The sequence below is a fragment of the Echiichthys vipera genome, assembly GCF_963691815.1.
Source record: "Echiichthys vipera genome assembly, chromosome: 9".
Classification (NCBI taxonomy): domain Eukaryota; kingdom Metazoa; phylum Chordata; class Actinopteri; order Perciformes; family Trachinidae; genus Echiichthys; species Echiichthys vipera.
In genome coordinates this window covers 8422732-8565843 of record NC_139834.1, presented here as the reverse complement: position 1 = coordinate 8565843, position 143112 = coordinate 8422732, and the positions used below count along the sequence as shown (strand labels likewise).

At 38.6% G+C, this 143112-nt stretch overlaps 12 protein-coding genes across 15 annotated transcripts in view; 7 read left to right on the top strand and 5 right to left on the bottom strand.

Annotated features, from left to right (window-relative positions):
- The window catches only part of ocstamp (osteoclast stimulatory transmembrane protein), a gene marked incomplete at both ends in the record, with an annotated part of 4021 nt that extends 2817 nt beyond the window's left edge, over positions 1-1204 (top strand). Inside the window, one exon of the mRNA XM_083920480.1 lies at positions 851-1204. Coding sequence (XP_083776606.1) covers positions 851-1204 — 354 coding nt within the window. The remainder of the gene's footprint in view (positions 1-850) is intronic.
- Positions 1205-6797: 5593 nt separating this feature from the next.
- On the top strand, positions 6798-9933 carry LOC310951992 (thyrotropin-releasing hormone receptor-like; the record flags this gene model as incomplete). The annotated part of the gene is made up of 2 exons (XM_083920479.1): positions 6798-7574; positions 9538-9933. The coding sequence occupies 2 exons, from the start codon at positions 6798-6800 to the stop codon at positions 9931-9933; spliced, it is 1173 nt and encodes a 390-aa protein (XP_083776605.1).
- Positions 9934-26134: 16201 nt separating this feature from the next.
- On the top strand, positions 26135-32305 carry LOC310952366 (transmembrane protein 198-like). The gene is made up of 4 exons (XM_083920961.1): positions 26135-26329; positions 29486-30061; positions 30193-30314; positions 31978-32305. The coding sequence occupies exons 1-4, from the start codon at positions 26176-26178 to the stop codon at positions 32125-32127; spliced, it is 1002 nt and encodes a 333-aa protein (XP_083777087.1). The 5' UTR covers positions 26135-26175; the 3' UTR covers positions 32128-32305.
- Positions 32306-35724: 3419 nt separating this feature from the next.
- Positions 35725-40530, bottom strand: LOC310951627 (matrix metalloproteinase-19-like). The gene is made up of 9 exons (XM_083919948.1): positions 40358-40530; positions 38532-38620; positions 38323-38453; positions 38007-38219; positions 37259-37504; positions 37078-37176; positions 36792-36956; positions 36567-36694; positions 35725-36480 (listed from the first exon to the last, which is right to left on the bottom strand). The coding sequence occupies exons 1-9, from the start codon at positions 40466-40468 to the stop codon at positions 36241-36243; spliced, it is 1422 nt and encodes a 473-aa protein (XP_083776074.1). The 5' UTR covers positions 40469-40530; the 3' UTR covers positions 35725-36240.
- A 2020-nt stretch (positions 40531-42550) lies between these two features.
- pym1 (PYM homolog 1, exon junction complex associated factor) lies at positions 42551-45535 on the bottom strand. Its single transcript, XM_083919609.1, has 3 exons — positions 45294-45535; positions 43675-43768; positions 42551-43488 (listed from the first exon to the last, which is right to left on the bottom strand). The coding sequence occupies exons 1-3, from the start codon at positions 45373-45375 to the stop codon at positions 43002-43004; spliced, it is 663 nt and encodes a 220-aa protein (XP_083775735.1). The 5' UTR covers positions 45376-45535; the 3' UTR covers positions 42551-43001.
- Positions 45536-49096: 3561 nt separating this feature from the next.
- On the top strand, positions 49097-71378 carry spats2 (spermatogenesis associated serine rich 2). The gene is made up of 13 exons (XM_083920193.1): positions 49097-49200; positions 52369-52666; positions 53508-53587; positions 54921-55029; positions 55736-55785; positions 56062-56284; positions 57743-57922; positions 58074-58209; positions 62880-62938; positions 66249-66358; positions 66632-66734; positions 68021-68166; positions 68265-71378. Exons 2-13 carry the CDS (start codon positions 52642-52644, stop codon positions 68520-68522), a joined length of 1479 nt encoding a protein of 492 aa, XP_083776319.1. The 5' UTR covers positions 49097-49200; positions 52369-52641; the 3' UTR covers positions 68523-71378.
- Positions 71379-73735: 2357 nt separating this feature from the next.
- On the bottom strand, positions 73736-85510 carry pan2 (poly(A) specific ribonuclease subunit PAN2). Of its 3 annotated transcripts, none has more exons than XM_083920175.1 (26): positions 85456-85510; positions 84192-84497; positions 83901-84070; positions 83649-83769; positions 83438-83515; positions 83078-83348; positions 82488-82833; positions 81514-81610; positions 81197-81316; positions 80983-81102; positions 80745-80873; positions 79876-80075; positions 79624-79772; positions 79411-79517; positions 79215-79313; positions 79019-79110; positions 78703-78847; positions 78459-78596; positions 78289-78348; positions 78115-78205; positions 77874-78031; positions 76296-76439; positions 75622-75801; positions 75398-75491; positions 74146-74349; positions 73736-74019 (listed from the first exon to the last, which is right to left on the bottom strand). In XM_083920175.1, the coding sequence occupies exons 2-26, from the start codon at positions 84477-84479 to the stop codon at positions 73985-73987; spliced, it is 3636 nt and encodes a 1211-aa protein (XP_083776301.1). In that variant the 5' UTR covers positions 84480-84497; positions 85456-85510; the 3' UTR covers positions 73736-73984. The 3 variants fall into 3 exon arrangements, with proteins under 3 accessions (XP_083776301.1, XP_083776302.1, XP_083776303.1); XM_083920176.1 differs by having other exon boundaries at positions 73736-74022; positions 74158-74349; XM_083920177.1 differs by having other exon boundaries at positions 74158-74349.
- Positions 85511-96468: 10958 nt separating this feature from the next.
- Positions 96469-102913, top strand: ormdl2 (ORMDL sphingolipid biosynthesis regulator 2). Of its 2 annotated transcripts, none has more exons than XM_083919876.1 (4): positions 96469-96504; positions 99495-99668; positions 100425-100576; positions 102223-102913. In XM_083919876.1, the coding sequence occupies exons 2-4, from the start codon at positions 99495-99497 to the stop codon at positions 102356-102358; spliced, it is 462 nt and encodes a 153-aa protein (XP_083776002.1). In that variant the 5' UTR covers positions 96469-96504; the 3' UTR covers positions 102359-102913. The 2 variants fall into 2 exon arrangements, with proteins under 2 accessions (XP_083776002.1, XP_083776003.1); XM_083919877.1 differs by lacking the exon at positions 96469-96504 and adding an exon at positions 96523-96689.
- A 2733-nt stretch (positions 102914-105646) lies between these two features.
- nemp1 (nuclear envelope integral membrane protein 1) lies at positions 105647-112317 on the bottom strand (the record flags this gene model as incomplete). Its single annotated transcript, XM_083919548.1, has 9 exons — positions 105647-105984; positions 107821-107997; positions 108339-108564; positions 108994-109108; positions 109418-109511; positions 109596-109668; positions 109751-109967; positions 110240-110361; positions 112206-112317. The coding sequence occupies 9 exons, from the start codon at positions 112315-112317 to the stop codon at positions 105828-105830; spliced, it is 1293 nt and encodes a 430-aa protein (XP_083775674.1). The 3' UTR covers positions 105647-105827.
- Positions 112318-117817: 5500 nt separating this feature from the next.
- Positions 117818-129982, top strand: cd63 (CD63 molecule). The gene is made up of 8 exons (XM_083919646.1): positions 117818-117934; positions 119581-119666; positions 124332-124520; positions 124637-124711; positions 124805-124903; positions 125108-125251; positions 127372-127455; positions 128331-129982. Exons 2-8 carry the CDS (start codon positions 119601-119603, stop codon positions 128394-128396), a joined length of 723 nt encoding a protein of 240 aa, XP_083775772.1. The 5' UTR covers positions 117818-117934; positions 119581-119600; the 3' UTR covers positions 128397-129982.
- A 103-nt stretch (positions 129983-130085) lies between these two features.
- On the bottom strand, positions 130086-137198 carry letmd1 (LETM1 domain containing 1). The gene is made up of 9 exons (XM_083919645.1): positions 137066-137198; positions 136160-136314; positions 134850-134965; positions 133209-133291; positions 132817-133003; positions 132032-132133; positions 131744-131896; positions 131115-131211; positions 130086-130222 (listed from the first exon to the last, which is right to left on the bottom strand). The coding sequence occupies exons 1-9, from the start codon at positions 137179-137181 to the stop codon at positions 130146-130148; spliced, it is 1086 nt and encodes a 361-aa protein (XP_083775771.1). The 5' UTR covers positions 137182-137198; the 3' UTR covers positions 130086-130145.
- A 936-nt stretch (positions 137199-138134) lies between these two features.
- On the top strand, positions 138135-141650 carry gtsf1 (gametocyte specific factor 1; the record flags this gene model as incomplete). Its single annotated transcript, XM_083920478.1, has 7 exons — positions 138135-138193; positions 139948-140071; positions 140735-140841; positions 140949-141075; positions 141167-141250; positions 141421-141478; positions 141578-141650. The coding sequence occupies exons 2-7, from the start codon at positions 139987-139989 to the stop codon at positions 141648-141650; spliced, it is 534 nt and encodes a 177-aa protein (XP_083776604.1). The 5' UTR covers positions 138135-138193; positions 139948-139986.
- Positions 141651-143112: the final 1462 nt, after the last annotated feature.

The following is a 143112-nucleotide window of genomic DNA, read 5'->3' as shown; positions in this document are numbered from 1 at the left end:
GTTAAGTATTGACTTTGAATGGTTAAGGTTAAGTATTGACTTTGAATGGTTAGGGTTAAGTATTGACTTTGAATGGTTAGGGTTAAGTATTGACTTTGAATGGTTAAGGTTAAGTATTGACTTTGAATGGTTATGGTTAAGTATTGACTTTGAATGGTTAAGGTTAAGTATTGACTTTGAATGGTTAAGGTTAAGTATTGACTTTGAATGGTTATGGTTAAGTATTGACTTTGAATGGTTAGGGTTAAGTATTGACTTTGAATGGTTAAGGTTAAGTATTGACTTTGAATGGTTAGGGTTAAGTATTGACTTTGAATGGTTAAGGTTAAGTATTGACTTTGAATGGTTAAGGTTAAGTATTGACTTTGAATGGTTAGGGTTAAGTATTGACTTTGAATGGTTAAGGATAAGTATTGACTTTGAATGGTTAAGGTTAAGTATTGACTTTGAATGGTTAAGGTTAAGTATTGACTTTGAATGGTTATGGTTAAGTATTGACTTTGAATGGTTAAGGTTAAGTATTGACTTTGAATGGTTAAGGTTAAGTATTGACTTTGAATGGTTAGGGTTAAGTATTGACTTTGAATGGTTAAGGTTAAGTATTGACTTTGAATGGTTAAGGTTAAGTATTGACTTTGAATGGTTAGGGTTAAGTATTGACTTTGAATGGTTAAGGTTAAGTATTGACTTGAATGGTTAAGGTTAAGTATTGACCTTGAAAGGTTAAGTTTTTTTCCTTTTTTGCAAATAGGGTTACCATCTAGACATGAGCCCTTTATTGTACATACAGTATTTGCTTCCTTACTTTGATAATGTTCATGTATTTGCTCTTTTTTAAATCTCATGGTAGGTTCAGTGGTTCCCACCTGCCTTTTGTATCATCCCACAATCCTGTGTCACACGGGAGCTCACAAACTTCCACAGAGATTACAAGTGGACCTTCAACCCCGAGCCATCGCTCTGTGATGTGACAACTTCAGCTCCGAACCTGGGAGTCACACTCCTACTGGGATGTCTCTGGCTGATGAGCTACTCTCTGGTGTTTCTCGAGGTTTACGCTAGACGGCTACGCAGGAGAATCTCTGCATCCTTCTTCAGAGAGCAGGAGGAGAGAAGAATGGCTTACTTGATGAAAAAAGTACAAATAAAGCTGAGTAGAATGGAGCAAAAGCAGACTATTTATGTTGAGGTTGCAAAAGCATGAACATTTACTCTACAATGCAATGCATGTCTAATTGTTCTGATGTTTTTAACCATGCTAATAGCGGCCTCTTAGTCCAGCACTTTAGTCCAGACTGAGATATTCCAACCATTGTTTGATGGAGCGTGCTTACCTTTTTTGGAGACATGGTTTGGTCCAAAGAGGATTCAACGACTGACTTTAGTGATCCCCCGGCTTTTCCTCTAACGCCACGGTTTGGTTGATATTTTGGGTTTTTGATGAAATGTCTCGACAACTTTTGGGTGGATTGCCATGACATTTAGTACAGACGTTCATAGTGCCCAGATGATGACTACTCATGACTTTGGTGATACCCTGACTAGTCACGTGGTGCCACCAGCAGATCAAATTTTTCACTTGTCCAGTGAAATTTTCAATCTATTACAGAGATTTGTGGTTCCTACACACTGTATTTAATGTTTTTACTATACTTCATTACCGTTTTGGTAGCACATCACACAACTGTGAACTAAGTAATTTAATAATAATAAGTACCCAGTACTTAAAAACACTGACAATGTAAGTAATTTCATCTTATTTCTAAAACGACATTTGGATAATCAAGTAAATACTAAAATAATTACAGTATAAGTCATTTCTCATTTCTGCTAAAAGTCACAATTGTTACCCTCCTGTTCTGCTCTACTGTACCTATTTTTATATTTATATGTACTAATTCATATGACAATAATTTCCCAGACTGTAATATAAAGTGTTAACCAAATATTCATGTCCACCTAGGGATGAATTTTAATAACTTTGGTCATATCTCATCGTTTAATCTAGCACTATCATTTTAATCTATGCTCAGATATCTGCCAAAGTATTGATATTCCCATCAGTTGTATTTTGCGTTTAGTGCTAATCAGCATGCCAACACGGTATAGATGGTCATGTCGAGATTCTGTTAGCATGCAGACGTTACCATTTACCTCAACGCAAAGTTAAGCCTCACAGAGCTGCTGGCTGTGTTCTCTCAGTCTTCTGACCTACAGTACACTCACCGCTCCTCTGCTGTCTGTTCTTTCAAGACCCAAACTGAAGATAGAGCATCCTGTGTTACAACACCTTTTCCTGTACAGACTACTCAACAGCGTCTTCTTAGGCGCTAACACTCAAACCGATGTGGTTTTTATAGATGTACCACCACTTCTGCTAAATTTCCATCCACTTTGTTTGGTGCTTTTTTTGCCTGGAAACAGGGTTTTTTTCACACAAATGTCACAGAGCGCATGTTATACTGTACATGCTTCTGTACTGTGTGCACTGTTGTTTCTCCTCGTGTGTGGTTCTGTATTACCTGTGCTGTTTCTTGTTTTGTTTTTTTGTTTTTTTACCACTCAGCCCCACTAGATGCCACCATGGGGCTTTGGACAGATGAGGACAGAGAATAATACAGTCAGGAATGAACAGCAGTAGTTTGGATCTTATAACTTTTGGAATATTTTATTGGCCTAGATTACTTTAATAGATGAAATGAACCTGTTTTATGTGCACATTCGATAATTCACCAGCCTATTTTAATCAGTGCGCCCTTACAAAAAAAAAAAATCATTTCCTTTCCCTGAAAAAGTCCTTTGCATTTTATCAGCACGCTTCTGCTTAAAACTCCCATGAGCCTTCAGGAGTGTATTTTAAGACACCATCCCAGAATAATAATAGATAACTCTTTATCATCTATTTTTGATTCTGACTTTTTGTCCACTTCATGATTGTCTCAAAATTCAGCAGCCTGTATAAAGATGATAGACAGAGCTGATAAATTATTCATGTGTTTTCTGTGATTATGACTTGCTTATGCAGTATGTGTGCTGCACCTCGAGGCTTGTTATTGTTGTTGGAACTGCAGTAAACAAAAAGACTAATTATTGTTAAACTATAAACAAAATGTATCTTTTATTATCTAATATTTCAATTTTGTTTCTTTTGTTAGTAGCTTTAAAATTGGAAAAAAACTACCTTTTGTACACCATCTGACAGTTTCACACTGTACCAGTTTCATTGATGCTATGGGACGTTTACACTGAGTGAAATTAAAATATTCTAGATATCTCATTTTATATACAATATCCTAAAACTCAGCCTTGCATGTTTGGCATGTTTGGTACCTTTGGAAACTTTGGCATCTCATTGATAGACTCTCGTGTCTTTTTAAATCATAGAGCATGTGAAGGTGCTACACGATTATTGTGAAAGTATCAAAATTTTCAATCCACAGAGAAACTGTATCTTTAAATGAGCCATCAGGACTTCTGTGCGGTTGTGATGTCACAAATATAATATATATAGGTAGAAAGTGCAGCTACAGCGCCGTTATTCATTCTCTGGCTGCAATGTTGGTGCAGAGACACTGAGAGCGTACATGCAGAAGAGCAGGAAATGCAATCAGAGCAAACTGGGCCTTTGAGGGTGAATACAGTTATATTAGACAGACAGTATGAGGAAAATAATGTGCTTTTTTAACATTAAAGCATGTAAACATGTAATAGAAACCAGAAATACATGTATGAACCTGACAATGAGCATAGTATGCCTTTAAAGTGAATGTCTGCGAGAATGGTGGAAGTATAGGATGCACAGCATGAAGATGAGAACACTAATCATTTGTTCAGACACAGTATAGGATGGACATCTTAGCATGCAGCAGTTCAATCAAACAATTACCTGGAAGAAACCGCTCCGCAGGATTTAAAAAAAAAAAAAAATTTCATCTGTGAAGCTGTTATCTGTTCATTAGTTGAAGCCTGGTGGACTAAGCGCTCTGCAACCGAAGAACTATCTGAAATGATGAAAATGCAAGCATCTGTCATGCATTAGCATTCATACTAACAGTCCCGTCCACATAAAAAGGTTAAAAGCGCTTTCCAAGCTCAGAGTGGTTTGTTAGAATCTATTTTCAAAGCTTTGAGAAAGATTTTGTGCACGATCACTTTTGATGTTACTTTTCAGCTTTTCGAAGCAGGTTTTTCAACAGTATCAGCATCTACCACACAATCAGAGCACCAGGGGCTGTGAAAGCGTTCTCAAAAGTGTCTCGCAGGAATAGCAAGAACTTAGCTTTTACAACGTGTGTTCCTGTTTGTCCCTTAAGATACTACACTCCAGAATCCAAAGATGTCAATAAGCCTTTTTACAGAAGATGATATTTTAACTACATTTTTGCTAAAAATAAAAAGGTCTACTTCGTAATTAGTGCTATTTCTGTTAAATGGCAGATTAGTGCAGTGGATGATGTGTTGAATTACAGACTATCTCCTCTGTTCTTCCAATAATTACAGGGTTTTGAGAGCCATGGCCTCAGTGGTTGACATGAGCTTGAATGGGGAGGTGGGATTGATTTTTAAAGTTGGTGTCTGTGTTGCAGTGTGGATATAATGGTGCGTGAAAGAGAGGGGGGGGGGGGGGCACTGGGAAAATAGGGAGGGAGAGCGAGAGAGAGAGGGGGAGAGAGAGAGAGGGGGAGAGCGAGAGAGAGAGAGAGAGAGAGAGAGAGGGGGAGAGAGAGAGAGAGGGAGGGAGAGAGAGAGAGAGGAAGAGAGAGGGAGAGAGAGAGAGCAAAGAGAGAGAGAGGGGGAGAGACAGAGAGGAAGAGAGAGAGAGGGGGAGAGAGAGAGAGAGTGAGAGAGAGGGTGACATATGTGGATGAGAAAGGATAAGCATCCATTTGTGTTGGTTGGTTGACTGCACCTGAGCGCTGCGAGCTGCCTTTTGCAAATAATGGTAAGATGTCTATTTATTTTGTTCACTTAAACATATTTGTTACGTATTAATTTACCCTCCCACACTTTTATTTTCTAGATCAGATCAACTTTGAATGTTTTAGCTATTGATTTCTGATTTGTGGACATTTAAAGAGAGAGGGATGTGTATTTTTCTCTTTATGCTGTAAGGAGGATAGTCAGACATTCGTGGGGGGAGCAGGGGACAATCTTTTATTTATTTATTTCTTTAAAGGATCAAGTAGTTGCACATGATTGCTTTAGTGTGCACAATGGGTCATTAAGGCGCACTTTATCATTTGCAGAGGACAACAAGGGATGAACTTTTCCTTTCACAGTCATAAATATAGTGTTGACCTATATTAAGATTCAAATGTACCCTTTTATTTCGTATATCTTTATTCTACAAGCGCTGGAGCATTCATCATTTGGTTATGTTTGCCGTAATACTGGAAATTGCTGACTCCTGTTATTTCATCAGTATATTAAACCTGCAATAATTGTTTTTTTGCCACTTGGGGTCAGGGGAAACAAGTTGTGAACACTGACATATAAACTTTAGAGTTGATATGGTGAATTTGTAACAAATAGCTGCTTATTTACAGATCCAGCAGTCACAAAGCAACCTTATCATTAATCTAGAGTCGTGTTTCTGATCACCTGATGAATGTAAGTCAGATATTCATTCTTTTTTGGCTCTGTTTTTGGTCTCTACCAACCCCTAAAGGAAATATCTGAGATTTTAGCTGCTAAATGCTCCAGCATGTCTTACACTGGTCTCTATCTATGCTTAATTTAAAACAATGCTGTGCGAGCGGTGAGATTTAACCAAAACTGACAAAACAGAGTAGTCACATTGTATTTGTAATTTGATGTATTGTTATTATACAAAATGTGATTATATCTACTTAAAGGTTTATATTAGACTGCAGGGAGGGCAGTGTAGTTTTTGTTATTTTTCTCTAAATCAAGGGGAGAGTCTGGAGAAAATGTTAATAATGCCAGGGAGCGTTCATTTACAAAAACAGATACATGTCATTCTTTAAATGAATAAATTGACACCCTGATATTCCCTTGAGTTCAAAATAAATAGCTTAAAACAAATAAATAACTTTTTTTTTTTTTAAATGTATGTGCACTTACACGGTAAATATTATGAATGAAGTTAATGAATGATGCTGAAAAGATTTACTAATGGAAAAAAATATATATTTACAACTTTGCTACACTTCCTGACTTGCTTGTTCAAATAAAGAAAAATTACTCAAAATATACATTCATCATCAAATATGAAACGTCATTACACTCACAGTACTAGACTTGCTGTTATGGACATAATTCAACCTGTTTCTGTCTGTTTGGTTGGTTTATTGGAGGATCCAGGTAAATTGTCCATTATTGCAGTGACAGCATGTGAATGAAGTTATGCTTTTAATGTTTTTATGTAAAGCACTTTGAATTACCCTGTTGTTGAATGGTGCTGTACAAATAAACTTGCCTTGCCTTGCCTTAATCCTGAATCTTGTATCTGGAAAACAACCCATCAAAACAAAACATAAATTAGGGAGATAAATAAAAACATAAGTATCTATTCCTGCAAATGAACCCTCCCCTTCCCCTTCACAGCCCAATCACTTCCATACAGTCCATACTTACTTGATGATTGACCTATTTGATCATTTTATATACTTACATTCTTGCACTGTTTGGGAGTATCTTCATGGCTGAATGCACTTATTGTACATCAGCTAAATGAATGTAATGTAATGTAATATTGTTTCTTTCTATTTTGTTTTAGGATTCTTTTTTTGTGCCTCTGGAGATCAACTGAGTTGTGGCCGCAGGACTTGATCACAATGGAGAACAACGCGACGATCTTTCAGGATGCTAAATCTGTTTTAAATCTCACAGAAATACCTCTGAAGCCTCTTGAAGAGCAGGTCATCACAATATTTTTGACAATGCTCATTTGTGTAGTTGGGATTGCCGGGAACATCATGGTGGTGCTGGTCGTGCTGCGCACCAAACACATGGTGACCCCGACAAACTGTTACCTCGTCAGTTTGGCTGTCGCAGACCTCATCGTGCTCCTGGCTGCCGGGCTTCCTAATATCTCTGATGTTGTCGCCTTCTGGATATACGGATACACAGGTTGCTTGTGCATAACTTATCTTCAGTACCTGGGCATCAACGTGTCATCCTGCTCCATCACAGCCTTCACCATCGAACGATACATAGCTATATGTCACTCCATAAAAGCTCAATTTATATGCACCGTTTCCCGGGCGAAGAGGATCATAGCTGCAGTCTGGATCTTCACCTCACTTTACTGCATCATGTGGTTCTTCTTAGTGGACACGGATGAAACTGTCTACGCCAATGGAGTGGTCGTCACTTGTGGCTATCGTGTCTCCAGGAGCTTCTACATGCCGATCTATTTCCTGGACTTCACTTTGTTCTATGTCATCCCCCTCGTTGTGGCCACTGTGCTGTACGGGCTCATCGCCAGGATTTTGTTCATGAGCCCGTTGGCCTCGCATCTGAACGACAGAGAAGGGGGAGGGTCGGTTCACCAGGGTCACTCCAACAGCACTAAGAAGTCCAACAAGGGTGCCGTCTCTGCAAGGAAACAGGTACTGGAAAGTCTGACACAGTTAAGAGTAAAGAGGAGAAAAATCCAGACGAATCTGCCAAACTCATGTTTCATTTGTTCTGACAGTTTTTCTGGCCCTCTCCTATACAGACAGATTTCCAGCTGTGTGGACCAATCACAACCGTTTATCTCATGTGGGGCGGGTTTAAGAAAATGACTGACCCTTTGAAATCCGTCTGGTGATGCCAAGCTAAAGTAATCCCCTTTATGAGAAAATCTTTTGAATAATTTGTCATTAAATGTCTTTTTTAGCCGGATCTCTACGAAAAACAAGTCAGGACTTTCCTCATCTTTATTACTAAAATTTAATTTTTATAGGTTTGTACAGACGTTCATGGTTCTCAGAGGATAAATCCTACTGACTTTGGTGACACATATTTGAGTGAAATGTCTTGAAAAATATTGGATAAATTGCCATGAAATTGGGTACAGACATTCGTCATCTTCATTTTCATCTAGAATCATCATCATAATACTTTGGTTTATGACCAAACACCTGCAAAACTAATGACATGCTGATATATACTATATTAAATTTTCCGTTGAGGTCCATTCTCTCAACTTGATCCATTCGTACTCGCCTGTGGGAGTAGCCATCTTGTCAGACTTTGACTCTGATTTCCTTTTACCAAAAAAGGGCATGGATGTGACGTTGGGGGGAGGGAGATACGTCCATCTGGCTGACGTTTACCTCTGAGGAGAAGTGAGGGCCAGTGGCTAGCTGTCACTCAATAGGCCGCGCCCCTAATTATCCATGAACTTTAACCTCCAATAAAATAAAAACTAGCCAGGTACAAAAAAATTCAACCCCCTCAGTGTTGTCATGGAGATATGACCTGAACATACAGACTAGAATGTTTTTTTGTACGAGACTTTAAACAGGTTTAATGATGCTGTGAAAAAGGCCTGTTTAACATGGGGCTCAATGAGAAACTGCTCTATAATGAAACCTGCCCCTAGTGGACACTTGGAGAACTGCAATTTTTTGGCACTTCCGTTTTGGATCAACCAGGAAGTGGCTGTGGTGGGGGCTTGACTAACAGTTAAACTATGATGGTGGACATGGTAAACATTAAGCCCAGTTCAAACCAATATTTGCAACGAATGAATAAGGAGAGGGAGCGCCGTAATCCAGAACAAAGCAGTGAATAATTTTCGCCGTTTCATCACAACTAGAAATGCAGCTGTGGCGAGTATCCCGTTATCTCTTTCCTATATTTTAAAATGCTATAAATGATATCCAGCTATGAAACCTGAATGTTGCAAGTAGTTGCAAGTTTCAACTAGTCTAGTTGTGAATCTTTGGTCTGAACTGAACTTTATACCTCTGAAACAACAGCATGTCAAACAGCTTTGGAAAGAAAATTTCTAATGGCTGAATTTATGGGTCGTACGCAACAATGAACTAAAATAAAACATTTCCCAAACCAAAAATCCAACATTCACACACACTTCACTCTGTGATTGTCTGTCTGTGTGGTAATAAGAAATGGTTTGAACTTTATTATGCTCTCTTTTTTTCATTCTTTACGCAACTATTTCTTTCGATACAGATGTGGAGAAAAATGTACAACACACAAGTGTCTTCCATTAGAAACTCTAAGTGTGTGCCGTTTTCTCCATACTTAAACAATCATTGCGTCTAAGAAGGCCGCCTTTTCAGCCCACCCTTGATTGTGGTCGTCTGGAAAATATTGTTGCATGACCTGACTCTTTGCATAGTCACTGTTAGCATGTTAGCATTCTCAGTTTAGCATTTAGCACAGCTATCACAAGATGCAGCCTCACAGAGCCATTAGCATAGCAGGAGACTTGTTATCCCCTTCACAGCGTGCCTGTTAAGATAATTATAATTGTGCTCTTCCTCATTATTGCCACCTAATTACATGTCTCTTTTGCTTTTTTGTTTACTTGCCCCCCTGTCTCTTTCTCTGCATCAACAGATAACAAAGATGCTGGCTGTGGTGGTCGTCCTCTTTGCCTTGCTCTGGATGCCTTACCGAACACTGGTGGTGGTCAACTCGTTCATCGACCCGCCTTACCACAATACCTGGTTCCTGCTCTTCTGCCGTATGTGCATCTACACCAACAGTGCGATCAACCCCATCATTTACAACCTCATGTCTCAGAAGTTTCGCGTCGCATTCAAAAAGCTCTGCAAGTGCAGCCGCAGACACAAGGAGAAGGCGGCAGAATACAATGTGCCGATGTATTACAGCGTGATAAAAGATTCATCCCATGAGAGCAATGAGCTGGTCACAGAGCAGGAGACAGTGGGTCAAACCAACAAGAGGCTCAATGAAACCGATGATGACGCAAGCACTTTCAGCATGTCTTAATAAAGGCTTTGATGAGTTTGTTGGCTTCCTTAGGATTAGGGAATTATTTGTGAAAATCTTTAATTTCAAAGTTTAAGATTGCTGATATTTAGAAAAAAGTTGAGATGTGCAGATATTCTTCTTGTTTGCAGTGATACAGGTTGAATTTGTGGTGTAGTAGTTGTGTTACTTTTGTATCAGTATCTTTGTTGTAGGCTTGATCTGTGTGGATCTGCACCTTAAATAAGTGGTTCTTGAAATGTTTTTGGAAATATTGTACTCTCCATTGTAGTGGACATGAAAAAGAATGACCGGTGAAAGACGTTTTATGTGACATGTAAGATGCTGTGGGTGCATATTTTGAATTTTGTCAGTTACTATACTAGTTTAGACTAGTACAGGTACACGTTATGTGCAACACTGACCTACATATGTGCTTTCATGGTTACACTCATGCTGAAGTGTACTAAGATAGACCACTTTAAACACTTATCTATACATTTATCTAATTTCAACAAGACAAAATGAAGAGTACAGACAACAACAGAGAAAGAGAGAGAGTTGTAATTGTGCCGTTTCTGACTAAAGCCTTTAATGCATCACACACCTGCATCTACCAAACTATTTTGGTATTTATTTTAAAAAAGATTTGCTGAGCTTCCTGCCTGTCATCCGTCTGTTTCACTTGTGCTGCTCATGCTGCGTTAAAGTGCAACTGGCAGTCCGAAGTTTCGGGAACCTCCAACCTGGCAAAGTGCACTGGAAAGTGGAAAGTGGAACCTCATTCTAGTGAATTTGGGAGAATTCACTAGTAGGAGGTTCCACTTTGACCCTCATTCCAGTGCACTTTGCGCACATGTTGGAGGAGCGTCAGAAGTCAGGCAGGGGGAAGAGGCTGGGACTTTGGAGGGAATCACTGTGAGAAACGGTAAGAATTGCTTTAATTGGTGAACACCATTTAGGCGGAGCCAAAGAACGATATTTGTATGACTAAATACAAACAATATATACAAATAAACACAACTAAATAACTGATTACTTGATTTGCAAAACTAACGCATCAGGTTACTTGTTACGACAAATCTGAGTACTCTAACTTGTTACTTTGTTATGCATTACCCCTAACACTGCTTACCACTAACCCAAGAAAAAAAAACAATCCCTCAGCCTGAGATTATTTCTGACTGCAGAGTTTGTATCCTGACAAACTGGGAGGCAGGAGTGTGTTTTCAGGAGGCTCTGATAATAAATCACTTCCAATTCAAAAGATTGACCAAGTCAGGAAGTGTAAATAAAGTTTAAATAAATCTGACAGCAAGTGCATTATGGGAAAAATATTGTGACGTTAATTGTTACCAACGAGTTTGCTGTCTCCCTTGTCATATTGCTGTCGTTTCCATCATCCCTGCATGTCTAAGCATATCCATCTCCCCAGGCCCATGACGACCTGTTTATATACATAAATACATTTATATATTCTGTATACTGTATATATTGATCTTGTGTTTTCAACATATTGGTTTGTAGTTTCATGTGGATTAACAAATCCTTTTACAGCCCTAATAAATGTATGCATTCTCTTTATTCATGTGAGTTTTGAGTGTCAAATTAAAATAAATCCTAACTGTGTTCATCTGATATTTTCTTTAGAAAATGGAGAATTAATGTGGCTTTACATATTTGGAAGTGTATCTCTAACACATATTTGCATGCAGCATCAGTGCAGCCCTGAATAGAGGAGAACAGATGGAACATTTCAAGGACACACTTATAATTGTGTTTTGTTTTGATTTGCATTAACTAGCCTACAGTATTTCTTTGATTGAGCATATCACCTTTGTTTTTTGTTTTTTATGTTTTTCAGTTTCACTGTGCAGCTCTAAACTATATATATAAAAAAGCCTGCACCTTAGCATAAAAATAGCATAAATAACAATGATTTGCAAAACATATGTCACACAAAAAATGTGAAGCAGTTTTTGGAGCCAAATCCAACTTCACACCTGCAGAATGAGGTCACTGTCAATGTCAATCCTGTCAGTGTTTTGGAGCCCTGGTCACGCGGAGAATATTTGATAAAGAATTGCAGCCCTTCGGATACTGTGAAGGCTGTGTGGTATAGCTTTTATGATGAATGAGATGCCACAAAGAATCAGTGAAGGCAGAAATACATCAACAATACTTTCCAGCTCTCAGACGTGACAACATGAATCAATAATGCATTGCTTTATTGTGTTGTATGCTTCATCTGAAGGAGAGTTTATGCTTGCTGAGTATTATTCTTTAATGATGTTTATGTCAGTCCCACATTTTGTACAAAATTCAATGTATTTTCTCAACAACTTCAACACCTTCCTTTGTTTAGTGCGTCAAATTTGGTAGAAACTTACAGATGCTAAAGATGTCATTCAAATTGATGCCGGCCACTTTACGCTGAGATGCAACTCCTTTTAAAGCAACAACCTTGACAAATAGTGGCAGGTTGGCCCATTAAGTCGTGTTGTTTGACAGCATGCTCTACTTGGTAAACAGGGACTTGTCACATCTCAGATTTATTCAGTCAAATATCATCAAGGTGCCGTCTAACAGCAACAAGTCGTTCAGAGTGACAATCGAGGACTTTTCCATGGTTGTGTTCCCCAAATTTACAGTGAAGAGATTTGACATTACAAACACTATAGGATGCCATCTAATTTGTTTGCATAATTACCCAAATACAAATGATAACCTTGTTGTTAGTCCTCTCGTTTTCACTCATACCCACTTATGATGCACAAAACCTTTTACAACATTAATGACCTACAAATGTCACTAAAAAAACACAGGAACCTTTACAGTTGCAATTATTTCACACCGTGTTTATGTTAATGAAGTGTACTTCATTTGATATTTCCCTGTTAAAGAGGCTAAAAAAAGGGGAGACTGCTTTAATAAGCCACAAAATGGTGCACTTATTGACAGGAAGAGTTTGATGTTTAGGGAAATGTACATATTTTCTTACTTGCCATGAAGATTGATACGTCTCTCGTGTCTGTCTGTGAAATATGAAGCTACAGCTAGCAGCTGGTAAGCTTAGCTTAGCATAAAAACTTGAATCAGAGGAACGCTAACCTGACATCCAAAAGTAACAGTCTTCCAACAACACTGTTAAATTAATATACATTTAATAGCATGTCTTTGGGGTTTTTCAAGCCTTTATTCAGTAGGAGAGACAGGAAATGGGGTGAGAGAGAGGGGGGGAGACATGCAGCAAAGGGCCGCAGGTCAGAGTCGAACCCGGGGCCGCTGCCTCGAGGACCTTCAGCCTCTTTACATGGGGCGACTGCTATAACCACTGCACTATGTTTAGATCATTTATGAATACTTAGGGGTGTGGCCTCTTGAGTGACAGTTAGCCGTTGACCCGCACTTCTCCTCGGAGGTAAACGTCAGCCAGATGGACGTATCTTCCTCTCCCCAACGTCACATCAATGCCCTTTTTCGGTAAAAGGAAATGAGTCTGAGCCAAACTCCAACAAGATGGCGACACCCGTAGGAGAGTACAATTGGATCAAGTTGAGAGAACGGACCACATTCGAGAAGTTTTTTATACAGTCTATTATCACTGTCAGCCAGTTGTGATTCCGTCAAGAGCAGGTAAGACTTTTATGTATATTGCTGATTTTGAAGTATCTAGTCAGCTAGCTAACTCAAATCCAAGATATAGAAATATGTTGTTTTTAATTATGTCATTATATGTTGTCTTTTCATTAGCAACTACCTCTAAGTTGACAATAAAAGACGATAAGGCCTGTAAATCCTTACACTTTCATGCGTGGTTTCCACTATTTTCATATCTGACAATTCATACTGCGCAATATATTAACAGTTTTCAGAAGTGTCAGTATCAGTGTATTGACTGATTGATTCTGTGACTGCAGGGTGATGCATCACTGTTAATCTCATTTCACAAAACTACCTGGACCAGGTCATTGGAGACTGAAAGCCCGGTAAATACTCATGCTTTCCTGTTAACTCTTCTTCCATTCATGCAAGGCCTTACATGACCTTGGTCTAATTTCAAAATAAGTAAAGGCATAAAAACCATATTGAAAATATTTACCTTGCAGCCAAGCGTTGTGAGGACAGTCGGCAGCAAATGAGATGGAAGAGGTCACTGGAGCCACCTGAGGCTACTCTCTGATTAACCCTCCCATGCATGGTGTATATATTTCTACAATCCAATCTGTTACTCTTTGTAAGCATTTTTCAAAAGTGTCATTATCAGTGTATTGATTTTGTTAGTGCATGGTGATGCATCACTGGCCGTCTCATCTCGATCATCCCCATTTCCAGTGGCCTGAGGAATCACCAGAGAGTCTAACCACATCATTGGAGCGGCCCGAGGCTACAGGTAAAAGTAATATACAAATATACAATATTATTACTGCACTATAAGTTGAGAGTTGTATGTGTTTTGCTGACATATGTGAGGCATCTTTTGTCTCTTCCAAACTCACCATTAAGGCTTTAAGGTCCTTTGCTTCGCATTGGATATTTTCACAGGGTTTGTCCAGAGGGCCGAAATGTATTCTCATCAAAGGTTTAATATGATATCTTAGAAAAACTTGGCAAAAGAATCTGTATGATATCTTTAGAAAGTTGACATTTAAAGCTGTGCACTGGTGACTGGTTAAGTTTAGATACCAAAACGACTGAAAAAAATCAAACAGTTACCGTCCATCCTTATCAGTGATAAAAATGTTCCAACAGCTTTTTTTCTGTTGTGATATTTATGTTAGCGACATCTTCATATTTGACTGAAAAACTCCTATTTTCAAACACAATCTAAAAAAGAGAGATCATATAGATAACTGTTTGAGAAATTAACTTAATAATGCTGAACGTGTATCACAGATGAGTCTCGAACAGCAGCTACGCCACACAGAGCTTCATTTAAAAGATCATGAATAAATCATACGGCGAGTAACAGCTAGTATATTTTAATCCCATTCTGATAATAGAGAGCAAAAAGAGCCGTTCTTCTGTGAGAATGAATAATTAATTCAGTGCATCTGTCTCTTGTCTTCTTAGTACCATCACGAATAATCAAAGGGCAGCCGGAGTATTTTGAGTTCTTTCAGGGAGCTCATTACGCTGTGTGAAGAGACTGTTTATTAGTTCTTATTATTAAAAATCACATGTTTGAATGTATCTGTGGACACAAAGCAGGCAGGAGGTGTTTTGACCCCATTTAATCAGCACTGTAATGCAAACCAATACCATACCAACCACAACCCCTGAATTGGCCCCTTTCCTGCAGTACGGAGAAGGCGGCACAGTATTTTCCTCAATCTAACCATGTCATTTCTTTGCCTAAACCTAAGTAATGTTAATATTTTTTTGTTTGAATTCAAGTGTGATAAACCGTCCGTCCATTAGGGAGGAAAAAGGCCACAACTTTCTAGGGTCCAACAGGGCTCATGGAGGCGCAATGATAGCCGAACATATTCACCATTACTTTGTACTTATTTACCATTTTAACAATAAAATAAACTTTGTATTTATTGTTGCTCTAGAGTTGAGTTAGTTTTTGTCTTGTTTTTTGTAAGTAACTGCTGCATTAGCAACATTAAAAATGCAACAAAAAATGTGTTAATATTGGAGGGAAGTTTCTTGCTATGTCAGAACCTGCACATGTCCGTCCTCCACAGAGCTGGGTCTGTCTGACGTTCCTGTCTGTTATAGGGAAGGTTTTCGTTGCCACCGTACTCTACGGGGGAATTGTTGGGTCTGTGTAAATCATAGTCTGTAAAGTGTCCTGAGATAACTTATGTTAGGATTTGTCAAAATTGAATTGAATTGAATTGAAAATAAATCATGATGCCAGAAAATGATGTACCTCTGCTCATGAAGCCTCCGCCACTGAGTAAAGACTAGTTCTTGAGAAATATCTTTGAAATATCTGACGCACAATCATTATTATATTACAAAGATATGACTTTGGCTCTTCAGTTGAGAAATTATGAGTGTCCACACGTGATTTTAAAACAATGCAGAAGTGTAAAAGTACTCAGATCTTTAGTAAAAGTAATGAACAAATGACTGAATGAAAGATGAATTTATTTTCGTGTCTGGTCCTTTCAAAGTCCCATCCCTCATAGGATTATTCATACACGTTATTTTAAACAGAAAACAAAGAGAACATCTGACTCCCGGTCTTAAACTCCGGCAACAGACACAATAAATGCAATAAAAAATACATTGACATATAACCGTTAAACCAAAAAAAACAAGAACAACAGCAAACAAACAAAAAGAACAAAAACAAAATACAAACATGGTTTCATATTTGTGGCGTACATGAGTACAGATCTTCAAACCACATCCCCGAGACATCCCACACATCACACACACACACACACACACACACACACACACACACACACACACACACACACACACACACACACACACACACACACACACGTGTAATTAGTGTAAAAAGTGTCGATGCAATGCAACAACGCCTCCTTTTGGTGCAACTTGACCTGGCGGCTACTGTGTTTTTCAGTTTGTCTCCTTCAGTTTACATAAATGTTTTGAGAGGGAGAGCGTGCGTGCACATGTGTTAATTTGTGTAAAACACTTTTGGGCTACTTACGTTTTTTCTAGTAACTGAAACCGTGAAGCGTCAAAAAGTGTCGGTACATGTGTGAGAAATAGGAAAACTGGTTACACTGGTTTGGAAACATTAAGATTCAACGTATCTGTGGTCTGCAGAAATGTACAACGCCAACGCTTTTTTTTTCTGTCGACTGGGTTGAGTGTTACATAGTCACTGTGTCCATGTGAGTTTATTCACCAACAAGTGTTGGAATAGCCAATCCTCTCATTTATTACTGCATGCATTGATGGTCAGCATCATAAAACCCTCAGTGTGCTGTATTTATGAGTTATGAGCTAATGCTCTTCATGAAACAACCACACATCCAGGCTTTAATCCTGAAGGGAGTCTTCTCATCTCAATGCCACACACTCATGAAAGCATACACTGAAACAGTAAAGCCTTTTTGTATCCTGGTGTATTGAGTTCTCCCTGTTTATATAAAATCATTTAGAATCAGGAGGTCACTTTCGGAGGAGGTTAAGGAGCGGTTGCCATGAGACGGGCTGAGCTTTTATCCTCTGCTGTAGATTAAAGGGATGGAGGAGAAGGTGTGCTGCGGTATATGTGCGTGTACATCTATACAGGATTTGAATGAGTCTTTGTTCCCCAGAGGCATTTACAGTATATTTCAGCTCCTTCATGTCTGAGCGCTTCTCTTTGATTTGATGTATTTTGAACAAAAGCTTTTCTGAATAACCACATGAGTTTACGCGAATCATTGTGACATCATGTCACTGCTTGAATAATAGTTTGCCTGGAACATTAAACCTGCTTCTGTCTAAACGCCTTTCAAATGATAGATTTGGTATAATTCTCAACGGATTCACAACAGTTCAATATTGATGCTGCATAGTCTTCTTTATTCCACTCCTTCTTCTTCCTACCCACAATGCAACTGCAGGCAGTTCAGTTGGAGATTCAGGTGTTTTAAGGCTCACGCTGCGTTCCAGTTGAAGTCTAAAGTCCCAGAGTTCCTATTCTGAGATCTCTCAGCGCTCCGAGCTCATTATCCAACATGGCAGCAACAAGCGTCAACAGGAGTTAAAGCTGCAGGAATACACGGTTTATAAGCACTTCTGTCTTTCTCATTAAATAATCTTATGCACAGTGCATCCTCTATCTGTGGACATGTTGCTTCTGTGTTTGTTTGGGGTGCAACGGATCACAGGCAGAATCACAAAAAATACAGTCTGAAATGATTAATAGTAATAAGAGCTGATGGTACGATATCATCTGTGCATCAAAGAGTGGGGAAACGTTTTGTAGCAGACCAAAACCTGCAGAAAATACAGTCTGAAATCATTTGTACCCTCTATAACTTTTGCTGGGGAAAAATAAGCTTCTCTACATTTACCAACATTACTAGTTATGATCTGAAATATGTGCAAAATTAAACAGTTGATGATAACTTTTAACAGGTAAGAAGAAACTTCTCCATATTTACCAGCGTTACTAGTTATCGGTAGGCAGTAGTCATAATATACATTCACAGGGACATACATGCTCTAAATGTCCCCCCATGTGAGAAATACTGTATGTAAGTACATCACATTAAATCATTATCATGAACTTGTGTGTGTCAAAAACTGTACCATGCTCTGTTCATTAAAGGCAGGGCAGGCACAGGTTACAGTGAGAACAGGCCCCTTCTTGGAAACCATGACTGAATAAGCATTAGAGTTGGTAAGATGAAAATATATTGTCTAAATCTATATTTAGAAACGCAAATGTTTTGGGATTTGTTCTGGTTTCAATGTCCTGATCAGCAGTGGTCATTTAGAGCGATTAGTCGCACATATATAATTGACGGGGGATTCTAAATCTGAATGTGTCAGAAAAAAATCAGCAAGGAGACTGTCTGATCGGGCCGCCATGGGCAGGTAGCTAGGCAAATGTTTACATGTCACATGTTTGGGTGGGAGGTCATGTTCATCATGGACGAGTTTTTCTTGCAAAGTTTGCATGCCACCTTCTTGGGGTCATCCTTGTCCTATTCAAAGTGATCCCATATTTTACACGCCTTCCTGACCTGATTGGTTTTTAATAGTTAACTCCCGGCTTTAAAAACAAAAAAAAACACTAACAGTGATTGAGTGTCACGACTTCCTGTATTCAAATTAAAAGCCCTCCAGTCTTTTAGGTCAGCCGCCAGTCACATAGATTTTCACTTAATTTTGACATGACATGGCTGTTTTTTTCTTGGAACAATTGACTAATGATGTTTTGGTCAACCAGTGCTTGGTCGACTAATTGGGGGCCGCCCTGGTACATTTTGGGGTCTTTCATGTCACATTTTCATCATTATTATAATAACTGTATCATATTTGAATTACTCAAAAACAAACATATTTTCAGTTAAGTTAACCAAAAGCCGATTCCTGGTTGCTGTTTACTTTTAAAGTAAGTGTTCAGGCCTTCTTCCATGCGTCGTTTACATTGGCAGAGATGTTAAGCACCACAAGAGGGGCAGCTACATATGATGTCAGTGGAGGGGGTAAAAGTGGAGGCAGCGCTGGCGACGCGACGGTCTCTGAGGCCATTGAATACAAATTAGATATAGGAAACAATTATATATCTACGAAATACATCACTGTTCCACCATTTTTTAAACTTTGAGTTTTGTGTCTTTGAGTTCTTAAGTAAATATATTGGAGCACTTCTTCCACTGCTGCTCTGTCCATTAAATATAATCACATCTAAAGGCTTTTTAAAGATGTCAGAAGATTTGTATCCATTCATAAATGTGGATGTACAGCAGAGAGACGTGGGTCAATATAACATACGTGAATAGATGCTTCAGTGGCTGTGCAAAGCTTTCATCATGGCAAACATTTTGATATTGATTAGTGGTTTTCAGTGTACTTTTAACATCTCTCAGGCCTCACTGCATGTTTGGTTTTCAGTCAATATTATGGTCTGAGATGTAACATTAACAATTAAAGATTAAAATATATAGCGTGCAGAAAACCCAAACTGTGTGAGGTAAAAAATAAACCTGTTCAAGAACCTTATACTGTAGATTCAAAAAGGCTGATATGCACAGTGTTTCTACAAGTCTAATATAAATCTATAAATGTATGAGTAACCTATATGTTCCTGCTGGCTAATGTGAAGCAGAGGAATATGGAAGTGCTCCTTGAATAATCATTTATTCGACCAGTACTTTGATAATTGAGCAACAGTGTTCATGCATACGTCCTCTGTGTTAGTAGACTGACTCTCCATACCTCTGTGTAAAAGCTGTCACTATCTAAAATGTCTACTGGAAATATCACTAATTAAACATCTTTATTGTATTTTTTGCTGAATGCGAACATTTGGGAATGATTCGTGGTAGAAATGTATTCTAAGGAAACCTGACATTTAGAGTGCAGGATTAAGATCAGTACAATTTTTCCATTCTAAAACATTTTACTGTATTTCCCTTTTTTCAGGACATATACAAGCCTGGGGCAACAGCAATACTTCATACACATGATTGATCCATTCCATACAAATGTCAAAAGGGGGCCAAAGTAGGAAATGTTGCCTCTGGCCGTGCATTCTGGAAAACCTGGAAAACATTGGACTGATTGTCTGGAAAATCTTGTGTTTAATCTTGTGTTTAAATTATTTTAGCATTCTCCAATTTTCCTTTAGCTGAAAACGAACTTCTAGGCTATTTATCAGAACTAAATTACATGTCTTTAATAATTATTTTTGCATTATTATGATATAGGATCGGTGAATAGATACTGATTCTGCATTTTAGTCCGTATCAAAGGCATTTCCCAGACATGAACTGTAAAAGAAACAGTAAAACGACTGGCAGCAAAGCTTCCAGACAGATGCTGAGATAATAAGGTATTTAAACTATATGAAATTCAATTCAATTCAATTCAAAAAACTTTATTTGTCCCCGGGGGGCAATTCAGGGCACACAGAGCAGCAAATAACGACAGTAAATTACACTATGAATGCATTTATTAACAATAATAAAACAATAAAGTTTCCAGACCGATACCGTTGAATTACAGTAAATAACCGTATAAAATTACAGTATATTTATTGTTATTTAACTGATTTTGACTTTAAAATGTGCTCCGTTTTATTTTCCAATTTATTACATGTATTTCTGTTATACAGTTATTTACTGTAATTCCACACTATCCATCTGGAAATTTGCTGGAAGTCCTTTTCTAGTTTTTTTTTTTTTACAGATTTTCTTTTAGAGTGTAGCCTCTATTAAAACTGATACTACATTTTTAATTTTGTTTTAGTAAGGCAGTTGCAAGTTGCTTTTGTTGGCTCTTTTACTTAGCCTATTTCTTTCATTATTTTTTTTTAAGGAAAGAGACGGGAGACAGGGTAAGAGAGAAGATAACTGAGGTGAGAGTTGCCCGAACTCATCTGCTGCTAGATCATCACTAAAAATGTCCTGGAAAAGTCCTGGAAAATGTTGGCAGCTTTGTTAAAATGATGGCGTAGATATGAAGATGGTGGGTCTATTTGTTTTCTATAAGACGCTGCATGTGTGTTCTGACTGCATCTGCACTTTTAAGGAAATTTAAGGGTTAGACATTTGAATCGTCCAACTTAATTTATTCTCTCTGACCGGTGCAATAAAACCTCTCTTTAATGGCTCTTTGAGGCATTCAGGTGAAAAACACATTTCATGTACAGCTGTGATCAATACTTTCTGCTCTGCAATCAAAAATATCATAAAGAATCCCATGTTTCATGAATCGATCAACCATATGTTTTCATATTTCAGGCGGGGTCAATACAGAGTTGTAAATGCATGTTATATGTCCCTTTGTACTATAGTCTCACTCTCTCGATGTTGGTTTAGTTTGTTTCTATGGAGAAATGTGGCCAATAGATACAGAGACTCAATCAATACCGTTATTTGTCCCCAGTGGGGCGGTTGGTTTTGCAGCATTGGGATGCATACGTTTAGCACGCTTAAGATAACACACAGGACACATGCATACAAGACTAAATCTGCAAGACCAGTGCACACTTTTTTCCCTACAGTTTTTTGAATTGATGATGGCTCTACATGGAAAGTTTAGAGATCACCAAATGTCGTGTCAAACCATCCAACATTTGTCGAGACATTTTGCTCAAAATCGACCTCTTGGTGGAGCTCAAAGTCAGCAGGAGTCCTTGTCTGGGGATCATAATTATCTGTATAAAAATGATGGTTATCAATGTAATAGGTATTGAAATATTATTACAGACAAAAGTGGTGGACTGACTGACCACAGACCAACACTGCCATCCGTAGAGCCGTCAGTGTGTCTGAAAATAAATCAAATTACTCTTCCAACATTTCTCACAAAGTACGTTTGTCATATTGTGCCGGATCTCTCGACTTTTAAAAAGCCTGACTCTCCTTTGATCCACTGAAGCAGACAATAAAACAGAGGCATTTGACTGATGAAAGGACTAGGCTGGTGCTGTCTTTATTACACTGCTCACAAGAGGACGGTGATTCTTCCAGACAGCTCCATTTCACCGGCTCTGTCAACCTTATTGCAGCTCAGTGTCCCTGCAGTTATGACGATCTCTGCTGTCATTTTTAATCTGCTCCTTCCCCCCGCTGACATTTGCTGCTGCGTTTGTGCCGTTACTCAACCCCTGACTGGATGTGAGGTCTTTCATGCTCGGCTGAAAACACATGTACTGTCCGCTCGTAAGCTTCTGTGGGCTTAACCACTGTGGTGCCTATGAGGTTTAGCTCATCTACTTTAAATATAAATATACTGTATACTTCCAAGTGGTTAAATGAGACATCTGAAGAACGCTCCTCTTACAACAGAGACGTTTGATCCATAATCAATTTAATGCATCCTGGTCCAAAATAGTATGATCAAAGATACTGCCATTGAGATACTTATTTAAGAATCAGAATCAGGTTTAATGAAGGACGTGAAACACAGGATTTTGTCTTTGTGTTTGGTGCATAACAACAAACATAGTAGAGATATAAAAGACAAAAGCAAGCACTGCAAACAGACAAGAAGCATAAAAAAGACGACAAATATGCAAAAACATTTGTTTTAAAATTGTATTGATGGATTGTTTTGTGCAGAAATGTGCAAATGTTTACAATATCACGTCCGGAGACTATTAGTTTCACCTCTAACAGCTGCAACATTAAAGTGATGAACACATCAATGCATCATTAATTGTATTTCAGTGTTATAATTTAGATTATTCTGTTATGGACCATAATAAGTACTTTTACTTTTGGTACTTTACATCCGTGGTGGAACCAGATTGTTTTCCTTGGGGTGGCCAGTCTTGTAGATGTGCAGGCAATAACAGAGGAAAGATGCCATTTATTCATTTTTTTAAAATCCTATATATTTAGGAGCTTTCAGGACTTTTGTATGTGAATCTCTGCTGTTTGGAGTTTATTTTGTTCCCGCTTTTACTTTCATCGAACAGATTTTAGCAGCACTGTGTACAGACTCGTCGAAAGGAAGCTAATTGGACGATATCTGTGACCTTTTTCCAATTAAGATTTAAAAGCATTAATTATTCTTTAAAGGCGATATTTACACCATTGTTGAACCATTGAGAATAGGCCAAAATAACACATTTGTAATGAGAAAAACTGCCGGGGATTATCATAAAGTGGACATGTCTGTAAAGGGAGTCTTGGTTACCCATAAAACCCATTTCCTTGAGGTCAGAGGTCAAGGGACCTGTATATTTTAATATCGCCACTTTTGTTTAAGTAAAATATCTGATCACTTCTTCAGCCACTGGGTATCACAAAGTCTGCCTCAGTCCTGTTTATTGGGCCTCTCTGAGCCTCCCTTCAGCCTCACACACTTCCTCGGCTCCTTGCACTTACTCATCCGTCCACCAGATGTCCTCGGTCTCTCCCACCTGTCACAGTCACCTGACCTCCTCCTGCTCACTTGTTTCCACTTCCCCTCATCAGATCTGCAGTGCACTGACCTGTTTCCACTCATTTCCTGCCAGATGGCAATGTCGCTCTGTACCTTGCTTGAACCCAAACCCTGAAATCTGGAACCAGCAGTTGCCTGTAAGCTTATTCATCTTTAGGTCTTCAAATCACTGTTCAGACGGTCTGTGTGGATGTGTCTGACATGTGGTGACTAATGTTGATGCATTAGCTTTATTTTCGTGCTAACGTGCTCACAATGACATTATGTCGTGTGCTGTCATCCGTGGTGGAAAAAGTAAGTACCAATACCACGTGACAGCTTGATGTGTCCCTGCCTTTAAAATCAAGGAAGGCCTTGAAACCTCCACATAAAGCTTTGGCGACCCCTAGTGGGGGTCGGGCCCACCAGGTTGGAATCAGTGCATAAAACCACCAATGATGAACCTAGATCCCTAAAACCCTGAGACAGGGAAGAAAAGCTGGAGTTATTCTTCACAGAACATGCACATACATTTCTTAGTAAAGTCTGTTTTATGTTTAGGGTTTAAATGAGATTCTTTATGAAAGTCCCAGAAGAAAATACATTTTAGGGGTCAAAACAAGGTCCAGACAATTATAACCTCAAGTCAACTTTAACCTTAATTAAAAGTGCCACATGGAGTAAAATAAAGCTTTGAGGCTCCATTAGGATCACGGGCAGTGAGAGCTGGACTCTCAGCAGACTTGGACTTGGCAGCAGCCGTCTACTGTCACTGGGAGCAGATGGTCTCCCTCTCAGAGTCATGCGTCAGCTGTTCACATGAGCACAGGTCGGACGCTGAGTCTCACCCATAGCTCACAGGAAGAGGGGACAACACAACCACACACGCTCCTGACAGCTCGCTCCCTGTTGGGCTCACTGGGATTTGACAAACTACCACTGAAGAGACTTTTTGTGTCTGCTGAAGCTCCATTTACTCTGAAGATATGCTTCAAACCAGGTAGGCCACTGGAATATTATGTCTTCATTGCATGCTTTTATTTTGGAGATTAATCTGTTTTTATGACATGTTTTTTTTTTATATTCTTTGATCTTTTAGACTTATCTTATAGTGATTTATTGCAGAACAAATTACAGAAATAACATTTTTCATGAAGGGGAATTTCACAAATTTCAGACACATATGAAACCAATAACAACATAATTATCTCAGTAGCTTTCCCTCCTCCACTGAGCATTCAATAATCTTTATTTTGCCAGGAACCTGTTAGAAAGTGCAAGTGTTTTTGTGTTTCACGGGAGGACCCAGTTGAGATAACAGACGGGAGGATAACTCACCTGCTAAAGCTCCTCTAATTCCATCTGCTGACCGTTGGATCTGAGCAGCTGATAAGGTCCTTAGAGCGTTAAACTCTGCAGACAGACAGCACGAGAGGAGTGTGTAAACGTGATCCACACCTTTACACTGTGAGATCTTTAATCTCCTTCAGCTAAACAACCGATGATTTATTTTAGTGTTGCAAGTGATGCAAAGCTGTCAGCAGTGGTGGAACATTGTACATTTAATATTTGCACGTCACAGTTTTGAGATACGTGTATATGGCTACTTTAATCTATTATTTTACTACAACTGATCATTTTGGTCACTTTTGCAGATGCAAATCCAGAAAGTGAACTCACAAAACCTATTGCATTACCACAATACCCACTTTTTACACACCTGCAGTTATTTATTTATGCAATTTTTGTGTTTTAATGCCATTTTACTGACTTTAACACTTAAAATGGTGTTTTTTGTGTGTTTTAATGTTGTTTAGAAGAAAACTTTCTATCATTATTTGAGTGTTTTTTGAATGTTTAATCTATTAATAATACAAATTATAATCAAAAAATAAATTGAGATATTAAGGTAGGTTAAAATAAGCTATGACTTTATTGATTTACAGGGGGAATTCACAAGCTACACATCATTTGAAGTGTAAGAAGTCCTTAAAATGATCTTCACCAGCTGTAACATTTAAGTAATGTGTAACATAATAATCATATATCATATTGTGCTGAAAAGGACCATTCTGCATTAGGTACTTTAAGTAGATTTTGTATTTTTACTTAAATTTTAAATGCTAAACACTGTAGTATTCCGAGTAGATATGAGTTAATTAGAATATCGTGAATAATTGTGTTGTTGTTGAGCTGTTTGTTTTTGTTATATTGTGCCGTTAAGGGAGTATACCTGCCCACATGCTCAGAACAATAAACCTGTATGACGATGGCATCGAGCCACAAGGTCGTTTCCTCGTCTGTATCCTGTTCTTAAACAAAAGAAGCGGGAAATAGATGTTAAACTCAGAGGGGATCCCGTTTCCTCCTCTGCTTTCTGAACAGGAAACTGGTACATGGGGAAGAGCCGTATCCTCTTATACTGTGTATACACTGAAATAACAATTTGATTTGAATAGAAGTAATATTTTTGAAGGATTACTATGTTCATAAGACTTGATGATGATTTACTCAACCTGGCAGCCTGGAAAGTAAAAAACTGACTCTGTGGTGCCATGGAAGCTAAAAACTCTCCTATCTTTGCAGGTGCACAACAGGAAACAGTTAAGCACAAGTTCTTCGTTCAGGAGCTTCCTCTTTCCCTGAACGCCACATGCAGGATGCCCTGGTTTCCCCCCTTTAATGAACAAAGACCATCCGCACAGCAATAGAAGTCATAATCCTCCAAAGATGGCCGTCACTTCAGTCTTTGTAACTGAGGAGCCAGGCGTCGGCTTAGCTGAGGTGGACATATGTACGCTCGAGATTAACATCAAGTATGAAGTCATCCCATCTATCGTCTGCTCCGTTTGCCTTTCATTCGGCCTCATCTACATTTTTTTTGGTAAGAATTCATGTGCACAAGTTAAAGCAGTAAGGACACTTAAAGTTCAACATGTCTCCAAGGGCGCAGATATCCTTTTAATATGGGGGGGGGGGGCACATTAAGTTGGAGGTCTCGGGGTGAAATGAAGTGTCAAACACTTAATTTATGATGGAAATGTTTTTACTTATGGTAAGAAAACACAGGTGACAGTTTAATCTGGAAGTCCTCTTCAAACTGTCCTTTCAAATAAAGGCATGAAAAGGCCAAAAATATAATCTTTCTAAAAACAAAATCTAATAATGAGACTCGAAGCAACCTGTTTTATTATGACAACATCCTGAAAATCTCAGAGTATTATATTTTTTATAACAGTATTCCCAATACTCCATCATAGAAAAACATTTCAGACTTTTTTAGTTTTTATTCTCTCTCTAAGTTGCAGCTGTAGAGCAGCTTTTGTCATCAAAGCTAAGCCTCGTCACCTCTTCGTTCTGTTTTCTGGCAGGTTTAAACTGTTTTTCAAAAGTTCTTCAGCTCTTCAAAATAAAAGTCATCTTTTGCACATGCTCTAAATACTGAGGGGGGCGTGTCCACTGTGATCTGCACCCGTGCATGTCCCTGCTGTCACTGTATCTAAATGTTTCATTAGCTCACCTGTTGGCTTGAACCCACAGTGGCAGGTGTCTGAAAGCTGTCAGGGTTTTAGGGTGGATACGCACAAAGATGGAGGAGGCAGATGGGTACAGAAGTCCTCTGTCTGAATTTGAGACAGGCAGCGTTAATAAAGTGCCACCTGTTGCACTGTTGGACGTCTGGCTGGTTTCAGTGTCAAATCCAAAAGATTGTTAGGTTTGACAGCAATGGTGGGTTTTTATAAACCACTTCCAGGTCACAGCAATTTGTAGAGCTGTATGTTCACTCATTATATTGTGAGCAGGGTTGTGTAATAATCAGGATTACATAATCAGGATTACAATTTTTTTAAACTATAATCAGCCCATATTACATCTGAAAAAGGTGCAGTTATAGTTGTATTGTCAAGGATTGATGAATCACATTTTTGGTTATGTCAAAATTACACAACATAACTTTATAGCCTAAAAATGTAACAAAAACCTGCATTTACATTATTATTTAGTCGATTAGTTGAGTCCTAAATTTACTGAAATATGTAAATATAATAATTTCCTCTGGGGTTTAGAGGATATATATATAAAAAAGCCATATACAGTCATTTGAATTCAGTAACTGACAGAGATTTACCTTCCAAAACAGGAAATATGAGACAGAACATAACTTCATTTCTGTCTCTGTTTTCACTGAGAAAATATCTGGACATGAATCCAATAAACACCACGTGAGTGTGATTAGGAGAAGCTGTGTGTCCTATGGACCTGAAACGTGACATTGTGCAAACACACATGCTGCCAAAGTCTGTTCCCAGTAACTCTCACACTTTTAAGACTGTAAATAATTAATAACATGAAGGAAAACAGCTGTTTCAGTGATGCAGGCAAATACAGTACCATGAGAGTTGTTAGAGCTCTGAGAACTGAGTTATATTCCTCACATTAAAAATATGTTATTGACAGATGTTGGAGCTGGATGTGACTACTGGAACAAATTCACTTATAAAATGTATTTCAGTAATGTGTGACCCGTCGACATCAGCAGGGTCTTTCAGTGAGACTTCAGTTAAAAGCTCAAGTCGACAAACCAGGCAAAGAAGCTGTATGTTTGTGTCTTTACATGTAGACCTTTACACAAATGTAAAAGTGTCCGTCAGAATCTATGCAACAAGACAGGTTTTTTAATATCAAAACTAAAAGCAGGTTGTTCTTTTGCCCTTTTATCTTCTGATTAGAACATTTAAAGTGTTTTTAAATTGCTCAATGGCTTAATTTGCACTATTTTAGAGTTAAAATTAGCAAAACTCAAAATGCTTTCTGGCCTCAGACACTGGCGGTCCTAAAGGGGGAGCAGTGCCCTTGTAATATTAACTAGACTGTCTTCAGTAGCTGTAGTGGGCTCCGTTTTAAAGCTATAGTAAAGATATTCATGTCATATGAATCTAGACCAACAACTTAATACATCCATTGGTGCCACGCCGTGTTAGCTTGACATGCAGGGGGCTATATCAGTCTACAAAGTTGGTTGCATTTTGGCAAGGGGAAAAACTGGCATGACCATTTTCAAAGGGATCCCTTGACCTCTGACCTCAAGATATCTGAATGAAAATGGGTTGTATGGGTCCCCACGAGTCTCCTCTTTACAGACATGCAGGGTTTATGATAGTCAGGCCGTTTGGGGCAAAAATATGTGGTGTTCTCATGCAGTACAAATGTGTTATTTTCATATATTCTAAAATGGGGTATCTTAATATTTCTGCATATTGGGTTTCCTAAACAGTCTTGAATTGTATAAATTGGGTCTGACCCGAAAGCTGTGGATTCAATGAGCCCAACTGCATCCATGTGTGATGATCTTAGTCCTCATAGGAGCCATTTTGTTATAGTGAGATCATTTTTTAGAACGTAGTGTGCATGTATAAAATGAGCTGCTGTGACCTTGAGGATAATCACAGCTACAATCAAAGTTTACAACCACAAACAAGAGACTTGGAGCATTCAGAGGGTGGGTAGCTTTTTTTAGGTAGATGGGCGATGAAGGGGAAGTCAGTACTTAAAATAATCTAGAGTAAGGATGACCTTTGGAAACATTATTTCATCCAATAGATGTAGTCTAGAGCCTGAATGACATTAACAGAAGATAAAATGACGATTGATGTTGTTTAGTTGACCTTTATCAGTTTTAATTCAAGAAACCAAACTTTATATCTTATTGACTTATAAGATGAATAGAAATACAATAAGCTACAGTAATATTGCATTGCACTGTGGTCAGTAGGCTTTGTAATACATATCAAAACATGTGCTACGATAAAAGTTTCATAATTTTAGTGCTGAGAATATGATTGTGTTTTACACTTTGTATGTGAGGACAATATCTTCAACGCAAGAACTAACCATTCAGTTTGGCTCTTTGCGTTGAGAGTTACAGTCAAAGCAATCGTAAAATACTGTAATTCTTCTGTATTTGAATACATGGATGAGTAGATAGTACAGGACTTGTTTTAAACAATGAAGTCTAACCTTGTTTTATTCCACCCTTCAGGATACCGCTGTTTCAAGATGGTCATGTTCTTCTCTGGCTTCATGTTTGGCTCAGCAGCCGTTCTTCTTTTGTACCACAAGGAGCCCCTGTTGGACGCCAAGTTGGGTTCAGAGACAAAGGCGGGGATCGGCCTGGGCGTGGGTGTGCTCTGCGGGCTGATGACCATGCTGATGTCCACGATAGGACTCCTCCTCAGCGGCCTGCAGCTGGGGAGCTTGCTCTCCCTCGCCACCCTGGTGGTCATCGGACAGTTTCACAGCCTTACTCCAGCATGGGTGCCTCTCACTGTCGTACTGGCTGCCAGCATCGTCACCGCTCTCTTCACACTCCAGTGGCAGAAACTGTTCACCATCATCTACACATCTGTGTTTGGAGCCACCACTGTGATGCTCTGTGTGGATTACCTGGTGGGGACATTTGTGCTGCCAGATCAGGTGCAGGATATGTTTTGTAAAGGCGCCCCACGTACACTCTGCTGGTTTAACTGGGCGATCGCAGTAATATGGCCTCTTATGGGTCTGATAGGTGTGCTGGTACAATGGACCTTTACTGCCAAAGGAGTATCACACACAGAGGGTGAGTTTAATTCAATCTTACTGATGCATTCAAGGCTTTTTTTCATGTTAAATATGAACTCAAAACCTTCCTTCTGCATCGTTATATACTCATGATTTTCCTTTTATTCCCCCCCTTTGAATGCTTCCCAGTTGCACACAAAAAACAGAAGAAACATGCCAAGAAGCACAAATATAGAGAGTCGAGGAGACCACCACACCGTCGGCGCAGGCCTCCACCGCTGAAACGCTACGCAGGGGACGTCCTGGCGCCGGTCAGTGAATGAGATCAGCCGCTTCGAATGTTATTTGCTGAATTGAACGGGTTTTATCAGTTGTTACCATTCGCAACAGCGACGCATTGTATGGTATTGTTTCCACCTCGTGAGTCAGTGTGTGTGTGTCCTGGAGACACTGACGATGATGCATGAATGCAGAGGCTGTTTTCAGTATTTTGATGCCTGTCACTGCAATAGCATCACAACTGTGCAAGATTCAGTCACAAAACATTACAGGTTGAGATCAAGATGAGGGCAGAGTTCAAAGATGGGCGCCAGAAGTAGAGGGTAGTAAGTAGGAAAGGTGATCCCATTGCAAGATGGTTGCATCTCGACAATAGATCTGTGGCAGTAAGGCCCCTACTCTACCTCCTATTATACCTCAGTAGGCCGTTATAATCTACTGGTAATACAATGCCCATAACCTTAAACATCTCATAAGACAAACAAGACTTTGGGTTATTATCTAAAAAGGTCCCCGTTTTAGATGATGAGAGCAACTGCTGGACCATTATCAAAGTGTTTAGCAGTCGCATGGTTGTTGCAAAGTATGAGACTTTCACAATAGCAGTGTGATAAAAAAGTACTAGAGTGATAAGAAGTCCTGATGAATGCTTGATAAGTTGACTTTAATAAATAATTAAGTGTATTTTCAGTGTGTGGCGCTATGCGCACTATTGGTCAGTATAATCGTACTGGCAAGAAATAAAAACTACTTTCACCCCTGCTCACACTGTTAATGGCCCTATCCTGACCAGAACTGATTTGTCCACTTCAAAGTCGACTACAGACACCCACTGGGCTAAAATCAAATTACAACTTTACATTAATAAGCATTACAGGCTGCAAAACATGTCAGCCAGCTCGCATGGGTCAACACCATTGATATCTGCCCTCTTCTCTAAATTTCTCTGCTGGTTGTAAGTTTGACCCCGTGAGGACCCTTTTCTTTTGCCTTATTCTTCTCCATCTCTTCACAATTGTCTCGTCATATCTCAGTTTAAACGCAGTGATTCAGTCACTATGTGCTTCAAGTTGTGATTCAAAATACGCACTGTAGCACTCTCCAGTGCAGTGTTGCCCTGGCAACCAATAACGTGGGATTCCAACATGGCGGACGAGCTCAGACCCCACCCAAATTGTCACATGTCTACTCATTCTCAATGGGCAGTACCGGTAGTATTAGGGAATTCCTTACACCTAAGGATGAAGGTTGGGGTGATGGATGGGACTCACTAATGTTCTAAACTCACTAAAAAACATAAAAGTTACTTTAACCCACGATCCACCAACCGAACCTCGTAGATTCGTTGCCTAAACCTAACCAAGGAATGTTACTTTTGTTTGAATTCGCAACAGGACTCCCAAAGTGTTAAAAAGCCAGGGGTCCTGACCGAGCTAATGGGGGCTGTTTCTATATGTGAATAGATGACGATCCTTCTCACCCGTATCTATGAGGCTGATAACTACTGATAATGCCCATTCAACAGAGTATTCAGGTGCTGATTCAAAAAAATCGTTCAGCTTTCACACCTTCCAAGAGGCAAAGTCCGGCCCTGACAATCAATGTCTGATTGCATGAGAAAAAAGCCTCATAATGTAATATCCCAGTGGGCGGTCAGTGCGATAACAACGTGTCCCCCTCCTCTTTGCCTTTCAGAGTTATCTGCAGAGCCTTCAGGAGCTGCAGATGGGAACAGGCTCCTCCACCAGCAGCGTCAGCACCATCACACACACTCTAATTGACTTTGACTTTGAGACGGGCTCCATGGTGCCTCTGACTGCTGCCTCCCCTGTCTACACAGTCTGAGGAACACAGCATTAAAAATATCTGCAACCTGCACATATCTGAGGAACCCATTACCTTGTACTGATAATTGAACATCCCTTTGAAGGGTTCACTTCCATGGAAACAATTAAACCTTTTTGGCTTCAGGGGCCAATCTAATTTAACCAGCTTTGTCAGAAAATCCTCAACATGCACACGCTGTGGTTTGAGAAGCTCTGAGATCATCCCCTGAATGATGACAACACAACATACAGTCATCAGACCTGCGATCATCACTTCATCTGAACAGTTTATCTCATAGAGTTGTTTACTTTCCCGCATAATAATCTTTTATTCTCCACACTACACTTTACTATATGTACCATGTGTCTATATTAGATTTGGTTGTAATTCTTCTGAAGTTAAAATATTACAGTTATACCTCATTAATTAATTCCAACATATGCAATTCAATTAAGGATATACATCAGAAAAATGGGGATTGTTGGACAATAAATCAATAAAGCATTGATTTGACAGGAATGTGACAGCTTGATTGTGCTCTGTTTTGGAGTGTCATCTTATATCAATGTCCAATAAAGCTTTAGAGACCAAAACAGTTTATTTCTGCTGTAAAATTGCTCATTTTCACAGGGCGTTCTATGGGGATCGACTCACTTTTGGAGAATGAAGTGGCCATTTAAGGAACATGTTGGCTTCATTTTTCAGCCTCTGCGGTTACGCTTGTTCATACCAGACCAAGAACAGCTGCGGCACCAAAACCATTAAAGTGTAATTCCGCCGTAAAATCATCCCACGGTCTTCTTCGGCATGAATATACATCAAATAAGCCATCTAGACAGTTTTTTGTTGATCACCTACTAACAGAGAAATCCCGGCAAGTCGCTAGCAGCCAGACGTGGCTAACACCTAGTAGCTTGGGGCAGAGAGCTGAACTCATCAAAAACCACTAATACTGCTCAAAATAACACCAAACCTCTGCAGTAGCATGAGAAGAGTCCCTACACATAAACCAACTTCATAGTTAGCGAACCCAGAGTTTATTAAAAATGACAATGCTGTTTTACAATGCTACAAGCATTAGCAGCCGGCTCTGTTTATAGTAACAGGCAGCCCAAACAAGTCGATTACTGAATGCACTGGAGTTCAGTTCAGTACTTTCCTCCTTGAATCGACTTGAATCCATTTGTTTGGGCTGCCTGTCAATTTGGACGTAGTCGGCTGCTGAGGCTTTTTTTATAAACCCCGGGTTCGCTAACTACGTTGTAGTGCTATTTTGAGCAATATCAGATGTTTAAAAAGTCGTTTTCGATGGTTCAGCGCTCTGCCCCAAGCTACTCAGTGTCAGCCACGTCTAGCTGCTAGTGACTCGGGTGTCTCGATGGCTTATTTGATTTGTATTCATGCCAAAAAAGACTGTGGAATGCAAATACGCCGGAGTTACACTTTAAGTGTACTGAGAAGCTGATCAATGGGGAATTTTATTGTTTGTGAATTACTTTTTTAACTTTCTAAGAGAAAGGCCCTGAGGTTGTTCACAGGTGACACACATGTTTATTTTATTAGTTTATTTGAAAAGAACTATAAATGAACCAGAGTAAGCCCAAATAAATAATCTGGTTTAAAAAGACACCCTAAAACATCTCGTATACAATTCATATAGACATCATAATAACACACATCCACCAATAAGTATTCCCACAGTATAACACATGCCACAGGCCAAATAAGTGAGTGTAAAAAAAACACATGCAGGGAAAGGGCGGATAAAGACAGACAAGGTGTCAGCTGAGATGAAAACTAGTATCCAAATATTCACGTTTTGATTATGAATCCGACACATCAGTAGTAAAATCATGTAACAATTGTAGAATCTGCTCAAATGGTACCTTTGATAGTCTGACTGGTTATTCTCTGCATAAGCAATGTTGTTAAATATGTAAAATCCTGAAAGCAAGAGCGAGACTTAACATACGTTATCAAGTTTTCCCAGCTCAGGAGTTTGTTTATGATTTGACATCTTTTAAAAGCTTTACGAGTTAGTAGAGTTAGTTAGAGTTAGTAGCTGTTTCACACGTGGACGAAAACTAAAGAGAATGAGGCAGATGTCAATACAAAATGACAGCAACACATAACTAAATCCAGTTCTGAGAGGAGGTCTAATCTCCACAAAACTGGTGGAAAAATGTCTCCTGTGAATAAGGCCAAGCCAGTTTGACACATCCCAGCAGGAAAAGGCGTAATTAATCAAATTAAATGATTAAAATTACTGAGAAACTTGTACAGAAGCCATCATTAAAGTTCTTGGTAAGATCTGTACTTTTCCTATTATTATATATGGCCTGTTGATCGAACATTTTCAATTTAGTTATGATTATTTCTGGATTATTACACACCGGATATACCAGATTCTCAATTTCTTTTCCTACAAGAATATAGTTTTATTTATGTGAAAGAACAACAACACAAAATATGGGTGAGATATTAAACATATTTTCAGATATGTTATAGATTTGTTAGATTAGAAAGTAATCTATGAACTGTTATAGATTTAAAATGTTTAATATAATTTGTTTATCTATGACGCCTTTGTTACAACCATGGACTGTATAAAAAATGGACGTAGCCTCTCAGTTGGGCCCGTTTTCTCAACTTGATCCAATCATATTCGCCTCTTGGAGTCGCCATCTTGTCAGACTTAGACTCCGCCTCTTTTCCTCTTACCAGAAAAGGGCATTGATGAGACGTTGGGGGGAGGGAGATACGTTCATCTGGCTGACGTTTACAGAATTAGCCACATTAGCTCACGTAAGCTCCACCACCCGGAAGCTAGGCTTACAGAACAAGTTACTAATTAAACAAGAGTGGGAGTCCCGTGTCTCCAGCGGAGACTACACGGGCTATGATATGAAATAAAGTTTGGGGGAAAAAAACAAAAAAAAACCCGGCTCCAGGAGTGAAGTGAAAGCAACCAGAGTTTATGATCTCTGATTTAAACTGATATTCAACACAGTACCATGCTCATAGACTGTAAAACACAGACCCTCACAGCCCGAATCCACCCGATGCTCCAGATTAGCATCTAGTGTATGTGTCATCGATAGCAGGCTGTACTGCAAGTCATGGTGCAAATACTGCTGTTTCATAAGCATTACAAAGCTAAAGTTAACACGTTGTGTTCCTAAACCATCTGTTTGTACAGTTGATCGAAGAGCAAACCAGCTTGTAACTTATAGAAACACCACCACACGAATGACCGCAGTCCAGGTCGAGATGACAGTGCTAGCATGCTAAATATGCTAATCCTGACAACTAGCCTCAGGGGAGAAGTGAGGGCCATAGGCTAAGTGTCACTCAAGAGGTTGCACCCCTAATTATTCATAAACTTTAACCTCCAATAAAATAAAAACTAGCCTGGTTCAAAAAAAATTCACCCCAGTCAGTGTTGTCACGGCGATATGACTTAAATATACAGACTAGAATCCTAAATAGGTTTAATTATGCCGTGAAATCGGCCTGTTTAATATGGGGGTCAATGAGAAACTGCTCTATTGTGCAAACTGCAGTTTTTGGCACTTCCTGATTGGATTAACCAGGAAGTGGCTGTAGTGGGGGATGGGTTCAAACTGAGAATCACAGATGCAACATCCAATCCTTTTTTTGTAAGATTTTTTAAGAGTTTTTCAAGCCTTTATTATTTATAGGACCAACAGGAAATGGGGTGATAGAGGGGGAGACAAACAGATGGTTTAGGAACACAACGTGTTAACTTTAGCTTTGTAATGCTTATTAAACAGCAGTATTTGCAGCACGCAGCAAAGGGCTGCAGGTCGGGGTCAGAGTCGAATCTGCGGCCGCTGCCTCGAGGACCTTCAGCCTCTTTACATGGGGCGACTTCTCTGACCACACGCCCGGCAACATCCAATCTTATTGAAACATTACAAAGTTTGCCTTTTTCCAATGCATGTAGACACTTTCTTAATGATAATATAAGCTCACAAATATTAATTCTGTTCTTGATTTCCTCACAGGAAGAGAATCAGGGTCCAAATAAATAATCATCCCTCATAGTTCTGACACTGAGTCACTGTGCAGGATAACGTTTGTGTTGAGTCCCCGGTGGCCTCTGGTGGCTCAGTCGTCACACTGCATCCAATGTGTGTCGGTGCTCAGAGGGTAGTCCTCCTCCACCGCTCTGTGGTGCCGGTTTACACGCCAGTACTGCGAGCCTTTAAACAAGTATATGTGTCCGTTAGTCCATGTGAATGCAGCATCAGTGTTGCCAGGTGCCCCGAGGAAGAGTTGTCCAGTAGGTTTGGGATATGAACTGAAGTCTGTCGGGCCAATCTCATCCCACTGCCAGTATCCAGAGCCCTAAAACAACAGAACAGAACAGAATGATTTAATGGGAAAGGAAACGTCTCAAAGGAGATTGTAGAAAAAAATAATTTGCACCTCACTTTGAAAAAGATAATTTTTTTGTTCTTATTGAAGTACAAGGCTGAGTCAATATTAGCCGGGATATTGGCCAAGCGTTTAGGGAAGCTGTGGTCAAGTTTGAAGCCGGAGAATCTCCATAATTTGTCTCCTGTGAAAGAAGAACTTTCTTTAAACGCTGCATTTTAGATGATGACATTTAAAATGTTAAAATCCTGCCAGCATCGTACATCATAAAATGAATCCACCTTTCAGAAAATAGGATTTGCTGGTCCGCTGAGAGTGAACGGCTGCATCGAGGCTCCCAGGCAGCTCCTTCCACAGTGCAGAGATCAGGATGGGAGAGTTGTAGCCAGAGCTGGACACCGTCCACACGTACTGACCACTGAAGACATATGTCTTACGCAAAGGACCTGCAGGGACACAACGCAGGAGAAAAAAACAGCTGAAGGTAGATACATCTCCAAGATGAATGTTTGAATATCAAAGTACAGATGCATGTTTTATTTTGTGGCAGCATCAAAGTCTCTGTACCCAACATCACTGCATCCAGAGTGGCCTTGCAAGGATCTGGAAGGACTCCTGGGACTATCTGACCTGGATTTCTGGACGGAGGAGTCTTCTCCGGCTTTCCTGAAAAGGGACAACACTGCACATGGTATGAATTGTACTTCACACACACAAACACACACACACACGGACACTGTGACACTACCATATAGAGCCTGGATCCCTCGTATGTCGTCCAGGTGTAGTTTGAAGTCAGAGCGGTACCCGTTGTAAACAGGTCCCATCAGTGCGCTGTAGTGTTGTGAGTGGCCCAGGCCCAGAGCGTGGCCGATCTCGTGGGCTGCAACAATCCTCAGGTTGGAGCCGGAGGTCTTCCCTTCTGTCCACACTTCATCTTCATCGAAATGCACGATGCCTGACTCGGGGGCGTCAGCGTGGGCTAAAACATGACCTAAATATACAGCAAGAATTCTTATCAACTCAACTTCATTTACACACACTGGAGATCAAAATTAGAGAACACATTATTAATACTTGATTTATGCTGAAATATTTTTATTTCTTATTGTTCAGAATGTGACTCACTGTTTTTTTCACAAAATAAAGGTTTTTGTTGAAGCGCCTTGGTTATATAAATATATATATATACATATGTATATATATATATAAATATATATATATATACATATATATCATCTTTCATACAAACATGCAGCCCAACAAACAAAAATTGTAGCAATAAAACATAAAAAAATGTAAAATAAATAGGTAAAAGTCAATATAATGAATAATAAAATACATAATCATTAGGGAAAGAATAATGTAAAAAAAAACAATTATGAGAGCTTCATCATGCATTTAAACCTGCCACTGTTTCAAGTGTCAGTGCTGTTATTCAGTGTGTGTCCAGAGATCGTCTGTTTGTATTGTCTAATGTTTTAAGAAGCTCTCACCTCGTCCATCAAAGGGCACTGGACACGTCTTGTCTTTTCTATGAAAGGAGAATTTGATGTCAGCTCTTCCTTGCTGCAGCTCCTTGAACCTTAAAGGTGACACATCACTCCAGTACTTAAATGCACTCTGGATGGCCGAACGGGTCTTTCCTTTACCCAAGTCTGGGGTGTAATTATAGATGCGGTAGGTCAGCATCTTCTTGCGCCAGTAACCTGTTCAATCAGGAAACACTATGGTAATGTTGTACTCACAATTATCAAGCAGCCTAATACTGCAGTAACAATCTGAGTGTGTAATATCAGTGCCGTGACCCACCCAAGACTCGATACTTGAGAGATTTGTTGTTGAAAGCGTCGTCCAGTCCACACCGAGGTTTGTTCATCATCACCAGAGTGGCTGAATCTAATTTACCTGATATTTGTAGATTTGTCGCTTTCTGAAAGATTCTGACACACAAAGAAAATAAATAAACAAATATGTTAAGCTGCCTCTACAAATAGTTCAAATGGACGAACTATGGTCACCTCAGGGCTTCTGTTATCTCCTCAGGTGGCTGGTTGTGGCCTTTGCTGTCCAGTGGGATGTGCAGATAGCCATACTTCCTTAAATACGCCTTTAAAGATAGAGCGCTTACTTTAAAAGTGGTGAACGAAGCATTCGAGTAATATCATGTAAGAATTACTCCAAGTTCTGCAATCAAAACTTTAGTAACTTAGCAACAAAATGTGATCATTGAAGAGGACATATTATGCTAATTTTCAGGTTCATACTTGTATTTTGTGTTTCTACTGTTACTGACTTTACTATGAGAGGAGCTGGTACAGGGGCCAGTTGGTAAGTCTTTCAAAACACCCTTTTAATAAACTCTGGGTTCACTGACTACATTGTTGGTGCTTCGTTTTATGTGTAGGGACTCTTCTCATGCTACTGCGGAGGTTTGGTGTTATTTTGAACAGTATTAGTGGTTAAAAAAGACGTTTTAATGCCTTCACTGTACTGCCCCGAACTAATCAGTGTTAGCCACGTCCTGGATTTCTCCGTTTATAGTTATAAAAAAACTGTCTTGATGGCTTATATGATGTATGTAAGTGCCAAAAAAAAACATGGGGCGATTCCGCGCCCAAATAACTTTAAACCCCCCTCCTGAAAAAGCCAAGTCTGCTCTGATTGGTCAGTGTTTCCGGGCCTTTGTCATCTGCTCTCAGCATCTCTGCACCTTCACTGCAGCTGGGGAATGACCGTAATGGCGCTGCACCGGCACTTTACCTCGCTGTGACATCACAAGCGTACAGAAGTCCTGACGGCTCATTTGAAGGCACAGCTTCCGAATACAGACTGTGCATTTCTCTGTGGATCGAGCATTTTGATACTTTCACAGTATTAATACAGCACGATGACCTTTTTTATAATATATTTTTAAAAAGACATGGAATTATCTCTTAATCTCTTAATCTATAATGTGGGAATGCTTCCTGTCATATTATTTAATGTATTCTCATCCACAGCTTTGTATATCTTCCACTGGAAGTGGACCGCAACGGTTACATTTGGGAAACAAAAGATGTCAGTTAGGTTTAGACATTAAAACAACTTGGTTAGGATTAGAAAAAAGGTTGTGGTTTGGTTTAGTACTTCCAGGACCACCGTCGTATACCACGTCCCCTGCTTTTAATATGTGGAATACATACAAACTACTGTGCATATTTTTTTGGAGTTATATGTACTTGCAGTGAATGAGATTATTATAATCATTGATCATGATTACGGGTATCTTACATGTCAGCGGTAACTACGTTATATATTATTAGGTAGTTACATCTACAGTAAATCCACTTATTTTGTTTATCACATGTGTAGTTTGTAGTAAGTATATCTGTCAGCTACATGTATGAATGTTGAAAAACCTTTTCAAAAATACTTTCACAGGGATGTTTTTGCTTCCCTAAATGAAGCACTAACTACTTGGGCAGCATTTATATTATCAGAGTGAATGTTTGCTGTTGTCAGTTGCACCAAACAACAATTTATCTCGTCTACACCAACTCTTACTTGACTCACTGATGAGTCAAAATCATCCGAAAATGGTTTGAATCAATTTGAACCATAATAATGAAACATTACAATGATTTGTAAACTAAAAACATTTCTTCCTCATTAAAGAGATAACTCACTGCAGTATGGGCAGTTTCATTTAGACTGCACAATTTAATTTGGATTATAGTATTCCCTAAAAACAAAACTCAAAATCATGGACATTGTTTAACTGCTTCCAATAAATACTTGGCAACAGAGTAATTGTTTTTGCCGTTTTATAGGATAAACTTATCGTTATCTTTTCTGCGTTTCTTACCACCACTTCTGTAAATTCCTCTCCGCTCAGGCTGAGAGAAGAAGCTGTCGTCAGCAGAACAAGAAGCACCGTGAACTCCAGTCTGTATTCCATTTTCTGTATTTTTTCCATCACTCGGTCAAATAAAGACTTTTTCAAGTAACGATGAACAAGTTCTGGTTAGTTACTGCAGATCCTCCATCTGCATCCGCCCAGAGCTGAAACTGATGTTTTAGTTTAGGGATTCAGTTTTTATACCATCAAGTGTGTTGGGAATCTGCCTCAAAGCCACATAATAAACCTTTACGAGGAATGTGATGCGTGGAAGACAAAACACAATACATATTTCAGTCACTGAGGGCCTGTTCACGCCTTCTTAAACCATCGTTTAGACACATTTGCCTTGAAAAAAAGTTTAAGAATAACTTCTGAGTAGTTTTGTTTACGCCAAAGGAAGCAAGTACATTTTTAAAAAACGGAAATGATCTGCCCACCACCTATTAAAGGTGATGACTTGTAAGCTCTTATGTCATTGTGGTTAAAGAAAACAAGAGTGTCTTTATATTAAGCTGCAGTACTTTGTAGGTACATTATTTTCCAGACATTAATTCAAGTGTGACAGATGATAGCTGATAGTTATATTTGTGAAACATTTTTATCTTCATTGTTACTGCTCTATGAAGAAAACAACTAACCACACTTCCTCCATGAGACAACAGCTAATTATATTGTTCACAATGTAGGAGGCCATTGAAGGAAAAACAATGACGCCTCCATGTAACCATCGCTACAAATCGTCCTCTGAAAGGAGACAGAACGCCTCTTTGAGCGCTGAGAAACAGCTCGTAAAGACTGAGCGGACAGATGGGAAAAAGAGACTCAGACGTGCTTCAAACAATTACAGTTTCTAAATTCAACCACGGGTTCAATCTTAATGCCAAAAACACCGGACGAACCTTTTATCTGTGAACTAAATGGGGGTGGTGGTGGTGGTGGTTGAGCCGACCTTGTAACATGAGGTGATCTTGAGTAAAGAAAACATATGCTCTCAGAATATTCAAGATTTTTCTCATGAATTGAGTTTTTTTTTCTTAATTTAACACTTTAATCCCAGAAAATATCAAAGGCTTTCCTCATAAATCCCACTCCAGACACATTCTCAAGTACATCAAATCTGTCAGACTGAGATGAAGAGTCTGTTGTCACTAAATGTGGTCACTAGTAGACGTGTCAGATTGTTAAGTGTAGTTTTATGAGTTTTTGTTGTTTGTAGCCATCAGTGGCTATGACTGCAGCGTTTTCTCTCTGTATGGACAGTCTGAGCCGGAGGTTTAGGGTTTCTTTGCCGGTGTTGTGTCAAAGTCGTTCTCCCATCGAATATTGTTTCACAAATAAGACAGTGATTGGTTTATTTACTAGTGACAAACCAACTAAAGTGTGTGATGGCATCTCCTCCTTCACGGGAGGAATTTGAAAACACCTCAGATACAAGTCACTAAAGTCAATGGGCGACATTTTACAGGACAGAAACAGAAGAAAAGCATTTTTTTTTAATGGTAGGAGGGGACTTTAATCAAGTTTTAATTGCAGTTTTTCTCTGAATATTACCCCTTTCCTGGCTCTGGAATTACCTATAATAACCCAAACACGCTATGCTATCTAAAAGATCTCTGAAAACGAAAAAAGATATTTGGAAAACCATTTTCCTTTTAGTTAATTGGCAGCTCTAAAGTCACAGTATAGTATTATTTAAGTATAAAGCATTAAGTATGTTGATTCTTGAATACCAACTGCAAAAGTACTAAGCATAGTATATACTGTGTACAAGTTTGTAGTATGAAATCAGGACATAAAATCTGAATTTAAGGCACACCACCGTTTTCACTTGTACACTGTACCTGTCATTGAAAGGGCTTTTTTGAAAATGTAATGTCTTCTGTGGAGAAATCTAAAAATGATTAACCCTGCTGTCATTAGGGAAATGTAGGATCCAGTATTTTAAGTGTACAACTTGTTTCCAAAACATCCAATGACACCAAAATATAGATTAGTTTTTCATCCTTCCTTCAAAACACCTTCCCCGTCCTTCAGGCTACTTGTTAACTGTACTACTAAACATCAATAAGAGATAAACACTTTACGCAGCATGTAGTTTTAATTAATGTCTTGACTGTATAGACAATGGCTCAACATCACTGGGACTATAAGAGACCATCCAATCATTGACAAAAAAAAAACAATGCTTTGTTAATTTTTCAGAGCAGATTTAACAGACTATGTTCTCAAAATAATATCTGATGCTGTGAAAGGTACAAAATGGAAAGGACAGACGCGCACAAAACAATTCACAATGATGTCTTTGAAAGATACACATATAAATGAGTGGCCTGGGCGATACACGCCTACGAGCTGGAGTCATGATGTTATCTGGAGATCTGAATCTAGAAAACAGGCCGGTCAGTTCTGAAGATGCCTGCTACGTGGACATCCCGTCGTCATCAGCTGGAAAGGCGCTGGGACTCTGGGTGTTCACGAAAAATATCAAATAGGTAGAATGTGTTTAATGGAAGCCATGATCACAAAGCTGCAAAGGTCCCTTCCCTGTCTTTCAGCATGTAGTTTGTATGTTTAGTGTGTCCCGACTCTTCTGCTTTCCTTTATTGCTTCAAGAATCATGCTCGAGCTGCTTTAACTCCTCCTGTAAGGCCGGAAGTCGACCCAGCTTTTCCAACTGATCCTTTGTTGGCTCTGTTATTTCCCCTGAGTCCACTTTCTGCTGCAAATCCTCAACTTGCCGCAGCTTCTTTTTCAGGTTTTTGATCTTCTTGGCATTTTCAGCTGCTGCTGATGAATCATTGGGAGACGAGACAGACGCCGGCGCCTCTGCCTTGTTTGAAGACTCTGCGTTCTCTGAAATGGAGATGTTCTCGACGGCATCGCTCACCGAGTCCACATCCCCGTCCTGGTGCTGCTGTTTTCTTTTCTCTTTCCGTTTCATGTTGCGTTTTGCAGCTTTTGAGAGACCGGCTGTGTCACTGTCCCCGGAACCGGGGATCTTTTGCTGCTGCTTTGTCGGAGCGGCCTCGGACGGGCTCATCCCGGGTGGAAGGTCTGGTTTGCTCTTGAAAAACTTCACAAACTTGTTCTCATAGCTGAAACAGCAAGAGACAGAAACACAAGCTTTAAAAAACTGAGGCGAGGATAAAAATGACTCTCCACTTTGCTCAAGGCATATTAGCAATTTCTAATGAATATGGCCGTTCTGGTCTATCAGAGCACCCCTTCTTCTTTCTCATTAAAGAAGAGCAAGAGCATAGAGAAAGAAGAGCTGCACTTACACTGGCACTTCTTCCTGAGGGGTATAACCATCCTTCACCCGCCTCGGCTTCCTCCATGTTCCATCAGGTCGCTGAGTGGAAGCAATGTATTTCCCTGGAGAGCAACAAGTACAACATTTTAGAGAGAACTGTTAAATTACATAAATAAAACTGCACATTTTAAGTCAGAGGACCTATAATAATTCATCCTGTCAGCTGTGGGCTGACTTTGACTGTTATCATGACGGACAGAATATCTCAGTCACTGCTCAATTGATAACTTTGGAGGTCGGTCAAAAATGCTACACACATTTTTCTTGCATTACTGTGCTACGTGCTTATTTTTAATAACTTTCTAAATGTCAATGTTATGTTCCTTTCTTAGGGCGATTATGTAACATCCAAGAGAACTACACATGAAAATAGGAAATGATAAATAAACTGAACATTTGAATGTAAGCGTCATATAAGTTTGATAATTGTGATATGTTTAAATAGTGAGTGAGGGTGGGCAATATGACGATACACATCGTGAGACGATAACCCCACTGTGCTCTCATTTATAATTGTCTGTACCCTACAGTTATGGTGCAATGAATCCCTGCAGTATTTCTCTTGAAAACATGCCCCATCTTATGCACTTTTTAAATGTTTATATTTTCATATTTACTGTAGCTATTTGTGCACTCAGTGTTTCTGTATTATGTATCATTATGGCATCTCAGATATGCTCCAAACTAAGTTTCGTTCCACTTGTGTGCAGTGACAAGAAAATACCTATCTATAACAACAATTGGTAAATACCGGTAACTAAGCAGCTGATGTTAGCTAGCTAACGTGGCAGCAGTTAATGGAGGACTAAACATGACTTAAGTCTCATTAAATAAATAAATGTTTCAGTAAATACAGGAATACGTAAATAAATGCATAAATAAATGTATAAGTAAATACAGGAATAAATAAATAAATAATGCTGCGATAAATTAATACAGAAATAAATAAATGCTGAACTAGATGAATACATAAATGAATAAATGGGCCACCCTACCTAATTAACATACGGGCACAGATATACATAAATAAATAAATAAAATAAATGTAGGGGAACAAAAATGTAGAAAGAAATGTAAAGCATTATTTTATTCATCCATACATTTATTTATTATTTTATATAGTTACTTATGTATGTATGTATGTATGTATGTAGTTATTCATGCATTTCTTTATTTATGTATTTATTTATGCATCATTTATTTATGTATTTATACATGTATTAGTGTATTTGAGACTCATTTCATGTTTAGTCCTCAATAGCTGTCAAGTCGTTATGCAAAAGGGTAATGCGGATGCTAATTTAAGGACTTATACCCTAATGTGTACCTGGCAGCAGCATAAAACAACTAAAGCAGCACTATAGCAACAACTAACGTAGGTAAGTGGAGCCTTAGCTCGTTAGCCGTTTCAGCTAACACTAGCATTAGCGAGCTGCAAAACAAAACACAATCTAAACCGTCGTTTTTGACTCCAGCACGTGTTATTGTTGACAAACAAGGCTGCCGATAGAAAGAGCGATTGCTTATTAAAAATATAATTTTATTCCGGTTAAGACAAAGATCTGCCACATGCATCATCAGTCTTACCGGATTCATCTTCGACATAGGGGGTCGCCATTTTGGTGTTACGTGTAGCTCCGCTCCCCTCGGTCTGTCCGTCGGTGAACATGAGTCGAACTTTACAACTAACGTCCCCGCGCTCAAGTCGATCCCGGGCTGCAACGAGACACAACGTTCTAAACGGTTGTTCCCTTCGACGCGAGAGTTGTCATGGCAACTTCTACGGACGGTTGTTACGGTGACGACAGGAGACAGCTAAATGCTAAACGGCGTGTGTGTGTGTGTGTGTGTGTGTGTGTGTGTGTGCGTGTGTTTGTGCGTGTGTGTGTGTGTGTGTGTGTGTGTGTGTGTGTGTGTGTGTAATCGGGCGGTACGAGGAGACAAACCGTGCGAACCCTTTTTTTCTTCAACTTCGGAAATGACGACGTGGATTTTTGGGTTGCCAGGTTTGTCACCGTGTATTTTGATATAACACGGCAGCTTGTTGAAGTGGACAGCATCGCCCTGGAATGTAAATGAATATATTATATTTATTATTGTACTTTACAACAAATGTCTACTTGTACTTTACTTGAGTCCTTTCTTTTCATGCTACTTTATATTTATTATTATTTTTGTGCAATATTCACTGCTTGTGCCTTGTAAATATGCCTCAAATGTACTTTTTACTAGGTGACTTCTTATATTTTTATTTTATTTTTCCTGTATGTTTTTTTTTTTTTTATAGTTGCTGTTTTTCTTTAATCGATGTATTTTTTCTTTTTCCATTGGCTCTTATATTTGTTACTATGTTTAATGTTATTATATTTAATATTTTTATTTGTTTATTTACATCATTTATTTTCTATGGTAGATATACATTTGTGTAAATATGTCTGTTTTCTTTTGTGGCGTGTATATATACATATGTAGCACATTGTGTAAATATGTTAAAGATAGGATATTATATAAATATGAAGCCATTCATTATGAGTAATATTATAGTGGAAAAGGGGTGGGATTGAATAAGCGTTCACATGATATATACAATAATAAAATACTGCCCATTTTTCTGCATGGAGCACTTTAACCTTTTAAATACGTAAGTGTGTTTTCCTGAAAATCCTTGCATACTTTTATTGACATTTTCAAGTGCGCTGGAAATAACAGGCTAACGGCTTAGGACGTAGGCAAGGTAATACTAAATAATTCATTATAAACTCCCCTCAAAGCAAATGTATAAAGGAAACTTGATTATCGAAGCCTGATGATGATTGTACTGCGAGGACCCGAGACAAAAGTAGAAATCTGTTAACCCAGTTTCTTTGTCCCAGTTCTCAAGTCAGAGACCTGTGGCTGCTGATCTGACAAATAAGATAATTAATAAACACAACTAAAACAGTTGTGCGTGAGCCAAAGAATGTCTGTGATGGAAACTTTTCTTTGTATTACTCAGCAAAGAGGTGTGCTCTTTTTAACTGGACTTGTAAGTCAAAAGGATCATTAGGCCTTGAATCAGGAAGACACAGCTCCAGTGAAGCATCTTCAGTAGAGCGATTAAATACAAATATGAATCCTTCCAGGTTGTGATTGATACCAGCTTATTCTACAGCTCATGACCTTATATAGCTCTCTTTTTATTTTTTTGCTTACTCATTTTACTGTTTGGGTCTGATTTGAAAAATGTTATCATGTGATGCACTTTGTGACTTTGTCTGTAAAAGGTGCAATATTAAATAAACGTATTATTGTTATGATTCATATTATTATATTAAGTAGGGATTTGAATACTGACCTTTTACTTATATTGAAGTATTTTTACACCGTTGTATTTTTATTTTTACTTCAGTAAAATACATAATTAGGCTACTTCTTCACCACTGATGATGTATTAGATTAAGATATAAGAATTTATTTTCTGAAATTAGCCATTCTTCATAATTAGTAGTAACCCTTACTTATGTGAGGGTTTGAATACAGAACTTTTGATTGAATTGATTTGAATATGTAAATACAATTAAAACAGAAAACAAAAACAATTTAAAAAATAAAGAAGCATAAACTATCATAACGTTGCAAGCAGACAAAAAAAATAAAACCTAAAAAATAGAAAAACAATAATTTCAGGAAAAAAAAGAAATCAATTCACAAAAAAAGTTGGAAGAAGTATAACTTTAATCCCACCCCTTGTCCACAATTAGTAGTATTTAATCATGTATAGTATATATAATAATTATAACCCATAATATATTAATCGCCACTTACCTCTGCTGTATAACACGATATAAACTAATTTTAGCATATTTATTTATAGTTAAAAATATATAAATCACCACATATCTCTACTGTATAAGACGATATAAACAAATTTTAGCATATTTATTTATAGTTAAAAATATATAAATCACCACATATCTCTACTGTATAACACGATATAAACACATTTTAGCATATTTATTTATAATTAAAAATATATAAATCACCACATATCTCTACTGTATAAGACGATATAAACAAATTTTAGCATATTTATTTATAATTAAAAATATATAAATCACCACATATCTCTACTGTATAACACGATACAACTAATTTTAACATATTTATTTATAGTTAAAAATATATAAATCACCACATATCTCTACTGTATAAGACGATATAAACAAATTTTAGCATATTTATTTATAATTAAAAATATATAAATCACCACATATCTCTACTGTATAACACGATACAACTAATTTTAACATATTTATTTATAGTTAAAAATATATAAATCACCACATATCTCTACTGTATAAGACGATATAAACAAATTTATGCATAATTATTTATAATTAAAAATATATAAATCACCACATATCTCTACTGTATAACACGATACAACTAATTTTAACATATTTATTTATAGTTAAAAATATATAAATAACCACATATCTCTACTGTATAACACGATATAAACACATTTATGCATAATTATTTATAATTAAAAATATATAAATCACCACATATCTCTACTGTATAACACGATATAAAAAAATTTTAGCATATTTATTTATAGTTAAAAATATATAAATCACCACATATCTCTACTGTATAACACGATATAAACTAATTTTAACATATTTATTTATAGTTAAAAATATATAAATCACCACATATCTCTACTGTATAAGACGATATAAACAAATTTTAGCATATTTATTTATAGTTAAAAATATATAAATCACCACATATCTCTACTGTATAACACGATATAAACAAATTTTAGCATATTTATTTATAGTTAAAAATATATAAATTACCACATATCTCTACTGTATAAGACGATATAAACACATTTTAGCATATTTATTTATAGTTAAAAATATATAAATTACCACATATCTCTACTGTATAACACGATATAAACTAATTTTAGCATATTTATTTATAGTTAAAAATATATAAATCACCACATATCTCTACTGTATAACACGATACAACTAATTTTAACATATTTATTTATAATTAAAAATATATAAATCACCACATATGTCTACTGTATAACACGATACAACTAATTTTAACATATTTATTTATAGTTAAAAATATATAAATCACCACATATCTCTACTGTATAAGACGATATAAACTAATGTCAGCATGATTTCTATCATGTCATAAGTTACTTTCACTTTTACTTATATCGAAATGTTTCTACACTTTTGTTCTGCTAGTTTAGTTTCACGGTGTCAACCCTGCTTGTTTAAAAGGGAGGTTCTGTGAATCCAAACCTGGCAACCCGTGCAGGCGTCTGGCGGATGAAAATATCCCCACAGCAGCAGCAGCAGCAGCAGCAGACAGACCAACTTGGCTCCACAGACGGTCTGGCGGTGGAAGAAGAAGAAGAAGAAGAAGCTGCGGTAAAAACCCGTTTCCAGAATCTACTGCTCGGTTTTCTTCCCAACACCAAGTACGTATCCAATAATGTTTATACGTTTGTGTTTGAGAAACACATCGAGCGAACCACTAATCTGATAACGGATGCATTTGAACGGTTAAGTAGCTGAGAGATGCTTTAGCTTTGCAGCATTGGATAATCAAAGCTAGCTGCGTGTTAGCTAGTGCTGCATTCAAAGGTCCATCTATGAACAAGAAGGCGTTTACACTTTAATGCTGCATTTATGTCAAGTGTTATTTTGAGAGCTTAACCGTAATAACTGCACATTTCTGCCGTCAGTAATGAAGAAAACCCTCAGAGCTAATCCCATAACGTTAGATAATGTTAGCAGGCTAATGTTAACCTCCCTCCGGATTTCAGTGAAAATATGTGAAATGAGAACCTGAGACCCAGCTGTGGAAATTCAGCTGTAAGTTAGCAAAAATACGTTTAAAGGGGATGTTTCAGACAGTCATAAGGAATTAAGCAGGGTTAGCTTAAGTATGGTTATCATGGCTATTTGATGGTGAAAGGTATTTATTCTTCCCGAGATTGCAGGAAACTAATCTGGACATTTTGAATATGATTTCACAGCTGTCTTGCATTAAAAACACTTGCCTTATGCATCAAACTGAATTGCACGGAGTTTGAATTATTATACTATTATTGAAGATGCAAGTTAAACTGGCATTAATGGCAGGGGATCATCATCTGATTACATTAACCTGCCTGTTTTTAATTAATCAGAATCAGTTTTAATGGCCAAGCCAGTGTGAACACAAGGAGACAAGGAATTTGACTCCAGCTTTGTGTCACTCTCAATATGCAGACACAGAAATAGACATACAGCTAAAAACAAGGATAACCCAATGAGCAAAGGTAAACAAACATGTTGCTACTATGGACAGATTTAAATATAAGTATGTATTAATGAAAAAACAGGACAATGAATTAGCAAAAACATGTAAAATGTTGGATAAAGTAATGTTTCAAACAGTCATAAGGGATTTAGCAGTTAAGCTAAGGTATTTCTATTTTCCTGACATTGTAGGAAACCAGTCTGGATATTTGAATACGATTTCACAGATATCTTGCAGTAAAAACCAGGAGGCTATTTGCTTTTTCTGCAGCACGCTGAATTGCACAGACTTCGAATTAGTTTAATATTTGACCAGTTAATATCTATAGTCCCTACAAAATTACTTCAAATCAACCTGTAACATCAATAATCCCATATTTATTCCAGCACCCTTTGCACTCTGCACCGTTGTCATCATGTTTACAACTTCATTATCCTGCCATTTATTTAAATATATATATATATATAAATATATATATTTATATATGTGTCTGTATATTGAGAGTGACAAAAAGCCAGAGTCACATTCCTTGTATATGTTCACACTTGATCCTGATTATTTAAGATGCCAGCTAAACTGCGACAAACTGATGACAGGGGATCACTATCTGATTACATTAACTTGCCTGTTTTAATGAAGGGTGTCTGGTTTTCTAGTCTGGATTAAGGAAGTGCTTAATGATTACCTGCAAAAACTTTGGTAACAGAGACGGCTGGTTTCTTGCTGTTTTTCCGGAGAATAAATTATTTGGTTGTGGTGATGAAAAGTATTTCAAATTGCACCTCCATTAAAACTCTACCTATTTGAGATTTAGTGTATGAGGCTTGTTACTGTGGCAGAAGCCCCTCTTGCTTCTTCAATTCAAACTAACTTTTCTGTCACCGTGTTTTATGTCAGTGCTGAGTTAGCACTTTTTTTCTGTGCACCTGGCTCTTCTCGAAGAGTCAAGCACCATCCCTCTTGATAAACATAATGCATCCTAGTGCTCGCATGAGTAGCCGCTGCAGTGTCACTTGTTGATTGTGCTAATGCGTAGTTTGACGTCTGAAGAGGTGTGGTGGAACCAGGACTGTGTGGCACGCAAAGTCCCTAATCAACAGGGTGTGGATTTGTACAGCTTGTTAAGTTTCTCTTTCTAGAGAAGCTGGGTCAGAAAAGGAAAACTTACAAGTGGGGAAACAGCTGGCCCATAAAAATGAGTCCAGATTGCTGCAGGTCTGGTTGAAGCAATTTTAAGACTAGAGGGGACATAATTAAAGCTCACACAGCTCTGAATCTTGAATAGAGTAGCGGGTGCACGGTGGTGACAAGGATCAAAGAAAACAAAACCAACCCACACTCACAGATAAGTAGTCCTCTCATTCATTGTGGGCAAAAACATGAACATGTTTTAGCAGAAGACCTCATCACCACAATACATATGAGGTTTACTTATCTGTGAGTGCTGGCGTTTTCTTTGACCTAATTAAAGCTGACTCACACATGGTAGCAGTAAGAAAGAGATTTTGAGACACCAGTGGAGTATTGGTTAATCAGCAGGGTGGTGGCATCATGTCAAAGACAAACAAGAGTGTTTTACAGACTTTCAGCAACACCTTCTAGCAGTAAATGGCAAAATGAAGTCTTTTTATTGTGATAAAATGAGTGAATACTTATTTTCTGGTATATTCTGGGGTGAAACATTGGCCTAAAACAAATGTCTCCTCTCTGTTTTACTAGTTTGACCGGCAGTGTTCTTGGTTTCATGTGAAGTTTCAGTTACAGGAACATAAATGAGCCGTGAAAAATTAAAAGCACATTGCAAAGCGAAGCACACTTGTACCATTGGTTGTGAGTTTGGCTGTAGGAAAATCCTGAATAGTTGAGATAGTTTATCATGCCTATTAAAAGACATTTGTCAGTGTGTCAAATTATTGGATTTACAGTCGCTGTCAAAGGGCCCAGACTGTGAAGACATCATCACCCACCACTCCTACAGAGAACTGAGAATAAGGAACTTCCCTTCAAAGATGTGTTTCTCACACTTACTTCTCCCCCCTAAACTTAATGCAGTGGCTTTTTTGCCAAGGACAATATTAACTGCAGATTTATTTCAAGGAATGCTCTGCCAGACAGACAGTAACTTGTCAGAATCTGCTTTCCATTCATATTTCATTGCCAGAGGAAATGGATTTCAGTTGCATTCATATATATTTTCAGGTGTTACAAAAGTGGAGTATGGTATCTGTGCATTTTTGTTTGATGGCCACAGTGACTTTGATCTGTGTCTTTTCTGCTTTCTCATCCAATGGCGCAAAACCATTAAAAAAGGAAAAAACAAATCTCCCTTTTCCGCCCACAGATTTGGAGCAACTTGGTGAAGAAACGAGAGGAAAAAGAAATCTAGCCTAACTGGTGGAGGCCTGAACTGAGCCTCGTTCTTCCGACTCTCCTGCCAGTTGTTGGCCTCGTTGGCGTCTTGTCTTAAAAAAAAGAAAAACTCAAAGTGGAAGTGACCACTCTTGGAGACCTTTATTTGACCACCATCTTAAACATATTTGAAGCATTAGCAGCTTCTTCAGAGTCTTGAGGAAGAACAAAACCAAGCATTTCTTTGATACTTCTGTGTGACAACATGGCAAAGAAAAACAGCCAAAAGGGTATGTATTTACATTATTATTATTTTTTTAAAGAGATTAGCTAAAAAAAAATCTATATTTGATTGTATATATATTTAGTGTACAGTAACAGGTAAATCGTAGTTTAAGATGAAATGAATAAATGTGTGTAATGTAACAGACGTTAATACTTTTACAGTGAATCTGAAAAGTTATTAAGGGAAATGCCGTGGAGATTTACAATGACATTAACCTACTTTCATGCACGGCCAAAACAACTTTTACGAGGCAATTTTTCTAGAATGCTCTGCCAGCATTTTCTTTTCTTGTCTCGTTTCTAAAAGGCCAGATATTAACTTTGGACTTTACCCTGACTTTTCATACTCAGCTATAGGTTAAGGCTGTTTTGTTCATCATTTTTCAAAGTAATCGGTCGTTCTTTTTGCAAAAATGTGTTTTTGGAAGCCTTGATTGGGTTATTAGTCATTTAAATCCGACGCAGATCCAAGACTGTTCCCGCACACATGTGATGAGTTTCTTTTTATCTTCACAAGTGCTTGCTTGCTGGTTTTGCTGGGAACTGACGTCACTGGGCAAATCTATTTCTTTTTACTTATGTGAGAAGTTGAAAATGTGTCAATGGTTTTCTTTTATTTGTTCATGTAGTTAAAAAAGTGCGTCGGCTTTCTACTTAACATGAAGACAAATGGCACAAATCTGCCGTTTATTGCTGGATTAATAAGCGTAGCTGAGTGCTCTTTCCAGGAAATCTCTCTGAAGATGTCTGGTTGATTTGTTTTGCAAATGGTGCTCTACAGTGGTTTGCAAATGTGATTTAGGGCCTGAACAGACAATGAGGTTAGTTTTTTTTCTACGTTTTCAGACACATCCGGGGTGGTGTTTGACACTCGCTCAAAAATGGCCATGTCCCAGGGAGGAACAGCTGAGAGGATGAAGGAGAAGGTAAGATGCACTGGACAGGCACAGAAAGCCTGTAGTTTTTTTTTGTAAAGCGTTAAGTTTGGGAATTTAATAAAGTGAAAGAGTTCTGGAGGGAGATTAAACAAGCTCTGAAGACTATATTGAGCTTACATTTAACTCATTCTAAGTGATAAACGGCATAAAGAAAGATTTTGTTGCCTCACATTTTTTTGAAAAATAGTTATTTCATGTTCTTGGAAGAAAACCGGTAAACCAAAGTTTAATCATTGGATCAAAGAACTGTCCATAACTCTACTTCAGAAAAAGATTACTTTCATCATTGAAGGTAAACAACCACTCTCTTAAAAAACATCTGGGGTCCTTTTTATACAATATCGAGAGAATTTCTTAAATGTAAGCGGTCCCCTATTTTCAAGCTGCTAATCTATAATGAAACTGCTTAAGGAAAATTGGACAGTACACTGATGTCGTAATGCTTTCATGGAAGGTTTAGGTTTGTAATTCATTTTTTTTTTTGGGGGGGGGGGGGGGGGGGTATCCATGTTTTAAAGCAATTCTTACCCTTTCTGGCATTAATTCACTTTTCTTTTGTAATCTTAAAATGCTCCTAATGAGTGTATGGCACACTGACATGTAAAAGAAATCCACCAGGTGTTTGAAACTCAAAAATATTAAATTCTGAAAAGTCTGACCAATCTCTCAGATTTGCTGAGCTTCCTGCCTGTCATCTGTCGCTCTGTTTCACTTGCGCTGCTCATGCTGCGTTCAAGTGCCATGGGAAGTCCAAAGTTTCGGAACCTCCTACTAGCGAATTTGCGGTAGGTTGATTTCCCCCAAATTCACTAGTAGGAGGTTCCACTTTGACAGCCATTCCAGTGCACTTTGCCTAGTTTGAGGTCCGAAACTTCGGACTTCCCATTGCAGTCAAACTCAGCATTTCTCTCAGCACACGTGTCGGGGGAGCATCAGGGGTCAGGCAGGGGGAAGAGGGTTGGACTTTAGAGGGAATCGCTGTGACACATGCAAGAAACGTAAGAATTGCTTTAAAACACATTTTGAATTACATTGAACGTAAGTGGAGATAAAGACTGAAAGCTAAAACACTGTACAAATGTTTCCGGTAAAAATGATGCGAGTCATGGTTAGATGTCCAAAAAATAATATTAAATAACTACGATTTTTAAAATGTTCAATATTTGCATTGGAAATCCTAGTTACAATTCTTTCTCTGTTTGCAAAAAATAAAACGGACACATTAGTATATTAATAGGTTCAAGATAAATGTTATTGAAATGTTAAAACACATTAATTGTGATGAATGAATTAAAACCTGTTCTTTATTATTTTTTTACAGATCAGTGCCGTCAGGGCAGTTGTCCCCAACAAAAGTAACAATGAGATCGTGCTGGTGCTGCAGCATTTTGAGAACTGTGTTGACAAGGCCGTTCAAGCTTTCTTGGAAGGTACGTCACTGTTGACCTCAAAAGTGAAATGATGGGCCTCAGAGCTTCCTCATAATTAATTACAGTCCCTTAAAACTATGCAGCATTGCATTTTTTACAATAGACAGTGAAGACAGTGATAATCTAGAGTTGTACGGATACCAGTGAGTATGTGACTCTATGCACTGATTCGATACCACCTCATTTAACCCTGAAAAAATACAACCTTTTGAATTTGTTTTTCTATTACGACTGACTTTCAAACTAGATAGTACAATAACATTTTATGGCATTCATTCTCAGTGTGCATCAGGAAGGAAATGTATTATGTTTTTGTGTGTGCAAGTGTCAGGTGACCTTAGAGTATTCGCCTACTTCCGTGAATACTCTGAAGGCACCACTACAATTATACTTTCCGTACTACCTTTTTTAGTTTACTGCATTTAGGTCAGACCTGGAACGCCGCCCACATTGTTGATGCTTAACATGACCGTGAAAACAACTTCTTTCATGCATGCCATGCTTTGCATTCACAAGTATGAGCGTCATTTGCATGCCTTTTGGTTTTGCAGGTTTAAATATAGAAGAAGAAAGTTGTCCCACGTACGTCACACAGCTTTGTTCCTCATTAAGGGGCATTTAAACAACACCTCCGGGCATTTAGACTTTGAGATGGGTTTTATGTCTGTCATGTGTCACCTTTGTCATTGTTTGCTTTGTGCCTCAGGCAGTGCCGTGGAGATCCTGAAGGAGTGGAATGTCACCGGCAAAAAGAAGGTAAGAACCTGAAAGGCTGCATATTGAATGTCTCTTTTGTTGAGTTAGCATAATCAAGTCGGCTCCGGAATTCCAAAGTAATTGTTGTTAAAATTAGATTTTCAAGTGCTCTTCATTAATTGTAAACTATGGATCGAGGCAACAAAGCGCTGTTTGAATCTGAATGCCAGAATCTGAGTTTAAGCTTAATTTTTTTTTTCTCCCAGTGTGTACTGAGGTTGTTAGGATAACGATAATGAACAAAAATGTTTGACACTGATATCTCTCCATGTCCAGCCCAAGAAGAAAAAGAAGCCCAAGCCTCAGCCAGAGGCTTCTGCAGAGCCCGCTCCACCTGAGGCCACACCGCCCGAGGAGGGCAAGGATGAGGTGAACGGCTTTCATGCCAACGGATCAGTAATGGACGGCGAGTCACTTGATTCTCTGAGTGAACAGTTGGACTCCGCCTCCCTGGATGCAGCAGAACTGGACTCAGAACCTCCTACATCCGAAACCACCGGTAATCACAGCTCTGACAGAAATACAGAAGAAAAGTTTTACATGTAGTTAAAATGGTCCACGACTCAGCCCTTTCTTATTTTGCCTTGTACATTTATCAGAGTGTCACGTCTCTGTAGTCATATTGTCCATTTTTTGGGTCCCCTAATATGGTTACTGACACTGCTACATTTATGTTTCCATCTGCTGATTTCCAACAGCAGGACTCGACGCTCTGATCTGTCTAAATTATTGCTTCAGCGTAATTCCAGCGCAAAATCATCCCATGGTCTTTTTCAGCAATTACATACATCAAATAAACCTTCAAGACAGGTTTTTTCATTTAACAACTATTAACGTAGAAATTCGATAGTCACTAACACCTGGATTTGGCTAACACTGATTAGCTCAGGGCAGTACGGTGAAGTCATTAAAACGTCTTTTTTAACCACTAACACTGCTCAAAATAACACCAAACCTCTGCAGTAGCATGAGAAGAGTCCCTACACATAAACGAAGCCGGAGTTTATTAAGAGTGTTTTGAAAGACTTACCTACTGGCCCCTGTACCAGCTCCTCTCATAGTAAAGTCCATTCAAGTCAATTACCAAATGCAATCCAAAAGAAAGGAGTTCATTGATGCTTTGTTATATGTGGCTTATTTGATGTTTATTAGTGCTGAAAAAGATCATGGGATGATTTTTCGCCGGAATTATACTTATACTTTATACTGCAGCCTAATCACAGCTATTAATCGGCTCTGGTTCCGTCAGTGATGGAAACACGACACCCAGGAGGGCACAATGATTCTCGTCCCTTTTTCCGGCACGATGCAATGCACGACAACCTCTGCTACTCTTTTGTCAACTCAGCCACAAATTTGGTAGAATCCAACCACAGTCCTCTCCCTCTGCACTATGTCTCGACACATTGCCACTCGGAGCTAAGGACGCTAATTAAGGAAACCGAAAAGGGATTATTTGGCTAACTCACCGAAATTTCTTGCGTTTACCAAAGTTTTTCAGTTTTGGGATAGGGCCGACGTAATGTGGATACCCAGCTCTAAACATGACACACCAGGGAAACAAAACAAAGGCACTGCATATACAAGCTAATTTAGTTGGAAGTGGTATAACATTTTTGGGAATGAAGCTCACAAACAGCGGAACTGGGATTTTTATCGTTTATAATAAGGATCAAATGTTCTTCAGTGAGGCTCAATACCTTTTCTATGTTTCTTTGTGTGACCGACAATTTGGCATTTAGCAATAGATTACAAATATATCCAATTTGTTTCGAAGAATTGTATCAAATCCCACTATTTTTCTTCCTTTCAAACGTTTTTTGAGGACTCAGCCTGATGCTCTACTAGTGACCAACTTGTGGACTTATTAGGCTCATCTCTATTTTCAGCAGTTTTTGTGGAAAGTTAGTTTGGAAACTTCTTACTTTACTTGTTAAAGTCGTTCGTCTTCTCACAGGTGCAGAAGCAGAATGTCAAGGTAGCGCTCCAAGTCCCCCCTTACAGCAAGGAGGGAAGAATCACCAGGGCCCTAGAGGCAACAAGAACCGACACAGGCCAGGCTCACATTCACATCCATCCACTGCCTCATTTCCACCCACCACTGATGAGCAAGGATCCTCAGGAGTCAAGAAGATGGGTCAGACACTCTTACCTTCCAAATACTCTTGTCCTTTATGTAGTTTTTTAGAATACAATCATACAAATGCGCAGTGAGCTGTTACCGAGGTACAGGTGCAATCTAATCTAATCACTTCAACTTTAACACCTGCTTAAAATCTGCCCCTCAGCTCCTAACATTGACCGCTCTGTGAAGGACCTGCAGAGATGCACCGCCTCACTGACTCGCTACAGGATGGTGGTCAAGGAGGAGATGGACTCCTCAATCAAGAGAATGAAGCAGACGTTTGCTGAGCTCCAGAGCTGGTGAGCTTTTTCCTTTCTCTTGCCTCTGGTCATGTTTGTAGTTGAATCTTAAGGTGACTGAAGTATTTGACCTTTACAGGAACACTGAGGAAATAAAGTTTTAGTACTTTTTAATGGTTCAGGGACTTTCTTGGCTGGCCATCACTCATTATTTGATGTTGAGCCCTGATTACTAATCATTAAAGGAAACTCAAACAGGAATGTGTACCAAAATGAATCTACGTGCGACAGTCAGCTGGGAGAAGCTTTGCCTCAGCTAACGCCAGTCAGTCAGCTGATCTACTTCTTCAATAAGCAGTCGTCATTGCTGACCCAACGGGCTTTTTAACTCTTTAAAAAAAGACCTCCCGTGGTCCGTCGTTGTTTACATGAATATATAAAACAATCCTAAAGAGAATTCATTCCTTTTGCAGCAGAAAGTTGAGGCTTCTGGCTTCTTTCGCGTCATCACGTTCGTACACTTGTGATATTATGACGTTAGTGCAAAACCAATTTCAATTGCGGATGAAACTATCAACACTTTTACACTCTGCTCATAAAAATTAGCTCAAAAACTAAAAAACATACAGAGTTCATATAGTAGAGTGTTAAAATATTTTGTTCATGTGCCCACATTTAGAAATCTTATGGATCAATATGTTTTGCGTGTGTTTAGTAGCATTTGAATATTACAATTTTTTTTCATTTATGACACAGTTTCAATACTTTTTTCATTATTATGTTTTACTTTTTGATAACATAACCTTTTAGCTTATGTTATACAGGTTTTAGGGATATGAAGCATTTGAAGATACTGCAAGAAATGAAAAATGTAGTTTACCATTTTCATGCAATGCACAAGCTAACAGCACATGCAGGTGAACGGCACCCAATTGGTCACAATTTAGCACATTGACCGTACACAGTCCAGCCGTTTACTGGGTTTCGACCTAGTCTTGTTGCTTTACTTCATGTTACATGTAATATCTGTGTGTCAAAGGGCATTTTTCTTACCTTTGTCCTGCCTGATGACACTGAGACACTCTGTTCCATATGTTGAACCTCCGATAGCTTTTACAGAGCCTCTGATGTGACAAGTCAAACATTATAGACAAACAGCGTGAAGCATAACTATGAGGGTCACGCGAGAGTACGTTTTTCCCAGATCGAGTAATTGCATGAATAACTCAACGGGGGATTGACTCCTCCAAGATGGAAATCTATTTTTAGAACGCACCTTCCGTGTCATAACATCAGGCGAGCGTCTGATTATCACGTCACATCAATGCTTTAGTCCGCACTGAATCTGTTTCAAATTAGCATTAAAAGTGTAGAAGAAGATTCTAAATATGCTCCTGACAAACGGCAATATCTCCGGTGCTCCATCCTCTTGTCTCACACACACACACACACACACACACACACACACGCACACGCACACACGCACACACACACACAATGTAGCCTGCAGTGTGCCAGAAACACTTATTACCTCCGAGACTCATCTGCTTTTACCTTATCTGGCCTTGTTTATCTCCAACAACGCATATATTTAAGTTCTTGTCGTGAATTCAGAAATAACTGACAAAAGTTCAGCTCAAAATGTCATGCAATGTGTATTTGCACATACACATTTTTTTTTTAAAGTATAAGTGTGAGTTCCCTCTTAATGATGTGGAATCAATTTGTCACAGCCATCACTGACTATTATATCCACTTATATACATCTAAAGAAACATTTAGTTTTAAGCTTTAAGGAGTCACTAGGCTGTACAAATTACTAATACTCAGTGCAAGGGGACGGGCTCCATCCACTTTAGCTTGTTCTGTGATTATCTGATAAACTTTATTGATACCACTAGCACGCATAAGAGAGAAGATCCAGGATAACATCTTCTTAGCATTGGTCAGCCGGATGAGAGGACTTTATCGATGGTTGTCACGAGTGTTTTGGCAATCGCTGAGGATGCTAGCAGGAGATAAGGTGGGGGATTAACATACTCTACTGCAAACCTTGACTTACTGACTCAGAAATAAACACAATTAAAGAGAAATGACTGCATTCTGATAGTGTATTCCTCAAATATATATATTTTTAATTAACTATACAAGTATTGTTAGTATGTGTCGGGTTTCTTATAGAGAGATCCTTCATTCATTATTCTCTCTGAAAAGTTTCACTCAGTCACTTTGACATAAAGCAGATTGTTCTGTTGGTGTTCAGCCCCTTTATCTCCCACGAGGCTCTGACAGCGTTTCTGTGGTGTGTTCTTTCCCTCATGCTCTGCAAACCTGAAATTACATAGGCATTAACTGGCAGGTAACTTAAAATGTCCGATTCAGTCGGACCGAGCATCAAGCATTTATCCTCCGGTGTATTCTCCGAGAATGAATGGGACATTTATATCTTGCTGCAACAAATTGCGGGGAAAAACAAACCTCCGAGAGGGAAAATTAAGGGACATAAAGAAGGCAACGAAACTGTCGACACCAAAATCATCAGACGACAGATTCAAACAACAGCAAGAGACTGTGTTTTTTGTGAACAAATTGCAAACTGACGCAGTGCAATCTGCTTCATGTCCTGCCTCGTGCACCTTTTACCTGGCACCCCCGCCCCCTAACCAAACAGAGTATTTCCAGTAAGTGAGAACACATCCGACACTAGCGGTCTCCGTTTGTGTGCTGCATGTGTGAAGGAGAAACTCCAGGCGATCGATCTCAGGACCTGATTCTCCTGACACTGCAGGGCTCAACACTCACTATTAAAAGTTCAGCTTTTGGTTGCAGACAATGAAAATATGGTTGCCATTTTGTAGTCATCTTGAGCAGTCAAATCCGTTTGATAATGAAAATGTGGCAATTTCTTTTTTTACAATTTTTCCTATAGTTTTTTGTTCATCTTGTTCTTTGTCAGTTGAACCAATTTTCACCGTTTTATTTGCGTTGTGCATTCGTCGTCTGTAAGACGTATGCCTGTGCAAACAAGAATAAACACACCAGCACACATGCATGTTGTCCCAGTTCCAACAGCAATATTTAAATATCAGTAATGCAACAAATATTTAACATTTATTTCATTTGGCGTGCGTGTCTCGCTGTTTGTGGTCTCTATTTTATATGTGTTAAAAGTGGTTGCCAATGAGGACAACCAAAGGCCAAAAATTGGTTGCAGAGAGACTTCTCAACCACGTTTCTGTCGAGCCCTGCATTGTCCGGAGACTCACTTTGGTTGTTGAATAAGATACTTTGTTTTTGTCTTTGATACATTGTAAACTGCTTATTTTTAAGCATCCAGTACAGGTTGTAGATTCTCAGAAAGCTCTCGTATGTCATGTTTTAGCTTTTTAAAAGACAGGAAACCTCTGCGAACAAATAATGGGATGAAAGTGAAACACCCTGTAAGCTGCAGTACAAACACCTTGTGTGTATCTTATCACCTGCTAAGATACACAGACTAGAATAAATAGATATCAGTGTTTGATTTTAGGATCACACAGATGTTCAAAACTGTCAAAGATTTTGTTTAATGAATGAGTGACAAAAAATTGTTGATGGGTGCAGCCTTATTCATGCCAGCGTCACCACGCCAGCCGTCAAACAGTGTAGTTACCCTCAGGGTACGAGTAAATCTAGAAATGCTATTCGTCTCACTGGTGGCTAAATGTTTGTACCAAATTAGTCATGTAATAAAAAAACTATCCTGAGAGCCAATACCATGGTTGGGTGTCATTTACAGGCGTGATGCTTCTGTCCTTTTGAGTTTGACACACGCATGCACACACACACTCACACACTCACTATCAGATGTGTTTTTAATTAGCTATTATGTGGCGCAAGAGGGCGATTGCAGGAGAGAGGGAGGAGACTGACAAGGATCAGACATAAATGTGCATCAATGCCCGTGTGGGTAGTTTTAATGTGAATTATTCGCAGGGGAGTATTTCTCATTTTCATGGTTTTGTTAGGATAACGGTGCAGATTTCAGGACAGTCTTCCCTCGAAGGCATACGTGGCTTTACGCTCGTTTGTTCAAACAAGAAGTGACAGAATTATTTGTGCAAAGAATGAAAAAGAGAGCCTGAGGGAGAAAGTCAAAAACCTGCATACTGTTTCTCTTCCGCACACCTGACAAATTGCTGGGTAAAGGAGTGTGATTGTTTTATTGTCCGATGCAAGTCATCCCATATTTTTTCAGATGATCCAACGAGCACTTTGTTTAAAGAATGCTCAGGGTTAAAAGGTACCGCAAAACAAATACAAACTGAGCAGTATTTTACCATACTTAATATAACATGGTTTAAATTAACTTTATCCCTCAGATATTTTTTGTCTTTGTAGCTGCTGAGAAACTTGACTGTGGCATAATAACAAAAATACACTCAAAGTTATGATTTATCATTTGATAATGGCACGGACGATGCTGCTTTATGGCACGAGAGAGAGAGAGCTGCAGTATACTTAACTGCTAATAACACACTTTATAGAACTTCCTTTCATGTATTAATTTTTAACTGTTGAATTATACTGCACTTGCTGTTTTGCATTGTCATCCAGTGACAGTGACTGCTGCTGTGGTTCTGATCCCAAAGTGTGCAGCCGTCTCTTTGTTTTAATGCTATTAAAACTGCTGCGTTATCTCAGTGCAAAGTCAGCGTTCACAATATTTCTTCTTCTCCCCTTTTTTCTAGTTTAATGGACAGAGAAGTGACTTTACTTGGCGAAATGGACAAAGTGAAGGCAGATGCCAGTAAGTGCTGTATTCTTGTTTTTCCCCCAAGTGTTTACATTGACCCAAAACCCTGCTTGTTATATATATGTACGCACCCGGGAGCTGTTAGTATTCTTCACATATAATGATCACCTGGCTCAAGGGCTCGGAGAATCTGACCTGAAACATTTCCGAAGAAGTAGTAAAAGAGATTAGTTGTGCGTCCCAGTTTCTTCAAAACTGCACTTGTGCCCCCGGGGTCCTGATGTATACCTAGAGCATACCACTGTGTATGTAACATGACAGAGCAAGACTGCATATTTGTACAAGTAGGCCATTCGCTCTCCCCCGTCCTCTGTGTTCAGTGTTGTGTGTTCCAAGCCTGGAAAAAGTGAATAGTGTCAGGTGTCAAGGGAGACTCAATGCTGTCTTTGTGCAAGGTGATCGGGGAATTGAGAGGAAAACAAAGTATTTCTTTCACAGTACAAAAGCATGGTTTCCTCAGAATTTGCCTTCTTCTAATCTCCTACCTGTGTAAGACTTATAACTGATAGAGTCCCTTTATAGCCTTTTGATCTCAAGGAAAAATATAACTGATCAACAGCTCTGAATGTAGATATACAAATGGCAAATTATAAAAAAAAAAGTATGTTGTCCGTATTGATCTGTACTGTAGGCACCAGTGCTGCCAAGTAACAGTACTGTAGCTACTACTGATGTTTAGGGCTGCAGCTAACATTTTTTTTTTTTTTACGATCAATCAATCTCAATTAATCAATGAATAATGTGCTGACAAGACATCAGAAAATGGTGAAATAATGCCCTCCACAACGTCAATTTTGAGGTGTTTTACTTGTGTATTTCCATTTTCTGCTGCTTCATACTACTACCACACTATCTATAGATTTAGTTACTTTTTTAGTTACTTTGCATATTATCAAAATATAATCAACTAATAAATTGTGTTTTATTATTGATTTAAGATGAGACTTTCTTTTGGCAGTATATAAAGTAATTCAAATTTAGCTCCACCTTTTACCTGCTGCAACAGTAAAAGTGATTATTTTTAATAATGAGGACTTGAGCTTCTGGTTCTTTGGTGAAGCGTTTTACTGATATGTATTAAAGTCTATGCAGCAAACCAAAGTCATGTACTTTTTAGGTTAACTTTAACGTAGTTTTCCCTGAATACTGCAGCCAACACAGCATGATGTGCGGTGCTGCCACTTGCAACTATACAGAGTTCGTACGGGTGCTGGAAATCCTTGAACACTTGAATTTTAGTGCGGTGTTTTCACGGTTTGAAAAGTGCTTGGATTTTCAATAAAGTGTTTGAAACTGCTTGAAATTCCACTTATATTGGATAGCATGTATATTATAACACAGAGAAAAGAAGATCTCCATATTTGAGAGACTGAAAATCAAATTTTAACATGTTAAAATGACTTTTTTTTTTATGATTCTTTTGTCCGTAGACAGAATTCCTTCTGTAGAAAGGTGTTACAAAACATAACTTTTGTTGTTTATAGCACAATAAATTCTAATTTAAAGTGATGATCAAGTGAAATAATAAGTATAAAGAATATACTGTATGTACTGTATACAAATATGTTGTTTACCACAGCTGTAAGGTGCTGGAAATGCACTTTGAAATGAAGTGCTCGAACTTGACTTTGGAAAAGGTTTAGGAACCTTGTTGAGAGAATTTATTTCTGACTGATTTATCACATGGTGATGGCTCTTGTACGCTGTACAAGCAAACGAGAACACGTAACGTTAATCGGAGCTGGTCAAATTTCGTCAGCATGACCAATATGCAAATCAAAGTATAGTAGTTTAACTAAACTATATACTTAAATAAAAGTAAGTTAGTTTTAGTTGTCCCCTAAATTCTTTCTTGCAGTCATTTATACGTTTTCATCTTTTTCTTCTTCTGCAGGCTTTTCTGACAGACACATTTGTGGCAAATAAAAATATATATATAACATATACACATTTCAGAAAAACTTCAGGCATTTGACACAGATTACATCAGACATTTAAGACACTTGACATATGGGGGATAAAACGCACACACTTACAGTTATCCAATTGGGGTACGTGGGAGGCCTACATTGTTGCAAACATTTATCTGTGAAGTTTTGTTGATATCTGAATACTTCTTCCTACATTGACTTCCTTAAAGGGATAGTTCTAGTTTTTAAAGTTTGGTTGTATGTGGCTAAGCAGACAGAAGTACTGCTGTGGACGGGACCATAGCAAACATATTTTAACCCCCCAATAGAAAAAAAAGGCCTTAAGACCTTTTAAAAAAAAAAACAATATTTGCTTAAGTGTATTCTGACAATTGAGAGCAGAAAACAACGGCAAGGTGAAAATATTCTGAACCGAGTTAGTTCTCCATGTACAAAACAAACAAACATGTTTGTAAAGAAGATGAAAGCATGAAAGACCATTCAGAGGAGCAGAGCAGTCCTCTCAGACATCTGACTGTACCCGATAAAGCTTGAGTGGCCGGAGATCCGGAGATTTTGAACAGCAGTGTACGTGGTATCAGGATTTGTAAATGGCTTTATCTTTGACCTTGTTTACCTTTTTAGATGCTGAGTCAACTGTACTTTGTACTTGTCATATCAAAAGAGCACAGCTGAGCTCTCACAGGAAAACAGAACTTACTGGGACATCAGGAAATATCAATTGTACAGTAACGGGCAGAACATTTTGATAACATTTTAATAAGTAGACCATCTTATGATGCGCTCTCACCAGCCTTGACGCCAAATCAGGGCCAGGGCCGTAAAGTGGGCGGGCCCCCTCCCTACTTCTGGTCCCCTTGCTCGGATCACACCTATTTTCGAGGTGAAAGCGATACCAGCGTCACTGTCACATTTTTTATTAATTTTCAGAATTAAAAAAAAAAAAGAAAAAATTCACTTCAGTGATGTAAGGCAAAATGTGTAAATCACACTGGAAAAATATATATTTTATGTATTTTCATGTAAAACAAAAAAGACTTTCAAAAGGGTATCGGGACTTTCTCTAGGTACTGTGTGTCCTCCTGTTTTTGGACAAACAAACATTGAAGGAAACTGGAGGGCATTTCCTGACATTTATTTTAGAGCAAACGGTTAATCAAGAAAGTAATTGGCAGATTAATCAGTAAAGAAAAGAATTGTTGTTGCTGTCTGACATGTAGAAGACACAACAGAGAGTTACCTCTGTCGGTTTTTATTGCACTCTGAAACAGAGACACCATGCACAAGAAAGATTGAAGGTCCTCTTATTGATTTCATAAAACCGTGTTCACCTTTGTTCACATCAGTTAAAGATCACATTTGTTGCGTTTCAGTGGGGGGTTTGGACGCCCGGCAGAAGAGAGCGGAGGAGCTCAGACGGCTGACGGACCAGTCAGCATCCATGTCTGAGGAGCAGTTGACTGAACTGCGTGCCGACATAAAGGTACTTCAACAATTCTGCTGCTGCAGTTTGGACTCGTCTCTCTTTCTTAGTGTTTTAATCAACAACACATTTAGCACACAGCAGACTAATGTGAAGTGGGTATTAGTTGTTGATCCGCAATTACCAGATTTAAACGCTCATTTGTTGCATTGTTGTCTTTTCCAATGTGAACCACAAACCAAAATAATAATTGAATTCAAATATATTTAGCTGTTGAACTTTGAAGCTTGTTGATGATGCATATAATCTGTCTGCATATATTTTCTCCCTCAGCACTTTGTGAGTGAGCGTAAATACGATGAGGACCTTGGGAAAGCTGTAAGATTTACATTTGATCTTGAACCGCTGAAGACGAGCATCACAGGGTTTGGATCAGGTACAGTATCATTTTCATCTGTTTGATCAAAATCAAATTTAAACTTTCTGGAAAGACTTCTCCTCCCCATCTTATTATTCCTTAATGAAACAAAACACCTTCTCCATAAACCACAAAAGAAAGCATTACAGCTGTTCAGTTTCAAGGTCACATCCGCAATTACAGTCTGTCAGCAGCCTGGAAGGACACTCACGCTGGATAGTAAACTAATTATTATAGAATACGTCGAAACAAGATAACAAAATACACTCACCGGCCACTTTATTAGGTGCATCTGGTGCTTAATAAAGTGTCAGTGTGGTCTTATGCTCCTAGAAAGTAGGTGGTGTTGTGTGCTCACAGATGCTCTCCTGCATTCCTCTGTTGGGACCAGTGGATATTTGAGTTACTGTTGCCTTTCTATCAGCTCCAACCAGTCTGGCCATTCTCCTCTGACCTCTGGCATCAACAAGGCATTTGCGCCCACAGAACTGTCTCTCACTGGATATTTCCTCTTTTTGGGACCGTTCTCTGTAAACCCTAGAGATGGTTGTGCATGAAAATCCTAGTAGATCAGCAGTTTCTGAAATACTCAGAGCAGCCCGTCTGGCACCAACAACCACGCCACGTTCAAAGTCACTTAAATCACCTTTCTTCCCCGTTCAGCACATCGTCTTGACCATGTCAACATGCCTGAGTGCATTGAGTTGCTGCCATGTGATTGGCTGATTAGAAATGTGTCAGTTTAAATGACTTGGAGAGGAAATGGATGCCGTTACTGTAAATTGTTTTCACCTTTTTTGATTCCCCTGGCAACAAATTTTCAACTGCAGCATGTTAACATAAAAGATCATTAAGGCTTCAAAACAATGAGTGTGAAATGCCTTTTCCCCAGAGAAACAATATCCTCTTTCATTGCATGTGAGCCTGCGACCAAGCTTCACACAAGCTCTGAATCGGCCGGTTGATGGATGTTTCTGACAGTAAGTCTAAGACCATAGCTTCTGATTGAAGACCAAACATATCATCATGTTTCTCATTCAAAAGTTACCTATTAAAACAGGCTTTAAACCCCAAAACAGGGTAGTGATGCCCTCAAGGTTAGAGAAGCTTGGGGCGTTCCTGCAAATTCAAAACTTTTCTGAGTAAATAAAAGTTTTTTAAAAATCCCAAATACAGACCAGGCTAGAAAAGAGCCTTTTCTGGGTTTTATTCAGGACCAAACTAGTCTAGGAGTAATAGTCCAGTATTCGTGCTCAATGAGGCCCCAGGTTGTGCTGTTGGTGATTTATCCTTTCTTTTTACAGTTTACCATCCACGTACAGGCTACTCAAATCGGTCCCGTTGTAGCTCCACGTCCTCTTCTGTCACCTGCCCGACGCAGCTGGAGGCTCCTCCTCCCACCCAGACCCAAAGCACCCCCAGTGAAAACCGCCCTCCACCAAACAAACAGGTCAGGTTTTTATTCAGACCGTAAAGATGTTGACCTACTTCAGCAAATGTAAATAACTCACTGGGTTTGTTTTTTTTCTTTTTTAATTCTCCTCTCAGATTTTCCAAGGCAACAGGCGTACTTTCCAGGGCCAAGGGTATCACTCGGGTGGTCAGAGGTATAACGGCGGTTCCTACCATGAGAGGAACGCCGGCCGTGCTAACCACCGCTACCAGAGTGACGGCGGCTCTTCTGGCCCTTCGCAGCACTCGCATAGCTCCAGAGGTCCCAACCATTCCTCCACATCCTCCTACAACCCAGACCGACCTTCTCACAACGGGCTGCCCCAAAGGCTTCCGCGGACGCACTGCCCTTGACATTGGAAACCCGTGCTTAATCAAACCCATCTACTAACCTTTGCACTCCCCTCCCCCATGCCCTCCACGCTCTCCCCTCTCTACTAACTCCTTTAAATGAAGAATAGAATACAAGTTTACATATTTCTGTCAGTTGAGCTGTAGTGCCACTTCTTTACATCAATCCATTCATCGTTCAAACTTGAAAAGCCCTCGCGGTTCTGTAATCACACTTCCTGTTTGCGTCTCTCCCATCCTGGTTAAGGTAACAGCTTCTATCTTTAGGCCCCCTTTGAGAGATCTCATTGCTGCGCTGTCGTCAGTCTCTGTTTTTACTTTCTACCGTTAAGCTGTCTGCCAGAGACCAACGTGATTACCTGCAACAATTTGTGCACTATTGAAGTTGAAATCTTAGTACTATTTCTATTTTCGCTGTGGCTTCTGTCAGCTCTCTGATTTGCACCTCAGATCTTTTTTTTTTTTTTTCTTCTCGTCTCCCAGAACCATTTCAATGCCTTCACTGTGGAAATTGTAGTGAAAGTGCAAAAGTAGTTCTAGCATTAACAGAGATTTTTGTCATCAGGAGAGTAGACTTGCAATCAACACTACAGACTATCGTTAATCTTTACATGGTTAAAAAAAAAAAAAGAAACATATCAAACTGTAACACCGCTTTTCGTATGGCTGCTATAAACCATAGGAAACTTGTAAACACTAGGAATGAGATGTGTTTGACAGTAACCCCGTTGCCCTCTTAAAGGAATGGTTATAACGTGTGAGAAATGGGCCGTTTTCTTTCTTGCCAAGGGTTAGATTAAAAGATGGATTAGCTTAACCTAGCATGACGACTGGAATCAGGTGGAAACTGCTTTGTTTCCTGTCTTAATGCAACAGAATCTGCCTACCAGCCCCTTTTCAAACCTTACTAATCAAAACGTTCTATCTTGTTTATTTCGTCAGAAAACTGAAGTGTAAAACCTACACATGGTGGTTTTACGGGGGATATGTGCCAGGCAGATCAAAGCTAGCTTTTCCCCTTGTTTCCAGTCTTTATGCTAAGCTATGCTAATTGGCAGCTGTCTGTAGCTTCATATTTTCCGTACAGACATGACAGCGGTATCAATCTTCTCATCTAATGCTCTGCAAGAAAACAAATATGCACATTTCCCAGAAATGTCGAGCTTTTCCTTTTTAAATATTGCCTAAGAAAGTGATGCATCAACCTCCCACTGGCCAGCGGTTATCGTGTGTGCTGTTGTTGGCTGGCTGTCCGTTATTTTGTAACAAAGAGGGCTCATTACCTTTTTTGTAGGATACTATTAAATATGTTAAAACTCACGTCAAAGGAAAATGTCCACATGCTGTTCTCTATTAAGTCCTTGACATTTATTCTGATGAGTTTTCTTCTTTGTGTTGTTTTATGCACATGGATGGCATATTAATGATGTGCTTGCCTTTAGTCACAGAGAGACTTCACATTTGCCTTTTCTAGACGTGGATGTCTGCGTCCTTCAAGACGGCTTTCTAAACAGACGGTACTTGTAGAGCAGAAGTGCGATTTCTAAATACACGTGTGAGGATAAGCTCTTTTCTCCCCCTCTTTTATATTCTCACTTTATCCCATATGTGAACGTAAAATTGAACAAACTGATGAATGAATTGGAAGGTTGTACTCGTGTTTTTTCTCTCTGAGATAAGTCGACGCTTCAAGGCTGTTTTGCTGTTGGGGAAAGTCTCCTCGTGTCCACAGCTTGTGAACAAAAAGCTGGTGAATACCTCATTGCTGATGTTTTGACACGGCGTGTTTTTCAAGCTTTTCTCGCAGTGGGCTCTCATTTAAAGAGAACGGGACCCCTGGTGATTCCTCACCTCTTTATCGTGTAGTTATGTACATACAGTATGTGGAGCTGCAAGGCTGTAGTGTCAGACATTTGTTGTTACATAATTGCAGCATTTCCTTTGTGTCGTCTTCCTTTAAGCAGACCTTTTTCTTTTTTCTTAAATTAGTTTTTAAAAAGTTCTCTCCCCCCTTTTTGTTTCCTTCTTTCATATTATTTTAAGTATAAAAAAAATCTTTATTTCAGTAATAATATTAGTTGATATTGTGGAGAGAAGAGCATGAACTTGTTTGCAGTCTTAGGCAGGTAGATATGTGCTGTAATGAAGCATCAATATGTTTTTGACTGAAAGGAATAGTTTGACATTTTGGGAAATACGCTTATTCCCGTTCTTACAGTTTGAAAACACTTCTGACAAAGCGTAACTCATTTTTGTGTAGCTTGTAGAAGTTTGTCTCAGTAGTTGCAGACTTTCATTTTATCCAGCGTATCTCTAGTGTGCTCTGGAGGCGCTGGATTTGTTGAATCAAGACTCAAAGAGGGTAGATATTGTCTGCCTCACTTCACACACTTTCTTTGTTTTCACATTCCAGACCGTAGGAATATTAGGTTATCACCAAAGAAATGATCTCATCCTGTTTTGAAGTTGCTGCCTTTTTGTTTTTCTTTCCTCGGCCTGTAAACAATTCCAAAGGGGATAAATCCAACACTTCACCACTTCTTATTCTATTTGTTCCTACTTTATTTTCTGACTCCTTACTGTATATACATATATGTAGCTATATAATTTTGTGCTCGCATAGGGCATTTTGTATGTGATATTCATATTAGGCATAATGGAGGTTAAAACATCCAGTTCATTCATTCTTCCAGTAGACCTAGTGTCCTTCTCAAGACGACCTTTTTCTGAGACAACTGTAAACTCAAGTGCCTTTTCTTGTCTCCCCCTGATTCGTTGACATCCCCTCCACCAGAGTATGGACCAAAGACATCGACCGTCCCCGACAACCCTCTCCTCTCTTTCTCCCCACTCACTGAATTGCACACTTTTCATTTACTACAAATAAACAGTTTGCAATACTGACTGTGTATGTTTGTTTTTTACAGTACGTCAGCATATTGGGATCTACAGCTGCAGCATTTCATCGACATATTCCCTGACTCTATTCTGAAAGTTTCTCTTCACTATTAATTCTAAATAAACATCTGAAACACTGAACTTCAAAAAAACAGTCCTTTTGCAAAAAGAGTGCTGGAATGCAACTAAGGACGTTTGCTGAAGTACTAGTAGAGTATTTCCATTTAACTCTGAGGCAAATGTCTTTTTTACTCAACTGCTACTTTTCAGTTCAAACGGTTTATACCCTTTGTCCAATGATAAAGCATGTAATTAAAAAGTTGTAAAAACAACTTTTAATTTAAAAAAATGTAATTAAAGTTATAATATAGTATGTCATAAAAACATGTTTAGAAAGTTGGTGTGTCCGAGGAATTCACAGAATAGTGTCCAACACCCCTCCCCCCAAAAAGTCATGGTATAGTAAGTTAAAATAAAAGTAAAAATATAAAATGTCTTAAAAATGCTTGCATCAGTCAGGATAGATGGCGTTTCTATGCCTGTCATGACAGAATGTGTTAAAAGAAATCAGAAAAAGGACAAGTATAGAGTGTCCAAAAAATAAGCCCCCCAAAAAGGTCGTGGCATAGTATGTCAAAAAAGTCAAACGTAGATTTTGGTGAAATTCTTTATTGGTTATTTGGTGAAGAGAGAATACAATAAAGAGGCTGGCCCATAATGGATGTCTAAGTTTGTCCAGTCTAGGTGCTATTGTAGATAAAAACACAGACCTGCAGAATAAAACATTTAGAAATGTCTTCTTTTTTTTGGTTTTTGCACCCAAAACATTACACTTGTGCACACAGTATCCGAACAGCCAGCAGAGGGCAACATTACTCAGATTGAGAGGGTTGCAGGTTCAATCCTGGCCTGGGGTCCTTCTGGGTTGAACTTGCGTGTTCTTGCTGTGTCTGTGTGCATTTTTCCCAGCTTCCTCCCACAGTCCAAAGACGTGTTAAGTTTAATTTGTGACTAAATTGCCCACAGGTGTGAATGGTTGTCTATCTCAATGTGTGGGCCCTGTGATAGAGTGGCATCCTGTCCTCGACTGTCGTAAGAGGTTACAGACGATGGAGGTGCGGTGGAAGAACTATCCAGATATTTTACATAACGGTACCAATCATACAATAATTTTGCAATTACCGCCTTTCACCACACCTCCACCAGGAAGAGTCAGGTTAATAAAGAGTGGAAGTAAAGGCAGAGAATCATCACACAGACAAGGAGTGTGAGTGGTTTCACTGCTGCAGCTTTGATTCAAAACATGTGAAGTGAGTGAAAAATAATTTATGTATCCACTTCACTCCTTTATTTAGTGGGTTCTCCTTTGGCCCCTTCTGCAAACTTCCATCCTTTACTTGAAAATCGGACCATCATCAGGCTCTGTTTACCCCGGGGTGAGTATCAGTACTCTCCTCAAGAGGTTCATGAATATCCACTGATGTTATTCTGTCTCAGCTGCTGTGAAATTAGATTTAGTAAGAGCAGGGTGGGCAATACAAAGGATGAAGTAAGCGGATGCACGACCCATGACTACACTCTCTTTGGACTCGTTTGCCTGGATGTCTGGTGCTGCCTTCTTTCTTCTGGACCCAAAACAAACAAACAAAACTTGAAGGACATGTGTTTTTATTTCTACCAAATGTTACTATGTGAGTGTTCTTACTTGTCCATAAAGATACAATTAAAAAAGAAAATCAGGTAGGTTTTCTGTAATTCTGCTGACAAACAAACAAACTATAATCAACAGTTTGTGTTTGTCTGCTTCCGCCAAACCAGCCAAGTTGCACTTTACATCCAAACGGTCCAGATGTACATCAAATATTTAATTTAGATCTGTACAATCAAGTTTCAAAACGAAGAACCAATTCAGTATCCGACAAAATGTCTCCACTTCAGTTCCTGAGTTGTTACTTTACGATGTCACAGTGAAGTTTGACCAAACTTGAAGAAAATCTCTCCAGGGCTTCCTGAGATACCGCGTTCACGAGAATGGGCAGAGGTAACAAATAAATCTACCGAAAAATGTCATCTGTCCTGTGGATGCCTCTTTATTGAATGCTGATGGAGACATTACACCATTTGGGAACAGCCCCTACTTGCCAGTAAACGTTAGTAAAGCTTTCAGGTAAATTTACAGAGCATTTCTAACACTTCACATTTCTAAGAAAGCCGTGAAGCAGAAAAAACTAAATGCGTTGTTAAATTTGAACAGACTTCACAGAAAGAGCCTGTTAAATAGATTCCCCACTTCCTGGTATTAAACACAACTCTTGTAGTTCTCATGATACGTTTATTTATTTAAAAAAACGGCTCCAAAATCATTAAATACAAATTTCCTTTTTTTGAAAACCTTTTCGAGATGAAAAGTACAAATGTTGGCATGATTAAAACTGTTCAGTCATGTTTAGGCGACAAAGACCTTCATAAACTCTGTACACAATACAAAAATAAATGCATAATACGACACTAACTGAACTAGCAGATGTCAGTCCAAGCTCTTGGACTTGAAGGTGTCGAGGTGCAGCTCACAGCCCCATCACAGAGGGAAACCCAGCAGCACCTGCTGAAGGAAGGAGAGTGCTTTCAATCCACTCAGACAGACTCAGTTTCCCATGAAGCCCTCTACCATAAACTCATTAATACATCATCAACATCAGCCTACATCTCATTCAATGTTAGACCGTACTTTTTGGGCTACCTTGACCATCTCCCGTGTCCGCTTCTGGGACTTTCCAGTCCAGCTGGCGACCTTTTTCGTAGAGCCCCTTCAGGACCTTCCTCACTTCGTCGTTACCGCCTCCGCGACTCAGCTCCAGGTACTTCCTGTACAACTGCAGAGCGGTGCGCGCATCCTCTATGCTGTCGTGTGTCTCCCCCTGAATGTTGAGGTCTGGGAGCCACATGGAAAAAAGGAAAAATTAGGAAAGACTAGTCAGGTGCATCTCAACCGTTATTAAGTTTATGATGCAGATATTGGAAATTAATCTAAATTAATCTTTTGAGACTTGAACAACAGAGAATCAACTAATGTTTAGGCCACCTGCTTTTCCACAGAAAGGTCAGAAAAGTGTGTGCTTATTTGCTTATTTCTTTATTGTCTTCTTCTTAAAAGGTTAAAATAATTGATTTTTTGGCCACTAAGGGGGAAACTGAAACAAGCTGTATATAAAACGTTAACACGTTATGACAATTTAAGGGGATATGTCTAACTTTCTTATTTACACACCCAGCAGAAACAGAGCAACATTTATTCCTATGTCCTATGTCTGTCCACCTGAACGTAAAACTCTGTTTTGGTGTCTGCAAAACTCCTGAGAGAGACATATCTGTCTCTTCAGCTGCTGAACGCCCCACTGTGTTCACCAGCTGGTCTCTAACTGTGTCTGTCTGCTGTTTGGTGCTGAGCGGGTGATGTGCAGTGTGTGTTTTTTTCTCTGCATACAGCTGCCTGCTGCGTCTGAAACCTATGCTTTTAGAGCGGTAAGAGTGAACCAGAGCTGTAAAGATGTGGGTCAGACAGTTAAACATGAGAAGACGCCTCAAAGCCCTATGAAGTATCTTTTCAATTCAATTCAATATTATTTACAGTGCCAATTCATAACAAAAGTTTTCTCAAGACACTTTACATATAAAGTGAAGCAAAGACCACACTCCATGACTTATTTATGATTTACATAGACCCAACAATTCCCCCATGAGCAGCAACAAGTCGCACTAACTTGAATAAAAGTAGAAATAATTATTATAGTTATAATATGCAGTATTAATCCAGCAATCTTGTGCACACAGTGGCAACGAAAACCTTCCCTTTAACAGGTAGAACATCAAATCTCGTATATCTCTGTAGATTTGTCACTACGAGCGATGTCTTTAACATTACATAAGGCAACGCGGTTGGTTGTTAATAGAAAATATTGATTACAGCCGCTTTAACTTACCCAGGAAGTACCAGGCGAGAAACCTCAGAGAAATCATCCTCTTTCGGGGTAAATGGAACAGGTAGACAGTGTCGACGACTTGGTCTTTCAGCACCTTAAAAACAACAAAGACAGATTTAGGACACCGGTGCTCCTTTTATAGGGATTTTTTTGCACTGCCATGCACGACACAGCCACTTTAATATAAACTTAAATGAGTCATTTACAAAACAAATCCAACTCACCAGTAAATTAATAACCCGAAAGTCCTTCTGTAAACCGTGACCAACAAAGCGAACTCCAGTGTCGATGAGGAAACGCAGCTTTAAGTACGTGGACTTCAGAGTGGTCAAATGCTTTGAAGATATCTTCGCATCCAGGTCTCCCGGTTTGATGCCAGAATATTGTGTCAAATAGTCGACGACCTGGAAGAAGGACGAGGGGTCGACACGTTGGGTTAAGTTCAGAAAAGCACCGTGTCTCTTCAGGGTTAATGTTTGACTTTCATCAGAACTAATGAATAAAGACGCTTCCGTCAGATGGGAAATGTTGTTGTTGTGGTGTTTACAGATTGTGCTTTAGGGACTGAACTGCTAAAGAAAACACAGAAGAACAAAACACACTTCAACCGCTAACTTAAATTTTGTCTGCCATGAATGACGCGCTTCTCATTTCAGAACTTTCCAGAATCGCTTGAACTTGCCGCGGGCTGACCAAATGTTTTTACCCTGCGTGTGTGTGAGTGTACAATCAACACAAACAAAAGGACGCACTGTTTGATGACGATGAAGGCAACGTGATAGAGGCCTTGATCGGAAAGGTGTCATCCCCACGTACTATATTCTGATTCCACAACACTCAGCTCTTCCTTTAAATGGTAGTGATGTATTTGTAGAACTTCTTGGTGTTTCGCTCTCACCTGCTCCTGAGTCGAGATGTAGTCGTCGATGAAGGGCACCCCCTCGTTGGACCCCTGACCCCTCACACACGTGATCCTGGCCACAGACATCTGACTGGGCTTGATGGTCGACTTGGTGCCGTCACTGCGAAGCTCTGCCTCTTCCTGCAAACGCACACAATCATGAGGTTTAAGGGTCTTATCGCCAAAAAAAGGACTTGTCAATAGCCACAGCAATATTTGTATGAGCATCAACACAATGTACAAAATAGAAATATTGTTTAGATCATAGAAATTTGACATTTAATATAACAATTGAGCATTAGTCACATTTAGCTGATTAAAGTCAGGCTATCATTTTGTTTTGTTTTTCATAATATATCAAGGGTTTCTTTTTTTTTTAAATCAGTTTGTTCATATCGTATTGTTTACGATAATACTGTTATCATTTTTAATATGTAAAACATAATCATGAAAAGTTGGATGACAAAGAATGCAATAACTTGACTTGTTGACGTGATGTCGTACCATTACGCACAGCAACAACAAGCACGGCTGAAAGTGAAATTGCCACTCGCTCCATAGGTTTAACGCCAATCACTGTCCTGAATTCACGTCTCTTCGGACAAACTTAATCCACCCCTCCCCAAAAATGGCCAAAAGAAAGATGGAAAAAAGGAGCTTTCAACGCAGCTTACAAGATTATCTGTTTAAGGTAAAGAGCTGTTTGTCTCGTCCGCAGAGCCACCGTGGCTGTAACCAAAGAATCAAACATAAGAAACCCCACGACAAGTACAAGGACCTACACTGAAAAGGTTCAACATTACACATCTGGAGAGAAGGGAAAACATGCACATTTGCAGTCTTTTTTTTTTTTTTTAGTAAATATTGAGTTTGGCCGGCAACTTTGTCCCAGTTTTTAAATTTGGTCCACCGTGAATTGGAGTTTGACAACCCTGATATAGGAAGATCCTGGAGCGTGACTGTCATCTGGAGTGTTGGTTTGGTTTCAGAAGAGCAGAAGAGACAAATATCCTCTGCAAAATATGCCACACAACGATTGCTGCTAAAAGTCAGCAGTACTACAAAATCTGTTGAATCACTGAGAACAGCACAGAACAGTGCAGTCAAGCCGGCCTCCTAAAAAGATGGTCAAACTAACCTCCGCGTTGTATTGCGGTACGTGTAAATACTGGGCAATACGGTAAGAGTGTGTCAGAACTGGAAAGCAACTTTCTGGTAAACGCGATTTTACATTCATTCACAGTCGAACAAAACTACTGTCTGCTATCTGTATTTAAGAGAAAAATTAAATTTGAATTGTTTCAAACTTTCTAATAAAGAATACATTTACAAAAACCAAAATGTCACCACCTCAGAGTGTCATTGTCATCTTCTCATATAGTTAAAGTAGCTTCTAAAATATGGTCAGGAGCACGAGAAAATCTGATTACTGAAGTAGTTTATCCTCGGCTTTACAGTAACCAGGTTACCCCAGTGCATGTAAACACCCGGAAACTCTGAGTAACCTGGTTTCATGAGTCCACTTAAACATCCTGTGTGACAGAGTGAGGCGGTGTCTCTGTAACTCAGACTCACCTGGTTGAGGGTGACAAACTCAGCATCCAGCCCCACCAAGTCACCGGCCTGCGGCATCTCGCTGACCATGAGGGGGATGAAAGTGGCGTGACTCTTCCTCTGCTTGCGAGCCAACGAGGCCTCTGTCAGCAGCACGCTGGCGTCTATGGGATTTTTAACTGAGACAAACAGCGAAGCATGAGCGGGTAAATTGATGCAAATCTACGAGTAAAATCTCCAGATCGAACGCCCTCAGACTTACTGCGAAGGTCGTATTTGGTGTGGTAGTTCCTCTTGGCGTAATACAGAATGCCGGGCACTTTCCAGCTCACATCAAACTGAGCGGCTTCAGTCTATGTCAAATAAAAACAGAACAATACTTTTACATGACTGAAAACATGCTCTATCATTAGCATAAATTAAATCAAACATTTACCTTGTCAATTGGCTCAATTAAGAAATCATTGAAGAGGTACCACTGCTGATGAGTGACTCCCTGAAACAAACATTTTAGATGTCAGTTTTGATTTGATATAAAACATCAACTACAGTTTGAACTCTGCAGAAACAAGTCTCTCTGACAGACTGAATTTTTTTTTCACTCACCTCTTTTCTTTGATGGTAGGTCTCTCCCACTTTGATGTGCGCAACCAAGTTTCCACCGGTGCGAGCATCCAGGACGTGAGGCACCGTGACCACCAAGTCGTAGACAGAAGCGCCCTCCGCTTCTTCAGCAGCACTTAACTGATCAGTCGATGAAAAGAGTCGTTAGTAATCAAGTACATCTTTACACATGAGCCAAAAATAAAGCATTAAAATCAGTGTTTTAATGAAGATCTTTCTTCCTCACCTCCTCTCCTTCAGGCCAGCTGCTGATCTCCAGACCCTGACTTTTGCTGATGGACATCTTGAGAGAAAGAGGGATCCAGACGTGCCGCAGATCCTCCGCCCGTGTGTCAAAGGTGAAGCCCTCCATGCTCGCTATATCCTCCCCGCTACAGGGATGCACAGTGAGGTGAAAGTGAAGTTTCAGGTGATGTTCACGGGAGCATTATCTACTGTCAGACTCTATTTTTTATTGATAGATCAATTAAAATCATTAATTGATACTGGAAAAAAAAAATCAAGTATGCAACCCTATTCATTTGATTTTAAAGGGATCTTACTCCAAGCACCACTCTGTGGGCATGGGCGGTGGAGGTTCTTTTGGTTTTGCAGGTTCCATTGCCTCTTTCTGCATGGCCTTATTGAAGGCGTACTGTGAAGAAAAACAAACACATTAATTAATTTAACTAACAACAGTAAGTATATTTGAAACTTGCCAGGATGGAAATAAAACCAAAATGACATTTTTCCGTTTACCTCCGCCTGGACCTTCCAGAATTCGGCTTCTTTAGCGCTGTTCACCTCACAGTTGATGACCAGGACATCTGGGAGACATCGAATGTTGCGTGTCTGCACCTACAGCAGCACACAGAGGGACTCTCATGATGGCGAACAGGGTGGAAATCAGGCTACACATGTGAGCTCAAATAATAAGCTGGAAGCTGGGACTCACTGTGGGTTGATACTTCTCACAGTTTTCACACCACGCCTGAGTGCTCTGCTCCAGACAGATGCTCTTCTTCAAGATCTCAGCAAAGTCGTATTCCATTATTGTTTTTTCTGACGAGTCAAAGAGAAATGAATATATTGTGAACAAACTTCTATCTGCCCCAGGTTGTCTCCCAGGGCCAGGCTTGAGGTACTAAAGGCGAAAGAGTAAACTCACCTTGAGAGTTCTGCTCAGGGTAATGCATGGTGAAGAGCAGCGTGAGGGAGGAGCGGACCGTCTCTTTGCCACAGCGACACAGGCTGCTGTTTTCAACTTCACATCCAAACAGTTTTCCGATGGCGGAGTCACCAGAGGAACCCAGAGAACTGCATAAATGTATCATCGACACAGCACAAATAAATTAAACTTGTTTCTGCAAAAGCTTCGAATTCCTCCAGACTGTGAACTGGGCGCGTTGGCTGGTCTGACCTGCTGCTGGCTCCCCTGTAGGCCTGTGGGCCCTCCTGCTCCTGTGTCTCCTGGTGGAGCTGGGTCAGGATGAAACGGTTCCAGCTCTGGATTAAGCGGCCGAGTCTGGCCTTCCCCGTTTGCTCGTCTGAGTCTGCGAGGATCAGACCGAGCGCTGAGGCTTCGGGGATGGTACGAAATGCTCGGAGGAAGTTACTGGCCTTGAGGAAAGGAGATAGAAGAGGTTGGTTCGGGAAATCTACATGAGAGACAATGTGCAGTTACAACATAATGTGGATCAGGGATCGACCTTTATATACATCGACTGCTTCTGAGGCCTCTAACTGAATCTCTGTGGTTTGAAGTTTAGTTTCTAACCGTTTTATTTTACACTTACACTTTCAGCTGTAAAGGACTCGCGTTAAGTTACTTCTGATGAAAAACAAACATTTACAGATTTTACTGCTTCAAAATTAAAGCTTTTAAATAACAAAATAAGAGCGACTTTTATAATGAAGACGTTATAGGAAATTAAATGTGTTTATCCACCGTTTTGTAGCATCATTTTGAACACTTACTCGCCAGCTTGAAAATACCAACAGCATACGTTGCAACAGTAACGTATGCTACAATATCCTACGTTTGTGAATTCAGGTACATTTTATGAAAATAAAAATATGAAATACAGCCAAAATACACAGAGCTATTATGGAGCCAAAGCCCTGAAAAGCTGGGCATCTGAAGACACACCTTCAAGCAGGTAGCCCTGTTGTAATGGAAATGGAAATCTCTGCTGTGGTGGGCTGACGTGCCGAGTCAAACCAAGCAGAGCCCATGTGTATGGACAAACAGCACTACCGGTATTCAGAGAAAGAGTAACAAATAACTACCTGACATGGATCTCCTCGTGACAAATCCAACATGTGGAAGAGGAAGCCGAGCTCACAGGCCAAGCAAAACTCCTTCTGGCACAAATGATTCTGCACTATACACCGGATCGGCTCCAGGAAATACAACACCTAATATGCCAACACAGAAAACAGAAGAGCAACGACTCTGCATGGGTCAAAGACAAAAAAAAAACATCTTCTGTATAGTCATGAAATTTAAAAGAAAAAAGCATCTTACCTGGATCATGCAGTTGCAGTAGGCGTTGGGGATGTGAGGCTCCAGGCCAGCAAACAAGGTTCTGTTGTAATGTTTGAAGTCAAAGTCCTCGAGTCCAAGTTTAGAGTATTTAATTGTGACCTGATGCGGCATAAAGATAGAAACATGTTTTTATAACAGCAAACAAATGATTATAAGATAAAAATCAACTGAATAATAAAACCATAAGTTTGACCTTTCTGTACTTTTTGGGCACCATGTAGAGGTGTGGCTCTTCATCGCGCCCAATTGGTGATTCAGGGACCTGGTTGTAATTATCATAGTCTAGCTCCACATCTTTAACTTTGTAAGGGACCTGAAACCAACACAGAAAAGGATTTTAGATCGTTAAAACTGAGCTAAATTGAACTAAATCTAAATATAGTGGAAATGACACCATACTAAGGCTGTTGCGTTTTATTTTTTATGTGTTTAACTATTTTGAAAGCCTCTACAGCAACAAGAGGATGTTGTGAAGTAGTGTAAGATCAACATTGACTGTTTTTGACATGCCTGGTTGCGAGGGCGAGTACGAGGATTTGCTGCATAACCGATGAACCCAACGGTTTTCATTGTGCGCAGGATTTCAGGGTCCACAGGAGGCGCTCGTCTGTTGGAAAGAACAGCGTTCTTAGTGGAAAACATTTAATAAAAAAGAGCAAAATGGATGAGCGTCGTCTGATTGTGATGTTACAAGTTGATCTCCCTGGCTGGGGAAAGTGTTTGTTCTTCTGCGTTTCCCACTGAGCAATGAAACACTTTTCAGACAGGTTCAAATTTACAGAGCATAATTCAAATTTGCTGAATTATTTTAATGAAATCTGGACAGGCAAACTAACATTTCAAGTCACATTTAAGACCAATTAACTAGTGATGTAAAATGTGATGTTTCTCAGTCTGGCAGTTCAATTTGTTTTCAAATAGTTCCACATGTGATTCACAACATAACATGAAGTAACACACTTCATGAGAATTAGCCAGCCAAGCGCTGCAAAAAAAGAGAAATGAATAAGTTCCACACTGTGACTAAATATGTTTCATTGTGTGCAGTGAGATAATACATCCCAGTTTGATGTTTTGGTTTCATTTCATGTAAAGTTGCACCAGTACAAAGATCAAGCTGGTAATATTCTGTATTTCTGCTGTTGTCACCAAATTCTATAAGAAGATCAAAACCAAAAACGGGTGAGTCTGTCTCTCAATACTTTCCAACTTCCCTATCTTGTCTGTGGCACTCAGTCCCAAGCTCATTGGTTCCTCCTACTAAAGACGTAAATCTTTAACAAAAACAATTTTTGACAAAGGCTGAATCATTTCCTATAAAAGTCAATAGTGTGGGAACAATTTTCAGCAGCAGATGTGGTGTATCTGGGATGGCCCCAAATAAACTATAGTCAATCAGTGCAGCATTGTGAACCTACTGAAGTGTTTTTAAAAGTTTCTGAACAATCATGGAGCTCTCTGACTAATACTTGTGACTGTGTTACCTGGGGCTGGGTGTAGCCAATGTCGCGGACCAGTCCGACAGCAGCTGCTCTGTGCTGGTCAGCGGCATGGGGATAAGCGAGAGAGGCAGCAGGTCATGGTTCCAGTCCAGCTGAGGCAGGGTGTCCACGAGACACGGCAGAGCAAACTCTGTCTCCCGGGAGTAGTCGTTAAATGAAACCTCCGGAGCATCAGACCACAGGTGAACACATCCCCCGGAGTCCCCGAAGACCAAGGCTTGTTTGCTGGCCGACACATCAAAGCTCATGAGCAGCTGGCCCACGGTGTTGACGTGAAAAATGTCGGCCATATTTGCAAGACCAGTGGGCTCACAGAACTGGCACTGACCTGGACAAAAGAAAAAAAGGAAGTGCTACATTATTTCCAAGCTACATGTGCCAGTATTCAGGAAACTTTTTCACTCAATTGTGAAAGTCAGTAAGGTGTAAGGTCAGGTATTTGAGAGTGTGCCTAGAATATTAATCTTGATGTTATTATAATGAAAAGCATGTGTCACATTTATAAAATACGTCTACAAACACACTGACTACAAAACTTGCATGAAGGTGACCCCACGTTCTCCGGTTGATACCTGTCTGTGAGATGATCGCCAGCCGTGATGTGTAGGTCGGAATGAAGCGCAAGAAGAGGGGGTCCACATGCACCTGAAGTGGCGTTACAGCTCGCATCATACGGAGGTCATACACCATGAGGAATCGGTCACATGCTAACCCGTTCATTCCTCGGCTGGAGAACCCGCACGCAGCCAGAAGGTTTCCGTGAACATCGAAGTCCGAGAGGCTGCCAGAGAACGCATCAAACTCTTGCTCCGTCTTGAAGCTACGCAAGTCCCGAAGGGTAATCTGTTTTTTTAACAGGGGTGATTTTGAGTGTTGTGTAAACAAACAAAAAAAACATCTTTCACAAACTGATGTGATCATTTTGTCCTTACCTTGCCAGAAGTGTGTCCACAGAAGAAGTAACGACCGGTTTGGCGCATTATTGCCACTCCAGGTACCTCAACACTGAACTGTCAATTACACATGACAAGAAAGTAAACACTCAATCACTTGCTTTTAAGTATGTTGTGATATTATATGAAAATTATATATGTGGTGCTGTGCTGCATACGTAGATAGCAGTGGTTGTTAGTAATCTCTCACCTTTTGAGTTTCTTGAACAGTATTCAAGTCAAATTCAACGGCATAGTTTTGTAATCCACCCATGAGCACGGTGTTGTTATTGGTCATGAGGAGACTGTGCATATCAGCTCCTTCGTCCATCCTGGAATGCACACACACATTACCAGTAGTCATAAAATATGTGAGAGAATACATCACTTTACAGCTGCAGTTTGTCGACAATCAATCTCAGCACAAGGACATATAGCATAAACAATAATTTGTGACACTTACGGGTAATCAAACATAACAAGGCCCCCTCGAGTGTGGCATTTGAGGTTACACTTGGAAAGGAAAAGGACGCCTGTTTCCAAACTCTGAATTTGTCTGATGTCATCTGTTGCATTCGCTTGGAAAGAAGAGTGGCGTCCCATTGTAGGTCCGAAGAATGAGGTCACATGACCCTGAAGATAATAATTAAAAGGAATAAGAAGAATAACAAAGTATGTTCGCATTTTCATTAAACTGGAAGCAACCTGCATGTTTCAGAAACAATATAAACTCCATCATATTCAAAGCTCTTACTCTGTGGTTTCCCATCCAAAGCATTTCCTCCTGGAGATCAAAATGTGTTGCAGTGACCGGGATGCCAACTTCTGAAACTGCACTGTGTAGCTCTGAAAACATCCCCTCCATGAGGTGCACAGGATCGGGGCCTGTCACGGCCAGCCCCTCCGGATCGAGCTCCACGCCCTGCAGTAAGCTGGGGTTAAGGTGGGGGTCCATGGAGGGCTCCATCCCTGCGTCCAGAGTCCCGTGAAGGCTGGATGGGTACTCACCCATCCCAGGGTCGAGACTGTCAAAGTTCATCATGGGTACAGCTAAATCAACCTGCAGAAGAATGAAAGCTTCTGTAAACAACAATACCACTCTAGCTCAGGGGACTTTAATGTGTTTTAAGCCAAAGACTCCTCAGCTGAAAGAGAGGCGAAGCAGGGACCCCCCTTAGACTAATATTGTATTAAATTTAGATGCATATTAAACAGCTAGGGCGGCTTAAAGCCTATACAAACAGCTTTTTATGGTGCATACAATACTAAGATATTACAATGATCACTGTTAACATATCCATATATGTATACATCATATGTTAATGTTAAACCTACATTTGAATGGCACTTTGAACCCTTCAGCTCAATTGTAGCTGTGAATGAATACCTTAATAACTATCTATGTGACTACCTTAATAACTACCCAAGTGACTACTTAAATAACTACCTTAGTAACTACCTTAATAACTACCTTAGTAACTACCTTAATAACTACCTTAGTAAATACCTTAATAACTACCTTAGTAACTACCTTGATAGTTCTAAGTGGCTACCTACGTGACTTACTCAATAACTATCTAAGTAACTATTTCAGTGGCTTCCTTGCCTATACGCCAGTAAGTCTATCATCAAGGTTGTGTTAATGTTTTCATTTATTTATCAACAAATGTGTCTTTTCTAAGAATACGTTGCATTCATGTTAATGTATATTTTGAGACATGTTTTTGAAAATGTGCATTAAGTCTGAGGACCGCCTGTGGAAGATCTCCGCTAATAAATACATTTACCGAGTTGTTTTTTAGTAAACCAAACATAAGTATTGATCCACATCTTCAGGGTAACGCTAGCTTTGGCTAACGGCAGCTAGCCCCAGAAGCTAGCGTTAGCATGGAGCAGAGAGACACTGTTATTAATGCATTTAGTCCTTTTTACACTCAAAATATCTGCATTACTGGAGACATTGTGTTTCAAAGATACTGAAAGACTTAATGAAATATGAATATAAAGTCAACACCGACCTCTTGAGATACGTCTAACGGCACAGGAGCCCATGCTGCTCACTTCATTCACAACAATAACACATAAACAAAAAAACACTTCCGGGGTAGACAGGTGCGTTCAAGAACCGCAGGGTTTGTGAGTGTCATGTAACTATTCCTGCCGTTAAGCGCAGTGTAATTTTGTGATACATGTACCTTCATTTATTGATTTTTTTTTAGTTTTTTATTTATTTATATGTTAAAAAAAAAAATCAAGTATGTGTTATTTATGTATCTCTGTGCTTTCTAGTTATGTCATACTATTGTTTTCTGTTTTCTTTTTATATGTTTTAAAAAAAAATTGATTTGACTGCTTTATATCCATTAAACATATAATCATTTAACAAAATATGAATTGTGTTGAGATAAGATCAGCCTTTATTACTCCCACAGTGCGAAAAGAACCTGGGGAGCAACAAGGGCTCTAGCGGCTTGCTCAAGGACACTCCAACAGAGCCAAGGATCAAACCTCCAACCTTATGGTTTCGAGCACCAGCGCTCTGCCTCCTGCACCACAGTTGCCCCAAGTCATTTTCCCTCTGAATGGTGACATTTTGCATGATGAGTTCTTTTCATACTGTAAGTACAATTTTCTGTAAATCATTAAAATAAAATAATACTATAAAATACTTGTAATAAGGTACTTTTACACTCTGTGCTACTTTTACTTAAGTAAAAGATCTGAGTACTTTTTCCACCACTGGCTACTAGTTTGAGATAATTTTGCAAATTTGCAAACCTGAAATAACTATTGGAAGCAACGATTAGTTAATCAACAGACAATTAATCAGCAAATATATTACCTTTGATGGTCCATGCACAAAATGTCAGTGATTTTCTTATAAAAGTGTCAAATTTAGGAGCAGAGTTAGTAACTTTACATATTTGTTCTTGTTAATATGAATTGAAGAAGCAAGCTATCAGCACTCCTTCCACCTTTACCAATGTTTTAAATTAATTACTTAATAAATGAGGAATAAAAAGCCTGCTTCCTCAATTTGTTTGATCATATTGCTGTGCACTAAATGAGTCATTTGCAGTCATATATTAATTTACCACGTCACAGAACATAAATGGGAAAGATTAAGGAAGCTTGAAAATCTATTTGCCTTCCCTTATCGTTTCCTTTCTCTGAAAAAAAAAGAAAAGAAATTCATTTGAAAGGCAAACGTTTTTCTCTGGTAGACCAGAGGGGCAGATCTCAGACACAGATGGAAAGTTTGTCCAATCTGTGAGAAGAATTCTGCTCATTATCATCCTGAAATGTAAAGGTTAATCTCACTTCCTCCACACAGCTATAGATGCGAAACTTGATTAGGACATTTTCAGGTTAATTGGTGTTGTCTACCACACACACTTGTTATATTAGTAAATTAGTAAATATTTTCAGCAGAGCTCTTAGATGCTGTCTTTAATGCTGGTATTGGTATCAAGAGTCTATGCACGATCTGATATCATGTAACTAACCCCTCAAAAACTACTTTAAAGTAGTTAATAATGCTCTTTTTCCATTATGACTGTCAAAAGAAAGTTGTTTTTGTATGAATTCTCTGTATGTATAACCTGAGCCAGAACCAGATAGCAATCCTATCACATCCATACAGGGTTAGTGGTATACAGCTGTTAATATATATGTAAATGTTTATGGAAGTGTGTTTTTAATGCATTGTTACTTGGTATCAGCCGAAGGAAAAAACTCTATCAGAACATGTCTAATTTTCAGATAAGCATATTAAGTAAATGTCATTAAAGTAACCCCATATTGATGGTTGGAGATCAGGAAAATACATAATATTTTTAAAGCGATATTATAAATAACCTTGTTGATAACAGCCCGGTTTACCTGATGAAAACAGACACGTATTGTGTTTTTCCAGTGGTGTAAAGTACATTTACTCAAGTACCTTAATTAAGTACAATTTGGACATAATTATACTGTACTTGAGTGTTAACATTTTATTCAGTCCAATTTTATTTATATTGTCAAATCATAACCGAAATTATTTAATGGCACTTTCCATTAAGAGTAGGTGCTACTTTATGCTTCTACTCCACTACACCTTAGAGGGAACTATTGTTTGTTTATCTATTTTGTAATATTTACACCTCTACGTTTATTTGACACCTTTAACATATAAAACATATGATACAGTTATATGATATAATGCATCCTAATCTACCCAGAAGTATACAACGTATCTAAAATTGGCTCCACACTGATAACAAATGTTCTTATGTTTAAAATGAAAACAGAATAATAATCTATAACACTGTGAAAGAAGCCCTTTTGCCTATTTTACCTTTAATACTTCCTACATCTAATATAGTCATTTTAGACTGTATTCTCACTTTGTATGTATTTTATTTAAATCAATCTAAATCACTGGTCTTTTCCTTCCCGTTATGCGATAACCGACAATGATCCAACATGATGTAATTATTCTGAATGTGTGTGCGTTGCGTGAATAGTGATTGGCACTCAGCATGAACTCACCTGAGGAAACCCCTGTGAGGTCATTATAATGGGGATAAAAGCAGCAGCGCTGTACGCAGCCCTCTCATCTCTCCCAGGGACGAGCTCACAGCAGGACACACCGACCACCGGATAAAGCTCAGCCCCCAAAACAACAACAACAACAACAAAACGCCATGGATTTTTCTTTTGTGACTTTTGCCCTTCTCGCGTTTTTCGCGGCTGCACGCTGCGCTCCGCACGGCCACACTCTGCAGGATGCATGCGCGGGTGTGCGGAGCAGCTCTCTGGAGCTCAATCGCATTGCCCGGACTGCATCAATACAGGTAGGGGTGTTTTTCTATTTTATTACCTGGACTTTATTATTAATGCAAAATACACGAAAAACATTGAAATGAGTCTTTCAAACAGCCACTAGATTTTTTTCACTCAAATTATATTTTGTATAAATGTAATGTTTTAAAATGTATATTTCTATGTTGAAGCATTTCTGTAAAGTGTCTGTTAATGGCAGTATATCAGGGATATTATTTTTTAAACTAAGAAGTGCTGACTGGGCATATTTTGCTCACCTTAAACTATCATTAGTGTTAAATTAACTCCTCTCATGTATGTATATTCGCTTTAAATTAGCTGTATATCACAGCATTTATTGCTTGATATCTTTATTACTTTATATAATGCAACACTGTCAGTGAGCATGTTTGTCTCACATCTGTCTGTAGGCACGAAATGGATCCAACGATTTGATGGATTTCTCCACTTCGCTTACTTGGATGGAGGCGAAGGACATGTGTGATCCTGAGACCCTCAAACAGAAGTCTGCGGTAAGCAACAAAAAGAACACAAAAAAATATCACATTAATTTCAGTATACTGTATGGTATCATATTACTGACAGCAAATGACATAAAGGTACAGATTGTGATGTGAAGTCTTTCTCTTCCTCTCTTCATCCTCAGACGTGTCTTGAGAAGATGCTCAGCGTCCTGGCAAGCTACGACTCCTCAGTGGAGAGGGTTGCTGGGTTTCAAAGCTGCTCAGTTGCCAGAACAGTGAAGCCGGCGATCCGCAAACTGCAGGAAGACATGAGAAAATGTGTGAAGTCAAAAGCAAAGATGAATGACCAGAAGGTAAGTACCTGAAATAAATGTTCCACACAAAAAAGTCCAATAAGCTTTGGGAGCAACAGGGTTATTTACATCTGTAAGAGTCAGCGTTCTGTGCAGCATTTGTCAGGTAAAAGCTTCACGTTTATTTCTGTTTCTACAGGAGTCCCACATCCAAGAACAGACTCAGACCATCGCTGGCTGGCAGGAGGCTCTGTTGTGCCACTACACCATGGACAGGCTCTTCTCCTTCTCCATCCTCACCGCTCGAGTCTTTGCTGTTGGTGATCCGGCCCATCACACAGAAGGCGCCGCTCAGAAATGCATGTAGTGCATGAAAATGTTTACACAAAGAATCCTGTATGTGATCACATTGATCAAAGTCTCTAGTACAGCCTCCAGGGGCTGCTGATGCATCTACAACAGTGTTTCCACTCTTGTTTCTGCCATGTATACATGGAAGGTATTTCCAATGGAATTATTATCTCACATATTTATTCAAATCATATTTATTGTATTTATTTATGGATATATTTATTGCGATCAGTTGTTCTATGTAATTTCTTATACACAATAAAGGCATTCATAACAAACCATATGATGTGTTCATAAATGTCACAGTGTTTTTTTATGCTGACTGTTCCTGACACTGAAATATGATAAACAATCCCTCACTAAGGAGACTTGGGAAGTTACCTGCAGTTTTTGTGAATGAATTTCCAAAACTTCACCCAGAGAGATGTTTTGAGAGGCAGAAGGAAGCTGTGCTTTCCTAAAACACTCCTGCAGCTCTTCGGAGATCCACAACTTCCTGCATACTTCCTCCCAGTCAGTGGCTGCCCCTTTGTTCCCTCACACACTCTGATGATGCAATGTTATGTGTTAGTAGTAACTCAAAAGGGAAGGTGTCACGTTTAAGGGGAAGAGGAAGTAGCTTTGTGCTCAGCGTAAAGCTACCAGATTACTCAACAAGGGAGCTTGCTTCATTCAACCCCTCATCCCGCCACTCAGGGGTAAAAACTCCCAAATTTTACTTTCCCATTGACTTTTCAAAGGACTTTACAAGAAAGGTCAGACACTAATGATATAATCATTAAGGTGCACAAACAAAGGGAAATTAATGCACATTTAAAATAACACAACAATAATAATAAGGATGTACTGGCACCTCTGTGAAACTGTATATGTGAAGGGTTAATTATGTGGTGAGTATGAAAAGTGACGTGCAGGGCAGAAATACTGAACATAGCTTGTGTTTGTTCACACAAATGATGACGCAAGCATGAATGTCAGTGTGTTACAGTCAGAGGGTGACTTTATTATGTCATACATGATGTAAGAAATGTATCTGTTTCTGATCATTTAGACATGGATCACTGATTGTGTGTACAGTTTAACTAAACAACCACACTTATGATAGCCTGTTATTAGAGCCTCCTGAGACCTGGAAGAAGAAACGTTTTTGTATGTATTTATTTAAGCAAAATAGTTTAAGTAATTGGGATGTAAGAAACATTTTGCAAATATTTATTTATCAGAAATGTAATTTCTTTATTTTTTAAATATATCCCTTGAAGTGAATATCAGGTTAATCATTTTGAAACATAAAAGTACATTACAGTGCATACATTATGTTAATAAAATCACTTTCATGTTATCATGTCATATACAGTATATATATATATATATATACTAGGAAAATGATATGTCTGACTCTTTCAACATCATTTTTCCTGTATTTTAAAAGGCTTATATTTAACATACAAATCAAATCAAATCAAATCAACCTTTATTTATATGGTGCTTTTCATACAGAAAAGTATCGCTACGTGCTTTACAGAGATGTACAGAAAAAGAGAAACATCGAATAAAATCAGGAGAAGAAAGTTTAAAAGAACCCAACCCTCCCACAGTCATGCACAGAGACACATACAAATGTATATACGTTCATTCACACATTCACATAAACACACACAGCCATGCAGACACACAGACACACACACTCACACCTACACCAAAGCTAGCTGGCACTACAGAGACATGGCCGGGCAGCGAGACCTGAGGTACAGAAGAGTCTAGAGGAAGCTACCTTTGGGGGGGCCAACCACACCGGGAGAGATCCCAGTCCAAGGTCACAGGGAGCACATAGTATACAGTACATTTATGATATAATAATGTCAATAAAAAAACAAATTCCTTATGAAGAACAGAAACAATACATCTTTATAACTTAGATAATTTGTCTCATACTGTAATAAAACATGTTTGCTGAAATTCAGCCCATGTTATACAGTTCACTGTGATTTAAATAGTCTGCATGCAGAAGGATAGAAAGAGAAAACAAAAATACATTTCTGGGTGTGATATCAGACCACAGAATCTGCTGGAAACCTTGTAAAATATGTGCGGGCAAAGTTCTGTGAAAGAAACAGACACATTCAGGATGATGAAGCATTTTCATTGTTCATATTACCGTGGGCATCACCTACAAAAGCATCTGCGATCATTATGCACATTACAAAAAACAGCCAGAGGGAGAGTAAACAACGTTTACAGTTTTAAGACTTTTATTTTAATTTAAAACTGCACAAACAATGTAAGGAATCATTTACTTCCTGGGAATATCAAAACTAGACTTACCAGAAGAGTGTTTTTCTGCAGAACATTATGATGTCAGAGTGGAGCCGTAAGGAGAGTAAACAATGTTGTTTATCAACTTTACAGTAACATTTGAACTTTTTCAATGCGAGGAATAATTGACTTCCCAGCAACGCACTGCAGTTACCAGAAAACATTATAATGTCATGGTGGAGTTGACCTTTGACCTTTTGGATTTAAAATGGCCCCACTTCATTATTTTATCCTATGGGACGTTTGTGTGACCATGTCCGAGTTTAAGTGTTTAACTTGAGAGGAAGAATTTGAAACAAAGTTGTTTTTGCACCACTCTTGTGTGCACATCAATGTGTGGGGGGATGTTGTGGACTGGACTGCATAAATATCAGACAAAGATCAAATCATGTTTTTTGCCAGGTACAGGAATGAGGAAGGGGAATGTAAAGTGCACTGATGGTGATGTTGTTGTTATTGTTTGTTTTTTTACATTCTTGATAATGTTGTTGATCACGTGTGGAGAGAATGAACATATGGTGGTTTATCCAGTATCCTGTCTCATATGTTTGGGTCTCTACATTTTTGTTTTTACATGTCATCTTAATTTTATTCATCATATTTAACACTTATCTTTATGTTTATGCTTGTAATAATACGCTTTGATGTAAATCTACCTGTTTACTGTTTCATTGTGATTGTTTTTCTGTGAAGCACAATTTCCTTGTATTCTGAAGCATGCTATATAAATAAAGCATATTATTATTATTACTATTATTATTATAATATATAATATATATTATTATTATTTCTTATATTGGTTATTATACTTATTTATTTTTCATTATTATTTCTTATTATTGGTTATTAATTTTTCTTATTTCTTTCTTCTTAAATTCTTATTATTATTGGTTATTATTGGTGGATGCTGAGTTGGAGAGTTGGTTTTGTGTAATTGAGTACTGATTAGATTATTATAGAACAGGGGCAGGACTACTATATGCATGCTGCTTCTTCCTACTGCTTTTCGGACAAGAATTGTGAATTTAAGTTCATATTAAGTTCGGTGCATATTCACCGTTATTATTGCTTTTTTACATTAATAAATAAATTCTATTCAGATCCTCAGTGTTTTCATGAATAAATATATATAAATAATAAAAATCCATATAATAAAAAATGTTTTCCAATAAATGACTGGAGTCAGCAAACCTAAGTTCCTCAGGATGTGCTGCACATGTAAACCATGAGTCATTTGTGATGTCACTTCCTAAATTTCTCTACATGACACTCGTGCTACTGGGAAGCAGTCTGCTGGTGTCAGCCCGTGTCAGCCCCTGCACACCCACAGGTGTTTTCAGTTAATCCGTTGATCAGACCTCTTCTCAGGACTGTGTGGGTGTGTCTACTATGAATGGTTGACATCTTCCTGAGTCTCCTGTTAGCTTTGTTTCACCTGTTAAGGCAGGACATAGTTCACCTTTATCCTTCTTATTGGTAGATGGACATTTATGACCTCATAAATCCCCATCAAACTCTCATCAAAGCCCCGCCCACCTTCAACCCAAGCAGAGGTCTAATCAGCCAGGATAAGTGAAAACACCTGTGTGGGTGTTCAGGGGCTTTAAGTCTCAGTTCAGTGTAAAAGATTTTACTCCGTACTCTTTCTCTCGTGTCTGTGAACTCAACTGATGCTCAAGTGTAGACTCATTTGTGTTTTTAAGGCACACAGGGTGAAAAGCTGGTGCACTAAACGTAACATTAACTCTACGGGGTGAGGTAGTGAAAGCTAACGCAGCTACTGGTTTAACAGGTTGGTTTTATCAGTGTGACCTGCTGCCCCCGCGACCCGACCCCGGATAAGCGGTTGAAGATGAGATGAGACCTTGATTTGTCAGGTACTTATTTTGCTGCATGAGCCAACAACAACAAAAACAACAACAACAACAACAACAACAACAACAACAAATATTCTGGTTTCTTCCTCAAGGACTTTCACATTGTGATACATCATGATTAATATCCATATTATGAAATAAAATTATAGGCTGGGATTTAATCCATATTGCCCGTCCCTTATTCAGTCAAGTAATTTAATATCTGAGCATCACTGGACAAGTTTATGTCACAGACAAAAGGTCTTTTGCATGTACATTTATCCTGAGGATATTTATCCATGTGTAAAAAAGGAACATGGTATCAGTCACTATCAGTACTGGAAGTAGGTTTCAAACAAGTGCTGGGCGATATGGAGAAAATCAAATATTACATTTATGACCAAAAACCTTGATATAGATATTGCTATAGGGTTGACTATTGATGCTTTCACAAAATATTTACACAAGATTTTTGATAAATAATCAGAATCTGAATCTGGAATACTTTAATAATCCCAGGAGGAAATTGTTTTCGTTGCAAACTCCAGCTATACAAACAAGCTATTTGTCAACAACAACAATGATACAGATAACATATATTTGTAAAAACTGAAATATAAAACAATATATATATATATAAATTAGCAAATTTACAATAGTAATATGAATAATAATGTGGATGTAGTGACTGAGTGGGTAAAGTAGAATAAGATGAGTAAGAAAATGACATAAGTCAACTGTTAAAACCAGGAAAACATTTATGCAATATTACGATATCCAAACTCTAAGACGACATCAAGTCCTTATATCACAATATCGCTATAGTATCGATATATTGTCCAGCCCTAACTGAATAGGTAATACTATAGATCACAGTGTAGCATGCTCTCTGGTAAGTCATTAAACAAAAAGTCTATATGAAAATAACCACACGCTAAAGCCTATTTTTGTATACTCCTGTGTGAATTAAACACGTAACAAATAAAAAACACTGATTATTTTCTCATTACATGAAGAAATTTAGTGCAAAATATAAACTTGAGTTATGAAGTGCTTGTTATTATCAATTTAGATGGTTTAGTTGTTTATCACGAAAGCCCGGACCTAACTGAAAATATAAAAAGTAAAAGTTGTCATTGTGCATCATGTTGTATGATTATACACTGTCTGGATTACTCATGTATTAAAGTGTAAGTATATCTTTCATGTTATAGGTGGTTCATGTACTTTATATACTGGTGTGGGTAGTTAAATTATATTTTATAAACAGTATATGCAGTGTAGGAGAGGTATGACCAGTTTAACCAGTTCAGGGCCCTAAGGCGAAAACTTACTCTGAACCCCCCACCACACCAAGAGCCCTCTGCGTGCAACGTGTATCTACTGTCACCTCCAAGGTCCCATAGAGTCCAGTCAGTGCAACCAGTCCCCTGAAGATGCTGGTGATGTTCTTCATCTGTAGTGCTTTCATTGGACATAACTTTATTTATAAATATGCATGTCAGCAGAAGCACTAAAAGACTGATTCAATTCAATTCAATTCAATTCAATTTTATTTATAGTGTCGAATCATAACAAAAGTTATCTCAGGACACTTTACAGAGTAGGTAAAGACCACACTCCATGACTTATTTATGATTTACATAGACCCAACAATTCCTCTGTAGAGTACAGTGGCAACGAAAACCTTCCCTATAACAGGCAGGAACGTCAGACAGACCCAGCTCTGTGGAGGACGGACATCTGTCTGCACCGGTTGGGGAGGAAGAAAAGGAGAGAGAAAGAGAGAAAAGACACACAGATGGACAGAGAGAGACAGACAGACACACTTCCAGAGATGCAAGCAAAGCCTAACAGTAACTATAATATTTATAGTAATGTGAATATAACGTATATGTTAAGGCAGTTAATACAACAGAATAGTAGAAACAAGCACAGCAGAATATGAAAAGGTGACAGAATATGAAAATGATAATAATTATGGTGGCAAACATGATCAACGATGAGTAGTGGCAATAGCAGCTACGATACAGCTACAAATTTTATAGTTTATTAAACTAGTGCTAGTATATATGAGTAACAGTGATAATAGCAGCAGGAAGCGTCATGTAGGACCACGGCAACAAGCACCACCACGATCAGCAGAGACCTGCGAGACGACAAAGCACAAACAGCTCCGGCGAAGAAGCTGAATTAGTAACATGCATTGATGAGACATGAATGATACAGACAGAGAGGAGAGAAGCTCAGAGTATCAGGAAAAGTATTATCCCCCGGCAGACTAGGCCTATAGCAGCATAATTAAGCAGAATAAAGTCTCATCGTAAGCCCTAGCTGTAAGCTTTATCAAAAAGGAAAGTTTTAAGTTTACTTTTAACTAGGTTATGACACACACACACAGTAACGTAGCATTCAGCTTTGTTGACATTATATTTGAGTGGTGCAAATATGTGGTATAAAATGGAAACACTCGGGTAAAACATGAGACCATGAGACCCTAATGATGTAACATGTCACCCAGTGCAACAGCGTGGCTCATCATGTGGTTTAATAGTTTTTAGACAATGGAGCCCTGTGGTACATGGGGAATCTAGATCAGGCTTTGACAACACTTATTTAGTAAGATGCATGATTACAAAAACTACAGAAGATCACCAGATATGTTATTTTAGTTCTTTCCACTGTGTCCATACAACACTGTTTTGGAATGTTTGTTTACATCTTTGAGATGGTCATATGAACCTCACTTAAGTACTAAAGTACAGTAACGTACTTGAGTAAAAGTACTTTGGGTACTTTACTCCACTGCCTGTTACCAAGTGCAGCTGATGAAGACAGGAGGTCACCGGCTGAGCTTCAGCCGCTGCTGCTGCTGCAGAGGAGCCAGCCCCAAGCCTCACTTAGGGCGGGGTTAAAGCAAAAGCAAGGGATTTCCTGGTGAGCTACGACAACACAGGAAGGTAAAGTTGACTCCGTTGAAATCTAAAGTTTTAAACCTCGCCGTGCTGCGTGGGAGAGGCCGATTAGTCTCGATTTAACACGCGCGTGTAACCCCTTTTAGCGCGGACCCACAGCCGTTACACCCGGATGAACGTTAACTTTGAGCTGACGTCAGCATGTCAACCTGTGGATTAGCAGCTAAACGGTTAGCCAGCATTCGAACGTGATGTCATCTAACGTCAACGGTTGACGCGAAAGTTAAACAATATGGGCTTTTTGTGAACCGTTACTCTTATGTTTTGGTATAATGTTTCAGATTTAAACGGTATTGCTGCTTCTTTATTGCTTTTTAAGCGCCGATTTGAGTGTCTGTTGCTGCTAGGAGTAGCTGAGTGATGGAGGGGGGAGCCTGAGAGAGGACGCGCCTGTTTAGATCACCTACAACATTTCAGACGGGCGGGGTTTCTTCCCTCGATTAATCGTTTACAATCAGAGGGGCGACCAACCAAATTGTTTAATACTTTTTCCAGTATGTGTGGGTTTTTTTTTCCAAATTATGACAGAAAACATACATAAACGTTAATGCGGAAAATTAAATAAATACATTTACACAACCTTGATGATAGGCTTACTGGCTTCAAAGATGTAAACATACACATTCCAAAACAGTCCTAGTTTATTTCCTGTTGCAGTGTATGTGAATGACATCAGCTGACAGGAAGTTAACAAGGACCGAGGCTGTTGCAGAGCAATGGAATTCCGTTGAAAAGGTCTATCCGGCTGTTAAGTCAGATGTAACACCCTTTCAGAATACGATTTCCAGGTCCAAACGCTACGTTAAAAAACAAAACAACGACAGTACATATGAACAATTACGATCACCTCTAACGTCAATAAGACACCTTTTCATCCATAAGAAAGTTAAAATGACAGTTACGTTGTTGTTTTAAAAACTCAGATCTGTTCAAACAACGGGGAACACAGCATTGCCGCATTGTAGAAATACGAGGTTTGGACCCGGTTATCATATTTTGAAAGAGTGTTATGTCATGACTGAACAGCCGGACAGGCAAGGTAGCCACTGAATTAGCCACTAAGACATGCACTCTGACAGTCCCTATATTAGCCAGGTAGTCACTAAGTTAGCCATTGAATTAGTCATTGAGGTAGTCACTTAGGTAGCCACTAAGGTAGTCACTTAGGTAGTCACTTAGGTAGCCACTTAGGTAGCCACTGAGGTAGTCACTAAGGTAGTTACTAAGGTAGTCACTAAGGTAGCCATTGAATTAGTCACTAAGGTAGCCACTAAGGTAGTCACTTAGGTAGTCACTTGGGTAGCCACTAAGGTCGTCGATAGCTACTATAGTAGTCACTAAGGTAGCCACTGAATTAGTCACTAAGGTAGCCACTAAGGTAGTCATTTAGGTAGCTACTAAGGTAGTCATTTAGGTAGCTACTAAGGTAGTCATTAAGATAGCCACTAAGGTAGTCATTAAGGTAGTCACTAAGGTAGCCATTAAGGTAGTCACTAAGGTAGTCACTTAGTACACACAAAGCTGTTTGTATAGGCTTTAAGCCGCCTAGCTGTTAGACCCAGTTTAATATGCATCTCATTTAATACAATATTTGTCTAGCAGGGTCCCTGCTTCGCCCTTCTTTCAGCTGAGGGGTCTGTAGCCTAGAAATGTTGAAGACCCCTGTTTTACACCATACAACAGTGAAACATGTCGCTTACAATGCCCCAAACCCCAGAATATTTAACGTACAATGATATAAAGTAAGCAGATTCTCACATTTGAAAAAAATGAACTATGATGTTTGACCAATTAAAGGAGTATAGAAATGATTTTTGGTGAGCGACTTATCGATCAATGACAAATCTAACAGTTGCAAAGTAGGTCTAATCTGTTCTTACTTACATCTGTTCAGATTAGCATACCACACATAACTTTCTTCATATCCACCTTGAGTTTATTGACTTAAGTGTTTTTAGCTAGTTGAACACCTTGATTTTACTTACTATTTGATTAACTATTGATACATTTGTTGTGTCATTTTTATTTGCTTTTATTAATGTTTTGGAAGGGGTGTCTTGAAAGGCGGCAAAAATAAAATATATGGTTAGTAGTAGTTGTACTTAAAACTACTTCTAAATTAAAATAGCATCTTTCATTTACGGTTTAATTCATAGTGAAATCTAGTTCGATAAGAACCGTTTAAAAAAAATCAATTTTCAAAGACACTGGAGCCCCTAAAATCCTGAAAAAAATGATAGATTTATAAAAATACATCACCTCAGGGCTCTAAGGGCTCTGTAGTAATAAACACATGTGCGTACATTAGTTTTTATCAACTAATTGATTAGCTTATCTTTGTCAAACTTATTATTGATCAGCAAACATTCCAGCTTCTCGACAGTGCAGACACAACATTTGATGACATCCACTTGGGCTTTAGGAAATTGTGATGGGCCTATTTAAATGGTTTTTAACATTTTGTTTTATGTCATTGTAAAAAAATATATGACTTTGACCATTGTTTTGGACCATTGCTTGGAGAAAGCTAGAGCTTTAAAGAAGAAAACCATGGTTAGAATAATCAATAATAAAAACTAATTGTTAGTTGCAGCTCTTGTTCCTTTCGATGAATCATGTGACAGTTTAAAGAAGTGCATATAATTTACCTCTAAACACTGAAAAGAAGAACACGTAAACATAAAATGAATCTGCTGTGTGATGATGATAACTATTGTACATTTTGCACAACGACATTGTTTGGTGGTGCCTTTTGTAAGCAGAGTTCAGCGTTGTTGAAATTACACAACAAATGTTGATTGAGAGCAGCTCCATCACTACTAGCACCTTTAGCATAAATCTAAGACTCAGGTTGTTTGAGAAGCTGGATATCTGGAGTCCTGGGTGATGAGAGGTTTGTTGGTGCCTCTTGAAACAACAGACGCTTGTTTTCAGCATCTTAAACTCTTACATTTGGTCTCTCCTGTGTATTGCAGATGAATGTGGGCGTAGCTCACAGCGAGGTGAACCCCAACACGAGGGTGATGAACAGCAGAGGAATATGGCTCACTTACCTGCTGCTGACAGTCGTGTTGCACATCGTCCTGCTCAGCATTCCTTTCTTCACGGTGCCGCTCGTCTGGACCCTCACCAACGTCATCCACAACCTGGTCAGTTAAAGCAATTCTTGCCATTCTTGCACGTCTCACAGCACTTCTCTCCAAGTCCCACCCTCTTCCTCCTGCCTGACCTCTGGTGCTCCCTTCTCCCCCGACACATGCGGTGTGAGAGAAATGCTGCGTTCCAGTGCCATTGGAATCTCTTACTATTGAATTTGCGGTAGGTTGATCTACCCCGAATTTGCTAGTAGGAGGTTTCACTTTGACAGGCATTCCATTGCACTTTGCCTAGTTGGAGGTCCGAAACTTCAGACTTCCCATGGCACTCGAACGCAGCATGAACAGCAAGTGAAACAGAGCGACAGATGACGGGCAGGAAGCTCTGCAAATCATTTTATTCTGTGTTATTGTGATGAAATTAGATATTTTGAGATACCGTGATGCACAATTAAATCATTTAAACTGATAATAACAAGCACATTAACTCAAATATTTTGAGTTTATATTTTGCTTTGAAGTTCCTAAATAATTTCCCCCTGGGATTATTAAAGAACTTCTGATTCTGAATAAAATGTAAAAATACTGAGTATTTGTCATTGGATATGAAGTAAATTCACACAGTACAGCTGCATTTTATAAATGAAATAAACAAGGCATATTTGCTGTTGTTGATTAGAGAGTTTGAGTAAATATCCTCTTCAAGACAGCCCATGATTCTGTTGTACAGCGGAAATTTTGAACATCACTTGTTGACTTTGTGGCTAATAAGCAGTTGTGTGTCTCTTCTGTGTGGTTTGTCCTCTGCAGGTGATGTACCTGTTTCTACACACAGTGAAGGGCACTCCCTTTGAGACACCAGACCAAGGCAAAGCTCGTCTGCTCACACACTGGGAACAGATGGACTACGGTGTCCAGTTCACATCTTCACGCAAATTCCTCACCATCTCACCAATTGTTCTGTAAGTATAGATAGAAAAGTATTCCGCAGAGCTGGACAGTTTGCACTTTCTCTTTTATCATGGTGGCTGAAATAGCATGTAGTTAAACCATCTGGGAACAATGTTGGGCTTTTATCACACACACAGATCATTTATAAGCAGCATCAGGCACAGGCTGCTATGATTTCATGTAACGATTATCCTGGCCAAAACAATTGCGATTCACAAAATTGTCCCGATAAATATGCTTAAAACTCTTAAAGGCGCTGAAACATACTAGAATCACTTTACGTTACATTTTGTCATTTTTAATGCATCACACTCATCTTTGTCAGTGAAAAACAAATCAAACTATCTTAAATAAGGTCATAAGAAAATTGCAGAGTTTAAAGAGAAGCCCAGTGGAATGCTGTAGATGGTCATTTCCAAACGGATGCAGCCTGTTTAATGGTCAAACTATGCTGTTGTTGATACATGCACAGTGATGTTAACTGTACACGCAACAGACACTTTCAATTTCTGCTGCTTCTTCTAATGGGCTACAGCAAATGAGAAGATTGATTTCTTTAAAATGAAATATATTCTACTTGACTTGAACTGTTATTAATGGGCTGTGGCCAAATTAATGTTACAGTTAAAAACTGTAGTAAACTGCAGTCATCTTGCCGGTCAAGTTGCTCGTGAGGATATTAACAATCATGGAAATTCACCATAATTAACTTATTGTGAATGTTTGAACGTTGATAATCCTAATTAGCATCTTTAGGTTGTTATTGTGATCATGTTGCCATGCTGACTCTTAGTCAATGACAACTTTGTTACCGGAGCACCTGAGTGCAGAAACAATCACATTTTTTCAGCTAAAAGGGAGTTTTTAAGTTGATGCACCTAAAGGAAACCTGTGGAGTTCTCAGCCTCTAGGAACAGCTTTGCTATGAGTGGGTCTCCTTTCTGTCTCTCTCTTTCATGCATACATGGCCGCACATGCGCGTGTACATTGGTGAAGTGACACTAATGGTTCGATCTACAGGTGGCAGTAATAGTGCTAAGATATGCTGCAATGATCCTGCAAAGACAGGGAAGAGTATGGCTGGCTAGTCAACATGGATGTAAACAATGCAGGTTTCAAATTCAAGAGAAACAGGTTTGCAAGTTTGTTTAGCGCGCTTTCTAAACCTCAAGGATTCACACGACACTAAACGTCAACATAGCTTTTGTTTTGTTTTTTTTCAGAAAAAAAACCTCAACAGGACATATTTAATGGAACAGAAACATAAAAAGATTTGATAATTCTCGCTAAAATTACTCAATAAATTCTTCATCATGCAGAATAAAATCTTACCCTGTGGGTTGACACTTGTATGGTTAGATGTGGAGCATATTTAAAATGTTTGATTACGTATTTGAGAGTGTTTGCCTTGTATGTTTTTGGTGCTTCACTATAAATGTTTATGCTGATGAGGAACGGTGTTAGCCTGGTCTGGTGTGCACTCTTTACATGGACCTGTTTCAAATACTCTTGTATAGTTGCTATTTTTATTGTATTCCATTTAAGTTGATGTACCTCTTATGTTTTGTTACTATAAACACAACCAGCTGTATTTATTTCTGTTGTTTCTACTGTACTGCTGCAACGACCTAATTGACACTACTCTTCTCTTCTGCAGGTATATTCTTGCCAGTTTCTACACAAAATACGATCCCACGCATTTCCTAGTCAACACAAGCTCCCTGCTCAGTGTCCTCCTCCCAAAGTTGCCTCAATTTCACGGAGTACGGATATTTGGAATCAACAAATACTGACAGAACAGACTGAACACTGGATTTTAACCACCAACGCTGGACTCAGCTTTTCTGTTTCTGCTGAACTATTTTATGTTTTTGAGAAGAGAACCCGTTGGTTACGCCTAAACTGTACAGACTGTGTGGGGGTGATATGAGAGTTGCAGTTTGTGCTGCCTCTTGCAGCCTGAGAAAGAGTAAATGCACTGCTGCTGTTTTATGAAAGTAATTTTTTCTTTACTGACATTCCTGATGTATGTTTGTCAAAGACACTTTGGCTTCAAGAAAGAGCAATTTTGCTGCACTGCACTGCTTTTGAATGTGACATTAATTCATTAACTGTCTATGTCAGATGATTTCTGTTACAAACTGCACTGGCTGCACGTCTGTAATTCTGTCCAGTTGTCGTCATAAATGTGAATTAATCTTCTATTGCAGTGTGGTTCAGATCGAAATGACACTTGCAAGTTTTCGTTCTCTTTAGTGCTTTTTTCTTGATTTACTATGAAGGATTCACATCCAGCATGCATTTACACAGCTACAATAAACACTGCAGTCTTGCTATTGCGCACATAATCATGTAATTTAGTGTTTTCTTTAAAAGCTGTGTCTTTTCCTGCTTATAAAGTAAGCAGAGAGAGCTACAGTGTGCTCACATGGTCGTCTTTAATCTATTCCACATGGTAAAAAAAAATGCTAATTCATTTTGTGTGTAGGTTTGCAAGAATCAATTCACCGATTGTGGTCCAGTTTGCAATCTGTGGGGAAGTCCAGACACTTTACATGAAGCCCCCAAGCTGTCACACCGCGTGCAATATACTCCTATATCCAAGGGATTCCCCCCCCCCCCCCCCCTCCGCATGCAATGTGGTCATGTTTGCATTGCAGTGAGGTTTCCCTATTGATGCATTATTTTGGGGAAGTAAGTCACAGGAAATGCAGCAGCATGTTAATGTGATATCTGTTGAGTATGCCAACCTGATCCTGGGAAACACAGCCGATAATGCCAGCTGTATCAGCCGTTTCATACATGTTGTAATCTGAGTGTTATTTGCATTTGGAACAGTTATTGGGGGTGATCCCTGCTGTGAGATCATTCACATTAATGTAAGAGGCCAGTGGTGTGATGCAGAGGGCAGCTGGGCTAAATGTCATCAGATATGGCTCAGTGAAACTAGAGTGGGAGAGAAAAGGATCAGTAAGTACACGTTTTTTCTGCAATATACACTTAAAAACTACCCGGTGTAAGATAACACTATCTCACTTCAACAGCAAGTTTTGGTTGTGAACATGGCAGTTTTCTCCCAGTTATGCTTTCAATTTAATGTGAAAATTTGATGAAGTGCTCGATATGCTGTGTATCTTAAACTCAGTACATTTAGTGCACAGGACATGCCGTTCAAGTGTATGCAAGTCAACTTTTTAACATTTAAAAGAGAATTATATGGGAAGAGATACCAAAGGAGATACCAGAGGTAAAGTGACGATATGCGAAAGGTCGGGGGGTGTTACAGTAAAATACTTTCATTTTAAAAGATGCCATTCATAATGCTGACTTTGAGTGACTCATTTTCCAAGTATGTCAATTCAAACTGTTTTCCGTGTCATTTTTAATCAAATGCAGCATCTGCAGATGCTGGGTAATGATTCAGTTCAGCCCTCTGCTGTTTGTGAAGTGGGAATTCCACAGATTCATGTTCATCTTCCTTCACTGGTCATTTCATTAATACGCGCTGGAATCTATCGACTAGTTGATCAGATAAGACGTTCACCAAAAACATTAACAATGATTCACTTATTACTCACTGCACATCAAAGACTCTACATCATACGCAAACTGAAATCACCATCTGTGGCACCCCACCTACTTTTACTCCTCTACAAAAGCATCATCCAACCAATCCTCATGTACATACGCCCGGCCCGTGTGATAGTCAGTAGCCCGATCACCCCCTGAACCCACACTTCACTTTCCTCCCATCTGGCCACACATATAGGCTGTGAAACTGGAGGAAAGATAATTTTTAAAGAAGTTTTGTCCCCTCAGTGATCACAACGCTCACCAAAATATGTAGATAATGGCTGCGTGCTGTCTATATGTTGTTCTGGGGATATGTGGGGGAGAGGGTGCGTTATCTATATATGGTGTCCAGGTGTTGTGCCTTTTTAAATGTATGCTGCTAGGAAAAAATAACTGACTAATTAATCAAACAAATGTGCCCCAAATTAATCAACCGCAGGCATTATCTGTTTTAAACATATGTGCAATGAATAGCTTAGGGTGTTGAGCCAGTTTGTTTTGGACAAAGATGGTCCAACGTCCATTTAAAATATATAAATAATAAATTCAAAATATTGGACCGCACCGTAGATCATTTTTGAACCAAAACAATTTTTAAGACACCATCGTAATATTATATGGATTAATTACCGGTAATAGAAAATTGAAATGGGTTGCAGCTGTAAATGAAAATAGGAATACAGTAATCGCCAAATGTTTTAAATTATTCTTAGGAACATTTCTAGTTATAAAGTATCAAAAGAAAAAGTAGTCTTTGGGCAGCAGAATAGCCCATATCAGTCTAATTTATGGAATATTATTATTATTTTGCCACGGTTTGGTTTGTCTGTCAGCAGGTTTAAGTAAAAAATACTGGTCTGATTTTCATGAAACATGAAGTTGCATACAGCTGAAGTAGAAAGTGAATGCACTCAAGTTCAGTACTTGATTAAACACACTTTGTTACTTTCCACCACTGAATAAATCATATGTGCACCCACTATGAAAAAAAAAACCCCAGTGTTTTGGCTGAAACGCATCACATCATTACCAAAAGCCATTTGGACAATTAAGTAACATGAGCATCTTTTAGTCCTAATAATCTCATACAATGATGTTAAAGCAGAATTAAAATATATTTTTTTATTCAAAATACTTTGGGGACACTTCCTCTGAATTATGTCCATTAAAATGAAAACTGTGAAACACAAACTAACCAAACTACAACAACAGAGGTGAGAAAGTAATCACACGATTAATGGTGAACTGTACAGGCTGTGAACACAACGTTTTGAAAACTAAAAACCTTTTCTAAGCCAGACAACACAAACTACCTTCAAACAGTAAAAAGCTGAATTGCTTTGACCTCCAAAAAAAGGTCCCAATCTATTTATTTGTAACCTCAATTTTAACAGAAGCCTTTGTTCCCCCCGAAAAAGAAGAGATCTGGCTTCAGCGCACATTCTTTTAAACTACATTACCTTGCATTTCTTATTGCCGATGACAGATCTGACCACGCTGTTCTACCTGTGACTGTTGGTGATTTTTTTGTTGTTGTTGCAGGTTTCTTTTTATTTCTTAATCCAGCCTCCACAGTAATCGCTCAGGAGTCAGTCGGGTCCGTCACGGAGAGCTGCTGTCCGGCAACCTTTCTGAAAGGCAATAATACAATTGTCTCTACTTTCATACGTCTCTGAGCACAGTGCCGTCTCACTGCGGTTCAAACATAGGCTTTATTTCATCTTCCTCGTCATCTGTGTCAAAAAATTCCTCCTCAAAGAAAGTTCCTCCAAAACCGTATTCCTGCACGTGGACCGAAACCTCATTTGACAGCAAGTGAGGTGAACCTTCAATGAAATCAGCAAACCTGTGGATTAAAGTGACAATATCAGCAACAGTATCAGTGTCATTCAGAAAAAACATGTACTTTTATTAAAGAGTACCTACATAGGCCCATTCCCAATTCCCTTCCCTTCGCTCTACACCTAGTTTTGGAATGCCCTCGACTGGGTAGTGGTCCTTCAGAACGGAGCCACAGCAAGGACTGAAATCTTTACCTAGGAAACGGGACACCACTCGTTATCAGTAGCCAGACATCAGTCATCGAACGCCAGGTGAGCGAGGAAAACGTTCCGCTTTGCGATTTCAGGAGGCTGGGCCTTATCAAAAACCCTTGCATATGATTGGATAAATCACTTGTCCGTCATCTTTATTGACGTGCTACTTCAACCACTCACATCGAAACCAGCCCCTGACGCTGATGAGTGACGCAGGGAAAAACCAAACAGAACAGGCGACATGGTTTCCACCGACAAAAGCCTTTTGGTGTTCTTTTAAAAAATACATTTTCATTAGATTGGACAACATGGATGAAGTAGCAGCATCCATGTTGACGTCTGCTTCCTCGATGTGAGCCGCCACAGTCGTTTCTCTGCTACGTCACATCTATAAAACTCCGCCCAGGGGTCCTGATTGGTCAGACTATTTTTTGTGGACCCTGAAATCACTCGGCTGTCGAGCGATCCCACATGGTTGAGTGCAGCTAAGTCATCTGGCGAGAGTCAGGTTAACTCAAACTTACAAAAATACAAATTTGCCATCTACATTTATAAACTACTGATTGAAATGTTTATGAAACTTATTTATTTTACTATTAAAGCACATCACTTTTAATTCACATATTATAGCTAGTGATGCATTTTACTCTGCTGATTGGCGACCCAATAACAACAAGTCATGCACAATGCTTGTTATAACGATCTAACTACACATTCCTAAAAAAAGAAGAGCAAGATTATTTGCAAAGGTATATTGCGATATATTAAGCTATATATATTGCATGTTACGCCGCCTCAGTTTACAAAGCATTCTGTGAATTTTCTGAATGACCATTAACCCTCAATCCCAAAAAATAAACAAAATGAAGGGGTAGGTTCAAGGATGAAATTGGGATTGGGCCATACTGCACATGCACTTATATTTGCAGGGGATATTTTGGCACACTTCAGTAAAAGGCATAAAGTATTTTAACATTTATTTTGGATAGATTCATATTTTTATACCTCAATTAAACATGCAGACAACTTGCAAGAGATAGTTAATCAGTCACTGTAAAAAAATAAATAGAATAACCACACTGCGGTTGTATGCCTCCACCAGCAACAGTTAAGATGAAGTTTAAATCCATGTCAATCCAGACTTTCAAACCATGTAGTGAAGACTTTATAGGAATTGAATAAAAGGTATTAAGTGTATTTTTTTTTGGTGAAACATGGATGCTTCACACACATCTTCAACCTGGCAGCAGAGAAGATTCAAACAATCACCACAGTTTCAAGATTGTCACCAATTCAGTATCCGATCAAATGTCTCCTTCTGTTCCTGAGTTATGCCATTTTAATAATGGCCAGAAACATTATGATGCTGCATTGACCTTGACCTTTGACCTTTAAAATCTACTCAGTTCATTCTCAAGTCCAGGTGGACATCTGTGCCAAATATGAGGAAAATCCCCCATGTACAGACAGACGGACGGACGGATGGAAGGACAAACGAAAACATAATAAAAATAAAAACAGCAAGTATCACCTCTCTATTAATTACTCCAATAAGGTGAAAATCAATCAAAATCAATAAATCATCCCTGGGAGACAGCATGTGTTTTAATAATTATATACTAAGGATCAGAACACACAATAGGCACCTTTTCGGGGACTGAAGCCTGGACACCGTCTTCCACGGGCTGAACTCTGGGCTGTTGCAGAGCTTCCTCAGGTCCTCCAGAGCGCGCAGAGTCTCTTCCTCGCCCTGCTTCTGATACTCCTCCTCAGTCAACAGGCGAAGTGGCTCCGGCTTCCAGTGAACGCACCCTTTGATTTTCCTGCACAACATGGCAAATGCTTAATAGGGAAAATCTTAATTGTCAGAAATTACTATGACTACTGGTTCTAACAGGCAAATGCAATATGCCACAGGCTGTTATATATCAGGAATAAACAGACATCATGCGAGACTTTCCAAACATAGACATTATCAAATCAAAAACCCCTGTACATACAATGACAAAAGGAGATCTTGTTGGTAATAAATGTGACACTTGTTTACAGCCACAGAGCTGCATTACACTGCACAAGATAACAGAAACACCATATGAGCCGTTTTAAAAGATGAATATATTACTGTTCTCTTACGCCACCTTCTGTCAGCATTATGAACACCCACCTCCATGCAGCAACTGTCAGATGGATGGGGTACTCCAGATATTTGGAAAACACAGCTGCCACGATGATGGCAAAGGCAACTTGCCGAATTTGGATCCCAAAATAAATCAGGAGCAGGCCAAAAAGCTGCAGTGTCCACGACAAGATGTTAATGCTCTTCTCATCCACAAGAGGACCGTAACGGTAACACACGGCAAAAGTGATGAATCCCACCACTGCTACATAACCTGACAAAAAATAACAAAAGATATATTGACTTACAGTGTTTAAGAAGAACTAACCAAAAATGTTTTTTCTGGCCTGCATCCACACATATATATTGTATTTTGGTCCTTGATTCAAATTGCATTATCATAATTATTATTATTATTAAATCACAGGGCAAAAAGTGGGACAGAAGGTGTATTGTATGTAGATTGAAGCATACATACATAAGCAGAAAACAAAGGTAGGAGACGTATCTTTGTGAGAACTTTAACAGACGCTTGTTCACTTAAAAAAGATGATTCTCAAGAGGTCAAATATAGGGGATGCTTAACTAACATGCTCACTGGTCTAAAAATAACCATTTAAAAAGCTTTGGTCTGATGTTTCACACCAGAAGTCACTATCTGATAAAGTATCTACACATTTTGTGTTAACTAAAGTGAATGTACCTAATGCCACGTTCCAGTGTTCTTGCAGAATTACGCCGAGGTTCCTGCAGACAAGCTGGATGGCGTACACAGAAAACGACCAGCCGCCAACAATCAAGACATAAAAAGGGCTTTTCTGCGGTGACAGCAAACACCAACGATACAGTTATTCAGTATAAAGGCAGAGAAAGATTGTCAGAAGAATTGATACATTTTTGATACCATGTGCTTCAAACGATTGAATCTCAGTTAGTTTTCCAATCGACAGTATTGAAAGTATTGAAGCTATTAAAAAGACAAATCAACAATACGATTTTTGATCAAACAAACACATTATTGAAACTTATAATAGCATTGTATCGATATTTAAGATTTTGGTATCATGACAACTTTAGCTCAAAGTGATTTAAAAGCATGCATATTTGAGGGCAATAAAATTCTTTACCTTAGGCAAAAAGCGCGCTAAAATGAAAAAGAGGATGATGAGAGAGGCAATCATGCCTGTGCTCATACCAGCAGAGTAGAAGAAAACTTGACTCCTTCATTTGAGTGAGAAAGAAGAGTTAATAACATGTCATAATCCTGTTAAATCCTAACAATGCAACATGAGTAAGAATAATGACCTGCTGAGTGATCCTGCAAAGGTGAACAACAACGCTCCAGCGAGGAACACCAAAAACAGATAGATATCAAACTCTGCATGGAAAAAAGAACATTGTGTTGACCATGTCATCTCTGCCAATAACCAGCAAATTAATTGTTGTTGTCTTCCACTTACTGCGTTGGGGCTTGACAATGAACTTTGTTTTATCAGCAGGATCGACCTTGAAGCACAGCTTCGTGTTGAACAGATTGACATTAATGGTGGTTTCATTGTGCCGCTCACGTAACAAGCTCTGAAACCAGCCCCAGACACTAAAGCGCTCCAGTTCCTCCAGCTCCTCCTCGCCCGCCACAGTTTCCACCTTGAACACGTTTGAACTCCACACTTTGACCTGTCAGAAAGCTTCAGTTATCATGGACGTTATCAACTGAGTATCGCCATAGTAATTGTTAGACTAAACTTCTGTAAGATACAACCCTTGTTAACAATGACTTTGACAAGTAATCCATCTCTGACAAATTTAAAGAAGAGGCTTCTATTTTTTTATGTTTAGGATCACAACACATGTAAGCTTTAAAACCAAACAACAGTTTTGATAATAGCACTCTTTCACATTATCTAATTATTTTATGATTGAAAAAGGGCACCATTAATGTAACTTGCCTGAATTCTTGTCCATGTTTGCCTCCAAGTTGGCACGACAGAGTTTTTGTAACAGAACAGGTTGGGCCCTGACATGATGTACTCCTCTCCATCACGGAGATCCGTTATTGGATGTTTGTTACCTGCGTTTGATGGGCAGAGACAGGCATTTAATAGAAGTTAGGCTGTTAACTGTAAGAGAAACACGAACAACAAATATCTTAAGTCAAGCAGTTGAAAGATAACACTGCTAGTATTGTGCATTTTTTTTTAAATATCAATAAAAGACCAAAAGTAACAACACTGCAGTAGTCCGCCCCTCAACACTTCCTGACTTCCGTACCCTGTCTTTGGCACTCAGCCCCATGTACTTCTGAAAATCTTTTCCTAATAAAATTTCCTAAGACAGTTGTGCACTGTAGTGGACAGCAAACATTACTCAACTATGAATGCATAGTGCTTTTGTTGGGGACTACTGTCAGCTGCAAATAATTTTTAAAGCTCATGTGGTGCCTTAGAGAATATTTACACCTACATCGCTCATCTGTATTGTTTTATAGGTCCTTGCATCTTATATTATACACTCACCGGCCACTTTATTAGGTGCACCTGTCCAACTGCTCAGTAACACAAATTTCTAATCAGCCAATCACATGGCAGCAACTCAATGCATTAAGGCATGTAGCCATGGTGAAGACTATCTGCTGCAGCTCAAAGCGAGCATCAGAACGGGGAAGAAAGGTGATTTAAGTGACTTTGAATGTGGCATGGTTGTTGGTGCCAGACGGGCTGCTCTGAGTATTTCAGAAACTGCTGATCTACATGGATTTTCATGCACAACCATCTCTAGGGTTTACAGAGAATGGTCCCAAAAAGAGAAAATATCCAGTGAGAGACAGTTCTGTGGGCGCAAATGCCTTGTTGATGTCAGAGGAGAATGGGCAGACTGGTTGGAGCTGATAGAAAGGCACCAGGAACTAAAATATCCACTGGTTCCAACAGAGGAATGCAGGAGAGCATCTGTGAGCACACAACACCACCGACTTTCTAGCAAATAAAGTGACCAGTGAGTTTCATAATCATATCATCAGTCTGATACTGATAATAGACTTGCTCACTCTGCTGCTATGCATCACACTACTGTCCCTTTACCTGGTAATTTATGTCTGCATGTGCTACAGTATAGTTATTTTATTCTACTCTTTTTTGTTTTACATACATCTTATGTATTATTACTATTTATTTATTTATCTGCACTACTGCTGTCCTTGTACTTCTGCAGCAGCAACAACAACAACAACAACAACAACATGTCCCTTCTGGGGCTGATACAAGTTTATATGTCTATGCTTACACTTATTTATTTCTTTACTTGTTTCTTTGTTTGTGCGTGTAAAACTGCCCATCTATGTCTAACTGCACATAAGTACATGTAAACTTTGATATCGAACTTTTAGCTTGATCTAAAGTTGATTCATCGTCTCTGACACAAAGTAAAAATGAATAATAACATTTTATTTATATAGCGCTTTTAAAAAGGTACCCAAGGAGACATTACATATAAAGAAATAGCATGGAGTAGTATAAGAACATACACGGACATCAAAAGCTTAACATATGACTTTTTCAGGGTGGAAATATAAAATGCAGGTGTTAATATTACTGTATACACAGGTGCAGTTAAAATGTCTGTTTATTGACGCACATGTTTTTGAGGCTTGTTAACCTCAAGCAAAGTTTAGATTTTTACATGTTTCCTTCTCAGCAAAATAGCTAAATAAATGACACAATTACATTAAATCTCTCCCCGACATCAAGACAGCCAGCGGTGACTAAGAGCGAGGCTAAAAACATCAGCTTCTGTTAGTTTCACTTCACCAAGACACCAACACAAGCTAACATGAGTTAGCCTGAGCAACGATACTTCTTTTACGTAGTCTCGTATTAATTAAAGTATCTGTTATTGCTGCCTAACACGGTTTCTTACCCGCATCCTGGTGTCCTGAGGTTTGGCGTAAACACATGAGCACTAACGTGAAAACCGTCAATTTAGCACTTACAGAGGCGAAACCGTTTCTAATTTTCATGCATCCCGCCATGATGATAGCAACGTCCGCTAGATCCCGCCCCTTCCGCCTCCGACAGGCCTGGTTTGAGTTACAGGCCGTCCAGCCAATCACAGAGTCACACTGGATGTCGTCATCGTCAGTGTGTGTGTGTGTAGTTTTGGGCAAGATATGTGTACATTTATTTCTCAGTGTATTGCTTCTGAGTTTTCCCTTACATATGAAAATGTATTGCGTATTTTGTTATCCTTCTACATACTATATTATACATTTCATAGTAGTACTTGCAACATTTCATATACATAAATTAAAATATTCAATCCATAAACCATTATTTAAAAATTTCGAAAATTAATTTAAATTCTGGAAACAAAAATCTATTAAAACCCTGAATCTGTGTACCCTTTATGACATTTTTACAAACTAATTCATGATTTTCTGGCTATATTCTGATCCCCTGGTATTTCTGATTTTGTATGTGCCTTATGTTTACCACGCGGTTTGACTGTTGCCATTGTTGGGGAATAAATAAAAGGCTAAGAAAAAAAGATTTAAAAATAAAAATCTACTCTTGTGTATTTTTTTAATAACATTATCTTTTTATTAATTTATTTATAGTCAGATTATTTTCTCTATTATTATGTTAAGTATATGTCTCAAATCTTGTATATTGTAATGTTTTTCCAAAATCTCTCAGTGGATTGTTTTGATAAACTTATGGTTATACCATTCTTTACATTATATTTAAAATATATTACTTTTTTAGGCAATTAACCTAAATAAACTCAAATAAAAGGGGATTTGATGCTTCACCACAAATACAGTGCATACCTGTCAATGTATGGCTTTAAAACATTTAGATGTACTTTTGTGGTTTCTTTAAACATGAATATAAATGCATAGGCCAGTGGGGTGATATTTCTGAAACTGTTGCTCTGCCCATAGAGTATACACATGTGTGTTGTTGATCCGGCTGTATAGTAAACAGCAATGGAACATACCAGCAAACATTTCCTTTAAAACATTAAAACCTCTGCATGTGTCCATTTCAGTCCATCAAATTTCCATGATTTTATGTTTAAACTGAATGAATGTGACAGTAATAAGTTTTTTTGTAGTTCATTTTTAAGATAGTGAGCACCCTTATGGAAACTCTTTTACCAAAGTTGTACCTTTGGTACAAACAAGGGCACCTGTAGTTTGACATTGGTGGAGTAAGTAAATACGAGGGGAGATATGAAGGCTGCACAAGGATAAGCTACTCAAAGGTTTACAAAAGATTGTCTATACTAGGTTTACCACAGGATCTGTCCTATAAAAACACAGTGATGGGTGTAAGTCATGCATGTATTAAGAGGCAGAGCCCAGAGGTTCTAAAGAACAGTGAGAAAACCATCCATAACACCATTAGGTTGGCAGCGAACAACCTCTTCTCAGTTTCACACATAAAACAGAACTTAAATATCTCACACCATTGTAACTTGTATCTCCTGCATGTTAATGGGTTGTTATAGACTCTCCCATAGATCATTTATGTGCAAAGTATAAGGAGACCCAGCACAGAACCCTGTGGTGCCCTCTTGAGGACAGTAAAAAGACATTCCATCAATTTGAGGGGACAGAGCTTTGAAAGACAAACAAATAGACTCTGTTGTTTGATTTTTAACTTTTAGTACGTATTCAAAAACACAAACAAGAGATACCTACACACAAGCCGCAAACAATACACCCACTGACATGAAAAATGAAGCAAAACAAAAACACAACACGCACACAGAGGCTGCCAGAGTTGTCCATGCTTGCCCAGATATGCTGTGAAAGAAATGTCCATACAGACTGCACTGCACACAGCCACAGCAGGGATGCACAATTAGTGTGATTTAAAAGGTAAATCGAATAAACTATACACCAAACTACACTCAATAACTTTAGGATGGATTGACAAACTTTGTACAGACATTCATGGTCCCCAGAGGATGAATCCCGCTGAATTTTGTGATGCTGACACAATGGTGAACATGTTTTTTTAGTGAACAACCTTTTATGAGTTCATATTGACAAAAAAAAAACATGGAGGCTACAGACTGTTCCCGAATTTGTGAAATGACAACGTTTTTTTTCATGGCCACAGCAGCTGGACCACCATTACTCCACTATATCTTTACACATAAATATGTGTTTGCTGCCACAGTATATTCATGTTCTGAGTGTCACGTACAGCTCCTTTAAATGAATGGCATATTGTGCATGTACATAACATAACCTAACATGCAAACAATGTAGAAATACCTTAACATAAATTGGCATGCATGCACAAGCAGATACAGATGGAGACAAATCCATATACTAATGCACATTGTATGCACACATACTTACATATGTATGTATGCACCCCTGCACATGCACAAACATACATCTAAATTTCATCATGAGTAGTTTTATAACTCAAACGTCTCGTCTTCCTCCCTGGTGAGTGATCCACAGACATGCTCTTCTGTTAACCCCAACTTCAGGCCAAAGATTCAACAGCTAGAGGAACTTCTAACCATAATCTTGGTCTCCCTTTTGTACAATGACACCGTGCAACAGAGAGTCAAATATTACAAATGCCACAAATGGTTGCATTGTGAGCATGTTAGCATGTAGCTAAGTCCCACTGCCTAAGTACTACAGCCCCACAGAGCTACTGCCATAGCTGTAGACTCTTTTTTATACACTGAGCCACTGCCCTGACCTACAGGCCTACGTGGTACAAAAGGCTTCACCACATGACGTTGCATTTCAGCTGCGTTATCATTATGGTCCCACAGCTCACAGGAAGATTAAAGTGTCCCTTCATGCTGTGTCAAAGTAACCAACCAACCAACCAACCATAACACTCATACTTCATGAACCAGTCAAATGGAAATGTTATTTCCAGCTCAGCTGAGCATGACTTGAACTAGACAAGTTTACAGTACGCTGATATTATAGGTCGATTAAGGTTTGCCCAGCGATGTGGGTTACTCAGGTCAGGTGTTTGTTTTGTTGATATGCTCGTGGTACAGGATACAGTGAGACTAAATGGTTGACCTCAACTAGTCTCATTCAGCTTATCAGCATTAATGTGAGAAAAAATGAGACATGAGTCAGAGGTCCCCACTGATATTATAGAGCATATCACAAAGAGTTAGAGTTTGAAAACACTGCTAACAAAAAATCTTCTTAATTCATATAAACTTGGTACAGTGACGTACAGGACTGAATGTGAGCTTTAAATATTGAATCCTTCCATAATATTCACAGACTTGTGACTTTCAACATATGATAACTTTGAGCAACAAGTTCAGTTTGTTCAATCTTATAACAACATATTATGAGAGTAATGAGGCTTCCTGGAAAGCAAAGCACACTGACAATATAAGAGCTTAAAGTTCAAATGGTTCCTGCATTTTGACGAAATGTTGGGTGTCATTTGAACGCATTGCTCAGTGTGACAGTTATTCAGCACTCTGAGGATGTTACTCAATGTGTAAAAGAGGAAATGTTGTGTTTCTAAGGCAAACTTTTGACGAAGGGTTTCTTCTTTTTTTACGTAACACAACTTGAATCACCACTAATGGTCTGTCTGTTATAGGAGATGAGGAGACTGGAGGAGACAATCGGATTCCTATGTTTCACAGTGCCTTCCTGCCTGATGTGTATTTCACTATATGAACTGTGATGTTATAATGTGTTATTTTTAGCCATTAAAAAGAACACATGTTGCCAGGTTGTGAAAAATCCTTATGATTGATTGATTGGACCATATGACCATGTACTTCTGGAAAAAGGTATGAACCCGAACCCATTTATTAATAACTTTTTTAAACGTCTAATGACATAACTGTGTTAAGATTATTACCAAAGAGAAGAATACGCACCCAGCCAATGGGAGTTTTCATAATCTGGCAACCCCAAAGGTGCTCTATAAAGCCAAAATTGAAACAAAAATGATTTTTAGTTTGTTTAGTTAGTCGTTTTGCCCATTTGGTAATCGATATTCTTTTCGGCTACTGATGGAATATTTTCACAATTTGTAAACAGATCTTTACTTTAGTAAAAAATCTGAATTTCCCCTTCTACCACCAGTGGTGTAATGTAACTAAGTAGGCTACACTTACTCAAGTACTGTGGGTTACTACAATTTTGAGGTACTTGTACTTAACTTCCTATTTCATTTTGATACTACTTACTTACTAAATTTTGGAGTCATATATTGCACTTTTTACTCCAGTACATAATACTTTCAGTTAAACTAGTTACTTTGCAGATTCAGAATATTGAAACAATATATAAAAACTATGGCGCATTATTCTAGATAAAGCTGCCCAGCGGTACATAAAGCAGTTGGGATTAGCAAAATTGTTACCAGCTGCAGCATTAAACTGATAATAACAATACAATAACAATAATATTTTAGAGTAGAAAAACAAATATCTCAAAACTGTACTTAAGTAAAATATCTGAACACTTCTTCCACCACTGCGTCTGCGTAGGCTATAACTTCTTTTGACGACTACGAGCGAGTAGGACAGGTGGTTTTAACATTTACTAGCTAGACTGGATATGTATTGCAGATATCTGTTATTCAATTCTTCCTAGTCAAAAAAAAAACATTTCAGATATCAACAATAACATTCTTACTAGTACAAGTGATGTCTCGTTTGCCATTCATGTGTATTGGGCCTTAAATTTTATTCAATTCAATTCAATTTTATTTATAGTGCCAAATCATAACAGAAGTTATCTCAGGACACTTTACAACTAGGTAAAGACCACACTCTATGATAAACATAGACCCAACAATTCCCCCGTAGAGTACGGTGGCAACGAAAACCTTCCCTATTACAGGCAGGAACGTCAGACAGACCCAGCTCTGTGGAGGACACCTATTGCAATGAACATTCTGGATATGTGTACTGTAATTATTACTAGGAAAAACTCCCATTTCAGATATCTATAATCCAAATGTTACTGGTCATAATTTTAATTTCAGATATCCCAAATGAAAAACCATTCCAGATATCCATAGTGTAGTTTTGACTATCCAAAATACATTCAGACTAAAAATATCATTAAGGATATGCACAAGTGCAATTTCACTGGAAAGAATGACATTACAGATATCCAGAATAATGTACATTCTAGATATGAAATGTAAATGTGAATTGAAAGCCCAATTCACATGAATGGCAAAAGTGACGTCATTAATACTAGTAATGATGACGTTGTGGATATCTGAAATGACATTTGTGGACAGAAAGAATGTCATTGTGGATATCTGAAATCATCATTCTGACGAGGAAATATTGAATATCGACGAGGAGAAATTGTGTTATGGATGTGTTGAATTTAATTACAGATAGTAGTATGATTCTATTAAATGTTTAAACCACTTGCCATAAGCGACTAGATGCAGCGGAGGATTTTGGGGGGAGTTTGTGTTTAACGAGCCGACCCTGAAGGCAGCATAAAAAGTTTACGGTCATAAGTGTAACGTTAGAGGTGGGAGGTGTGAAGTGAGCGAGCCGGGGGAGGAGCGACTATAAACGGCATAAGTTCATCTAAAATTTCGACACTTCGTCGCTTTCGCCTCTCTTCGGTGGATTTTAAAGACTTCTTCATCAAGGTGAGACCTCCAAACACCGCGGGAACACCGAACTTTTGTTCGTTAAGTTAACCTGTTTTCCGTTAACATCAGTTTTGAACGGAGCGTGTAACCATCTTGTTTTTTTAAGTCAAAAAAATATGTTTTTCCGTTGGAACAGTGGTGGAGGAAACGTGTCCAACTGTCTGTGTTTATGTTAGACTAACTTAGTTGTAAAAACTAACAAATTCAATTAGAGAAAGCCGCTTTGGTTGATCTAATTATTTGAGACAAAGCTGGTGTTGTCGCTCACTTCGTGGTGGTTAACGGTCCGTGGCGGGGCTGGGCTGGACGGGCTCCGGTTCTTCCTGTAAACGGCTCCTCCGGTGCCTTCACGGCCCAGACTGTGAATGTTGTAAACAGTGGTGGAAGATGTACTCCGAGCTTTTACTTAAATTAAAGTAGTGATACCACACTGTAGAAACACTCTGTTACAGGTAAAAGTCCCGCAGTCAAAATGTTACTAAAGTTACAACATAAAAGTATCCGCGTCTAAATGTACATAAAGTAAAAGTAGTCATCATACAGAATGGCCTATTTCAGAATATTATATTATCAGATTATAATTATTGATAAACTAATGTTAATATCACTTTAATGTTGCAGCTGATAAAGGTGGGGCTCAGTTTTATTTACTTTATATACTGATGTGTAGCTTAATCTATAGCAATATATATTATTTTATTTCTTGATAATGCTTTGTATTAGTAATCTACATCTGTAAAGTAACTAACTAGTAACCATACAAATTTAGTGGAGTAGACGAATAAAGTAGCATAAAATGGAATTACTCAAGTAAATGCAAGTGCAGTACTTGAGTAAATGTACTTAGTTACTTTCCACCACTGGTTGTAAATACCTTAACATGTGTTAATAGCAGTTAAAGGGTGGTTCAGCCTGTTTTTAAGGTCATGTTTACTGTTTACACAAAGTAGCTGGTTCTCTAAACTCTGATGGTTTTTTCAAATCACATTATCGATGTGAGCCATTATATTAGAAGATTCTTTATTGTTGACTGTCTTCAGCCATGACTTCAGTTGCTCTGAATATTCTCCTCCTGATCTGCACTTCTCTTCCTCATAGTTCCCATTTGAAACCACGATTACATTGTTTTTAAACTAATCATTTTACCTCGGCCTCCTTTTTTGCCGTCACAGTTTAGCACTTAACTCATGAACGTAGCAGGCTGGTATTGAAACAAAAATATTACAGGGGAGCTAAAAGTATTTTAGAACGTTTCACAGATCTTAAAAGTTTGAGGTTTTTCATTCAAAATGTTGTAGTTTTTTGATTGTATTATAATATTTTCTTGGTTTTAATCAGATTCAATCGATGGGACGTGGGTGGCCCACTGGCCCTAAGTTAGTTATGTAATAGAAACTAACATTTGTAGTTTGTCACAGCTGTCCAGTTCATGGCTCAAGCACATTTTTTAGAGCTTAATCAAAATCAAATGACTCATCTTTCCCCACGCTGCTGCTGCTGCTGCTGCTGCTGCTGCTGCTGTTGCTGCTGCTGCTGCTGCTGCTGCTGCTGCTGTAGCTGTAGCTGTAGCTGCTGCTGCTCGTATTACAGCTGGTGTAATCATGGATGTAACAAAGTTTTTTCTTTTGTTTCTTCTTATCCAGGAAACAGATCCTCATCAGCCATGGGTGTAGAGGGGGGAATGAAATGTGTGAAGTACCTGGTTTTCTTATTCAACTTCATTTTCTGGGTGAGTAGCAGCTACTTAGCATTTACTATCAAAGGCAGCAGAGTGGATACAGATAGGGCACCTGAACATAATGTGAAGTGAAGTGAAAGGATCTTGTGGTGGCCAAAATAAAATCAACAAGGGAGCGAACAGGAAATAAGGCTTATGATTCATGTTATCAAGATACATCAGTGTATCCTTTTGGCAGGCTGAAACATGGACTAGTTGTGTGACATTTCTCCTCTTTGCCGGTCCCCCCGTGACTTTAAGCATGAACTTCAGTCTTGTTCCCCTTCTACCTCATCTATAAAATCAGCTGATGAGCAACCTTCGACAGCCCCTTGTGATTTATTCTTCCTCAACACTTTCTCCCTGGCTCACATGTTTGTTTAATATCACATTCATAAGCATGGAGGAACATGAACATGCGGACATTCGTCTCAAATATCCTGGATTAACCTGAGCGTGACATCCTGTACGTAACCTGTTTGCAGTCCCTTCCTCGTGTGTTTGAGCGCTTTGGAGCGAGAGGTGGTGATGATGGAATGTGAATCTTATGACCAGATTTCAAAGTGTAACAGGATCATGTGACTCATCCAGATCAACACTTTTCTTTTTTTTCCCCCTCCCCTCCTTCACTGACGATGTGCCACCAAACGCTTTACACAGTGAGCTGAAACACTGATAAGAAAACAGCACAGGAGGAAGAACAGTATTACAATGATGTTTCTATGCTCATTACTCGTTACACTAGTGCTCATTTAAAGAACTGGAACTATCGATTATTTTTGTTATTGATAGTAACCATGTTTTTGTTCTGCTGTAATAAACAGAGTATCTTTAGACTGTTGGTTGGACAAAGCAAAACATTTGAAGACGCCACTCTGGCATTTTTTACGAATAACCAAAAAATCAATATTTATTTTTTCAAAGATAATGGATAATAAAATTGTAAAACACAGTTGTAATAATACAAACTATGTCTTTACAGCAGAACTTATAATTGTGGACAAATACTATACATTAATAACCATGTAACAATGTTCTTACAACGTCATTATAATGTGTTTTATAAACATTTATTGAATGTCTATATACAGCTTATAAATTCTACATAAGAGGAATTAAAGTATGTATCTTATTGATCCTTTTTCAGTTATTTCCTGAATTATATATGTCTCCAAAAAAATGTAAAAGTAAAAAAAAAAATGCCAAAGTGACATCTTTAAATATTATTTTGTCATACAATCCGGTTTACTACAATAGAAATAACATTGCTCACAACATAAATGTTTATAACACACTATAATGTAGTTGTAAGCAGATAAAAGTGTTTATCAAGGTTGTTAAGTATCCATTAGTGGAGGCTGGTATATAAACAGATAATCGACTATATGTGATGTACAAATACTGTACATTAATAAACATGTCTTTATATCTGCTCAGAACTACAATAAAGTGTGTTTTAAAATACTTATTAAATGTTTATATTATGTTTATAAACCCTAAATAAGAAGGGTTAAAGCAACATGCTACCTTACTAGTTACATTTCTGGTTGTTTCTTATAAACATTAGTTGATAAAATGTTGGAAAACAGTAAAAAAAAAAAAAAAAGGCATCTTTAACCGTCTAGTTTTGTCCCATCAACAGTATAAAGACGTCAGTTTATTACAAAGAAACAAAGAAAACTCCCGTAAATATTCCCACTGGAGAAGCTGGAAAAGGTGAATTTTAGTAGTTTTTGCTTGACAGAAATGATTGAGTATCAGAATGGTTACTGATTAATAACTTATCAACTAATGTTTCAGCTCTACACATTTCCCTCACGAAATTGCGGCCTTACTATTCACCACAGCTTTTTTTGTTGTATTCTCTTTTATTGTATTCTGGGATTGATGTGACCATCTTTGACCTGTGCGCCTTTTTTGTCCCTTGTGTTTTCCTGCGTCAACATCATGTGCCACCAATTTGACTCAGGCTCAAATATTTGCATTGGTGTTGCCATCAAGGAGAGGTCCTCGGCTGCAGCAGCGAGGGTTTAACGTGGATTACACAACTACCAGTATACGTATACTAACAGACTTCTAGTGTAAATATCTAGGTTTTTATCCTGACACAAGCATTTGGGTTAATTTTACTGGAAATTCGCAGTAAGACCAGTTTAGGAGGAGTTGATCCTGGGGCTTGTGTTCATTTGTTTACTGACTTGACTATGCTGCTTTTTAAAAGAAGGGGGGGAAAGTGCTATAGGGGTTTGACTCTGATTAAATACAAAGAGCAAGAGACAGTTCTATAATAATCCTAATTTGAATTCATGTCTCTACCCTGGGCCACTTCCTGTCAGTATGTGTTTGTTTTTGCACCGTGACGTACAGTATATACAGTAGAAAGATAAAGAGGTCAATAAATGATCTCAGTCTGACTTACAAACGTTTACATAAGCATTATTAAAACCACATGTTGGGATTATTTATAAACTAGCCGGGTAATTCAAACAAGATAGTACTTATCAGAATCAATATTACTGCTCTATTCATCCTTTTAAGTCTTTTTCTTTTAGCAAAAACATCACTGGTTCCATCTCCTCTAATGTGAATATTTTCTTAGATTTTAATCTATAATAGTGAAAGGAATATTTTGGGTTTCTTTTCTAGTGTTGGCAGGTTAACTGAGTAACAGAGACAGTAATAGTAATGTACAGAATAGTTTGAAGCTTCGAAGCTTGAAACATAAAGTTGTCTTGAGAAATTCAAAATCAACAATAAAATGTTGCACAGCTTTTATTTATTCTTGTTTGTTTATTAATTCATTCGGTTTAAGCTTGGTATTCCTGCACAGTTTCAGATAAAGATGAGGCCACAGTACATTAATATTAGTCGTGTTGGTTCCAGTGGTGGCTGTGTGGGATCGTTTCAGACTCGTGATACAATCATTTCCACCCCAGAGCCTTTCTGTCTTAGCATAATGTTGCTAATAACCAACATGGTTTTATGCTCTTATTGAAGTAGCCAGCTGCCTACATGTATTTATATTTATGAAACTAAAGAGTAATGTTAATTAAAGAAAGTTGACTTTGACTAAGGGCAATGACCCCATAAATTATGACCACAGACATCCAAAGCTTCATTCAAAAACCTCAATAGAAGCTTTGAATGTTAAAAAATGACATTTAATACAGCCTTATTGTATTTCGATACATCTATGAAATGAACATTACTTAAAACTCTTTTTATCAGTTTATTATAAGGCTGTCACAATACCAGAATTTTAAACCTCAATACAATACTAGTATTAAAAAACTATACTCAATTCCTCTTTTGATACCATGGCAAAAACAGAAAGATCACATAAAAGAGGATATGTTTTTGGATTTTATTTTAATGTTTTATCTTCTTTTGTTTCACGTGTGCAGCTTGACTGTAGGTCTGCTTTTTTTTTTTTTTTTTTAGACAACCTTTGTATGTCACGCTCATTGCAAAGACAGGTCACTTGAGTTTCCAAACTGATTAGTATGTTGCCTGTCCTTCCTGCCTTGAGGTCAGTTTTTTCCACTCCTCCTCATTCTGTCTTCATGCATCAATTGACCAGTGACGTCCTCATTCAGATATTATCATCACTGTTGTTTAAGTTGGTTAAGACATGTTTTCGGTATTTAATAACAAAATAATTCAATAACAAATAACAAATGTATGGGTCTTTCAGTGTTGAGGGGCAGATGAGATTTTATTAAGCTTGGTGTTTGGTTAGGTAAGTTAGTACTTCTGCTTAATGTAATAAAATGAAAAATGCTCAGACACAGTAGAGTTGAGTAGCTGCAGTGTATGATTATTTTCCTAATTGATTAATCTGTTATTATTTTTGATTTATCGTTTGACCAATAACAATTCATTTATAACCAAAAAAAAAAACATTTTCTGAGGATGGACTAATCGTTTAATTGACTAATTGTTTCATTCTTGTGGTTAAATCCTCCAACTGCATCTGCTGTGAGTGGACTCTGCTGTCAAAGTAAAGACCATGCACCTCAGTGTAATGTTTGCTTTAGAGCCAGTTGATCCCAAACAATCCAGATCCACTTACACACTGTTTGTAAAAGATCAAATGAACTGCTCTTGGCACCCCACCCAAAGCAGTGACACATGCATACCACATTTTATCATCTGATCATTTCCCATCTGCACGGGGGAACCAAAGACTGTCGCAACGTCCTTCCATATATTTAGCAGCTTTAATCATTTGGATTGAGGTGAGGTGTTAATATGTATACAAAGTTTGCATCTTGTAAGCAAGTGAATATCTAATTTTGACATTTACTCATGACTGAATACACAACAAAACGATCGTTTTAAGAGGGGTTGTATGAGGTTCTTACTTACAGTAAGCGTATTACTGATGGTAGTTTGGAGAAGCAGACAGGAGTCCTGGCACAGAGCTAGTCAATGTGCTGATGTGCTGCTTTGGATGGGGGCAGCAGCCAAACATATTTTAGCCATCTAAAAAAAAGGACCACCAAAAAGAGCCAGTATCACTTCACGGATATAGTTAGGATATTCTGTCCGCTTTACCTTGCTGTCACTTCCACCGTGTTACCAGATAACCTGTAGGCCCGAACCAAAGAAAACATGCCTGTATTACATCATTAACACCTTAAACTATCCCCCACCCCATCTCTCTCTTTCCTGCAGTTATGTGGCATAGCGTTGATCGTCGTGGGAGTCCTGGTTCAAGTAACTCTGCACAAAACCTTGATCATCCGTGATGCCACAGCCTCCGGGGCTCCCATCGTTATCATTGTACTCGGCGTGGTGATTTTCTTCATCGCCTTCTTCGGATGCTGTGGTGCCTGGAAAGAGAACTACTGCATGGTCACAACGGTAATTCACATTGTACACATGAGTGAATAATGTGTGTAAAACTTGTATAATGTAGAAGAGAAAATTGCATTAGTGTAAGTCACTTAAGTATCTTTCGTTTTCTCTTTTTCCCCCAGTTTGCTGTCCTTCTTGTTCTGATCATTCTTGCTGAGATTGCAGCAGTCATCGTTGGATATGTCTTCAGAAACAAAGTAAATGTAGAATCTTACTGTTTTATGTGTAACAGTATTTAGGACCCTGCGGACAGTGTGTGGTTTAACTTCAGTTTTGTGTCTCCCATGTAGCTCTCAAAAATAGTGGAAGATAATATCGTCGAGATGGTTAAGGGTTACAAGAATGGCACAGCTGAGTTCGAAAGAACTGTGGATGCATTGCAAAAGGATGTGAGTTCACTGTAAATTCTCCCACTCACTGTTGACTCAGTGTGACACCACCTTCACATAACACTGCAGCATCCTGTTGGTCTGCACTGCATGACATTTCATTGTTTCTCTTTGCACCATCTGTTGATATAAGTTAAAACCTTTTACGGTACATTGCTGGCATGTTTGTCCGTATCAAATGTTATTCATTTGACACATTTGCAGCTTAAATGCTGTGGTGGGAACGGCACTTCCGACTGGATTAGCTACGGAACGGATGGGAACTCTGTGCCTGATTCGTGCTGCGTGACTGTCTCTGCGGGCTGTGGAGTCGGGGCCATGACAGACGCTGCCAAAGTTCACCAGAAGGTAAAGCCCTAGTGGTTTATGTGTTGTTGTGAAGTCAGTGAAAATAAGATATAGTTAAAATTACACACAGAATCCCGCAGGGATAAAGTATTTTTGTAGGCCCAGAGGTTACCATCGCCCCACAAAAAGCCAGTGGGACTTCCAAGTGGATTTTGGATTATTGCAGATAAGAAGCTCTGTAGTGCTCTGATAATTAAACATTTTGTTCAACAAGATTATCTTCACAAATGAACACCACTTTTGTGGATTTAGCATAGATAGTATATAAAACGGATGTAGCCTCTACGGCAATATCAAATATTTTAAGTTGATCCAATCATCCTCGCCCATGGACGTCGCCATCTTGTCAGATTTTTTTTTTGGGGCAGTTTTCAAGCCTTTTATTAGATAGGACAGACATGAAATGGGGGCGGGGGGGTTAGTTTAAGGTGTTAATGATGTAATACAGGCATGTTTTCTTTGGTTCGGGCCTACAGGTTATCTGGCCTTCAGCCTCTTTACATGGTGCGACTGCTGTAACCACTGTGACACTGTATGACTAGGCACTTGTGAATGTGTATGATTGCTGTATGTTTGAGGAGGTGGTCGGAGGGGCCTTAGGCGCTGATTAGCAGCCACGCTTTCGTTAGTCTGCCCTAAGGCAGCTGTGACTACTATCGTAGTTTACCACCACCATGTATCTGTGTGTATGAATGTGTAAATGAATGGAACCTGGACTCTGTAAAGCGCCTTGAGTACTAAGAAAGGCGCTATATAAATCCAACTTGTTATTATTATTATTAATATAGAATTGGCTGTGGTTAAGGCCTGTGTTTTAGAAGGGAAATGCAATCGCCACAATTAATAAACTCAAAAAGCACAAAGGTCCCATGACTACAACGTCACCACCACTAGCTTCCAACTGATTTTAAGTGGTCGGTTTGATGAGGTTTAATGTCCCTGACTATGTTTGTAGTCTCATTTAGCCACTTAACAACCACCTTTTATAAGACGCAAGCTTCAGAATTTACGAGTGGGGGCATTTAATGACATATTTTATGTTGTAGAACAAAGTGTGAAAATCTCTTAAGCTTGTGTTAACCACATAACTTAATTCAGGCATCTAATCAAAGACTTACTTCAAGACGAGGGAACTAGAATCAAACCATTTTTATGTGAAACAGCAGTTACAGTAAAATGTAAGGTTTGCATTAGCAGTAACAAGTAAACAGGAACGCAGTGTGAAGAATCGGTGTGAATTTATGACGACCCCGCAGAAAGCTATGACCCACTTCTGTGGTTATATTTTACTTTTAACCCTTTTTTGGCTCAATGTCAGTGTCACGCTTTCAACAACCCTGTCTCCAACAGCAAAAGCAAAAAAACCTCTGATAAACAGTTAACTGTTGCTGGAAAAGGTCAAAGAAGTGCTAAGCTAAAGAGACAATAGTTCATGGAGACCAAACCGGAGTTACTGTAGACAGAAAGTAAATATTAGACAGAAACATGGCTACACACGCCACACTGTACATTTTGGCTTTTAGAAAACAAAAGGCCTGCATCTGTTTATATGCATAGTCCATGTAACAAATAAAAGATACACTATTTCCTTATTGTATGAAATAATAACGCTTTATGGTCATTTCTGTGTTTCGTCACCTACGTAAATTAAATGTGCAAGCCTAGTTTGTGGCAAAGTGAAGGGTTACAACTTTAGTACTTTTCTACACTCTGGGTTTTATTAGATTGACTAGATAGATTTCCTTTATTGTCACTGCAGAGCACAATGACATGAAGTAGCAGTCCTGACGATGCATTCACACACATCAAACTGTATTAAAAATAGAGAAAACAGTATGATAGCTGTGATATTAAAATGAATAAGTATGTGTAAAGAAGTATACAAAGGTGTGTTTGGAATGTAGCTGTAACTAAGTATTATAGTGCTGATAGTGTCGAGAGATTTTTGCAACTCTTTTTACACACACAGCGTGGGTGTGGGGGCTTTAACAGGAAGTAAAGCCAAAGTCAACACAACACTTCCATTGGAATCAATGTTTAACCACAAAGCAACAGATCTCTCAAATAACGCCTCTAGCAGTTGACTGTTCATATTGAATCTAACTTTTCTTTTGCTGTAGGGTTGTCATGATGCTATGGTGGCTTTTCTGAAGGAACACATCCTGTGGGTGATAATTGCAGCTATTGTAATTGCTGTCGTGCAGGTGCGTAATCTCTACATATTACCCATTAAAATGACTTAGTTTGAAAGATGGTGTTTATGTTTTCATTTTGTCTTTTGAACTTTTTAAATCTGATGTTTTATTGCATTTTTATTGTCATGTCCAGTGGGTTTATCATGCTTCCAAAAGTGCTACAGGATATAAAGCAGATTTTTTTTAAATCGATTATTCCGACAGCACATGAATGCAGCTCAAACTCCCTATCTCACAATGTTATGTCTCACAGCTGCCCTGTAATTTGGATCCACTCCAAATTTGATGGGCTCTTCATTTGCCCGTGCCACACCCTTTCCCCCATGTTTCATGAGAATCAGGCCAGTAGTTTTTCTGTAACGACCAAAAACCTTCTTGCAGGAGGTAATGTGATTGAATTATATGTAACTGTCAGTGCAGGTTTTTCGATGGCCCATGCCGATATTTAGAGATCAGGGCAGGGCATCTGATAAAATACAATTTAATAATAACAAATGAGACACAACATTGCTGAACCGAAATGAACATTTATTTATTATTTATTAGTTATTGTCTGCATTGGCTCTCAAAACCTTCCGTTGTGTGGACGGCCGCTAAGAGGCTTCACTGTTACTTTTCATTCTACAATCATACAAAATGACAAATCTGATAAACGTTTCACTCATTGGGAGTAGGAGTGGGGGCTGGCTATGCCCATGCAAGAGTTTGTTGAGCTGTAAGCTAGTTGAGCTGGTTGAAGGCTTGTTACTGGTCCGTCCGTAGAATGGCCAAACTGAACACCAACTTTGTTCAACAGCAGCGACACTGACAAGGCTGCCTGCAGATGCACCTGCTGACATGTTTTGTTAATCAGTGCTTCTTGTATGTGATTGTTTTCCTTACAGATTTTGGGCATCGTGTTCTCCTGCTTATTGATGAGAGGCATCCGCAGCGGCTACGAAGTCATGTGATTCAGCTTCTCACCCGAGTAGGAGTTGTCCGTTCAGGTCACGCTTATTATGAGCTTCATTTGGAAACTTTTAATATGTTCATCTTATACTTCAGATATAATGCACAGAACAATATATTTGACCTTGTATTGACTTTGGATATTTTGGGGGGTTAATATCTCAATTAATAATGTTATTCACTTAGGAAAATGATAGAAATGATTAATGTCCACTTTATTGTCAGCGTATGTTCTTGTTGGTTTTGAGGATTTCTAACATATTTTACTCGTTCTGTTACGAGACTTAAGATCTGTTTTGATGTATTGCTGGTTCTCAGCTTTTGTTTTTATTAAAGACTCTTTAAATTACATCAAATTATGCTTAAAGTATAGGACGAAGGGGGGAAGTAAATGCACCGAAAAGGTTTTTATTTCAGATACAGTTCCATTACAGTGTATATAATATTGACACAGCAACAAAACAGAAACAGTTGAGAGAATAATACAATGCATGTTTTGTTTTTTAAAAAAAAAAGAAAGGAACTTTAGCAACTCATATTTCAGGAGTATTGTGCCAGTCCTTGTGAAAGGCACAGGAAGTAAATGACATTTTCTATTTTACACTTTAACACAAAACACCGGTGCAGGGGACGTGCACTTCCTCTTTGTACTGCTTCCCTGAAGTAGGCGGAAATTAAATTCTGTGCTGAAGTGTGCTGAGTTAATGTCATCTTAAGCCTCCAAAGCAAGAAATCGTCACGTAAACAATAAAGTAAAGTGCCATCACAACTCTTTTCAGGCAGCTTGTAAATGCTGTGCTGCACCCTAAAAAGGAAATAAATCTACAAAACAAGTTCAGCTTCTCACTACACAAACAGGCTTTAATGTCTTTGGAAATGCAGACATGATTGGAATTTTTTTTCCATCTCCATTTAGGATCATCAACATTTTTTCCTTTTTAGAACGTGCCTTGTAATCTAATTTTTCATGTCGACTAGCTGTTCCGTATTTGACAAAACTATTTCCTTTCCTCAAGACTGTTGCAACAAAATCTCCCCTTCATTGTAAAGAACAAAGCAAAAAGTGAGGTAAATGTATGAGAAGCTACAGTACGTGTTTGATGTGAACGTGTAAAGACATTTAGCACGCCCAGATGAAAGCCATTTTATCCATGTTTTTGTGTTTGTGGAATGAGTTTGAACAATTTTACCTTTACACAAGTAAAATAATAACAGCACACAAAGCGCTGTAATGAAGCGTTAGCCTAGAAGTAAACAAAAGACGAGTCTGAGCTTAACAGTGGTAACAAGCTTGAGATACAACGACGTAATCATGATATTACCTCAACAACATCACTTACTATAGTTCAGTGCATCAAAATCAATTTGAGTCCCTCGTGAGGGTCAGAATTACATGGAAACCCCACTAAGCACGATTTTTAATCTTGTCTTATTGTGCCAATTTATTAAGTGCAATCACACTCACCACTCCCCTGATAAACACACAACAGATTCATCCTCTTTTTTTTAAAAGAAGTCCTGTTTTCATGTACGTGGCAAACTGTTTTAAGGCCTCTAGAATTAACAGGACCTTTTTTTTTTTACCTACGAGTTTTGGGCTGAGACATTTTTTCCTTAAATCTCAAAATCTTGTCAAGAAGAACTGTTTTGATATGTTTCTTCATCTGGGGGATGGGGGGGGGGGGGGGGGGCTGTGGCCCAGTGCATTAAAGAGACCACGATTGCAAAAGCAGATTGCTTCAGGCTTCCTGTCAGGGTCGGCTGACACCGATGGAGTAGTTGGCAGAGAGAAATACAATGCAGTGTAAAAGCAGTGACACCTCTGAGTCTGCAGAGAAAAAAAAGACAAGTTTATAGGAAGGGTTAAAGGAATAGTGCAACACACAGGCTGAGAGTTAGATGAGAAGATCGACTACATGCATTAAAAAGTTGTGTAAAGACTTGAGGCTGCAGAAGAAGTCTGACAAAGTGCCTCAAAAGATGAGTCAGTCACTTTTGATGGGTCTGAAGACTGGTGCATTGTGGGTAATGTAGGCGCATGGTTTTCACAAGGAAAAATAATGCATATAATTAAAAAATAACAATATCTCTGGCTATGTCGTATTGATATTCCCTTACATTTTACCAGGTTGTATGGTATATGATAGTATTTGTGTTAAAAACATCAAACTGAGGTGAAAGGAGTCATGCATGACATGTAGCCTACAATGCTGTGTGTCTAAAATGCAGTTAGCCTACTCTGACAAGCCTCGCAAGGTTTAAAAAGTGGGTAAGAAATAACAGCATATAAACATCAGTGGATAGAACGGACATGTTGAAGGAAGACTTTGGACTTAAAATAAAATCATGTGGCTGTGACTGGCTCATCTTTATCATCGGGACTTAACCCAAAATACTCCCAAACACGGGCAGAGGCATTTTTCATATTAACTAGTCCAGATTAAACAAAAAAGATCAAACATGTTACATGGACTTGAAAGACGTTGTTGGCTGGATTTGTTACCTCCAGACCGAACCAGGCCAGCTGTGCCCTGTTCCTTTATGCTAAGCTAATCAGGCGCTTCATATTTATAAGCAGCACAGACATGAAAGTGGTATCTTTTCATCTAACTCTCGGCAAGAAAGCAAATCATTTTAAAATAGATAAAAACAGACATCTCATCAAAATACAGTCAAAGTCACGAAACTCAAAAAAATACTGCACACCCAAAAGAAAATACCTTTGAGTGAGGATGACACCTGGAGCCACTGGGATAACCACTCACGACACTGGTTACTGCTCAGGCTATTCGAATGGAGCCCCCTCATATAACAAGCCTGAAAGGGAAAACATTTATTGAATGGAATGAATGAGTTAACATAAGATAACACTTTATTGTCCGTTTGCACCGAAATTTGTCTTGCCACACAAGCTCCAACAATTATACATGAAGACATGAGACAACATCAATAAAAAACATAAACAACAACTATGAGTAATAAATATGATGGGAGTCAAACCCTGCAGGAGTAGTCATAAATAATCTGGGGGGGCGGGGTTTCATCATGTAAATCATGTTTGGCCAGTAAACAGGGTACGTGCAGGAATCATGGGGTTAGATTTAATCGCTTTTATAAGACCCTTTACAGACAGTGTAAGACCTCATCACCACTTCTAACCAGTTACATACAGGTACACAGAATCCCATTACACACCAACGCAATGATTACATTCATGCAAACATTAGTGTATAACCTTTCTGAAAAAAATATACATACTGAAGCTACAACATTTAATAACTTAACAAAATGGGGTTTACAACTTTTTAAGACACTGCAGGAACCCTAAAAAATATAGACTTTGACCGACCTGTCTGAGTTCGGAGTCAGTCAGCTGCTGAGGGCCCAGCCTGCTGAGGGCCCGGTCCAGCTGGAGTAGCTCCAGGGCGTGGCTATTCAGCCGCTGGCCCATCAGGAAACTCGGAAGGCGAGGCGTCAGGAAGAGAAGCGGGCTGATGTGTCTCTGATCGACCGTGAAGACACAGACAAGAGGTGTTCCAGTGGCGTTCAGGCTCACCGAGCCGTTTGCATTTCATGTCAACTGAATGGATGTTTGTTTGTGCAGGATGTTGATGAAGAGTGAAAGGGTGTTACTCACCATCTGATCCACGCTCATCCTCTTTATTCCCAGAGGAGGCCCAGAAAACAAGCTTCGAACCGCAAGGATTTCAGACACTTTAGGGTTTGCTCCACTTTGCACCTGAAAATACAAAGAAAGACCCGTTGTTTTATTTCTATATGCAAACATGAAGAAATTTGTGTTTTTTAAAACGACAGACTACTGTATATCACAGTTGACAAATGAGATTTCTGGTGTCCATTAAAGGTGGAATATGTAGAATGAGCAGACCACCACCATCTAGTGTCTCAAGATCGTAGTGGCAACAACAACAAAAATAATTCCACTAGTCTTGTTGCCAGGTTTGAAGACAGACCCGGTCCAGTAGCCTACAGGAGGCCGGGGTCTGTTTGAGCCTGTTTGAACCCATCTCCTTCGGCAAATCACACCATAAAATAATCATTATTTTAAATATTACTTCAGACTCAATATTTCTTTTATGGAAAAGCAATACTTTCATTCTGTACCCCTCAGAACGCCCCGTGGGTGTATCATTTTTCATGAAATATAGCTTTTAATAGAGATTCTACATAGTCAACCTTTAAGTAATTCTCACATTTTAGTTTTTTATATCTCTCTCATGGAAAGTGAATGCATCAGTGGATACTCTAGGATTATGCTCAAGCAGATTTAAGTATAATTCATAGCTGGTGGGAGTACAACAGGTGGCTAATGAGTGCGAAGGGAGAAGATATGATCTGTCCTGCACCATGTGACATAATACAGTTTTTTCATAACCAAACACTTCTGATGCGTTCACTTACTTTAGCACACAGGTCCTTAAGGCGACTCTGTAGCTGACCATCTTTGACCTGTCTGCTCGTGTTCTCGAGCCCTTTGAGCACTGGCCCGTGGTGCCGAACCCTCTGGGAATGGTACAACCCCCGAAACTCTACCTGCTGTTTGGGAGTCCAGAAATGAGGAATCAGGATCTGGCGGGGGAAAAAGTACCTGGCAGGTGGACAGGAGGAGATAGAGGTAGAGAGAAGGGACACATGATAAAATGTATATTAACAGGGACGAGATAGGAAGGAAGTTCCAGCATGAATATTAAGAGTGACATGAATAATGCTATCAATCGTTTCAGAATGCTTTGTTGAATATGACTCAAAAAGAGCCAATTAAATAAAACGATGGATGCTTCAAAGTGACTCACATCAAGACAAAAACCAGATAGTTGGCAAAGGGAGGGATGGATATCACCACCAGTGGAATGGCCTTGATCACGTCTCTGCGAAACTGAGAAACAAATGTAAAGTAACTAAAGTTGTTGTATGATAATCAACATTACGGACCTGAAATTAAAACAACAAAAGCAAAGTTATAGATGAAAAATACTAATCACTCATTAGGATTTACAGAACGTCACTCTTACAATCTGAAATCTGCTGTTGTCTTTATAAAATTGAATTATAGCCTGTAGTTTGCCAATTTCTCTTTTAACTTTGCTTTTTAATTTTAACTGAGTAAAATCATCCTCCTTATTTGACCACGATATACACATGGTTTGCATCTCACACCACTACTGGACAGTAAACGCCTTAAAGAGACATTTTTGCATATTCCTACCTCCCCACGTGTCCGCTTTCTCCTTTGCTTCACTAGACAGGATTCAAATGTGTGATGTAGTTTGGTATCTATGTATATCACTGGTTTCACCATCTTCTACTATCAAAGAGCAGAAGTTCTGCACACTTGTACATCGACAGGCGCGTGGTAGAAAACCATGTGTAAAAGACTCCAGCAAACATTCTTCTTCACAATACGCAGATGTGTAGACCTTCATCCAGTTATTTCATCTTCCACTGTGAAAAACTCAACCTTTTGTCTAATTATGCTTTGCAATAAAAAATCTTTTCATTTGTAAAATCCAGGGTTTGTACACCTTTTCCAAGGTCAAATTCAAGCACTTTTTAAGCACTCTCAAGGTCAGTTTTCAAGCTTTTCCAGCACCTTACAGCTGTAGTAAATTCCATACTTCTACAAATACACACATATTGAAGATTTATTATTTCACCTTTTTTTTAAATCACGTTAAACGAGATGGTATTATTCCATAAACATCTGAGATGTTGTTTCTTAACACCAGAAGGATAAGATATTTAAAATATTTATATTTATATTCTGCAGCCATTTGTTGTGAAAGAAATGCGGATACAACTTCAAGCATTTTAAACTTTATCAAAAATTAAAGCACTTTTCAAACCTTGAAAACGCAACACTAACATTTAAAAAACTTTAAGGATTTCAAGCACTCGTACGAACCCTGAAAATCTTCTTTTATACCTTTAAGGGTGGATTCATATTTCCTCAAGCCTATCTTAATACAGTAGTCACATTTAAACACAGCTCATATGTACAGTGGACTGAAAGAATGACTGGTCACTAATCTTTCCTCCTCTTATACTGGAACTGAAGCAATCCCTTCTCAGCAAAACCCCAATCCACAGTTTTTATTCTGGATGAATATGTATTCCAATGTTCAGCCGAGGCATATATAAGGATACAGCTGGCTTTAGTTTTAAGAGTCTTTAGTTTAATATTTATGTGAGCCAGCCCTTTAATGTTCAAAGACCTTCTGTAAAATCTGACCTGGTGGTCAGTGTTATCTGCAGTGCACAGAATAGGAGATAGTCTGCTGAGTTGTTTTTTAAGTGTACAAATATGATCAATAATGCAAAGAATTTCTACCCACCCAATAATATCTCTACATCTTAAATCACTTTTTTAAAATTATAATATCCATACATCTGTGAGAGTGTTTTGGATATGACTAATGGAGGTGGAGGAGACCCACCTGTCTGAGCTTCTCCATCTCCCTGTAGGGCAAATCCTTGAGCTGCACTCTGTCGTTGAACATTCTTACTTTTATCCTCTGCACCTCTCTGGCATCTTGAAACAGCTGCTTGAATCCTGGAAGTATTCAGTAATAAAAGGTTATGTTGATGATAAGAAAGAATGTGGATGATATGCTTCATTTCAAAATGTTCTGGTATTTGTTTATAACATAAACCGCGGAGTCTGACCCAAACAGCTGATCTGGCAACAGCACTACATTGAGAAAATGTAGTGCCAAGGGAAAAGGCTGTCTGATGGCCAAATTGAAATGACCATGAAACTTGGTAATGTTTGTGTCAACGCAGCTGTCTTGCATGCGTCAAACATCTGATCTTGCCATCTTTGTTCCCTCCTGAAAATGAGCTAATGCAGCAGTATGTCCATATAGGGACAGAAAAAAAACGTATAACAGTAAGAAGGCTTAGACAGTGAACTGACTTCAATCAAGACACAAGCATCTTAAATAACAGTGAGCAATTCAACAACTGTTACAGTTTATAAGGAAGCTTAAGAGTTTCCACATGTACTCTTAAAGTCAGGCCACTGGGGGGCGCTAGTGGAAAGGTAGAGGGAAAGACTTTAGAGAGAAGTCAGTAGCTGAAAGAATCTCCTTCGCCTTGCCTAATTTCTATTATTAGAAACCTGCTGAGTCGGACTGTTGACAAAGGTAAAGCTCTGAAAATATTCTAAATATAATGAGCACTTAAAGCAACAGTTGGTAATTGTCACTACATTTTAACAGCACGATCTGTGAAATTCGTAATGTATTTCTATCTATTTCGGTGTGCTTCTAATGTCATTGATAGATCCACTGCACCCCACCGACAACCAATCAGAGTGGAGGATTCTCCGATTTTAAGCTAAAAATAAACTAAAGTACACTAAAAATATGTTTCTGAGAAAACTTAAGGTGAGAATTATGCAATAGTATGTTTTGCTGCAGCTGCTCCTGTCGACAGCAGCTTCTGTGTCCGTACTCTGCTTCTCCAAACGGGCGTTGTGCTAACCGTCATTTACTGTAGGTAACACACAGACTATGGATAATTAAGTCATACAACCCCACTTCAAAAAGGCTGAACTATCTCTTTACCGTCAATAGAACTGGCACCAAAGATGCAGTTTATGTGAATGGCATTGCTAAAAAGAAGTTAACAAGGACCCAGGCTGTTGCCTAGCAATGCACAGCAAGTTCTACGAAAAATAACAAAACATTTTCAAAAAGTATCCACAGTATCTAATGTTAGCGATACAGTTAACAGGTGATCTTACCTTCCACAAAAGTGTGATAGAGTTGATAAAAGCGGGGAAATCGTCTTTTGAGGAAAACTTCATATTTGGTGTTTACCCTCTGGAGCCTGGAGGCCACATATCGACCGATACCGCGTCTGACTTTGGAGGAAGAGTAGTGTCTGCACAGGGGCAACCTATCAAATACAAGAGGTGAATATGAATAGATTAACTCCTAAAGGATCCGGGACTTATGGAGTGACTTTCTGCCAGTATGATGGGGAAAAAAAGATCCAGCAACTTAAGTCTTTATAATGACTAAGTATCTCGAAATAACGAGAAAGTATCTCCAAATAATGACTTAGCATCTCCAGATAATGACTTAGCATCTCCAAATAATGACTTTGCATCTCCAAATAATGACTTAGCATCTCCAAATAATGACTTAGCATCTCCAAATAATGACTTAGCATTTCCAAATAATGAGATAGTAGTTTGATTAGGCTGTTTGAGAAAGCCCTCATTACTTTGAGAGTGTTTCTCATAATTCTTAGATACTAAGACATTATTTTTGAGACACTAAGAAATTCTTGTGAAACACTAACTCATTATAATAACTCGCAGAATCCCCCTTTTTCATCATATTTGCGGAAAACACCTTCCATCGCAATTCCAATCGACAGACACGCCCCGGTGTTTAGATATAAAGAAACAAAGGTAGTTTTATGTTTGACGTGTTCCAGTGACATTACATATTAATATGATTTAAATATAAATTAGACAAGTCATTTGACATTATGCTTTCTGTTTAAATGTGTATCAAACATAATCGGTAAGGCATGTTCAGGTATGCAGCTAGCTTTTAATTAGCAAAGGTTCAAGTGATATGCGATTTAAACAAAGTGACAAGTCGTGGACGAATGGTGTATTTAAGAGTTTGAAACCGACCTGGACTGGCAGGACACATGAGGAGAGTAAAGGCCAGTTGTTATCCTGTTTGTCCTGAGCCCACATAGTCGGGTCAAAGACAAACGGCTGCACAGGCTGGAGCACAACAACGCCATGTTTGATATGGTGAAGTTCCGCCTACGCTACCGTAATGACGCTCATATACGGCAAAGCCAAAAGCCTTTCAGTTACCGTAATGTCTACTGTGCGAACAAGGGTTCAGAGAGATTTATTATTGTCATTTAGTAGGTCTCACAACATGTATAATTATTTACCCAAATATTCAGATTTTAATAGAATTTATTATTAGTATTAAAAGTATGTATTAATGCAAAATAAGTATTAGTATAACAAAAAAGTCTGGTTATTGTGGGAATAGTGCAATAGTTTAAGACTGCTTCTCAGACTTTGTACATGACGAACCACCCTAGAAAATATCTTTCTCAAGTGCCATCACTAAGACCAGTGCTAAAAACACTATTCAGCTACGGGCAGGCTGGTTTATTCCTAATCAGAAGATTATTTATTGTTGACTGTCTTCAGCCACAGCCACGCTGTAGGAAAAGGTAGAATCAGAACTGACTTGTCATCATTTTACCTCTGCTCCCTACCCTGCCATCATCGTTTAGCTCATAACTCATGAACGTGATTACGCAAGAGGCTGATATTGGAACAAAAATATGACAAGAAATGCTAAACTTATTTAAAATTAGATTTCACATCTCATACAAGTTTAAGTATCTTCTTATAACTATATTAATTTAGCAATTAATGTTACCTTTATTTATTTTAGAGATTTCTTCGTGTACCACCACAGAGAGCTTGAGTACCACGGTTTGAGTATAATAAGGTACATTTACTCAAGTTCTGTACTTAACACATTTATTTATTTATTGAGACTTAAGTCATGTTTAGTCCTCCATAAGTAAATGCTCCACCCATGTTATTTGTATTTACACAGTCTTCTGGCTATTAACCAGTTTGATGAACCGGAAGTGACGTGATTAAAATGCTCGCTAAAGGAAGTTCCGGGCGGAGCAACTAAGTCAGCGAACTCTTTCGCCCGAACTCGCCGATCGCTAATGAGCAGACAAGAAACAAAAGGTTCGCGAAGTACTATTGTTCGTGGTAAGTCATTTTGAACAGACCGTATTTCAAACACTTGTTGAAAATCTCAAGTACAATTTCTCTGAGGTAATAAGAATAAAGCATTCATACTCGTTGTTTTACAAGATAACTTTAGGCGTAAAAAGTAATTTAGGCGACTTGCCAGTGTTTGTTAACGCTAGCAAAGATGGCTACGACCCAACTTTTTTGACGATTACTTAGCTAATTATTTAGCTCAACGAATGTTTCTAGAAAAGCTACATTTCCTCCTGTTACATGTAAATATCCTCAAAATAAAGCTGCATTTCAAGCAAAACCGAGTAAAACCAATTTGGCGCTAAAGCCATAACCCCCCCCAGGCGAGTAATGCCTCATTTAGACTAGGAAAAAAAGTGATTTAAAAGGCATAACTACTAGATTGTTTTCTTCTAAGATAATATAGAGACATATAAAAAAGTTAAGTAAAAAAAAGTGTGGAAATAGAACATACCTGCTAATAGAAATTGCACCTTTAAGGTAATTTAGGTAATTCAAAGTGCTTTACTTAAAACATTAAAAGCATTGGAAAGAAACGGATGAAATGACATGTTGATATAAAATGATAAAGTAAAATATTACAAAAATAAGCACATAAAATAATCCATAGATAATCTCTAAAGACACATAAAAAGTTAATTTAAAGACCACCCTGATCTCGCGAGCTCCATTGTATTTTACTCGTAAAAAATTTGCAGGTTGCCAAGCACCGAACCAATCAGCGTTGGTTTTGAGGCGCTCGAAGTGTGACGCAACGAGAAGCGACTGTTCAGTGTGACACAACATGGCGGCTTCCGCAGATGAGATGAGTGCAGCTATCCAGCAAGCTGCTCGCTAACGCCTTTGTCTCTTGGATACTTCTGTTTATCCGTGAATTCACGTTGCACAAACGGCAAATATCCTTTACCGATATGTTGTTTACTTTGCCTCGACGCTCTGTTAGTACGTCATATGCCTCGTGTATCTGATTGGTTGATTTTGCCTGTCTATCACTAGTTGGTGATGGACAGATGATTTATCCAATCAGTAACCAGTATTTCCGCCCCTACCCAAAAGATCTGCTACTGAGAGTTCCCAGATGGATATGAAGAGCAAATGCAAATCAGTCCATCTGCCGGAGTCAGGCTGTAGAAAGTCACTAGACCATACCTGCTAATGGGAATTGCACCTTTCAACAACAAGGAAATTCAAAGTGCTTTACATAAAACATTAAAAGCATTGGAAAAAAAAGATAAAACTAAATTTTGACATAAAATGACATTCAGATAAAATATTACAAAATTTAAAAACAACCAAATAAAATCATTTTAAATAGAATAAGTGAATTAATAAATTGTTTTGTTTAATTAAAGGCCGCTGCGTTTTCAGTCTTGATTTTAAAAAAAGGTGAGCGTTGCTGCAGAATGAGATGCATAAAAGTAGACCTCATTAACCTGTCGAATTTTTCATTTTTGGACTGAAGTCTGCCTCAAACAAGGTTTGCCCAAGCTTTTGTTGTTATTGGTATGCTCTAATCTTTTAGACAAACCTACACCAGCAAGCAAACACCCAGGTGGTCGGTAATTAGACCCACCTGTTGTAGATTAATGATCATGGTTCTGCAGCTTTGGATCGCTGCGTGTTGCACCTATAAAACCTGTCAGTATTGTCTTTAAGGTCAATGTTTGTATCTCTTTGTCAGTGTTTATTTTTTTGCATTCTGTGTTAACTTAAATCTATTTATCTTTTGAACTTCCTAGTTTACCAGTAGGTGTGTCTGGAGTAAATCCCAGCTGGAGATGGCGACCACCATTTTATTTGGAACCTCTAGTTCTCCATGCAAGACTACTTCTGTCAAAAGAGAACAGTTGGCAGAGGAAAACGGTAATACTATACATATTTATGCCACATTTACATCTTCAGCTGGCTTCTGTGTTCGTAAACCGATGTATTTTAGAGATGGGTAGATACTGTGTCGGTACTGTGTTGCTCAATACTGACACCTGCTGGATCTTACAAATTGTTACAGGCAACCCATTTGACCTAACATACTGATTTAATGACCCTGCTTTATATAATAATGAAATTTAAGTTATTTTATATTGTATTTTATATCTTAATTTAAGTTTAAAAATCTTTATATGCTGTCAATAAATAATGTGAACTAATGTAATAACCAATGACTGTATATAAGGTCATATCATGTGAAAATCTAAATGAGTGTTGTGAATGTGAGGATGCTTATGTACATGAGGCAGGAGGGGATTTTTGGGTGAATTTTTTTCCCCTCTCAGGCTCCATAGTGGCTTGAAAGGGCTATTTGCGCTAAAAAGATCTGGGATTATCCCATTGACAGATGCGCTTCCTTATAATCAGTTAATGCCACAGTGACGGGTGAAACTGCCAGAAACAGCAGTTGTAACGGTCACAGGACTTTCTTAAAGCGATATGCGCTCGTCACAAGGCTTCTCTCTTTGAGCCCAACCCATTCACTAATTTTTGTATGCATTTATTTATTTATTTCTTCGTTCTTCTCTGACTTTAAAGATGAAAAAGGAAACTGTGACCCGGAGAAACTTCTGCAGTGCCCCTTTGACATAAACCACCAGATCCGCGCCTGCCGCTTCCCATACCATCTTATAAAGTGCAGGAAGGTGAGTCGAGTGCTTGTTTATAGCAACTAACACCCGCTGGTATGAAAAAAAAATCATGTATAGCTGATCGAAAATGTCCTTTCCTTTTGTCTCTTTCACTCATACAGAATCATCCGAAACTGGCCAGCGAGCTAAAAACCTGCCCTTATAATGCTCGCCACCTGGTACCCAAGCATGAGCTGACGTACCACACTGAAACCTGTGAAAACAGAATATCTGTGAACACTGACAACGGTTATCACTTTTTTTTTTTTAACTGTCTTTTTATTTAGCTCTGCAGAGTCAATATGTACAGTGTTTGAGTTGAAGTACGCTCTGATTCCAGGTGGAAGCATTAATGGACATTGCACATTGCCGGTGCCGGTCAGTACTTGGGTGAACCCGGACATGACGGAGGATTGGGACAAAGGTATTAATACCCACAGCTTGTTGTTTTTACAGTTTGGATTTTCGTGTGATTGAATGAACAAGAAGTTATGTGTTAATTGATGAGTTTTTTTTGCTACCGATAGGTTGACTTTATTACTTTGAACACATTAATTTTTGCTTGTAGAGGTAACGGAGGTTTTTGTCTCGCAGAAGCTGATGATAATGCTGCTCCATTTGTGTGGGGCGTAAACACAGCACTGGATCAAAAGTAAGTGGCCTGCTCCACCCAGCCTGATGCACCTTTCAGCACTTGTTTGTGCATATTTAACATTTTTTTATTTATTTTTTTCTCTTGTCTTCTCAGCAGACAAGAGGCGAGGCCCATCAACAACCTTGGTCCAAGTTTTAGAACTCCGAACACCCTCCCGTGGTCAAAATAATTAATTTTTTTAATATAAGCTCATTTTGCAGCATTTTAGTCACTGATGTGGCATATGCACAAACGCCTCTACGTTTCTCTTCTGTAGTGTCTTGTATTCCTTACAGTAACAAGTGACTGTTCAAATATTGTAGTTGCTTTTTTAAAGTGTTTTTATTTCAAACCGGTTTGTGTGTGGTTAAATAGTTTGTTTGAAGGTTTTCTGTTTCAAATCACTGTGGTTGTTTTAATAAAGTTAATCGCACAGTGTAATGTGCTTTGGAAAAATCAGTTTGGCAATTTGAAATGGGACCAAAGGCTTTCCCCCTATTTTATTTTGAAAGTCATTATGTACAGTCTTTGACAATATTATAGAATGAAATGCATACATAAAAAAAGGAAAAGCTAAAGGAAGACCAGCATGAAAAGAAACGGGTAAGAGTTGTCACCACTTTAAACTTTGAGGTTGGCCATGGTTCTCATGAAAAAGGGGATAACAGAACCCCCAGCCAGGGGTCTATTTTCATTGGCCTATTTCACAGTATGTTAAATTTTGTCCTCCTTTTTTTTTTTTTTTTTTTTTAAAGAATGAATTATAATAAACTAGTCAATCTTCCTGCTCAATGGATGCAGCTGTTCAAACATTAACTGTCACTGCATGGCCACTGGAGGGCGGCACTCGTTAACATAAGCACTGTCATCACTTTTGGTTTGATTTCTCACTTTAAATAAAATTGTAATTCCATTTTATTTATAGTGTCAAATCATAAAAGTTATCTCAGGACACTTAACATATGGAGTGTCTAAACCTCACTGATTTATAATTCCCAGCTTCTTTTGAAACTTTATTTCTTTTATTTTATTATCAACTTTAGATTCAAGTAGCTCCTCTGATTCTCAAACATTTTTAAAGGGACCTTTTAACGCATATGGCACAACATTAGGCAGTGGTGGAGGGAGTATTCAGATACTTTACTTAAGGGTAATGACCAATACCACACCAATAATCTGTGAAGTGAAAGTTCTGCACGGTAAATGATACTTAAGTAAAAGTAAGTATAGTCAAGAAAATGTACTTAAAAGTAGGCCTGTTGAAAGTAAAAGTTAAACCACTCCTGCATTGATGTAGCTATTGTAAGTGATGGATTTAACTGTTATGGTTGGTTGAGATGCTCAGCTAAAAATTATTTTCATAATGAGTTAATCTGATTATTATTTCTGACAATCGATTGATTGTTTGGTTTGAAAAATTCAGAAAACAGTGAGAAATGCTGTCATGATTAAGCAGAGCCCACGGTGACACCGTCAAAATGTTTGATGTGTACAACCTACAGTCCAACATTCAATCAATGAAATCTTACCATTTGTGAAGCTGGAACTATGAAATGCTTTTGTATGAAAAATAACAGTTAACTTAATTATTTTTCTCAAATTCGAGTCAATCAACTAACTATTTTATCTGTACTTGAATATACCAGGGCTGG

Coding starts and splice junctions, on each gene's coding strand:
- LOC310952366 (XM_083920961.1), top strand. CDS start 26,176: ATGGCCGTCACTTCAGTCTTTGTAACTGAGGAGCCAGGCGTCGGCTTA. Junction 26,330..29,485: donor CCTCATCTACATTTTTTTTG/GTAAGAATTCAT, acceptor TCCACCCTTCAG/GATACCGCTGTTTCAAGATG. Junction 30,315..31,977: donor CAGGGGACGTCCTGGCGCCG/GTCAGTGAATGA, acceptor TTTGCCTTTCAG/AGTTATCTGCAGAGCCTTCA.
- ormdl2 (XM_083919876.1), top strand. CDS start 99,495: ATGAATGTGGGCGTAGCTCACAGCGAGGTGAACCCCAACACGAGGGTG. Junction 99,669..100,424: donor CCAACGTCATCCACAACCTG/GTCAGTTAAAGC, acceptor TGTCCTCTGCAG/GTGATGTACCTGTTTCTACA. Junction 100,577..102,222: donor ACCATCTCACCAATTGTTCT/GTAAGTATAGAT, acceptor TCTCTTCTGCAG/GTATATTCTTGCCAGTTTCT.
- pan2 (XM_083920175.1), bottom strand. CDS start 84,479: ATGATGAACTTTGACAGTCTCGACCCTGGGATGGGTGAGTACCCATCC. Junction 81,611..82,487: donor TTGGCTACACCCAGCCCCAG/GTAACACAGTCA, acceptor TCTTTCCAACAG/ACGAGCGCCTCCTGTGGACC. Junction 78,597..78,702: donor GCTGGCCTGAAGGAGAGGAG/GTGAGGAAGAAA, acceptor TCGACTGATCAG/TTAAGTGCTGCTGAAGAAGC.
- pym1 (XM_083919609.1), bottom strand. CDS start 45,375: ATGTTCACCGACGGACAGACCGAGGGGAGCGGAGCTACACGTAACACC. Junction 43,769..45,293: donor CTATGTCGAAGATGAATCCG/GTAAGACTGATG, acceptor GTTGCTCTCCAG/GGAAATACATTGCTTCCACT. Junction 43,489..43,674: donor CCTCAGGAAGAAGTGCCAGT/GTAAGTGCAGCT, acceptor TTGCTGTTTCAG/CTATGAGAACAAGTTTGTGA.
- LOC310951627 (XM_083919948.1), bottom strand. CDS start 40,468: ATGGAAAAAATACAGAAAATGGAATACAGACTGGAGTTCACGGTGCTT. Junction 38,220..38,322: donor TCTCAAGTATCGAGTCTTGG/GTGGGTCACGGC, acceptor CTGATTGAACAG/GTTACTGGCGCAAGAAGATG. Junction 36,481..36,566: donor AAAAAATTATCTTTTTCAAA/GTGAGGTGCAAA, acceptor CTGTTGTTTTAG/GGCTCTGGATACTGGCAGTG.
- cd63 (XM_083919646.1), top strand. CDS start 119,601: ATGGGTGTAGAGGGGGGAATGAAATGTGTGAAGTACCTGGTTTTCTTA. Junction 119,667..124,331: donor TATTCAACTTCATTTTCTGG/GTGAGTAGCAGC, acceptor TCTTTCCTGCAG/TTATGTGGCATAGCGTTGAT. Junction 127,456..128,330: donor TTGTAATTGCTGTCGTGCAG/GTGCGTAATCTC, acceptor TTTTCCTTACAG/ATTTTGGGCATCGTGTTCTC.
- spats2 (XM_083920193.1), top strand. CDS start 52,642: ATGGCAAAGAAAAACAGCCAAAAGG. Junction 56,285..57,742: donor TCCTACATCCGAAACCACCG/GTAATCACAGCT, acceptor GTCTTCTCACAG/GTGCAGAAGCAGAATGTCAA. Junction 66,735..68,020: donor CATCACAGGGTTTGGATCAG/GTACAGTATCAT, acceptor TTCTTTTTACAG/TTTACCATCCACGTACAGGC.
- letmd1 (XM_083919645.1), bottom strand. CDS start 137,181: ATGGCGTTGTTGTGCTCCAGCCTGTGCAGCCGTTTGTCTTTGACCCGA. Junction 134,966..136,159: donor CTATCACACTTTTGTGGAAG/GTAAGATCACCT, acceptor GAATACTTCCAG/GATTCAAGCAGCTGTTTCAA. Junction 133,004..133,208: donor TATCTGGTTTTTGTCTTGAT/GTGAGTCACTTT, acceptor TCCACCTGCCAG/GTACTTTTTCCCCCGCCAGA.